This window comes from Myotis nattereri, assembly GCF_964212035.1.
Source record: "Myotis nattereri genome assembly, chromosome: 19".
Lineage (NCBI taxonomy): Eukaryota > Metazoa > Chordata > Mammalia > Chiroptera > Vespertilionidae > Myotis > Myotis nattereri.
In genome coordinates, this window is record NC_138095.1 from 17,770,427 (window position 1) to 17,914,605 (window position 144,179).

At 47.0% G+C, this 144,179-nt stretch overlaps 1 protein-coding gene across 1 annotated transcript; it reads left to right on the forward strand.

Moving 5' to 3' along the window:
• Nucleotides 1-52,101: 52,101 nt before the first annotated feature.
• On the forward strand, nucleotides 52,102-109,549 carry BARX2 (BARX homeobox 2). Its single transcript, XM_081114042.1, has 4 exons — nucleotides 52,102-52,667; nucleotides 94,363-94,663; nucleotides 99,950-100,034; nucleotides 108,692-109,549. Exons 1-4 carry the CDS (start codon nucleotides 52,481-52,483, stop codon nucleotides 108,959-108,961), a joined length of 843 nt encoding a protein of 280 aa, XP_080970168.1. The 5' UTR covers nucleotides 52,102-52,480; the 3' UTR covers nucleotides 108,962-109,549.
• The last annotated feature ends 34,630 nt before the right edge of the window (nucleotides 109,550-144,179 follow it).

Below are 144,179 nucleotides of genomic sequence, written 5' to 3' on the forward strand. Positions count from 1 at the left end.
TGGAAGTTGTTTTGTGTTTAGCTTTTAAGTGGGAATGACCCCTGGGAATACTGGGGGTGAGGGGGCCATAATCTATCAGAAAAACAATAAAACTACTCTATCAAAATATGATTTCCCTGTTCCCCACTCAATTTTTTCTCTTATGTAAAACAAACAGCTGAAAACAAACCGTATTACTACTCCTCAGAGTGATATAAAAGGCCAGTCTTAAGCAGAGCTGATAACAGACACAAACTTACTAGTTCAGTTCTTTCCTGAGTCATGACCTAATTTACAAAGAATTTCTCTTTAGTTCTTGAAGGATTTTAACCAAAAAGCAACAGTAAACATCTTACTCATGGTAACAGACTACTTCGTTAAAGAGGACTTGCCCTGGCCAGTGTGGCTCAGTAGGCTAGAGCATCATCGGGTACACCAAGAGGTGGTGGGTTCTATTCCTGGTCAGGAAATGTGCCCAGGTTGCAGGTTTGATCCCTGGTCGGGATGTATGTGGTAGGCAACCAACTGATGTTTCTCACATTATTGTTTTTTTCTCTCTCTCTCCCTTCCTCTCTCTAAAAAAAAAATCAATAAAATTTTTTTAAAAAGCACCTAATTTGATAGAAAGTTGTAATTTAGGTAACTCAGAGTTTTTCATGCTCTATGGAGGGAGCGCCTTTCAAAAGTCAACCTTAGGCTTTATCCACAAGATTAAGGCACTACTGAGAGAAACTGAGGAGCAGAGAGATTCAAATTCTGAGTAAAATTCTACCTGTCCTTGATCTTTATTATCTATTTTTTAATAAATTATGTTGAAGGCCAGGTCACACACAACTGGACAAAAATGTTATTTAAGAATAATGTTATCTGGCCCAGCCAGCATGGGTCAGTGGTTGAGTGTCAATCTATGAACAGGGAGGTCACGGTTCTATTCCCGGTCAGGGCACATGCCCAGGTTGCAGGCTCGATCCCCAATGTGGGGCCTGCAGGAGGTAGCTGATCTATGATTCTCTCTCATCATTGATGTTTCTATCTCTCTCTACCTCTCCCTTCCTCTCTGAAATCAATAAAAAAAATATTTTTTAAAAAAAATAATGATGTTAATTAAAAAAAAAAAATGATGTTATCTGTACATTGCAGGAGAAAGCCCAACCAAACATAAAATCCCCTCTCCACTCTCTTTCCTCTCCTTCTCTGCTGGAGCGGGGAAGACTGGGGCTGCTTGCCTTTGCATCCCACCACTGCCTCCAGGAACTGAACCCAGTGCAGTTGGCTTTTCCCACACCCCCAGGAAGACAGCATCAGAAACAAATACACGTTCAGGTGCTGTGACTCAAGCTAAGGTCTGGTATTAGCCAAACCATTGGCATTTCTCATACCCAGTCCTTTCTCAGTTTTTTTGATGGGCAAGTAAGTCTCCATAAGAGAGCGATTTTTCCATCCCAACTAGCACTATTTCCATGCTAGGTCTCATATCCTGCCCCTCGCCAAATCCTCTGGTGCAGTTTTCTGGGAGAGACAAAACCTCCTCGACATCACCTTGATTCTATAATGGTGTCCTTGTAAGAGGGAAACAAAGTCAACCATCACACTTTCCCTAAGCAGATCAGAAAATTAGGCCCTTTTCTTCACCAAGGGAGAAAAGTATCTTTTTTAAAAAATATCCTCATCCAAGGATATTTTTTCATTGATTTCTAGAGATGGGGGAGGGGGATAGAGAGAGAGAAACATTGATGTGAGAGAGACACATCAATTGGTTGCCTCCCACACATGCCCCTATCGAGGCTGGAGAACCTTCCACCGAAGTACATGCCCTTCACCAAGAATCGAACCCAGGACCCTTCAGTTCTCTGGCCGACACTCTAACCACTGAGCAAACCGGCCACCAGGAGCAAAGTGATCTTAAAGGAGATGGTTAACTCTCAAGGTCTCATCTATATACTACCATGTCGGAAGCTGGGCAAAGGAAAGTGAACTGGGAGCCCCCTCATCTCTCAATGCTTAGAGTTTAAGATAGATCAAATCAACAAAGGCTAACCTATGGGTTCACACAGACATCAAACAGCTGTGCAAACACTGGACAGATGCATAAATTAAATACAAAAGTCAATAAAGTATTTACATTAAGCAAAAGTCATGCAGCTGCTGTTATTATTCTCCGCGAAGGCTCGGGAGGGCGGGCGGCTCTTGAGGCTGCACAGATTGCATGTTTCTGTTGGGGACGGTGTCAGCAGGAAGCAGTGGAAAGGACACACACGGCTAGAGAAACAAAGACGAGCTGTTACGTAAACTGGTGTCTGCTGGCACGCAACCTCTAAGCTGGGTCTTCAGGCTGAGGCGGCTCTGTTTCCCAGAAATTACTTTTACTTCCCAGACTATGCTTTTAGGAATCTGTGTCAGGAACTAATTTTTATTTTATTTTTTAAATATTTTTAATAGATTTTTAGAGGGAGGAAGGGAGAGGGAGAGAGAGAAACATGGATGTGAGAGCGAAACATTGATTGGCCGCCTCCTGCGCGCCCCCTACTGGGAATTGAGACAGCAACCCAGGCATGTGCCCTGACCACAATTCAAACCAGCAACCTTTTGGTGCACAGGACAATCAATGCCCAACCTGCTGTGCCGCACCGGCCAGGGCAGTAACTAATTTTAAAAGGTCAGAGGCCACCCCAGTGGCCAGCAACAGCAGGAACCCAATGAGGTGACCTGAGAGATGCAACAAGGACTGTCCTACCTGAGAGAGTCCCTTGCCATCCTACACGTGTCCAGGGTGAGATGACAGTCGCTAAATGCAATCGGACACTCTGCCTGGTAGCCAGGCACCGTGGAAATTTCCTGTCTTCTCTGTGGAGGAACCGGGATGCAGCACAGCTTTATTTAGCCTGGATTCCTATACTCGACACCTGCAGCATGGGAGACATGAATGATTGATGAATTCCTAAGTTGCTCATGAATCTCTCCTTACTGTAGGAGGTGGAAGGGAGTATGGCCCTTTGTGCTTATTTTAAACACAAATGTTATTTTTATCAGAGGCATTATGCAGTGTTCTATCTTTGAAAAAAAGAATAAAGATGGTTAAAACAATATGAGCTCATTGTTAAAAAAATTAGAAATGGCAGCAAACTAGAAAACTCAATCCTATAATTCAGAGATAGTCAATATTTTGATAGTCAACATATGTCATATATATATAATGTTTATCAGAAACTGGATCATATTGAAAATAATGTGTGCAATCTACTTTTTCCCTTAACATTTTTTTTCACTTTTCATGTAAATAAATATTTGCCTACATCATTTTAAATGATTATATGTCCATATCATACTTCTTATTCTTCTTTTGTGGGATATTTCTATATCTCTCACTAGTGCTGGCTGGAGGGTCATCCTTGTTGCTAAATGTGTGTCCACACCATGCACCTTTGAGAGCTGAACGTCTTTTTTCACCTCCTAGCTGATACCTAACTCCCCTGCTGAGGGCCTCAGCCCTTTGGCTTAAGGATTTTTTTTAGTTAAAGAGTGAGAACCCCAGGAGAGGTGCTCCTTAAACACTAGCCAACACATATTTCCTCTTTTTTCCCTTGGGAAGTCCTGAGGAGGATCTCAAAGACTGGGCTACCCTCCGACGTTGGCCCTGGGCCTTGGCTGCTCACACCAGCGAAGCTCCAACGTCCACACGCAGAACTGTTATTCCTATATAATAAAAGGGTAATATGCAAATCGACCGAACGGCGGAACAACTGGTCACTAGGATGTGCACTGACCACCAAGGGGCAGACCCTCAATGCAGGAGCTGCCCCCTGGTGGTCAGAACGCTCCCACAGGGGGAGCGTCGCTCAGCCAGAAGCCGGGCTCACCGCTGGAGAGCACAGCGGCGGTGGCGGGAGCCTCTCCCGCCTCTGCAGCAGCGCTAAGGGTGTCCAAGGGCTCCCGGACTGTGAAAGGGCACAGGCCGGGCTGAGGGGACCCCCCCCCCACCCCAAGTGCACGAATTTTGTGCACTGGGCCTCTAGTACTTCTTTTAATTGACTAAAATCCCGAGCAGTTGGAAAAACAGTTAATGCTAGCTGGCACTAATTACTGCCTAAATTTAGTTTCTTATAGGAAACATGTTCAGTCTTAATTCCCTCAATACCTGGTCCAGATATTCATTGGAGTCTCATGTTTTTTACATATTACTTTTGGTTTTCTGTAAATATTAATTCTTTTTACCTTACCGTCTATCTTCATTCCTGCATAGTCACTGTATTAACCTTACTGAGACTCAGTTTTTATTTTACTTCCAAGCAACATGCACCACATTCAGGTCAGGGGCAGTCTTCTTCCCACAGGGAGGGTCACAGTTCATTCCCCGTCAGGGCGTATGCACAGGTTGCAGGAGGCAGCCGATCAATGGGTCTCTCTCATGGGTGCTTCTATCTCTCACTCCCTCTCCCTTCCTCTCTGAAATCAATAAAAATATTTTTAAAAAAGAATAAATTCGTTTACAGTTGGTGTTTTGAATATGTGTTTTCATTCACATAGTAGCCAGATTGTCTTCATCCCAATAAGTGTGTCTCTGAGATGTGTTATCAAAACACACTTGTGTGTAAACGCAGAGTCTAAGGAGAGGGAAGGTTCCTGTTTCTATGCAGCCGTGTGTGCCTATGGGTGTGTGAGAGAGACAGAGAGAGAAACAGAGACAGAGGCAGAGAGACAGACAGAGTTATTTCTCATGAGACGTGGAGTCCATCCCCAGAGACTGAAGGTTGGCTCAATGTCAAGGGCTGCCAGGTATTTAAGAAGTGCTAATTGCTGTTGTTACTAAAATTCTGTTTTCAACAGAGACTCACAGAGTAACCTGGGGGAAATGACCAAATGGTTCCATTCCTCCAGTCTCCCACCTGAACACCAAGGACAATAATCTTTTCTGACTCCTTCCATTACGAAGGCATAAGAGTGGCCCGGGCAGCATGGCTCAGTGGTTGAGCATCAACCGACCTATGAACCAGGAGGTCACAGTTCGATTCCCAGTCAGGGCACATGCTCGGGTTGCAGGAGGCAGCTGATCAATGATTCTCTCTCATCATTGATGTTTTCTATCTCTCTCTCCCTCTCCCTGCCTCTCTGAAATCAATTAAAATGTATTTTTAAAAGGAATGAATTAGCTTACAGTTGGTGTTTTGAGATTCTACTACACTGCAGTGGTTCTCAACCTTCTGGCCCTTTAAATACAGTTCCTCACGTTGTGACCCAACCATAAAATTATTTTCGTTGCTACTTCATAACTGTAATGTTGCTACTGCTATGAATCGTCATGTAAATATCTGATATGCAGGATGGTCTTAGGCGACTGTGTATGGTTTAATATTTGTTCGTTTGTTTATATTTCCCCCCACGTCCCGCGTAGTTCAGGGTTCAGGATCTGGAAGAGGTCCGCACGCAAATGAAAGCGACAAGACAAGAAATAATAATTTGGAAATATTGGGGGACCAGGCGGTTAAGTCCAACTCAAGAGGAAGGACTTCCACTGGTGCTCAGGCCTCACCAACCTTTTATTGGCTTGGGGTACACCCATAGCCCTTGGGCAGGCAATTCCCAGTAACAGGCAGACTAGCCCATCAGCAAGGATTTACATAATAATAAATGGGGAAGTTGCTTCAGCTGCCATTGTCTGGACTAACAGTGGGTGCACAGCTCTGACCTTTGCCAGGGCTTCAAGGATCACCAGCCTTCCAGGTTCCTTGTCCACACCTCTCTGCTAGTGAAGACAATAGGCAGCTTCCCACAGGCGACCCCTGTGAAGGGGTCGTTCGACCACCAAAGGGGGCGCGACCCACAGGTTGAGAACCGCTGTTCTACAGGAACATCGTGACTTCATGCTCCTTTCCAATGGCTTGTATTGTCACTCAGCCATTAAGGAAGGACACCTATGCTATAGACATGTTGCTTTTCTAGCAGTGCTCTCTCAGGAAGCGTACCCAATTGCTGAGGCTTAACAAGTATAAGAAGTTCACGCAAAGAGAATGAGGAGGAGAGAAATCATAACCGCCCACTCGCACTCACACACACCTGGCATTTCAGGTTTTGAGCGGTTAATAACCAACTCCTTCCGTTGGAAGCTGTCGCGCTCACAATGCGGGTTTAATTGCTCTCACACACCCCTCCTGAGCACCCCTTCTTTCCTGAAAGGGCTGAACAAGCCCATGTTTCACCTTCGGAAGGCAAAGGGATGGCGTGGAGTTTCAAAGGAGATACAGAGGCGTTCATAAAGCGGAGCAAGGAGCAAAGGTTCTCGGTCCGGGAGGCCAGTGTGTTTAAGTCAACACTCCTGATTGTTTTCCACCGCTCTGTGTCCATTCACGTTGAGTTTGGGTTGAAGGTGTGGTTCGTCTGGATTCCCTTCCTCTGACCGAGGGATTGAGGAGTCCGAGGCACCACTGGGCGATTCACAGGAAAGAGAATGGATGGGGGAGTCTTTTACAGAGAATGGTGAGTCATGCTAAAATGAAGATAGCGTGCAGATTCAAGAGAGGCAAGGATCCTGAGTCGGCAGAGGGAGTCTGGAGAGGCCACCACGTTGAGCAAAGCAGCAGATGTGGAGGTCAGAGAGCAGAGCTGGGGGCAGAGAGACAAGAAAAGCAAGGCAGGGCGCAGAGGGGGCAAGCGCTACGGGAAGGCTGTCCTGGGCAAATACTCGGGACAAGGGCTTAGGGCCGCTGGCTCTTCTTTGCTCGCTGAGTGTGGGGACGGCCTGCTACTGAGGGCTAAAGGGGACAGTCCTGTAAGGGGAAGCCAGTGGATCCGCAGCCACTCAGGACTCTCTGATCTTGAAGAAGTTTTATCGAGGTGACAGCAAACACGGTCACTAATTATATGGAATGCTTACTCTGCTCGATGCTAACCTGTGGACATGGATTTAAAATACGGTGCTTCATACTTGCAACAACAATACTTTTTAAAATGCATTTTTATTGCTTTCAGAGAGGAAGGGAGAGGGAGAGAGAGATAGAAACATCCATGATGAGAGAGAATCATGGATCGGCTGCTTCCTGCAAGTCCCCTACTGGGGATCGAGCCCACAACCTGGCCATGTGCCCTGACCAGGAATGGAACCCTGACCTCCTGGTCCGTAGATCGACGCTCAACCCCTGAGCCACCGCGCCAGGCACAACAACAACACGGAATAGGTATAGTTACCCCTGCTTTGCACCTCAGAGAACTGAGGTAAAATCACGTGTCTAAGATCACACGGGAACTGGCAACACAATGGCTTGAGGTCCGGTCTTTGTGTCTTCAGAGCCCTCGTTCTTCTCAAACTTGAGATAATTAAATACGCACAGTCCTCCCAGATATTCTGACTCACTGGTTTTGGGGGCAGGGCCAGGGAATCCGGGTTTTAATAAACATCCCCAGTGTAGACAAAGGGATTCAGGTCCCCGTGCCAGACACTCCACAACATACCCTTTCCTTGTGCAGGGGACTTTGCTATCCAACAGCAAAGTTCAGAAACAGGCATACAGGGGACAGGGAGAAAATAAATTGGAGGGAGCAGGTAGAAGAGGTTTCGCCTGCTGGCCTGTGATAGACAGTCCTGATAGTCAACTCATTCTCCCAAAACATTGTTTCCTGCCACTTAAAAACAGCGAAAAGTATTCAATCTGGTAACTGACGATCAAGCTTACTCCTGAGTTTAGGAGTTCGGGTCTGCAAACCCCAATCCCTTGTTCCATCCCGGGATAGGGATACAGGAGTCTTCCCCTGACCATCCCTGGGACTGTATTATTTTTTATTTTTTTTAAAATCCTCAGCCAAGGATATTTTTCCATTGATTTTTAGAGAGAGTGGAAGAGAGAGGGAAAGACAGAGAGAAACATCCATGTGAGAGAAACACATCGATGGGTTGCCTCCTGCACGTGCCCTGACCAGGGACTGGGCCAAGGGAGGAGCCCGCAACTGAGGTATGTGCCCTTGACTGGAATCGAACCCGGGACCTTTTGGTCCCCATGCTGATGCTCTATCCACGGAGCCAAACCAGGAGCTAGGGCCCTGGGCCTGTATTCTACAAAGCTCTCAGGACACTGTCACTTCTCATTTGTGAGAATCCCATTTCATTGGTTCTAACCAGAATAGAAAGAGAGCAAGGACTGGACTTTCCAGCAATTCTAAGGACAGTTTTTAAACAAACGGAGTTGTTCTCCGGATTATCCACCAAACAAAGCACATTGATAAAAATCACTGCTGGGTTTCCCAACATCATTATCATGCATGAACAGGCATCTCTCCCACTTGGGTTAAACTCTTGGATTCTCAGATCAAGCTTCCTAGGAGAAATCTGTCTTGCTCACGACGCGTTTTCTAAATCTCCCAGTGACCCCCATTTTAGGGCTGATAACTTTCTTTTTATCTAGATTTTTTTTTAAAAGATCCTGGGAGACAGGTTCCAGCAAGCAAAAGGAGGCCGTAGGTAGTTCCTTTGCAATTTTCATTTCTCCGCATGCCATTTGCATAACTCATCATCTACATCAGCTGGAAAAATTCTCATGAATTTGTTTATTTCTTCTCGCAGGTTCCTAAGTCTTCTCTCCTCTGTCTCGGCGGCCCTTCTACTCCCCTGCGTCTGCAAGCGCCTTTGTGGCCTCCACTGCAGGCCTCCAGCCAAGGCCAAAACGGATTCTTTTCATCTATTCAAGTGTGATCTGGGCCAGACAAGCCTGCTCCCCAGGCAAGAGGCATAGAAAAGTATTCTGTATTCAGCTTTCAGCTCCGCAGACTCTATGGGGAGGGCCCAGCCCAAGCTTGGCAAGGCCGACGCGGTGACCAGGGCCATTTGGCAGACGCAGGAATGCTGTCTGTTTGGCCCCTTCCCTTCACCTGGACAGAGCACCGAGCAGAAAGCAGCAGGAATGGTGAGTGTGTCCTGTTCCAGCTGCTTCCTCTCAGTGCACGCCCAGCTTTAAAAAGCACCTTCTAGCAGTGGTTCTCAACCTTCCTAATGCTGCTACCCTTTAACACAGTTCCTCATGTTGTGGTGACCCCCAACCATAAAATTATTTTCGTTGCTACTTCATAACTGTAATTTTGCTACTGTTATGAATCGTAATTTGAATATCTGATATGCAGGATGTATTTTCATTCTTACAAATTGAACATAATTAAAGCATAGTGATTAATCACAAAAACAATATGTAATTATATATGTGTTTTCCAGTGGTCTTAGGTGACCCCTGTGAAAGGGTCGTTCGACCCCCAAAGGGGTCGCAACCCACAGGTTGAGAACCGCTATTCTAAGAGATCAACCAAAGGACTTGAATGCATGCATATAAGTATAAGCAATGGGCACAGACAGTAGGGGGGTGAGGGCATGTGCTGGGTGGGTGGGAGCGGCCGGGGAGAGGTCAAGGCAGGAAAAAGGAGACCCATGTAATACTTTAAACAATCAAGAATTTAAATTTAAAAAAATAATAAATAAATAAAAAGCACCTCCTTTTCCCTCTCAACACAGCAGGGGCGTGTTTGCTTGTTTGTTTGTGTGAGATGCCACATAAATTTCAAGAGCAGTACAGCGGATATATATAGACTTGCTTAATATCATAATCAGCTGATATGTTGGCATATAAGTATCAAACAGAGCACCTATTTGTCTTTAATACGTAGAGGATGCAAGGCTTGAGGTATATTAACAGGAGAAGGGAACTGGGTGAAAATGGAGATTGAGCTACTTAAAAATACCTTTGCTTTGAGTCAATTGCCTAAAAATATACGTCCTGGTCGGGTAGCTCAGTTGGTTAGAGCGTAGTCCCAATACGCCAAGATTGTGGGTTCAATCTCCGGTCAGGGCACATACAAGAAGCAACCAATGAATGCATAAATAAGTGGAACAACAAATCTCTCTCTCTCTGTCTCTCTCTCTCTCTGTCTCTCTCTCTCTCTCTCTCTCTCTTTCTCCTCCCCGCCCCCCACTCCTGCCAGCCAGTGAACTGACTCCCCCTCTTGCCCAGCCCTGCCCTTTCCAATCTAGTCATCACTCAAGCCCTAGTAATGCTATGCTTCAACTCCCATTTAAGCCAGCTCGTTGTCTCTAAACTCTGTTGGCCACAACCCTGAAGGTGGGGTGGCGTGAAGGATGTTTCTTATAGTGATCATGCCATTTGTATGAGTCCTTCACACCGAAATGGAACTGTTGTTTCGGGGAATATTTTGGCTTTTTTGGTGAGGTCCTATAAGCCTATAAAACATTCCTTATTATTTTCCTGTGTTTTCAGAAGTAAGTTCAGGTACATTGTTGACACACGGAGTTGTAGCACCTCAGTATTTATACTTTCTTTACCCTCCCAATACCGCCTTTTGGTGTACCAGAAAAACATGGGACTGAACGAATCAAGAAACCTGAGATTTCATCCACAACAGCACCCTGGGTGAGTTTTCTTCTTTGTAAAAATGAAGATGATCCCACTCAGATTCCGTTCTATGACTAGTTTCCCACATGCTCTCCTATAGCTCTTGTTTACTATTGGCAGTGTCACTATTGGGGGTTGGGTTAGGGATACCAGTCACCCCAACCCTAGGGCTCTTGATAATAGAATAAAAACCATAGCGTGGCCTGGTCGGTGTGGCTCAGAAGTTGAGCATTGACCTATGGACCACGAGGTCACGGTTCGATTCCCGGTCAGAGCACATGCCTGGGTTGCGAGCTCGATCCCCAGTGTGGGGCGTGCGGGAGGCAGCTTATGAATGATTCTCTCTCATCATTGATGTCTTTCTCTCTCTCTCCCTCTCTGAAATCAATAAAAATGTATTTTTTAAAAAACACACCAAAGGGTGGTCTCAATGAGAGTCAAAGCTCTCTGGTAACAGCCACATGAAGAATGTATCTAATTCTTATTTAGACCAGGGTTGGTTCCTGACTGACTCAGAACCCTAGTCTAACCCATTTCCTTACTAAATTAGTTAATCTCTTCCCACAGATAATTTCCAAATCTCTATTAAGCAGTCTTTCCTCTTGGAATACCGCTTCAACGTTCAGGAAGCTTGACATTCTTGCTAACAATATGCAGTTGTAATATAGAGATACAGGTCTCTTTTCCCTCATCATAACAATTCAGAGCTTCCCTCTTGGCCATTTGGTATCTTCTTCAGGAAGAAAGCAAAGGCTGTGTGTCCACATTGCCCAAATCTCCGTCAGGAGTGAAAAGTTCAATCACTCCCATGCAGTGCCTAAGAGCCTGAAACTCGCCTTCAGGGGACCGATTGAAATGTTTCCTTTTCGTTCCAGTGTTTGTGCAGGTAGATTGAGCTGGAGTCGTTCGTTGTAGAATTGATCAACCAAGCAGCCCTCCTGTCATTGTGTGAAGAGAGATCAAAGAACAGTCTGAAATCTGCGTGTCTTTGCAAGGTTTGGGAGGAGATACTAAATGTTCAATCTACCTACCTTGCAGCATCTACCTGATTTAGGACACAATAGCCCCAGATTAACTAGGAGCAAGTGTCTCATCTGGAGAGAGGTAGGATGAGTCATTGAAAACAAAATAACACTTATTTGTAGCAAATCCAACTGCTGTTGAACAAATTAAGAGGTTTTATTTTATTTTTTTCCTCTTACATTGCAAAGCACCAAGAGAAAGATAGTCCAGGGTGGGTATAGTAGCTCCATGATGTCATCAGAGACTCAGACTCCTGTTGCCTTTCCATGCAGCCATCCTTAGAGTGTGCTTTCTCCATCTTCATGACACCAAAATGGTACCTATTCCACCCTCCCTCCCCCCACCCCCACCCCAGGCATCATGACCCCATTCTAGGCAGGAAAAAGAAGAATGGATAGCGGACAATGGTGTCAACTGAGTTATTTCTCTTTTAAAAACATTACAGAAAGCCTGACTCAGTAACTTTGGCTTTCATTTTAATGGCAATGACTGTCATAAAATTCCAACTGCCATGCATATTGGGAAATGGAGTTTGATAGCTTGGTCCATGCCATCCCATATAATGTCAAAGCTCTGATTATAAGAAAGAAGTAGTTCAATTTGGGTTAAACAACTAGTAATTTTTGTTACAATGTGGAGGGTTTTGTGTGTGTGTGTGTGTGTGAGAGAGAGAGAGAGAGAGAGAGAGAGAGAGAGAGAGAGAGAATGGAAATAGCATTTTGGTGGGTGGATCATGGGAAAGAGATAGAAAGAGATCATTTTCTGCTAGGAGTCCTGGTTGTTCAGGGAATGAGCAGGTGTGTCTGTTGAAAGATCGCAGCTGACAGCACCTGCTGGGAACTGGCTGAGGCTCCACACAGGGTTCCACAGAAGCCCCTGGGAACTGCCTCCTACCTTTCAACTCCACAGACAATGAGTCAGTAGAGGTCTGCATAACTAGTGAGGGAGGAATTTTGTAAGACTGCCTGCACGCATACCTTGCAGAAGCAAGGCTTGTTGTATATTTCTTCTATTAGCGAAGTGGCTCTATAACCCTGAAGAAGACTGACTTAGGGTGGTAGATAAGACCACCTGGCAATATTTGATTTCCCCCCAGATGCTGGGAGAGCGTAAGTCAAATGAAGGCTGTGGTCTGAAACTAGTGACCTCCAGGAAGGACGAGGCTGGCCAAGCATCGTTACTCATTTCATCTGCCGGATCTCTCTTTTTGGAAACAACGTAGAACCTAGTAGAGAGTTAAACTGAATATAAACAAGTCCCCTAAATTATATATATATATTCAAAATGAGAAGAACACATGTAAGCTAGAATAATTAGAAGGGCTTCGTGGAGAAACTAGCTCTTTTTTAAAAAATATATTGTTATTGATTTCAGAGAGGAAGTGAGAGGGGGAGAGAGAGAGACATCAATGATGAGAAAGAATCATTGATTGGCTGCCTCCTGCATGCCCCCTGCTGGGGATCGAGCCCACAACCTAGGCATGTGCCCTTGACTGGAATCAAACCCAGAACCCTTCAGTCCGCAGGCCGATGCTCTAGCCATTGAGCCAAACCAGCTATGGCAGAACTAGCTCGTAAATTGAACCTCACAAAATTGGGAGGATTTTTTTTTTTTTTAATCCTCACCTAAGGATATTTTTTCCATTGATTTTTAGAGAGAGTGGAAGGGAGGTGGGGAGAAAAAGAAAGAAACATTGATGTGATAGAGACGGATTGATTGGTTGCCTCCCACACACACCCGGTAGGGGCTGGGGATCAAACCTGCAAACTAGGTACATGCCCTTGACCTGGAATTGAACCTGTGACCCCTTGGTAAGAGGGGACAGCACTCTAACCACTTAGCAACACTGGCCAGGGCACAAAATCGGAAGACTTTTGGTACTTATAGTCAAGAATAGGGAGAGCACCCTGTTGAAGTGCAGTGAAAACTCTGACACAAGGAAGGAAGCAGTTCGGGGTGAAGTTCTCCTCCAGCGGGCTCTGGAACCCTCGGAAAGGAATAAGGAAACTAGGGGAGGACGGGAGAATGGAGAGGAAAATCCCTGGGGGAGGGGATCCGGAAGGCCATAACTCACCCACCTTGTCCCTATCTTTCTTTTGTTAATACTTCCAAGTAGTTGTCCAATCAGACAGAAACTTAAGAAAATCAATTCAAATAAAATTGTGATGAATAATATCGAGCATGTAAATGCATTGCTGGTGGGAGTGTAAATGGGTACAACATTTGCAAAGCCATCTGGCAGTACTGACTGAAGTGAGGTTTACATGTGTGCTGTGAGGCATCAATTCCACATATGTAAAGTGATATGTATATAAAATGACGCCTGCCGGCCGGCATGGCCCAGTAATTGAGTGTCATCGACCTGTGAACCAAGAGGTCACGGTTCGATTCCCAGTCAGGGCACATGCCTGGGTTGTAGGCTTGATCCCCAGTGGGGGGCATGTAGGAGGCAGCTGATCAATGATTCTCATCATCGATGTTTCTATCTCTCTCTTTCTCTTCCTTCCTCTCTGAAATCAATAAAATCAAAAATTTTTTAAATGACTCTAGTACCCATAACTAGGGGAGTGGATAAGTAAAATGTGAAAAATGCACACTATGGAATAAAATGCTACAGTTTGAAAAACTGAACTAGATATACGTTTAGTGACATGATGAATATTAAAAACACAGTTTGTATTTTAAAAGTAAGCAAGAGAATGAGATGGAAGCACAATGCCATTTATAAGAATTAAAAGCACATACTAGTACACGCACATAAAGAAAACACATACACACAGACCATTATGTCATTTAGAGCTTGGAGATACATGGGAAGAGATCAATCCATCAATCAAGGGAGGAGCTTTCAGATACTAATGATAAAAGCGTGTGCCATGGACTCGCCTCTCTGTGCCTACGGTTTTGCTCCCACCTCTCCTCCCCACAAAATAAACCTTTAGACCTCCCAATATTTTTAAATGTATGAGTCGCACATGAACATATATTTCTCCCATGTCTGAAATTGCAATAAGAAGAAGAATCTCAGTGGGTCGTGAGGAAATTTAAGGAGATCCATGAGATGCCCAAACGGAGCCACACTCAGAGAGTAGGCGTGAATTGGGCTCGCTAACTGCCCAGGGACTCACAATGACCTTGATACCAATCTCACAGCGCCGGTGTTCAATTCCTGCCTCAGCGAAATAGTAAATCATTGCATCAGGAACTTTCAGCGTCAAACAAATCGTCAAAACCACGACCAGTATGTGAAGTCCTCAAATGCAAGGATATCCAGTCCTGTTGCCTGTTGACTTCAACCCCACAGAGAGCATAACGTAGCTATTGATTTAGGCTTACGGAGACTCATCAACACCAATATTCTCCCCTGTGGTCAGTTGTAGCTCAATTCAGTGCTCCTTTCTGATCATTACTCACTGGAGAAGGCAGTCCTGCCGGTTCAGGGATTACCAGGTGGCATGAGCAGGGCGGTGATGGCTAACGTAGCCAACTGACACTGCGGGACGGAGGAGACTGGCCAAAGTATAATGACCTCACCTGGCGTTGGATCAGATGATGGGGATTTTGCTGGCCTTTGGTCAAAGGTCTGGAACTGTGCACTCAGGTCTTTTGGGAACAATGTCACGCCACAGTATAATCTGAAAAAGTAATTGGGAGCATACCATTGAGGGCAATGCAGGTATTGTTTGTAGCCAAGTCTACAAAGATTAGAGGTTTGAGAAGCACTGCCGCGTTCTATTACAAATACATAAGCGATTCTGAACATAGTCCAAGGCCTCTTAAAATTAAAGTGAAATGTGACCCAAAATTCTTTCCTGTATAACCACTATCCAGCCCTGGCTCAGTGTGGCTTAGTTGATTGAGTATTGTCCTATGCACCAAAGGGTCACAGGTTCGATTCCTAGGAGAGGCACAAGCCTGGATCATGGGGTAGGTAACCCAGTAGGGGGGGTGCAGGAGGCAGCTGATTGATGTTTCTCTCTCACATTGATATTTCTCCCTTTCTCTCCCTCTCCCTTCCTCTCTAATATCAATAAAACATTTTTTTTAAAAAAACGACTGTCCATGCAAGAGGCAAGTACTTTATTTTTCCACCCAATGAAGGAATTTTTAGATATCCTATCTATCCTGCTACAGTACATTATTCATAAAGTCTGTGAATCCTCTACTCCTTAGCCTCAAAAAAGTGGGACATCTTAAATGACTTGATAACCTAAAAGAATTCTCACCTATCTCCTGTAGATGGAGTCAAGCTAAGGTCCAAGACTCCATCAGAGGGTCCCTCAAGCTCTCTTCCGGACTGGAGTTAAAGGATTCTTTAGTATATGAATGGGAAACCAATTTAGAACTTGAAGGGATCTTAGAGGTCTCCCAGTCCAATTTCTTCCCTTTATCTTTGTAGAAATTATGTCTCAGAGAGGATAACTTGCCCCGTGTTGAGCAGCCAGCTCATTTCTACTCAATACTCATTTATCAAATACCTACTACATTTCAGGTATCATATTAAACAGTAGTACTACAGATAATAAAGCATGGCCTGTTAGTTCAGCATGCCTGCTAGAGCCAGATTCTCTGGATCCCATTTAGGCTTCACTACTTACTAGCTGTGTGACCTGTGTGCGTCCATTCATTTTCCATCCAATAAGATGATAAAAGACTATATATAACCCACGGGATCATTGTAAGACTTAAAAGCAGCAATATACTGCCCAGCAGGCATGGCTCAGTGGTTGAATGTCAACCTATGAACCAGGAGGTCACGGTTTGATTCCTGGTCAGGGCACATGCCTGAATTGCGGGCTTGATCCCCAGTGTGGGGCATGCAGGAGGCAACCGATCAATGATTCTCTCTCATCATTGATGTTTCTCTCCCTCTTCCTTCCTCGCTGGAATTCATAAAAATATTTTTTTTAAAAAAAAATAAGCAATATTCTTAAAGCACATAGAACAGAACCGTGCCCGGCTCATAGTAAGAGCTCTGTTAAGTGTTTGTGCATGAAAATACAAGGTTTCTGCTCTCTGGGAGCTCTCTGTCCTTCGTTTAGACAGCCAGCCCAGCACATGGGGGACATGCAACACTAGCCTGTCTAATTAGTGTTATGCATCATTTTCTTTTGTCTAGCTCGCCAGTGAGTCATCCCACCTCATACCTAATACAGTGCCTGGCATGCGATAGGCTCCGTATTTGCTGAAAGGGCGAATAACTGAACCACAAAACTCAAGAGTCAAGGAACAGGCAACCTGATAAGCAAATATTTGCACGGGACCTTAAAGAATGAAAAGAAGAGCAGCATTTCCTCAGATAGAGAAGGGATGAGGGACGTGAGGCAGCGTAAGCAGCCAGAGCAGAGGCACGGGAGTGTGAGGGTGGCTGGTTTTCTTCCACTGTGTGCGCAGCCTACTCTTCTCGTCTCCTTCATTTGTGGGGTTGGGGACTTAGACCACAGGGTGCCATGGACTCTGCAGCTCCCAGCTCCTGCTGTATTGTGCAGCCCCGTTCTGGTGAAACCAGGTATGATGAAGATGCTCAATAAGCCACCAGTCATGCTTTCCTTTAGCACATGTGCATTCAGACGGAATTGGCTGATTTCAGAAAGCCAGCAGGGGTTAAAACACTAAAAGTATATTTACTTAGCCCACTTCTTCTTTGTGATTACATTTTATTGTTGTCTATTATCTTTTCCTCTTGTTGGATTCTCTTCCATGAGGGACTGAAACCGTCTTATAGTTACATGCAACTAAACTACATCTAATTGGATTATTTTCTTTGAAATTCTTTGACATTGTTAACCATCTGGTGGTTCTTATGGCAGAGATGTCTGGCTGTCCCCCAGTATCCATCCTCCCTTCTTCTATAGCAAGAGCATACGACGCAATTTTTACCTGGGCACATGGACATTGAGGATAATGACCGCATTTCGCAGCCTCTCTTGTGTCTATGGTGGCCAAATGACTAAGTAGACATGATATGTTTGGCTTCCCAAAAAATACATTTTAAAAGAGTGACAGCCCTGACTAGTGTTGGTTCAGTGGTTAGAGTACCAGCCAACTCACCAAAGGGTCGCTGGTTCGATTCCCGGTCAAGGGCACGAACCTGGGTTGCAGGTTCAATTCCTGGCCCCAAGTCAGGCACATATGGGAGGAACCAATGGGGGTCTCGCTCTCTCTCTTTCTCTCTCTCTCTCCTTTTTCCCCTCCCCCATAGACCTCCCTCCCTCATACACCTCCCTCTCTCCACTCTCTCTAAAAATCAATGGGGAAATATCCTAAAGTGAAGATTAACAAAAACATAAATAAAAGAGTGACATTTTCTTCTCCCTCCTTCATGTCCTCTCCTCTAGATGGAATGTGGGTGTGATGGCTAGAGTTAAAGCAACCATTTGACCTTCTGGGGTGACCTTGGGAATAGAAAAAAATGCTCAGGAGAACAGGTAGAAGTCTGGGTCTTTGATACTCGGTGGAGTGTCATATGGGAGTGAAATAAACGTCTGCTTGTTTAAGCTACTGTTAGTTTAAGTTGGTTGTTTATGTTTCTTGCAGCCACATCTAATCCTAACTTAAACAGCTTCCTCTTGCTAGCCACCCTGACATCTCCTTCACCCCTCCCAAGTCAGTTGTACAACTCAGAGAATAAAAAATGGCCCCCACTGGTTTGGCTCAGTGGATAGAGCATCGGCCTGCGTACTGAAGGGTCCCAGATTCAATTCTGGTCAAGGGCACATGCCCGGGTTGCAGGAGGCAGCCGATCAATGATTCTCTCTCATCATTGATGTTTCTATCTCTCCCTCTCCCTTCCTCTCTGAAATCAATAAAAATATGTTTTTCAATAGAGCTGCAACACACAAACCTATTCATGACTCACTGACGCAGTCTGAGACATCCATAGTTAAGTGGCACATATATACTTAGGACGAGGGGTGGCAAAGATGAAAGCTGGGAGAAGGGAATGGACTGGAGGGTTGGGAGGGCTGAAGGCAGGAGGAGGTGAGGTGAGGTTTCCCAGATGAGGGAAGGGTGGAGCCCATTGTCCGGAGGGCAAGGCACTGGTGTGGTGGAGAGGCAGTGCCGACAGGAACAGCCTGCTGTCTGAAATTACAGAGCGTGAGTCAGCCAGTGGCATCCTTTTAATAGGTGGTGATGGGTGGGTGCTCCCAGCCTCCTGGATGCAGGTAACCAAGGGACACACTGCAGCCAGAGCTCATCTGTACCAGCGGCAGCCTCCAGCCGACTGGCAGGCTGGAGGGCTCTGTCTGGGGAGGGAATGACCACACTGTTATTTCTTGTGCTGCATCCCCGAGCAGAGCAGTCCCAAGGCCTGTGCGTGCCTGTGAATTCCTCCGATGGAGCTGTGAGCGTGCAGTGTCTGTTCTCCAACACCCTTGCCATCAGACTCCTTCCTGCATCCTGGCCTGCAGTGCCAGCAGGTTCTACCCAGGGTCCTCCGGATGCTCTGCGGGTCGGCTTCCTAAGGGCCTTGTCGAAGAGATGCTCTCAGCAAAGTCGTGGATGTTGAGGAATCAGCAGCTTTGGACATCAGAGGCAAAGAAAGTTTCTGCATTTCCCAACGTTTCATGCGCGCCAAACATACGCCCAGCCTGGTTGGAAATATCAGCACAATGGAATCCACAAGGACCTTCAGCGAAGCCACACGGACAATTTCCCCCAAGCTGCAGGGGAAACTCGACACCCGCCCAACACCTAGGGGCCCTCCCACCAATAGAACATCTTTGCCCAGCATTACATCATCGGCAAGAGATCCCATTGGCTGAGTCTACCCTCAATCAAAAGCCCCATTTCTGGCAGAGAAAACTTTTTGCAAAAAACCTTTTTGGACATCAAACACCAAATGTAGTTGTTTTTTTCTTTTCTTTTAGTGCAATGATCAGAAGGGAGGTCCTTGAGGAGGTGGCTTCGGTCGGCTAGAGGTTGCTTTTCCCTGAGCCCCTGAGGGCCAGGCCCCACGTGGGCAGCGCCCTGCCTCGGTGGGTGGGAAGCTGCGAAGAGGTTTCATGAGGAAACTTGCAACTTAGCTCCCAGACGGGACATGCCCTCGCGCTTTTGAGCCACAGCCAAGGGATGCCATCGCGGAGGCTCCTGTGCAATCACATGAAAGCAGCGCAGGGAGCAGGGGAAAGCCTTCGAATGGGAGATTTTAGCTAAGTGCTTGCATGCCCTGCATGGGGCTTGGTAGGTGGGCCCTTGCCCTCGAGGGAAACACAAACACTCCCTCGGCTGCCTTTCGCATGAGGTACTGGCATCACAGGAGCGCCCTAAAGAAGCTGAGGCAGGAGGCCCGCGGAGCAAGCCATACACATTTACTAATGCGTAAAAAGACGGATTGGTCTTCGGCCGGGAACTAAGTGAAAGGAAGTATAACTCACTGCCTGTCCCCCCTCCCCCCACCCACATACACTCACCCCTGTTCTTTCCTTTGGCCTTATTTGGTTCCTTTTTATCTGTAACTGTCTCGGAGGTGAAAGCTACAAAGGTAGATACCTTATAGTCATTGCACTGCTTCTACCACTGCTTTATTACTCTGTATCCATCCCCATATCTCCTTCCTTCTCTCTCTCTCTCTCTTCTTCTTCCCTCCCTCCCCCCTTTTTCTCTCCTGCTCAGTCCCTCTCTTTCTTTATCTCTGTCTTCCTTTTTTAAAAATATATATTTTTATTGATTTCAGAGAGGAAGGGAGAGAGAGAGAGAGAGTTAGAAACATCAATGATAAGAGAGATCATTGATTGGCTGCCTCCTGCACGCCCCACACTGGGGATCGAGCCTGCAATGGAGGCATGTGCCCTGACAGGGAATCGAACCGTGACCTCCTGGTTCATAGATCGACATTCAACCACTGAGCCAGGCCGGCTGGGCTGTCTCTGTCTTTCTTACAATACAAATAGATCTCCTTGGTCCTCCCTTAGAGAATGCCGCTCTTTCCTCCAGATCGATTCCCACCTGACTCTGACTGTGGTCTAGTCTAGGGAGATCTGAGTTCCCATTCCTGAATTAAAACATCCTGGGGCAGGGAGGGGCGGGACCAGTTTCCCAGGAGACAGCCAGTGCCATTTGCATCTGGATGGCACCTTTCCCACAGGTCTGAGTCCAGGTAACCACAGTGCACTTGCCAATGGGCCCTTAATCCAGGCGATGGTTTCCCAACATGCAGTGTCTAAAGCAGTGGTTCTCAACTTTGGCTGCACATTAGAGTCACCTGGGAATCTTCTTAAAATCCTGATTTCTGGGCCTCATCCTCCGGAAATTCTGTTTCTTTGTTACTAATGTTGTGGCCTCACCCCATAACCAAGAAACAGAATTTCCGGAGGATGAGGACCAGAAATCAGGATTTTAAAAAGATTCCCAGGTGACTCTAATGTGCAGCCAAGGTTGAGAACCACTGGTCTAAAGGGAAAGGGAGAAGGAGGCCATCCCTCGTCCCCCAGGAAGTGGGAGCTGGATTACATCGCTGCGGGGACATTTAGGGTAAAGTGTGGATTTTCATGCGCTGGAATCTTCCTGTCTTCACAGTTTGGGTTTCAGAGGAGTGAAGATAATAATAGAAGGATGCAAGTTTCCCCGTGATGGGGAAGAATCGCGCTTGGGAGGTGGGTAAAAAATGGAAGGGATCACAGGGACAGATCGCGTAGGTGGCTGCCGTCAGCACAGGAATTCCAGGGCACCAAGAAGCAGTGGGCGTAGGGTGAGGTCAGCCCCAAACACCGAGGGAGGGGCTGCTCGGTCTCTGGTCACGCCTTGTTCTTTTACACGAAACAATGGGAGAGGCAGCCAGACTTTGGTGAGAATGAACCGTCACCTGGCCTTACCCCTGGGCTCACCTTGGACCAGGCTCTACCTCTAACTCCCTTCCCAGCTCCTGACACTCCTGCTCCCACAGGCTCCTGCCGGCTGTCTTCCTATCCTGCTGTGACCCTCCGATTGCATGCTCTGCTGTCTTCCTCCAGGACTGATCTCGGCTTGCCTCTCTTAGTCCAGCCACTGGCCCTTTAAATGCGGCCGACTCAGCAGGCCCAGACTGGCACAGAGAAGGCAGTGGCAGACAATAGTGTTTATTCTAGGCAATTGTCCCAGCCCGGTTACTCCCTGCTTGCTCCCCACCTGCTGCTGCTGCTGTCTTTCCCAGCATCTGAATTCCTCCTCCCCCGGGCCCTGGCTCAGGCTCCCTCTCCCAGCCCACCCAGGGCTACCCAGGCCCCTCGGCTCGGGGAAGGGACTGCAAACATCAGGCCAGAGGTGGCTCTCTGCTTCCACTCTGACTGTACCAGGTACCAGCAGCCCTGGGTCAGGCAGGGCAGGCTCCCGGCACCGCCCCAGCGCTAACCTGGCCAGCCAGGTCCTCAGAGGGGACAAAGGGCCAGGCTTCAAAGCAGCTTGGGCCACACACCGACTGCACTTCTACTCACTGCCTGGAGGGAAGGGTGTGGGAGAGGGTGCCTCCGCCCAGCTCAGGTCCTCGCCATCCTCCCGTCCTGCCTGCCCCCTCATGCAGTGTCCTGCCTAGAAAAGCACCTGCCAGGGTGGTCCCAGCACCAGCTCGGGAGCCTCAATGCGGTTTGCTCACCGAGCATCAGCTGTGGCCTCCCTCTGCCTCCCTTGGGCTTCCCAGGGAACCAGGCCTCTGAGCCCCACCCTCAGGGCCCTGGGCTCCCCTCCCTTCTTCCTCTGCCCCGCCACCCTTCTCCTCCTGCACCGAGATCCCCTGCTTTCCCAGAGATGATTTTTTAAAAATCCTCACCCCAGGATATTTTTTCCATTGCTCTTTTTAGAGAGAGTGAAGGGGAGGAAGGAGTGGGAGAGAGAGAGAGAGACATTGATGTGAGAGACGCATCAACTGGTTGCCTCCCACATGCATCCCGACGGGGCCGGGATTGAACCTGCAACCGAGTTACATGCCCTTGACCAAGAATCAAACCCATGACCCTTCAGTCCTTGAGCCGGCACTCTAACCACTGAGCCAAACCAGCCATGGCCAGGGATGGTTCTTTTGAATCACATGGATCTGGAGATAACGGAAGAGGAAGGGCAGAGAATGGCTGGGGGGGGGGGGGGGGTGGCGTATAAAGAAGCAGGGGCCACAGTGGTGGCAGTGACAGACACGAATGTCAGGGCCATTGAGACTCCAAGACCGAGGACACTTTGGGAGGTGGGTGGGGAGCGGGTCTCACTTCTGGTTTTTCTGGAAGTTTCTCTATGTGTCTGGTTATTTCCATCCCACCCACCGCAACATGCTAGCGTCAGTCCTCTCAGGTGGTGGTGATGGGGAAGGGAAGGTAGGAGCGGACTTCAGACATTCTTCCTACGTTTTATGACGCTTGTATCTGTTTTCTAAGCTCCCTGAGGGTGGAGAGCATGCCTTGCAGACTTAGGAGGTGGGGCAGCGCCGTGACATCAGACCACGACGCGTCTGCGTGACTGCAAGCAAGTCTCTGGAGCTCCGTGAGCCTCAGTTTCCCCATCTGTCAGGTAGAAACAGTAGCTCTGTTTTCCAGGGTTCTGAGGACTACGTTCAAGACACATCAGAGCCCTGGCACATTGTAGCTATTTCAGAATGGAACTCTATATAGTCTGGCTTCAGTTTCCTCCATGGTCAAATGGGAATAATAGAATACCCATCGTATTGAGTTGTCTTAAAATCAGCCACGTGGCCCTAAACTGGTTTGGCTCAGTGGATAGAGCGTCGGCCTGCGGACTGAAGGGTCCCAGGTTTGATTCTGGTCAAGGGCATGTACCTTGGTTGCGGGTACAGCCAAGTAGGGAGTGTGCAGGAGGCAGCTGATGGATGTTTCTCTCTCATCGATGTTTCTAACTCTCTATCCCTCTCCCTTCCTCTCTGTAAAAAAGTCAATAAAATGTATTTTTTAAAAAAATTAGCCACGTGAATAGTTGTAAAGTTTTCAGACAGGGACCCAGCACCCAGTGAGCTCTGTCCAACAGCTGTCAAATACAGTTAATCTTCCTGTCCCTTTTCACCATACCCAGGCGCTGCCTCGCCCAGAGGTGCTTTCGTAATGATTGCTGACATCGGTCTCAGGCACACACAAGGGTCGGGAAAGAGGGAAGGCAGACACACGCACAGGTGGCTGTGGACTGAGGGGGCCGCATGCTTCTGGTTCTTCTTCTCTGTGTTTATCCTCCTTTTACCGATGCGTCAGTCTGGACCACCTCTGGCAGGGTTCCCCTCCATTCCCTCTGCTCAAAGCTTTCCTGAAGGTCACCAGGGCAGAGAACCCCGGGTGCCTAGCAACGCACAAAACTGGGAAGACAAAATGCACAAAACCTTCCCGCCCCCGATATATAGTTATCACTGGTCATGCGGGTTAGGCCCCTGACCTTTCGTATCACTGGTCATGCGGTTGGGCCTCTCCCCTGACTTGTCCTTCCCTGGCACGTTGCTAGTCATGAGGGTTAGACCCCCGTCGAGGGGAACGAACAAAAGGGCTGAAGAACAGCCCCAAAACGTGAAGCCCCCAGGACAAGAGGTTCTTACCCACATCATATACATCTATCTACTTGTAGGTTCCGCTGTCTTTCCGTTCCAAGCCCAGTAAAGCAGCAAAGCCAGACAAGCAATGCCATGACTCACCTAAGGACCAGATGCATTGACTAATGAATGACCCCCGGCCCTGGCACCGACCAATCAGGAGAGACCTGGGCCCTAAAAGGACACAGGAAAGCTGTTGCATATTCTACTGGGATCCTCCCCTGAGACTTCCTGACAAATACCTTCAAGATGGAAGACCCGGAGCTCTCCCTCCCAGGAGCATGGGTACGGCGTCCCCTCCCCTTCGTCTCCCCCTCTTCACCACCCTCCACCACCACCTCCTCCACCCCTTACCTTTACCCTCCTCTCTCCTGAGCCCCAGGGGCCCTTCTTGTGCCTCTGGAACTTGTTTCCTGAGCCCAGTCCTTCTCCAGCTCACCTCTCCCACCTCTGTGGCTTTCTAAATAAACGTTCTGTTATAGTTTGAGTCTTGGCTCTGAATCTGGCTCTGAAGCCAGAACTCAAGTGCCGAGGTCGCTGAACCCAGGCCCGGTCTCGCTCCACAGGCCTAACACCTGGTGCTGTTTTCGTTTTGCCACCAAGCGAAGGAATAGCAGCGGATCCCAGAACTCCCTGCGTTTACTGCTAACGCGCATTGAGCAGACCCCACAGCTCCGCCCGCACCTTTCTTTTCTCTCTCCCGGGGCCCAGCCTCCATCTGAATCTCCTTTTGTGACCTCTCATTGAAAGACCCAGCCCTAGCCGGTTTGGCTCAGTGGGTAGGGCGTTGGCCTGCAGACTCAAGGGTCCCAAGTTTGATCCTGGTCAAGGGCACATTCCCAGGTTGTGGCCTTGGTCCCCAGTGGGGGACGTGCAGGAGGCAGCCAATCAATGATTCCCTCTCATCATTGATGTTTCTGTCTCTCTCTCTCTTCCTCTCCCTTCCTCTCTGAAGTCAATGAAAATATATTAAAAATTAAGAAAATAGGCCCAGAGGTTCCACTGAATACAGTGTCTGATCCTAATTTATTAAATTTTCATGAGGAATTTAAATGCATATTCTGGGGCATAAAAGAAACAATTCCCCCAGCAACCAAGTGAGAACAGCCCAGTTAGTCACTCTATTGGCTTCCTTCCCTATTCAGCCAGGGCCCTACCATTTGCATAACATTTACTGTGTATTTACTAGGTATCAGCTACTCCCTAGGCCAGTGGTTCTCAACCTCCTGGCCCTTTAAATACAGTTCCTCATGTTGTGACCCAACCATCAAATTATTTTCGTTGCTACTTCATCACTGTCATGTTGCTACTGTTATGCATCGTCATGTAAATATCTGATATGCAGGATGGTCTTAGGCGACCCCTGTGAAAGGGTCGTTCGACCGCCAAAGGGGTCGCGACCCACAGGTTGAGAACCGCTGCCCTAGGCCCTTCTATGCTGCCTCGTTCCCACGTGGTCTGCAAATCAGTGCTATGGAGTCGCTGGTGCGATGCCCATTCACAGGGGAAGACATGGAAGGCTAGAGAAGTTAACTCCTCCCAGGCCTAACCTGTCAGTGACAGTCCATAGGCCCTGAACCTGCCTCCCAAGGTCAAGTTCACTCTACCATATTCACAGGCACCAGCAAGTTCCCATAAAAGTTAGACTTGACTGTTCTCTGGGCCTTCGCAAACCTGCTCTCCAAAATACAGAGGAGTCTTTGCCGACGTTTTTGGTGGGCAAAGAAAATGCGTGCATAACTTTCTCCCGAACAAAGGGTCTTTGGCTCTACTGTGCTTTTCACATCGGAAAGCGTCCTTCCTGCCACAGGCCCTCAGCACAGCCAGCCCCTGCCTCCTCTCAGCTCCGCAGCCTGTCACTGATTCTAAGAGTTTTAACAAAAGAACTGGAACAGGAAGGGTTTTTAAACAGGCTGTCCCTTTCTTTAAATAATTAAAGAAGATGTTATCGAGGAGATCAGGTTTTTATGAGCTCTTCTCAAGTTCTCTGTCATTCGCTTTCATCCAAGGCAGGATTGAAGGTTGGGGTGGATGGTGGACACAGCAACGTGCCCTAATTTTGGACGGAGTGTTGGGGAGCACATTGGAGAATCCGGCCATTCACCCCCCGCCTTGATTCCTTGCCAGCAGAATAGAGGGTGGGTTTGAATGGCGGGTTACGGTTCTTTGGAAACAAATTTAGAGAAAATGAATGAACCGAGGGATGAATGAAATAATTGTTGGACCCTGACAATAGCGGGTGTATCGTGGGCAGCGAGGCTTTGAGAAGACTAGCTCCACGCCTTGGACAGAGCAAAGCAGCCAGATCCATGGAAAACAAGCGTCAGGGAAACAATTTCTAAATCGGGGACTTGGGAACCCAACTCCCATTCAAACGTGTCTTCGAAATCTCGGCCTCGGCAGGCAGCACATACCCTGCATTTCACTCTCTCGGTGCACGGAGCAGGCCGGGGTCCACCCCCCTCACCCCCCCCCCCCCACACACACACACAGCGGGGTGTCTGGCAGAGGCCTGCAGGACAATACGGAGGAAATTGGTTTTCCAGGAAGCAATTTCTCTATCAGCAGAGTGGTTCTGCATTTGCATAGAGGAGAGGTTAGGCTGACAGTTGGAAGGGTTCCATCTGCCACTTGGGAGTCCTCAGTTGGAAAGCCCCAGTGTGCAAAGGACACGAGGAAATGCTGTTTTTAGTGTGGGAAGGAGTGTTGATCCAGGGGTTAGGGGCCTTCAGCCTGAAGGAACTGCAAGTGGACTTGCCCTGAGCCCTTGACCTGATTCTCCACCTTCCTTTTCTCTTACTAAATACAAAATGAGGTCAAACAGTCCATGGAGCAGGGGTTAGGGGCAAAGGAAGATTTCATAATGAATATGTATAATGCCCCGCTCATTGCAGGGCTGATGTAGATGCCTGTGAAATGCCTGTCAGTGTGACTTGTTTCCTTGATTTATACTAGAATTTAGAAGGCCAGAGGGGTTATTAGCTTATACCTTGTCATTTTAATGGCCTGTTTCTGGGAGGAAAAAAAAACATAAAAAGAAAGAAAAGGAAAACATCATCCAGGCCTGCCAGCGTGGCTCAGGGGTTGAGCGTCGACCTATGAACCAGGAGGTCAGGGTTTGATTCCTGGTCAGGGCACAGGCCCAGGTTGTGGGCTCAATCCCCAGTGTGGGGCGTGCAGGAGGCAGCCGATCCATGATTCTCTCTCATCACTGATGTTTCTATCTCTCTTTCCCTCTCCCTTCCTCTCTGAAAGCAACTTAAAATATGTATGTAAAGAAAACATCATCTACTTTCCCCAGAATGATGCTCTCCGGAAGGAAAACTACCTTTAAGTCTCCAGATGCCCTATAGCCTGGCTGCCCGGGTCTGCACGAGTTCAAGCCCCCGACCTTTATCTGGCTGCTAGTGTTAGCTCTCCGGTGGTTAGGGCCCAGCCGCACCCGCTCTGGACGGTGCAGGCCCCGCGGGGTTAGGCTGGTCCACTGGAGGAGCATCAGGCGAGAACAATGGCCCTGCTTGTCGGGTGCCACCCACACCCTGTTGACTCGACCTTCAGAGCTGAGAAAACAGAAAATATTTCTGCCTACGACCTCCAGCGAGTCAGTCGGCCCCGCCGGGCGTCAGTGGCCTCCACCGTAAAACGAGGGAGACTGGGCTGGGTGGTCTGTCAGAACCACAGCCATGGATCCCCTTTTCGGGGGCAGCCCCAGCTCCCACCATCTGCCCGCTGCCCCTGGAAGTGCGCTTGGGTTTGTCAGGCTAAGCGTCCTAGTTTTGGGTTCTGAAGATGTGGTTCCTGTGTTTACAAGATCACTTCGGCACTGACATTCTAAGCCTCCGGGATTCTAAGTAGGTAATAGCCTTAAGTGGCTGTTCTCATGACGAGTGCTATGAGCTTGGGCGAGTCGGTTTAACCTCTCCAGGATTCAGGTCCTTCTCAGTAAAATTAGGAATAATAACATCTTGCTTCAAAGCCGGAAGCTGGATTAGAGAGAGAGCCTTCTTGCTAAAGATTTATGATTCAATGACTTGGGGCCCATCCGCTGAAGCGAAGGCGGGGCTGGACCCCTGGAGGTTTAAAAGAGTTCTACAGACTGTCCATCCCCTCCTTCTCAAACCCCCCCCCCCCCGCCCCCCGCCCAATGGCTGAACAGAGGCATCAATGATGCCCCTGAGGACAATGTCCCTTTGCAGCTGGAACGGGACCAGGCACACCGGCCCAGCTGCTGACCGTGGGGAAGGCATTCCTGTGGTGAGATGTCAGTGGCCTCAGAGGCGAAGCTTCCTGTGCAGTCCTTCTTGGGATGGAGGAAAGCCTCTTAGGAATTCACTCTAAGTCCTAGGAATGTCCAAGTATTACCTCTCCTTCCCTCCAGTATTTCCGTTATCAAAGAAAATGAGACAGGGGGGTGGGGGCGGGAGGGGGCTCAGATCCGGGGATTCAGGGACTCTACACCTGGATCCAGTAACAACCTGTGTGATGCTGGGCAAGTCACATAATCCCTGATGCTGGGTCCAGGTTCCTCCTATGGAAAGGAGAATGTTTGATTACGTGGGCTCCAAGAAGCAGTAGTTCTCAACCTTCCTAATGCCGCGACCCTTTAATACAGTTCCTCATGTTGTGGTGACCCCCACCAAAAAATTATTTTCGTTGCTACTTCATAACTGTAATTTTGCCACCATTATGAATCGTCATGTAAATATCTGATATGCAGGATGTATTTTCATTGTTCGCGACCCACAGGTTGAGAACCGCTGCAGAGGGTTGTAGGGAGTGGCTATAGGGTCAAGCCTCAGACTGACCTGTGGCAGAGCCACGTACAAGTCCAGAGCCCTCCTAGCACAATTAAGCTTGACCTTATGGTCCCCCCTTGTTCCTAGGTAGCTAATGGGCTGTGGGAGGTGCAGCAAGTGCTGCCAAAACGAGGCTTGAGTAATTAAATAGATTTGAAACCCGAAAGAACATTGTAAACATGTTGACCACTCCCCTCGTTTTGCTTTGTGTGATCTGACTATAAAATAAAGCTCATAGGGTGGGGAGAATTAAATGAATTTACTCATTTGCATGCTATGTGTGTTAGCCTTCCTCTCTAGCTTTCTCTGATTTTGTCAAACTTGAACCCAAATTATTCTGCACTCTTTCTCTAGAGCAGTGGTTCTCAACCTTCTGGCCCTTTAAATACAGTTCCTCATGTTGTGACCCAACCATAAAATTATTTTCGTTGCTACTTCATAACTGTAATGTTGCTACTGTTATGAATCATCATGTAAATATCTGATATGCAGGATGGTCTTAGGCGACCCCTGTGAAAGGGTCGTTCGACCCCCCAAAGGGGTCTCGACCCACAGGTTGAGAACCGCTGCTCTAGAGGGTGCACAAATCTTCCTAAATGCCCTAATGGCTCCCTGTTGCCCTGAGGGCACAGTCCAAACTCCCTCACACAGTTCACCTGAGCCTGGGAGGTCTGGCCCGTCTCCTCCTGCAATTGCATTGGAATGAGGCAGGGAGAGCGGACATTCCAGGCTGGGAACGCTTGGTGAGAAAGTAGAAATGAGGCAGGTGGGTTGCAGAGGCCGGCAGAGAGGTGGCTCTGAGCAGGTCTTGGTCTGCAGCCGGCCTGCAGAAGTTCAGACGGTCAGCAAAGGTTCGCTGCCACCCACTATCGGAGGGCAGAGAGAGGAGACACTTTATTCAGGTAAACAGTTTGCAAAATGAGGGAACAGTCTCTAGACTAAAAGTGCGTTCTGTGGAGACAAAGTGCTAAATAGGATAAGGGTGTCAAGGTCTGGATAGTTCTTACTAAATTATATTCTTTTGATGTTGATGTTAATCCTCTCTTGGGGGTATTTTTCCCATTGATTTTTAGAGAGAGTGGGAGGGAGGGAGGGAGGGAGGAGGAGGGGGAGAGAGAGAGAGAGAGAGAGAGAGAGAGAGAGAGAGAGAGAGAGACACTGATGTGTGAGAGAGACATCAATTGGTTGCCTCCTGACTGGGGCAACCCAGGTACATGCCCTTGACTGGGAATCGAACCTGTGACTCTTTGGTGCAAGAGCCAACATTGTAACCATTAAGAAATACCTGCTAGGGCCTAAATGCTATTCTCCTTAAAACGTAGCACAGTATTTTGTAGACACAGCTGTAAGCAGGATGAGCTTGACAGGGACCCAACCGATAAGTGGTTTTTCCATTTGGCAACATGTAATTAACCAAGCATTGTATATAAGCAATGGCTAAGCCTCCCTTTAGGGAGACAGAGCTTTGGATGTGAATCCCCTGTCTTCCTTACTTTGCCAGTAAATAAATACCTAATGAGAACCACGGCTCGCTCATTCCTGAATAGAACGCCTCAAGCAGCAACCTCTTGAGCTGGGTAACAAAAGGGGAGGCCTGCTTTTACAGAGGAAGTTCCCACTCCAGTCCCTGATTGGCCCATTTCTATGCAAATGAGGAATGCAAATTTGCACAGCCTGATGGGTCCAGATAGCACTCTCCTGACTGGCCAGAATCACACATCCTGATGGTCCTTTGTGGAGCTGCTCTCATTGGTCAGCAAAAATGCAAATGAAAATATATCTGTACACTTCCAATTGGATGGGGTGGGGTTAAGCCCATTGGTTGAAAGACGGTTCCAGGAAGTCCTTTATAAGGGGCGGCTGTGATAGCAGGCACACAGCGCAGGAGGCTGGCAGTCCAGCCTGTGGCTTCCCCCTGAAATGCTGAGTGTGTGAGAGGTTCCCATCAGCAGTGACTGGCCGGCTCTGATTATGAACGTGAGCCCAGTTAACCACAAGGATTCATTCTTGGCAGGTATATTACGTCTCGGCGTCCACATTACTATAGTCCTGCTGCTTATCAGCTATCTGTCCATGGGCTAGTTACTCAACTTCTCTCCATCTTGGTTTTTCCCATTTGTCAAATTTCAAAAGAATGCTCCTACTTCATGAGGTCATAGGAGGATTGCATGAGTAATCTATAATAATAAAAGCGTAATAGGCTAATTAGACCAGATTTCCTTCCGGACAACCTTCTGGACGAAGCCGGGGCTGCAAGGGAAGCCTGGGGCCCGGGTGCCAGAGGGAAGCCGGATGCCAGCAGCCAGGGGGAAGGTTGGCCTACTCTTGCACGAATTTTGCGCATTGGGCCTCTAGTTAATATATAAAGTGCTTAGAACAGTTCTGTGCAGGTAGCAAGAACTCAAGAAATATTCTTATTTGGGGTAAGAGTCAAGGTGCGTGATGTGGGTTTTGTAGACTCTCAGAGGCAGCTGGAGGAGTTAGACTGGGCTGGGTAAGGATGAGGCAGGATAGAGTTCAGGTTGAAGAACCGGACCTGGGCAGCCCAGCCAGGAAATTGCTGCCGGGCTTAGGGCAGCGGGGGTGGCAGAGAAAGAAAAGGCACAGCTGACTTCTCACCGCTGAATGCCAGGTCAGATACACAGGTAAAATAAATTGCTTTGGAAATGTTCCCTGGCAGCATTCTTTAGAATTCTAGGTCTAGAAGGCACTCCGCGAGTAGTAGCTGTTCATCTAAATTTGAGACATGCCATCTACACCAGGGGAAGCTATGCAGCCGTAAAAAACGAAGGCGCGCTTACTCTTTGAGACAGCATGGAGGGACTTGGAGTGAAGTAAGCCAGTCAGAGAAAGACAAGCATCACAGGATCTCACTCATATGTGGAATCTAATGAACAAAACAAACTGATGAACAAAAAGGATCCAGAGACATAGAAGCATGGAACAGACTGATGTATCTCAGAGGGAAGGCGGGGGGGGGGGGTGGGGGGTGGGGGAGGTGGGAAGAGATGAACCAAAGAACTTGTATGCATATATGCATAATCCAGTGGTTCTCAACCTTCCTAATGCTGAGACCCTTTAATACAGTTCCTCATGCTGTGGTGACCCCCAATTTCATTGTTACAAATTGAACATAATGAAAGTGTAGTGATTAATCACAAACACAATATGTAATTATATATGTGTTTTCCGATGGTCTTAGGCGACCCCTGTGAAAGGGTCGTTCGACCCCCGAAGGGGTCGCGACCCACAGGTTGAGAACCGCTGGCATAATCCATGGACACAGACCATAGGGTGGTGAAGGCCTGGGGTGGGGAGTGGGGAGGGCTGGAAGGGGACAATGGGGGGTAGGGGGGAAGGAGACATCTGTAATACTTTCAACAATAAAGATTAAAAAATAAATATATTTGAGAAATGCCACTTATCTCCCAGTATGGAGAGTCACAGTGTCCTTTAGGCGAAAGCAAGTCTAGAAACCCTGCAGTAAACAAGCATGGAAATTTGTGATGAATCCAGTCTTTCCGAAATAGTTTGATCACAGGACATGCCCGCCTCTCGTCCCCCAGCAATAACATAAGGTCTTGAAGAAGAGCTAGTGTTCAGTAGGACCCCCTGGGGGACCCACGGCCCTGAGCTGGATAAACAGCGCTGGAGAGAGGAGAACACACACATTCTCGGCAGCTCAATGTTACTATTTTCCTTTCCTCTGTTCTCCCTCGGGCTCCAGCGGTGAGGAGCCCTGGAGGACAGTTTAAAATTAAATGCAGATTTCCCTTTCCTTGCCTGGTGTGAACATTGTTGCCTCTCTCACCCTCCCTCCTACCCACTTCTTCCTCCAATAGCTTGTCTGCCCCCAAGAAAGCCATCTGGATATTAATATTGCAATATTGACTGTTTCAAGGGACGCCTTTTGGCATCCATTCTAGTTTGCAGTGTTTTACTCGCGTCTCCCTGTGTTAGAAAAGTATCCGACTTCTCTAAGCGGTTTCTTTGGGGTGGTATCATTATTACAATTTCGCCTTTTCTCCGGAATTAAGGCTATCCCCCCATCCCCACCCCCGCCCCCTCAAGGACTTCATGGCATTTCCGCAAAGTTTATTATTCTCTTGTGCTCGAGGTATGTGGCATCCTGTTTGCACTGCAAACAGTAGAATAAGGATCACTCAGGGCCTCCGGGTCACTTCTGCTGGAGGAATCCCAGCTGTTGTGGGTCAGCATCTGGCCCCTGGCGGGCGACACGCTGGGCCTGGAAAGGGAGATCAGACCAGGGGAGGGAAGGCTGCCCTTCAGGATCATGTCTGAGTCCTGAACATGAGAGGAAGAACAACGCAGACAGGGCCCGGGGCAATGAGGTTGTGTTGACCGTGGAGTTTCATGACCTTAGAAAGGACAGCAGGCCCCACTTCTAAACCTGAAGCTGAGCTATGCATGCTAGTGACTGTCATTATGAGAAGTCATCTGGACCGATCGCATATCCCATGCAGAAGCCCATAGATAACCTGCCAGGAGGCAGATGCACCCGGTAACACTACAGGCTGGAGAAAGGATGCATCAGGGAGTGCAATGGGGAGGAGAGGAGTGGGAGTGGGAGATACAGCGAGAAGGGAAGGTGCCAGGGACTAGCTCAATAAATGATAGAGCGATTGAGTGATAATTGTATTTATTCACTCTTAGGCTACCTACCATGGGCCAGGGCCTGCTATACTGCAAGAAATAAGATGAATACGAAATGGACCTTGTCTAGTGAGAGACAGAAATGTGAACAAATATCAATTACAAAACAATGTAGTGTAGAACCTACGGCTTAACGGCTTGCTCTGCCTCTGCATGTGCACTGTGTGGCTTTGAATCCCAGTTCTACCACTTCCTGAGGAAGCTTGGTCACGTTAACGAACCTCGTTCTGCCTCAGTTCCTTCATCTGTTAAATGGGGATACTAGGATTTTTCTTCCTCCTAGCATGGGGGTGAAGATGGAATGAGTTGTTATACATAATGTACGTAGACCTCTGCCTGGCCCACAGAAAGTGCTATATGCCTGTTGGAAACTATTATTATTATTATTATTATTATTATTATTATCACAGATTAGGTCCCGTGTGCTATATGGTCACAGAGGGAAGAGCAGGTGACTCTCTGGGGAGGTCTGCGGGGGGGTGGGGGGGATATGGAGGAGGTAACATTTGAATGGAGCCCTGATCTAGTTGTTTGCTGGGCAGACATAGGGCAGGGGTAGGTGCCTGAGAGGAGAATCCACACAGAGACAATATCACACGCATGGATGAGGGCCCCTGGGAGAGAATGGGGTGACTGGGAAATGACCAGGGGGCTGATCACTCATGGGACCTTCGAGCACTTCCTTATTTTTTCTTTCAAAGATGCAATCAAGGGGAAATGACCGAGGTGCATGGAGAGAATATATTCGGACTGTGTGTTGTTCTGAGGTTGCCCTGCAGCCTGCGTGCGTGTGGAAGTGGCCTCCGAAAGCTGAAGAAAGCTGTTTCCACGTGTACAGGGGCACCCAGAAACCTGCGTGCACGCACATGCCGATTCCATGCGCCGAGACAATTGTCCTTTGTGGCTGGTTTGGAAATCATCCTGCTCCTGATCTTGCAAAATTCACGCTTGTCCTGATGGTAGTGATCATGGACTTTTCGACCACAGGGATGACATCATCCGACAACCTTGTTTTCTAGCCAATGAGCCTGAGGCCCAGAGAGCGGCTTGCTTAGCATTACTACATCGCCCAGTTCATCAGCAGGAGAGCCAGGGCATTGTTATAGGCTGAGCGTGTATCCCCAAAATGCATATGTGGAAATCCTAACCCTCAGTACCTCAAATGCAACTTTTTTAAAAAAATATTTTATTGATTTTTTTTTTTACAGAGAGGAAGGGAGAGGGAGAGAGAGTTAGAAACATCAATGAGAGAGGAGCATCAATCAGCTGCCTCCTGCACGCCCCCCCACGGGGGATGTGCCGGCAACCAAGGTACATGCCCTTGGCCGGAATCAAACCTGGGACCCTTCAGTCTGCAGGCTGACACTCTATCCACTGAGCCAAACCAGTTAGGGCTCAAATGCAACTTTTTAAAAAGATTTTTAAATCCCAGTTTTAAATCCCAAAATTGATTTGGGGAGAGAGAGAGGAAGGGAGAAGGAGAGAGAGAGAGAGAAACATCAATGTAAGAGCAAAACAATTGGCTGCCTTCTGCACGCCCCCTACTGGGGATCGAGCCTGAAACCCCAGGCATGTATGTGCCCGAGCAGGAATGGAACTGACAACCTTTCGCTGCAAGGGACAACAAACACCCAACCAACTGAGCCACACCGGCCAGGGTGGAGACAGGGTCTTTCAAGAGGCAATGAAGTTAAAATGAAGTCATTAGAATGAACCCTGGTTCAATCTGACTGCTGTCTTTATAAGAAGAGGAGATTGGACACGGATCCCTATGGATGGGAAGCCACGTGAAACAAGGGAGCAGGCGGTCATCTCTAAGCCACGCACAGAGGTCCCAGAAGAAATCAACCTTCTGATACCTTGATCTTGTACTTCTCGCCTCCAGAATTGTGAGAAAACGAATGTTTGTTGTTGAAGTCATCGGTCTGTGGTAGGTTGCTATGGTGGTCCTAGCAAACTACCTCAAGTGCCGTCGCCCCAAGACCCAGGCCCGGGCACTTGCCTCTGCAGGTTAGTAGGATGAGGCTGTGATGCCAGGCGGAGTTCTCTGTGAGTCCTCACTGCTGAGGGGAGGAGGCTGGGCCTGTGCTTGGCGCAGGGCAAGGCCTCCAGCATGGTGGCACATACCCAGCTCTGGACGATTCTCACGATGACTAGTATCCCAGGCCCCGCCCACACAATTCACAACTTCACCCAGTGAATCCATTTCTATCCACAAGACTCAGAAGAAGTTTCACCAAAGTCAACTCAATGAAAAGTCCATACCAAGCGTCTTTTGTAATTGATGATGATGATTTTATGTGTGTATCGTGACTATCAATAAATCTCACTTTTATTTGCGTGTCTTGACTGAAATCTAATTGTAGGCAAAGACCATGATAACATACTCATTTTTATATTCTTTGCTCTTTTTTTAAAAAAAATATAGTTTTATTGATTTCAGAGAGGAAGAGAAAGGGAGAGGGGAATAGAAACATCAATGATGAGAGAGAATCATTCATTGGCCGCCTCCCGCACACCCCCTACTGGGGATTGATCCCACAACCCAAACATGTGCCCTCCTGGTTCATAGGTCGACAGCCACACCGGCAGGGCTATATTCTTTGCTCTTGATTTTTTTTAAAAAAAGCCTCATTAGATAATGACAAGAAAACTTATCAGCAATAATCCAAACACATGGTGCCTCTGTTCCGGAATCAGAACAGTCATTAATAGTCAACTCCCCATTGACACACTGCCATCTGGTGGAAAGGGGCCTGTGGAGCCTCTCTCACAGGCTGATGCTGCCTGCGTCTGGACATATGTCTGTTCCCCTTTCCTGCTGCTTTCCCTGACAGCTGTCCAAATCCAGGGGCGACAGCCACTCAGGTCCAAGGCTTTGCTAAATGTTGCAGGGGGTCAAAGCTGTCTTTGATGTTCCTCCTGCTCTGCCTTTGAATGCTGCTAGCATTCTGGTGTTTCCTCTGAATGAAATCTTGAATCCCATTCACCAAATGAGCATCTCTCTCCCTCCCCCCAATTCTTTTTATTTGTGTAGAACGCACAGTTTAGAAACTGCTTCTGAAACTACTCTCTCAATTGGTTCCCAAACAACTTTCTGGAATATTTGCCTCATTCAGCAAACATGTATTGGCTATTGGCTGTGAACATACTAGGCTGTGAACTAGGGATACAAAGATGGGCTCAGAAGGCCCCAGTGCCCCGAGTGCACAGTATTTCTAGGGACTTTCAAAGTTCAAAAATAGAAGAAGTAAAACCAATGAATCAGCAAAGTAGTCATTAGCAAAAGCTTGGTGCACACGCCAAGAAAGACAGTTTGCAAACCAGGGCCCTCAACCCGAAACGTGGAGTGAGGCCCTGGGGTATATTGTTATAAAGTAGCTTATATAGCAGTGATGGCGAACCTATGACACGCCTGTCAGAGGTGACACATGAACTCATTTTTTTGGTTGATTTTTCTTTGTTCAATGGCATTTAAATATATAAAATAAATATCAAAAATATAAATTTTTGTTTTACTATGGTTGCAAGTATCAAAAAATTTCTATATGTGACACGGCACCAGAGTTAAGTTAGGGTTTTTCAAAATGCTGACACGCCGAACTCAAAAGGTTCGCCATCACTGTTATATAGTGAGAAAGCAGTGACTGCGTATTCCTAAAGCAGTGATTGGTTACAAGATTATAATTTTCTCAAATGATAGGGAATTGGCCAGTGTTTACCTCATGTCAACCTTGGGAAACAGTTTAACTTTTGCGTATGATTTTCAGAGGCATAAGCAAGAAATGACCCAGGTTAAGTTAGCGTTGCAAAATGAGCTAACTCAAGCTTCCTTGTATGACTAAACTGGCGGTGTCTGCTCAGGGCATTTTCAAGGCTGGCCTCTGTTTATTTATTTTAACCAGACTCACCAAAATGCTTTCATTTCTCTTAAAATCAGAAGGAAAAAAAGAACTTGTAGGTGGAGGAACATGTTTTGCTCTGTAATAGTGATATACTCATCTTTAAGCCAATGCAAGTTTTTAATACAATTTTCATATTTTTAAAATATAATTTGTAGTATTTTTTTTTTAATAGAGAAAGAAGTCCACCAAGGCCAATCTGCCTAGGAACCACAACAATAAAAATGCAACCCCGGGAAAGGTAGGAATAAAATGAAACAGTCACTTATGCCAACAGAAGTAACGTGAATTAGGGGATTTTCATTAGGTCTGAATGGGATCGAAGCCTGTTTGGCTGAACATAACAGGAAGACCAAGAAGTAAGTTGTGTGTGGGCTTAGGAGACCCCTGGGACAGAGCCACGGCCACGGCCATTGCTGGGGTCACGTGTGCTGAGAGCATCTATTGAACTGGGTCAACACTCTAGGGTTAGGATGCAGGGGAGAGTAAGGAGTTTCCAGGGAGAGAAATCATCTAAGAAAAAAGAAAACAGCCAGCACCGGTTTGGCTCAGTGGATAGAGCGTCGGCCTGAGGACTGAGGGGTCCCAGGTTCGATTCCGGTCAAGGGCATGTACCTTGGTTGCTGGCACATCCCCAGTAGGGGGCGTGCAGGAGGCAGCTGATCGATGTTTCTCTCTCACCGATGTTTCTAACTCTCTATCCCTGCCCCTTCCTCTCTGTAAAAAAATCAATAAAATATATATATAAAAAGAAAAAAGAAAACAGCCGCAATGTGCTGGACCCCAAAGAAAGTCCCGCTCACCCTCCTGATGGGATGCCGGGCACATGGGTTTACCACCCGCCCAGTTCTAGGAAGAGCACTAAAGGGACCAGTTCATTTGAGAGCACCTGTGAGACCCTGTTAGCCTCTCAGAGGCACTATAGGTAGGGGGACCTCGCAGGGCAGGCCTAGCATCTTGATGGGCATAAAGGGATATCTCACTGTGGCTTTCATTTCCATTTCCCTGCTAATGAATGATGTCGAACATCTCTCCATGTGCTTACTTGCCATTTGTGTGTCTTCCTTGGAGAACTTTCCAGTTAGATCCTTCACTTATGCTTTTTAAGTTTTTATTTCAGCTTTACTAGAGGTATAGCTGACATATAAAATTATAATATATTTCAAGTGTAAACTTTTTTTGTTAATCCTCACCCCGGGATATTTTTCCCATTGATTTTTAGAGAGACTAGAAGAGAGGGAGAAAGGGGAAAGGAGAGAGAGGGGAGGAGAGAGAGGTAGAGAGAGAGAGAAAAAAAAACATTGATGTGAGGGAGACACACCAATTGGTTGCCTCCTGCTGGGCGCCCACCCTGACTGAGGCCAGGGATGGAACCTGCAACCCATGTACATGCCCTTGAATGGGAATCAAACCCATGATCCTTTGGTGTGTGGACTGATGCTCCAACCACTGAGCACACTGGCCAGGGCTAAAGTGTAGATTTTTAATATGATTTGATATACATATACATTGTGAAAGGATTCTCCCCGTCTAGTTTATTAACACATCTATCAACTCCCATATATGTATATGCTGAGAACATTTAATTTCTATTCTCTTAGAAAATTTACATATATGTACATATATACACATTTATTTTAATATATCTTTAAATATGTTTTTATTGATCCTAAAGAGAGAGGAAGGGAGAGGGATAGAAAGATAGAAACATCAAATGATGAGAGAGAATTATTGGGCAAAGTGGATGCTCAATAAATATTTGTGGTATAATTTACCTCTATATTCAATTTGTATATATTTCTCTCCGCCACAGAATTGCAATGGATAGCCACAATTAAAGCAATACAATGCAAGGCTTAGAGGAAAACAGTGCCATTCAGAAACAAGGTATGAAATGCCCAGAACTGTAACAATATCCTACCCCCACACTCCGTTACCTGATTGGCGAAACAGCCATTAGGAATGCAGTACCGCTCTCTGCCAGCTTCTGAATCGTTGTCCGTAGTTTTGTGGTAGTTTGAGCAGGTCACATGAATTGGCGTTTTGTTTTGAAGGTTTTGTTGAGGGGGAGGGGTGGCTGTAGTCATATGCCCGCTTGTTTTTCATACCTGGCAAGACTGACTGCTCTGGTTGATCCACTGAAGAGAGAGAGAGAGAGAGAGAGAGAGAGAGAGAGAGAGAGAGAGAGAGAGAGAGAGAGAGAGAACGCCGACCTAGGCGTGTATGGGACAATAGCACAGTCGCTAGCAGTTTTGAATTTGCAGTTTACAGTGTCAGGGCTTTCTCTCCTGGTAGGAAAACATGAGTTCTTCCTGTTTCTCTTTTTTACGTTTATTCTGTTATTAACATTTCACCTCTGAAGTTTTCCTTTTTGAGTCAGACCCTCCACTCTCTTTTCTCAGACCTTCAGCTTTAACCTAAGTCAAAGAAGACCAGATGCCACCTCTAAATTCACACTACCATAAGTGCACCCAACCCACACAAGCGGGGTACATTAAGATAGGGTCCAAAACAGACAAACATATATAATTACCTGTAAATGTATGCACAGGCTGCTGAACAGATGAGATATCTAGCACCATACACTAATTAGATCCCTGAGATGAACTTGGGAAAGTAGGCCTTGTACTTGTGGCTGAGATCCCCATCCTTAGGTCGGATTAAAGCTGCATCCTCTTCAGCTGTGGTCCTGGGGACTGAGGGGGGCACAGCTCTGGATCTTGTCATTGGTGTAGACCAGTGGTTCTCAACCTTCTGGCCCTTTAAATACAGTTCCTCATGTTGTGACCCAACCATAAAATTATTTTCATTGCTACTGCATAACTGTCATGTTGCTACTGTGATGAATTGTAATGTAAACATCTGATATGCAGGATGGTCTTAGGCGACCCCTGTGAAAGGGCGTTTGACAGCCAAAGGGGTCGCGACCCACAGGTTGAGAACCTCTGGTGTAGACTTTCTACTTGTATTATATGCTGCTTTCTGATCCTCCCTTGTTAAATGTCCTTATTCCAGTGATTTTCAACCTTTTTCATCTCAAGACACATATTGACTAACTAGAGGCCCCAATGCATGAAAATTTGTGCAGGAGTAGGCCTTCTTCCCCCCCCCCCCCCCCCCCCCGCTGCCAGCACCAGCTTCCCTCTGGCATCCGCCTGCAGGCACCCGGGACCCTGGCCAGCTTCCCTCGGGCCCCGGCTTTGTCAGAAAGGACGTCTGGAATGACATCCGGAAGACGTCCAGTCTAATTAGCATATTACCCTTTTATTATTATAGATTACTAAAATTCTGTAGCACCCTCAAAAACACATTATATTTTTTGCCAATCTGACAAAAAATAGGTATAATTTTATTTGTCCACACCAGACGGTTATTATTGTGTTGGCTGTTGTCATTTCTTTATTTGACAATCGAAGGGGAAAGAGGTCAGGCTATTGCATGTTTTAAAAATATTTGCGGCACACCGGTGGAAAAATCACTGCCTACTCAACAGAAGTAGAATCAAGTTGTGTGTTATTTTAGATGGAGAACTTAAATCCGTGACAGTGAGGATATTAGGGCTAAACCTAGAGTTTAAGGCAGTGATGGCGAACCTTTTGAGCTCGGCATGTCAGCATTTTGAAAAACCTTAACTCTGGTGCCATGTCACATATAGAAGTTTTTTGATACTTAACTCTGGTGCCATGTCACATATAGAAGTTTTTTGATAATTGCAACCATAGTAAAACAAAGACTTACATTTTTGATATTTATTTTATATATTTAAATGCCATTTATCAAAGAAAATCAACCAAAAAAATGAGTTTGCATGTCACCTCTGACATGCGTGTCATAGGTTCGCCATCACTGGTTTAAGGCCAGCAAAGAGCCTTCCTTGTGAAATCTAAACAGTGTCCCTTGATCTGCTGCACGAGTTTAGGAAAGAATAGCAACTAGTGACCCCTCTGACACAGAACTGAGGTTAAGGGACCCCCCCCCCCAGAGGAGAACTTGTTTGCCGCTGGTAGGATGACTGAAATGTCTGTGTCGAAGGCCCATCCAATGAGGACTCCTGAAGACCACAGAGCTTGCCAATGCCAAGAGAATGTTCTGAGACCAGCGGCCAGTCATGAGCACGGTTGGACTCAGCGCCTCCCTAGAGCCCGTTTTCAATTTTGCAATGATTTTTCTGCCAATAGAGGGAGACACGATTCCACAGCACAGACGCCGAGCTGCCTTTCCATCCGGTAGAGGGCAGCAACGGGACACTTTCAACTCAGACCTCGCTGCGCCCTTAAAACCCGCTCCTGATTCCAGACTTGGTCAACCGCCAGCCACCCCGGCTTGGCCCTGGAGTCCCGTCAGATGCCTGGGCGGCATGGCTAGACGGTGAAAACCGTGTGAGGACGCAGCTAAACCCCGCTGACAGTCCACATTCTACGTAGTCACCAACCCATACTCTTTGATCATGCAATTTGTTAGCTCCTAACAGGTGAGTGGGAATGTCTATATTTAGAGGGTTACTAGTAACCAAAGTTGCAGAACTCGGTTTCTAGCAGAGGTCTGGCTTTGATATATCCCGACTGCAATATATTCCCCTATCGGCTTTCTTCATATTCAGTTTATTCCATTTTCATCCAGTGCTTAACACCTTTTAAATGGGGAAGATAAGTGGAAAGTAGACATTTGTAAAGCTGGAATCCTATAATCCATATATGTGATTAGTGGGGAAATATTGCCCAGTAGAAGGTTTGATGAACCTGGACTCAAAAAACTTGTGTTTGAGACTAGTCTGCAACTTCAGCTCTGTGTGGGCGTCCTCAGTTTCTTCATGTGCAAAACAGAAATGCTAAGACGCCTCCTTTTTCTTTTCTTTTTTTAATTTTTATTAAGGTATTACAAATGTGTCCTTATGCCCCTATTGTCCCCTCATCCCCCCAGTCCTGCCCTCACCCTCACCCCCTGTTGTCTGCGTCCACCGTCCACCGCTTATGCTGATATGCATGCTTACGTCCTTTTGTTGATCTCTCTCCCTTACCCCCACCCTCTCCGCTTACGTCCTTTTGTTGATCTCTCTCCCTTACCCCCACCCTCTCCTACCTCCTTTTTCATTCACAGGGCTGTGTGAAGCTCAGATGACGTAAGGTATTTGGAAATGTTCTGCAAAGTGTTCTGAAGTGTTATGCAAATGTAAGGTATTAGTGAGGTACCCTTTATATTTTTGAATGTAAAACAATATCTTGGGGGAATATGTGAATGTTAAGTGTAAAACAATTCCAACAATACTCAAAGCTACAGAAAGGAAAGTAAGTCCTTCAAAAGCCTGCCGTCAAGAAATGATGACGGTTAACATTTGAACATGATTTTGGGTCTCTCTGCATGCACTTATATACATAGGTATATAAACAAGGTTTCAACATTTGGATTCTATTATACATTCGATTATTTTAATTTGCTTCCCCCTCAACATTTCCATAATAATAGCGAACTTTTATTCATTTCTCACAACGTGTGTCGGCCATCGCCTAAATCACTTATGTGAATTCTCATTTAATCTCACAACTACGCCGTGAGCATGAGTACTTATTGTAAAGATAAGTGAACTGAGGTTCCGAGAGGTGAAGGAACAGATTTTGCAGTTTCCTGCCATTTTAAGGAATCTTACAAGTAACACGTTTGCTCCTGCTTACAGCGTTTCCCCACTTTTGTTATCTTGTTAGCACCCTGTCTGTTAAAAAGTAGTCCAATCAAGAGGGCCGGTTGTTTAAAAATGTCAGTACTCACCCCTAAAGGACTCCGGGGGAGGACCCCTAGGAGCCGGGAGTTGTTCAGCAGGCTCTCCTAGGAGATTGCCATGTGCACGATCATGTTTGAGAGCCACAGCCTTGGTGTAAATTCCTTGGTTGGGATTGCTGGCTGGCTTTTGAATTTGAGACACAATGCTAAACTGCCCTCCAGAAAAGTCATACCAGTTTACATTACCACAGAGGGTGGGTGACTAATTTAGGCTTTTTTTGTTTGGGTCTTTGTATTCCACAACATTACCTTGTAAATTCCTCCTTGGTTTGTCATCAGGAGAGTAACCTGCTTGTAGGCTGTTTAGCATTCGTGTGTGTGTGTGTGTGTGTGTGTGTGTGTGTGTGTATTCTGAAGGGTGAGTTTGAGGTTGTGCACTTTTCTTTAAGCTTGATCATCATGTTGAGGTTCCCAGGAACCTATCTGCGGATTCTGCTCACTGACAGCCTCTCTTTTTCTCTCTTCTCTCCCACACCTTCCCTCCTGACTGGCTTCCTTTCTGTTCTGCAGGCCATTGGCTTCAGGGCTGTAAGGAATCAAGGCATAAACTTTGCATAGTTAGTCCTTACAGATGGAAAGAAGTTCTAGTTCTTTCCACAAGAAGTCAACTACCATCTACCTTCCACCCCTACCCCCACCCCCACCCCCCACTATTTGATGTCCCTAGTTTATCCTATTCTTCGTCTAGAGTCCTGCTTAATCTCCAAAAGTCTTGATCCTCCCAACTTCCCATCTCAACACCAAAATTATCAAAATGAAACTCCCCTTCACTACATAAACATCATTCCTTTGCTGGACCTGTTTGAACTATGAGCTATAATTTCTAGTTTTTCATCAAGTCAGATTCCCCTTATACTGAAGTTGTAGGTACATTTCTTTTCTTTCTCAAAAATTATCTTTCTCCTATCTAGAAAACTGGATTTCTTTTCATTTCTTCATCCTTGAGGTAAAGAGCTACTTTCCCTCCTAGAGGAGGCAGAAAGACTTTTTAAAACTAATTAATTAGCAATTAACTCAACAATTAAGTTAGACATTTAACAAGTGATAACAGACTTCAATCTAAGAGACTGTGTACTCTGGAATATTCAGTGGGAGGGTGAGTCATCTCGGACTTAATATCAAGTTTACATTATTCAGTTATGACAGTAATTATTTTTAATTGTCTATGACTTAAAAACATACTTCAAATCAATGCACAGAAAACAAAGCCACAAAAATTAGACTGACAGGTTATCTGTGCTTAATGTGACCCCCAAATGAATATAACAATGTTTTCTTCCTCCAGTGAATGTCTTCAAGTGAGAGCTGCATTTTAATACAGATTTCATCATGGTTTCGAACACTGCAGATCAGAAGGTTTTCAGCCCATGAGTGAGAATGTTAATGCCAAAGGAAAATGAGGTAACATGAGCAGAATGTTGGGCTGGGATCCTGAAACTCCCCTCCCCTCCACTGAGCATATGTTTCTCTGTGGGGCTGTCTCTATGTAATCCATAAAGATAATGATTTGAAATCCCACGTACCCATAGATGACATCATATAAGAGATGAAAGGACTGTATTATTTTGATTTCGTAGAGAAGCAATTTTGTGCAACAGAGGTTCAGATGAAAAGCTGTGTTCACCAATATTTGGTCATTCAAATGATGTGTTAGATTTCCTTCAAGTAAAGACACATGGGCATAGAAGCGCCAATAAATTAGAGGGGGATACGCATTATTGTGTGATTGGTAGTGCTGCTGCTTTTATTTTTCAACACTTAGTGAGCCCTGTTCTAGCTTAATTCTGGCATAGCCCCAACCTTGAGAACCCAGAATCCAATTGAACACAGCAGTGTCTTCGAGACTGGCTATGGTGAGGTCATCTTCATATCCATGACATTTTGTCCTGGAGATCTGTCAGTACACCTTCCAAACATGAACTGATAAAAATCACAACCTCCTCCAGGAACTATGGACTGTGTTCTGGTGTCAGAGGAGGAACCCCAAACCTTTTGAGCTACACCCACTTCTCACTACGCTGAGAAAACAGCCCATTGTTCTGCCTATACCAATGACTAATTTGACTAATTTCCCACCCTGCCTTGGCCAGGATCTTGATTGAACTGATTGAAACGGCCAGATGTTTTGGTAGCGTCTGTAGACATAATCTAAGAGACTCACTTAATTGACTTAAGCACACGTATCAGAATGTGGACTGGCTATAGAATGGCGGGGTCTCTGTTCTGTGATGGCTTCCAATCCCGATGAGAAGGGCAGGCTGCTCCTGTCATTGAAATGCATAGAGATTGGCACCATCTCATTCATTTGCTTTGGTAATTTGCGGCCTATTTAGATCTGAGCATCCCTGTAACGTGTGAAAGTCAGCAGGGAGAACTCCCGCTTTGAAGACCTATAAACACTGCCGCTGAGGCGTCTGCTCAAAGTGACATGAAGTATTTCTGGGCATAAAAAAAAACCCACCCAAATGTACAACTCTAAGCAAACTTTTATTCCACTTAGATGACCTAGCAAATGATAACATTTGCATTTTCTTAATGTTTGAGCATTTTTATACGCGAATGTTTAACACCAGGATTTTCCATATTATTTTTTCAATTCTCCCACTTTGCTCTGAGAATATTGGCGAGGTGATAACCTCTATGGGTGATTTTCAAAAGTCATTATAAATAGCTCACGGAAATCAACGTTGCCTTTTTTAAAAGCCTATCGTCACAAGAAACACTTCAAATTGTGGTTTTATGTCATAGAAAAAGCGTCTACATGTCATCCCACGCATGAAAGCCTGCTAACCTAGGCTGAGAATTCAGGCTAGGCAATTCACTTGGCTCTATTTCCTCTTTCCTCCCTCGAAGACTAAGGATTTCTCCTGAATTAGTTTAGTAAAGAAAATTTTCAGATCTCTCCCCCCCCCCCCCCGCTTTTTTCCTATTTGTATTTCCTTCCCCTCTCTTCATTCCTAATACAAAACAAGCGTACAGACCATGGACCCAGCCACGAGTGAACACACACACTCTCTCTCCACTTTGACCTAAGTAGGTGCTTAGCACCTGTGTCCAGGAGTTTGTACAAACTTCCTCTTAACAACCTGATGAGCCGACACTATAACCTTCTCTGATTGGCACACTGCACCCATAGTTCTGGGTAAAATGTTGTTCTGAGTTAATTAGCAGAATAACAATCACGCCAGCGGATTTCTGTAACCCTGAAAGCTGTGAGTGTGTTTTCCTTTCTGTGTTCAGAAGGCAGACTGGCTCCGCAGGTCCTGCTCCGTCTTGGCTGAAGCAGGGCCCGTCTGGTCCTTGGTATCTGGAGAGGGGAATGGCAGACCCACCAACCACTTGTTCTCTTTGAAATCCTACCTCCTGTGTGTTGCTGACGGGCCCTGTGTTAGGCAAAACTACAGGAAATTCACAGAAAACCTGGCTGAGGCCTGCTTGAGGCCAAGGAGAGAATAAAAAATACTTTATGAAATAATTTGGCTGAGACGTCACCCGTGGGTGCAAGATCATGGCATTTCTTTTGCAGACAATAAAAAAACGTGACAGCTATACATGAGCCAGTCTCCTAAAAAGTGCTGGCTGGAATGATTGGCACCTGCAGGTGTGCGGAGTCTGTGGTCCTGTGTGCCAGGTGTTCAGTAGCACTTAGGGACCCTTGGTGGCCAGGGCCGTTTCCTTTAGTTAATGATAGTCCCCACTCCCCATGCCTGCTCCTCGCACTCTTTATTTCTTGGTTGATCCTGGGTGTTAAGCATCGAGCAAAACCTAATCCCAAACACGTCTGAAACAGCAGAGGCACTGATGCCTTTTCAAATGCAGTTTTATTTTGTGATTTAAAAAAAAAATAGCAAATTGCTTTTTAAATTGAACTCGAAGTAAAGGTGGTGGGAGACTGGCAAATGATGGGTGAGTGCCGTGCACACGGACTTCCAGGGATCCTCCAAGAAACCTCTGAGCTGGCCATCATCACCCATGTGTTATGGTTGAAAACCGGAGGTCAGGGAAATGGCTAAGTGGGAACGGAACCAGATTTGTCTAACTTAAAAGTTCTTTCACTCACCCATTGCGTGTTGGAGTGCTTTTCTCTCTTGTTGCAGCTTTCTTATTAGTAAAGGGATATCATGTGGGGGGGGGGGTAGGGGGGTAGTCAAAACCAATGTTACTCCAAACTTCCGTATCTATTTTCACCGCAATAGAAGAGATTGAATTTTATTTTCCTGGCTCTATCTTTGGGGCTATTGGCAGAAATAGGGCTGTTTGGTGTTAGAACAGCACAATTTGAAAGGGGAAATCGTGAGCAAAACAAACAATTTTATTTTTTTAAATATATTTTATTGATTTTTTACAGAGAGGAAGGGAGAGAGATAGTTAGAAACATGGATGAGAGAGAAACATCGGTCAGCTGCCTCCTGCACATCTCCTACTGGGGATATGCCCGCAACCCAGGTACATGCCCTTGACCGGAATCGAACCTGGGACCTTTCAGTCCGCAGGCCGAAGCTCTATCCACTGAGCCAAACCGGTTTCGGCACAAAACAAACAATTTTAATCTGTATGCCAAGCTTTAAAAATGTTTTAAATATTTAAACGATTTGCTGTGATTTTACTCTTCCTGTAAACGTTTGACCCTCTGTATATATAGCCACGGTCTCCCCCCCCCCCACCCAGTTTAACCTTCTCCTCCAGAAAGATGGGTGAAGAATAGAAGGACTTCCCCAGTCTTTTCTAAGCCACTGATCAAATGGACTGCATTAGTGCCCTCTCCTGAAAGGATGCTTTGCGATGTATGAGAGCAGTTTTTGTAAATGAACATCACCCTTAAAAACCGAGCTGGGCTCCTCGTCCACCTCCTTTAGCTTCTTGTGCTGCAAGGCTGCAGCGCCGGGCTCCGCAGACGGCAGCTTTGGCATGGCCCTGGGGCCCGGGGGAATATTAACTTACAAGGCTTCCCCTATGTTGCTTTTCCATGTCTGAAACTATTTCAAAACTTAGCGACTGAAATACAAGTGATTAAGGACACTTGACTAGAATGTAAGAAGTGCTTTTGTTCCTCCCTCCCCACCCCCGCTCTGGAGAGAAGGTGGTGGTTGGGAATGAATGAGTGTATTTTTCAGACATGTCCCGGCTGCTTCGGAAGATCTACATGGACGAGGACGCCGGAGATTCTAGAAGGGCGGTCAAAGTAAAAATCAGGCAAGTTCTCCTAGGGGTAGATCCTCGTTGCCATTTCAATGCCACTCTGAGACTGTTTGTTTTATTAAGTGTCATGCTCTAGTTGAGTGGTGAGACTGGGTGTGTGCTGAAATGGGAAACGAGGATTCTTTGGTTTCTAGTCCCCGGAGCCTCCTAGCTTTGCAAAGGTGTTCTTTTTTTTTTTTTAATATATTTTATTCATTTTTTACAGAGAGGAAGAGAGAGGGATAGAGAGCTAGAAACATCGATCAGCTGTCTCCTGCACACTCCCCACCAGGGATGTGCTCGCAACCAAGGTAAATGCCCTTGACTGGAATCAAACCTGGGACCCTTGAGTCCGCAGGCCAACGCTGTATCCACTGAGCCAAACCGGTCAGGGCTGCAAAGGTGTTTTTGCTCCCTTCTTTCTGGCTCGGCCTTCCGGGGAAGCAGGTGCCAGATTGGGGAGGGGGGTGGGGGGGGCCTCACCTCCTGAAACCTCCTGGAGGGTGTGAATTTCCATTCCCCTCTGTGCCTGCCTAAGCAGCTGGGTGCAAATGGGCCCTTCCTTCTCTGTGGGTCCCCTCCCCAGACACAGGGACAGACACTGCCAGGGTATGGTCACAGGAGGCTGGGAAGTGCCTGCGGGTCTCCAGCAGCTGGAAAGGTTTGGGTCTCTTTGGCAGATGTTTGCTGTTCCAGCCACTTCATTAATGTTGGAAACTAAACTCCTGACTCTTCCTGACCAAAGCCCCAGGTCAGTGATTGACAGCTGGGGTGTGTTCCCCCGCCCCCCACACACATACACAATCTGAAAGCAGGAGAGAGGAAGTGAAAAGAGAGAGGTGAGGGCAAAATGGGGACTTGTAGCAGCTATTACTAAACAACCAAAATATCAAGGAAGGAGAGAGACTCATTGGAGGAGAAAGAAATTCAGTTCAACTAGTTAAGATTTGAAGTCCCATCTTGTGCTTGGGTCTGTATAATTATATAATTATCCCACCTTTCACGCATTCATCAATTCAGGACACCTAGTGCCAGACACATGCTAGTATTGATGATATCAGATGAATAACAACAGAGATTGGCCCACCAGGAGTTCCTTGTCTAGTGGGTGACGTGAACATGCAAAAGACAGTCAAGGGACCACTAAGACAGGGGCAGGAATCACAGCGTTGGGGAGTGGAGAAGCGAGCGGACGATTCACAGAGCGGGTGACATTTGAGATGGGTCTTGAACGAGTTTTGGGGGGCGAGGAGGAGGGAGGGCCTGGGGTGCGGAGGGCATTTCCACAAAGGGGACTGCTCGCATAAAGGAACGGAATATGTAGGAAAGGCCAACCTTGAGAAGTAGGTGTTATGATCACCACTTACAAATGAAAAAAAAAAAATAGGGTTTTTTTCAGCTTCGATGATACAGGATGGAGCGCTAGAGGCTCCAGACTCCAAGATCTGGAATCTCTCTCCCCACTACAACCTGGGGAGGTCCTCAGACCCCCTCTGAGCTAGTTCGTCTCCGTAGCAGAAAACAGAAAAGATGGAAAACAAAAGGATTTGTTGAATCGAAATGTCTGACTTCTTTAGCGACTTGGAACACGGCAGATTTCAAATCAAAGGACCAGTCTGCAGGAAAGTATGGGCGCAGTTTGTGCCTGGAGTGGAGTAGGAGCGGGGAGGAGGGAGACGGCCGGGGCCAGGCGGCTGGAGCCTCCGCGCGCGCTGCCCTCTCTGTGCGCTGCCCGCAGCTGTCAGCGCGCCCCGGCGCAGGGGCACGGGAGCCCGCGCAGCTCCGGATCCCGGTCTAAAGAGAGGGAAGGAGGAGATCAAGAGGAGAAAGATCGAGAAAAGGAAGAGAAGGAAAGAAAGGAAAAAGAGAAACGGGGATGTAAGATGGAGAGAAGGGAAACAAGGGCAGAAGAGAGAAGAGACAGGGGAAGTTGGATAGAGAAGAACGAAAGTGGCGCAAACAGTGGGAGGATGGGAGGGAACATTGCAAAGGAGGGAGCGGTGAAAGGAATGGGAAGAGACCTAGAGGCTAACGTAGTCAGGAGGATGAGAAAAGAGTTAAGGAAAAGGGGGCATGAAAGGATGGAGGGCCCCGGAGATTCATTTGGAGCGCGCGCGTTCCGTGAGCGCACGGCAGGGCCTGGGAAAAGAGTCGGAGCGGGCAACGCTCAGTGCCTCGACCGGGTCGCAAGGTGAAACGGAGAGTCAGTCGCCCAGGCGCTGGCCCGCAAGCGCCCGATCGGCCCCGCAGTCCGCGCTGGCCGTGGGGTCGCCCCCGGCACGCGGCGCTCAATTTCTGCCAAACACCCATTTCTCGGCGGCTGCCGACATCCCCGCATTTTCCACGGGTTAACTATAACTCCCCACCCAATTCTTTCCTCGGCCGGAACGCCGCGCCCCTGGGACCCCTCTGGTCCCTGCTCCTCCTGCTTCCAGGAGAACCCCTCGGTCTCAGCGCCAGACGGCGATGCTGGGCTGGTCCAGGTGCGGCCCTCCGCCCCGCGCGGGATAGCGGATCCGCCGCGGGAGCTGCCGCCAGAGCCGGGGCGCGCACGGGCCAGAGAGCGGTGACCTTCCGCGGGACGCGCGCCACCATCCGGACACCTGGAGCCGCCTCTGCCCGGATTGGATTAGGAGAGTAAAGGAAAAACGATTGTAAATAAAGAGGAGGGGGCGGAGGGGCACACAAGCACCCCGGGAAGGAAGTTTCTTAAAGGTGCCGTGTCTGGCGCTCGGCCCTGATTGGGGTTATTACTACCTATTTTCTCCAAGTGTTCAGTGCTTAGTTCCTCCTGTGTCCCTCTGAATCGAACCGCCTGCTCTCGCGGTGGGGTCGCCCAGCTTCTGCGGCGACTCGCTCCCGGGCAAGCAGCTCCTCGGGAAACCTCGCCACGACTCGGGCCCCTTCCAGGTTTCGAGTGAGGAAACGTCACCAGCTCCCAAACTCGGTCTCGGAGAAAGCGATCCGCATCTTTAATTCTCGATTTCCTCTCAGCCCCGCGCAGATCAATTTGGAGACACACCGTGGGAACGCGGCGCCCCGGGGCGGTTTCCGCGCACGGCCCGCGCGGTGGCAGGACTCGGGCAGTGGGAGCCTCCCTGGAGCGAAGGCTGGGCGGCGGGGGTTGGGTGGGGGGGTCTCCTCGCCCAACGATCACAACTGAAAACAAAAGTTCCTCCAGACGCGGTTGGGAACGCACTAGGACGGTAGGCGCCGAGGAGGAAGGCCAGCCGCTTAATGAGCGTGTGTCTCTGCGGCTCCTGGAACCCCGCGGCGTGGCGAGGGAAGGGGGACAAAAGTTGCTTTGCCGGGAGTGTCCCTGGTCCGAGATGCCGCGAACACGCTGCCTGCGAAGGGCACGCCGGCGCTGGCGACCTAAAAAGTTTATACATAATTTACAAATAAAAAGGAATGCACACTTCTGTTGGTTACTTTTTTATTTCTACAGTTTATTACTGGGATAGCGGACAGGGCAAGGGTCATCCATGGTATGGGATCTCCATGGGGCAGTCAAGTTTGCAATCGGCGCAAACATCCGATGCTCGGCTCGCACGGGCAGCGAGCGCAGGGGACGGGAGGGGCGGCCGCAGTCCTCGGGACCGGGCCGGCGGGGGTCCTAGCCCGGAGGGAGAAGGGCACATTGGTTTCTGGGGTCGCCGAGGACTCGGCTTCTTCCTAGTAAGGGACCTATACCCGCCCGTCCCTGGTTTGAAGGCGGGGGGAGCGGGGCCAGGTGGGTAGTGAGATGCGCGCGAAGGAGACGCGCTGGGACGCTCTGGGGGCAGCGGCCCGCGTAGGCCAGGCCGGCGGGCGGGGCAGTGCGCGCTCCCCGCACCGCGCGCACCCTCGAGCGCGCACGCTACATACACACCTGGAGGTTGTTCCAGCCGAGGGGCGGGGAGGACAGGCAAAGCGAGTGTCTTAAAATAGAGAGTCAGGCAGAAGAGCGAGAGACGCGCGCAGGCGGGAGGAGGCGAGGAGGGCGACGGGCACGCGGCGCGCAGGCTCCCGCCGAGTTGGCACAGGCGGGCTCCCGGCCGCCGACGCCCCTCGGCGTGAGTCCGCACCCGGCCCTGCAGGAAGCGCGCGCTGATTGACAGTGGCGGCGTCCCCAAAAAGGCGCGGCGAAGATGCTGATCTGCGGGTGGGTCTAGACGCGCGGCCGGCGCGCCCGGTGCCCGCTCCCCTCCGCGCCCCGCCAGGCAGGGCTCCGCCGCCTCCCGGCTGCCGAGGCGCCGGGCACAGACCCCCGCCGGTGCGCCAGCCCCGCGGCCCCGGCTCACCATGCACTGCCACGCGGAGCTGCGGCTCACCTCGCCCGGCCAACTCAAAGCAGCCAGGCGGCGCTACAAGACTTTCATGATCGACGAGATCCTCTCCAAAGAGACCTGCGACTACTTTGAGAAACTTTCCCTCTATTCCGTGTGCCCCTCGCTGGTCGTGCGACCCAAGCCCCTGCATTCCTGTACCGGTAAGGCGCCCCGCTGGGGGTTGGGGGGGGGGAGGGGGCGCTAACTCTCTCGCTGGTGTCGGGCGCTTTAGCTCTTCTGTCCTCCCATCCGAGGGCGAGAGGACTAGAATTCTCAGTGGCGGGCAGATTGCTAAGGCGGCTGCACTTTTCGGTCTGGGAGAAGGCGATCCCTGGGAAGGGCTGGTCAAGGTGTGGGACACTAGGCTGGAACAAAAGGGAAAAGGCGACGCGCCCCAGGAGCGGGTCGCCGGAGCCAGAGGGCGCTTCCTGCTTCCCAGCGCTGCCTGGGTTTTCGGTCAGAAAGTTCAAACTCTTGACCTGGTTCAGCGCCTAAAACATTGTTTCAGGAAGTGGTGTTGCTTCTCGCCTTGAGTTAACTCCAATCGTCTGTCTTCACTGGGAATTTTTCAAGGAAAGCGGTATGCGAAGGCTCTCGACAAAATCCCATATTCACTGAACTTGACTGGAAAGGATCTCCCTTTGGGGGAAATCGCTCCGGATTATATCGCACTGTGTTGTAAGCGGAATTAGTTTTCTGTGCCTGCTAAACGAAATGAAACTCAACTAAACAACCAAAAAACAACTGTGATAACAATAAAAACATTCCTCACATCTGGGTTTCGTTCTCTGCAAGAACTAAGACCAATAGTGACGATCAAGAGCACTTCATAAATATGCTGAAAAAAGCGTAGCTTTATGTAGAAAATAAATCCAAAGGTATTTATTTAAAAAAAAACACTTTGAGTACATGAAGAGAATTGAGACTATCTAAACGTAGGGATAGCAAAAACAAAAACACAAAACAAAAGGCTGAAGCAATTTTTATTAAAAAAGTTATTGACGGTGCTTTCAACTCAAGGTGTCCACGTGGCATTTCCAATCCAAAAGACCCTTTGAGGTTATGTTTGTTGCATGGATGGCATGACGTAAATTAATTTAGTCATATTTACATTGAACAAGGAAACTGAAGAGCTAGCAGTGGCTTTCAAAAACGTTTTTGGAATGGCCAGGCCAAGACCTGGGCAGTGATTGAAATCCTTTACTTTCTGTTGGTTCCATTGGAAGTCCCTGTAGGATAGTCGGTGAATATGTGTGTAAATACATACCATAAAGCTCTCTTACAACCGAATTGTGCCTACATGTATTTGGTTATAACATGAGTATTATGCTCAATTACACCTTTGTAAAATAAATTTTATCCGTCAGGGGGAATTAGGCCTAAGAGCCCATACCAAAACTTGTAATACTGAATTTTAAAAATCCAGAAATAGCCAAGACAAGAAACAAATAGGACATTTTAGAAACAAGGTAGATATCCTTGATGTTGATATTTTTACAGTTGTGTGCCTGCTGCGTAAAAACCCTGGGTGAATAATTTTCATAGATGTTGGATAGGGGAGGTAGGCTGCATCTTGTGTTAAGCATAAATTTAATCATTTGCTACAATAACTCAGATCCTTTTCATCACAAATTAAACAGAGAAGATCTGTTTTAATCACAAATCTCAATGCGCCTTGCTAAGGTTACTTACCTGGAGGTTCCCAGGACAAAACAGAACAACTTCTAAACACTCAGGTCAAGCATAGAGCCTGCAGGTTTGTTTGTTTGTTTGTTTGTTTGTTTTTTAGTAACTTTGCAGCATGCATTGATTTGAAGGCAGCCTTTTCTGACTTTTATCAGTTTGGGAACTGGATCATAGAAGAAAACAAGGAATAAAGAGCCTCTGAAATCAGTGGTCCAGTTATCCGTCAAGGCTAAGTGCCGTGTTTTACGGGACCTTGTGTGGGAAATTAATCAGAGGAAAATAAAATGACTCATCTGAGGCTGTGAGTTAAAAGAGAACTGTGCGCGTATATCATGAACTAAAAGCGTTGCTCAGTTTTGTGCTTCTGGTGTTCATTGATGGTTCGTGAGAGAGGGTCGTGGCTGGTTTTCTTGCCCTCTCATCCCAGGGCTTGCTTTCTATGCATTGTTCTTTTGAAAATGTGTTGTGAGTTTGCTCTCGTTGAGATTTAAGATACAGAAACTGGGATTTGCCAGTGGAATTAAACCCATAAAAACTGGCTACAATAGTCCATACTTTCAGACCCAAAGCATTCAGTGGGTTTACGGTTACAGTTAAAGCCTTACATGTATTAGATCATGGGAATCCCATTAGTGACTTCGCAAAGGTTTTGCAAATACCCTACTTTCAAAGCATTTTGTTGCTTTTAACGGTTATGTTCAGGATCAAAAATCTTAGCTTGGATGAACTTAATCTTTTTTTTTTATTAATTAAAAAACAACAGCAGTCAGTTCTTGGCACCCGCCACCCGTAATGAAACTGTAGTTTTTTTCTGTATCAAGATAACTAGCACTTTTGGTGGAACCAATGCATTAAAAAGTTCAAATCAAGTGAAAGGCACACATTGGAATTAAAGTTACTGAACTTTCTCATCCTTTGGTCTGCTGTTTTAAGATTTAAATAAACAACAGAAGTGAACTTTGTCAGGTCAGACAATGAAAACCAAGATACAAAAAGTCACCACCCTGCATAACCAGTATATAAAATTGGGGTGGAAAGAAAGCGATCGCATCGAAAAGGCCTCTTCATAGTTAAGCAGTCCATGTTCTTTAGATTAATAATTCAAATATCAATTCATGATACTGAATCTCCTCAGGCAGAAGATCTGGAGTTCCGGTAAACTGGGAAATGGAAACATTTTACGTAATCACCTGACAAAGATTTATTATCAGGCACGCTAACCTTAATGGAATACTCACCTTCAAAAAATTACTCTCTATTTTCACAGGCCCATTTCTTATTACAAATGGTGCGATTTTAGTCTTAGAAAGCTGTTTCTAAATCACAGGGGATCTCCTAAGTCACATTATAATCACTGAGAAGGAACCTTGTGTGGGAAATTAAGCCAAATGAAAGGAACGTTTATCATTACATTTAAAATAAGATTTAAAAAGCGAAGCGCAAAGAAAGCCTCCATATGAAAACAGGTGTGTTCTGCAGACCCTTGTTGAGCTGTGCAATACGCTCAGAATTAATTTGGTATATAACATGTTGGTTTACTTTTCAGTTTGATCACAGTGATCCTCACTCAGAATGGAAACATATTGCCATTTGGGAATCAATAACGATCACACATCAACATTAGAGAATAGACAGTGACTAAAGGCCAAGCATGAGGTGCCCTTTAGGGTGTCGTAAACTCTGTTGAAGTCTGCAGTGTGTTGTCGATTTCTCTGGTTGGGATTTATGCTTCTTGGTGGAAGAGTCACTTGCAGAAACCTGGCCTCCAGGACAGAATAGACTGCAGGGCTGAGGGGGATGGGGTACCCGCACAGTAGCTTTGGGGGATCCCTCTTTCAGTTTGATCTTTAGACACAGGCAGAGTTTCTAAACTTGAGGGGTGTTTGGAAACAAATGAATAACTCGCTTCACAAAAACAAGGATGTCACAGTTTACTCTCAGAATTTTCATAGGAGGATACTGAGAAACCAACTGACTGTGCTTATAATTTGTGCTAATTACTTATAATTATTTATAGTATAACCTAGATTTACCGCAGACTTGCACATACATATTTGTGGGGAGGTGAATGTAGACATTTGGATATTTTACAACCCATGACCAGTACGTGACTTTTAATTATTCCACTGAAACCGTAGTCCAGCCCTGGCCGCGTGGCTCAGTTGTTTGGAGCATCTTCCTGTAAACCAAAGGTTTCGGGTTTGACTCCTGGTCAGGGCACATACCTGGGTTTTCGGTTCGATCCCTGGTTGGGATGCCTATGAGAGGTGGCTTATTGATGTTTCTTTCTCCCCCCTTCTCTTTCTCCCCCCCCCTCTCCTTTCCTCTCTCTAAAATCAGTGAATACATTCTTGGGTGAGGATAAAAAAAATTTAAACCATAGTCTAATTCCTTCCCCCTTCTCTGGCAGAATGATCCTGTTGAATCTGTCCGTGATTGGCCAGTCTTATTGCATAGCTGACTGGAGGTATAGAGGTGGAAGGGATCATAGACCAGTGTCCCCTAGGACAGTGGTCGGCAAACTCATTAGTCAACAGAGCCAAATATCAACAGCACAATGATTGAAATTTCTTTGGAGAGCCAAATTTTTTAAACTTAAACTATATAGGTAGGTACATTATTATTAACTTAATTAGGATACTCCTGAGGCTTAGGAAGAGCCACACTCAAGGGGCCAAAGAGCCGCATGTGGCTTGAGAGCCGCAGTTTGCCCAACCACTGCCCTAGAAGAAGACACTTTTTTGCAAAGTGCTAGGGTCACATCAGCGTGGGTGTCGTTTCCATCCGTGCTACCCACGCTGTCCTTCTCGTTAGGGTACCCAGGAGTAGAAAGACCTTTCCCACGTGGTCACACACTCAGGGTAAACTCCTGCAGTCACACCCAAGGCACAGACAACCAGCCAATTAAAAGGGGCATTTGGGGAAGGGTGTTTATCTGAGGAGGTGGCATTGAGAACATTTTATCCTTTGGTGGGTCCAAGAGAAACAAGTTCTTTGGGGTGGTGTCCTTGGGTTCATTTTTCTTTTCTTTTTTTAATCACAAAGATTGGGTGTCATCGCAGTGAAAAATGAAAGGAGGTGCGGACGGGTATCATGACTTCGTAGGGAGGTCGGGAGCCAGCTACTGCTTTCTGGAGTTGGCTCCTGTGGCTCCCCAAACTCAGCTCTGGCTTTCAGTCAGAAACCAGACCCCGTAGGATCTTGGGAGCTGGGAGCTGGGCACTGGAATGTTAATGGAGAAATGCAAACTGGGGTTTGGGAAAATGATCATTACGAACAAGCATTTGCATTTCTGCCAGGGGCAAATAGGCTTTTATTAGCAATTACTCATAACCACGTCTCCTGTTCCCATTGTAAGGGCACATAAATCAAGGGGCTCATAGGGCCAGGACTCACCAGGGTCAGAGACTATATTTGGGCTGAGCTCTTTTGAGATCCTCAGCTGTTGTTTTATTATCCCTTAAATGTTATAACTCCTTTGTTGAATAGGGATGCTGAGGGGTTCTTTCAGGAGTCAGTTTTAACTAGTGACTGCTGCATGAGCCGTTTCTTATCTGGTTGTGTTTTTCTAATGAGAAAATGATTAGAAGTTTCGTTCACAGGTTACCATACCTCTCCAAACACCTGTCATCTTCAGTTTCATGGAATGCAATAATTTAACTCAACCAATATTTATGCTTGCTCGGTGATGGCACTGTTATGAGTCACTAATGTCAAGTTTCTTCTAAATCTTGACAAATAGTTGGGATATTTGAAAAATGCCTCTAGACTACTTGTAGAACCACTGCCAAGCCCTTTGTGGTCCTTCTCTCAAGTATGTGATGGGCAGTTTGGAATTGGGATGGGGAGCATTGTGACACTTCAGTGCTTTTGCTTACCATATGGAATTTCCTCTTTGAACTCCACCTAAAGGGCGTTATCACCAGCAAAACTGTCATGTTAACCTCGTTAACGACAACTCAAATGAACTCCAGTGAAACCGTACCCATGGTAACTCTACGAAATCAGTTCCCTACAGAGATGCTCGTTTGTGTGTTTTTCGGTTGTACGTCTGGATGGAAAACAATTTGTGACACAAGCGTGGACAGCAGTGATAAAGTTGCCAGTTTTAACATACCTCGGGAATCTAAAGGCAAAGATCGTTAGGATTAATATATCCCAGGAATCTGTATGAAAAGCAGTTGAGGATGGTACAGAGAGATGAAGGGAGAGAGAGAGAGAGAGAGAGAGAGAGAGAGAGAGAGAGAGAGAGAGAAGAGGAGAGGAGAGAAAGAGAAAGGAAAAAGAAAAAGGGGTTTCTTTTGAAACTTGAAGCTACTTGACTTAGCCTTGTGTGTGCCACAGTGCCCTTCAGTGGCTGTAGGGACAAAACAAAGGTGGCTTCAGAAATCCTTCTGTCAGCGTAGGGCCTGTAAGTGTGATTCCACTTAGACACATGCCGGAGCCCCTCAGGGGAGGAGACCCAGAGCCTGGGGGCTGCCCGGCATGTGCGTTCAGTGTGGAGGCCTGAGCAAGTGCTAACCCAGGAGCAGTTTTAGGTGTCACTGGCACTTTTGTTTTGAGGTCAAGGAGGAACAGGAGCAGAGATGAAAGCCAGGCAGGTCGCCTGGATCTGAGGCTCCCTCATGTGCACAAAGCCTGTGAAGTTCTGTGGGTGTTGTGAGCCCGACCCCCACGCTTGCCACTGGTCCTGGCTGAGGGAAGTGAATTCGGGTCCTGTCGCTGAGTCCGTTGCCGAACTCTTAACTGGAATCTGGTGGAAAGGGCTGCCAGGATCTGGATGCGATGCATAGATCGAAGCTTCAGCGTTCTCTTTTGGGGAGTCCTGGGTCCATGCAGCATGAGGAGGAGCGGGAGTTTTCCGTGTGGGGGACGGACCCCATGCTCACAGCTGGCTGAGCTTCTTTGAAGCCAGAACATCCGCAGAACTGTCATGAGCCACTCCATTCAAGTGGTACACTCGGGCTCAGTATGACAAGGAGGAAGGGAAGAGAAGGATTGAGACTATGTGGGTGAAGACATTTTACATGTGACAGGCCCCTCTCTCCCCCCTGTCTCCGTTTTGGCTGCTCCAGATGTTGGAATGGTTCTCTCTCCCCCCGCTTCCCCGCCCTCCCCCCCCTCCCCCCCGCTACATGGGGGACAGGATAGAATAGGCAGTAGAATGTATTAATCACGGGGTTCAGATCAGGGCCTTGTACAAAGTTGGTGGTCTTAGCCGATGAAATACTCTGGTGTCTTTTCTGTTTCTTGTTTTCATTTTAACAAAAAAAACACCTTTGCAAACCCTTGGGATTTCATTGATTTTTATTGCAGCTTAATAACAGTTAGGAAAAGAAATGCCTCGTTAAAACGAATGCTCTAAATAAAAACACAGTTTTCCATTACGGAGTCTAATTACTCATCATTGCCAGGGCATTTTTATATGGCAGTTTAACTTCTGGAAGGTGGAAACTTGGCACGCATTGAAGGAACAGAGCAGTGCACCTAGATAGATATCAGAAGATGGGCTAATTATATTTGGGCTGGGGTTGACTCTTACCCAGGATCGCTCTGAGAAGGCCTCTTTCTTCAGTCGCTACGGGAAGTCTCTGCTTTTGCTAGTGCCCGTTGAAAAGGAATCCGAAGGGAGAGAATTCTGAGCATTAGATCACGTACAAGTGCATCTGGAAAGGGACCCTGCCAGTTACCCATTGGCGCTGATGTCAGGACTACCTGATAGGCCTGGAGGACAGCTATCCATGCTTTCTGACTCCATGGCAGGGTTTGTGAGGATGAATGGACACAGCCTTTCTCCCAGGAAAGGTCAGGCTGCCCCTGAACAGGAGCCAAGCTGGGAAGCTCTCTCCACCAAATGAAGGATGTCAAGAGCGCCAGCAGGGAGGCTGACGAGGGTCCTTTTTATTGCGTCTCTCACTCACCAACACGTCCTCTGGAGCGTGTCCCTCTGGATCTTGGCGACAGATAGGTAATTCCACAGTGAGCACTGAATGGGACCGGCTGCCCCCTGGGGGATGTCAGTGTGCTTCTGGCCATTATTACAAAACACCCGTGTCTGTGATAAGTGACAGGATAATTGTCCTTCGGCTTTTCTTATCCAAGGATAACGTATGATGTGTGGGGAAAGGGACTGGCCCTGGGCCTGGTGGAATCCCATGAAGTCACGGCTGAGTTTCTATCTTAGGAAACCTGACAGGTCCCTAACCCCGATTTACCTGCCAGCCTCCACAGCCCTTTGCCCTCTGCCCAGAGTTCCTGCCACACTTTAACGTAACCGACTCGGGCTCACGGTCATTCACAGAGGAGGCCACAGCCATGTGTGGATTGAAGGAAGTGTAACTTCCATGTTGAGTTTAAGCAAGATCTAGGGGAACTGACTCCCCATTTTCCTGATGGTAACTTACAAATAACCAGGTACTGATATCATGTCTTTGAATCATGGGAAATAGTCTGGACAAGGAGAGTTGCTGAGGTGGCTCCTCTGAGTCCTTCGGCACTTATTCCAAAGGGAGCTACACATCTGGGAGAAAGGCTTTCTATCCTGAACCTTATCCATATTCAGAACAATAGTAGAAATAGTGATGGTGTTTTTTAGTGTCTCACATGTCCTAGGCACTGGACTCGGTCTTCATGATCAGCTTCATATCATCCCTAAGAGATGGATATTATTATCTCCGCCGTACGGATGGGGAAGCTAAGACCCGAAGCAGCATTCTCCAAGTCACAGAATAGGCAAATATCTCTTACAAGCAATAAGATAAAAGGCAAGTACAAAAATTGGCAGTTCATAGAAATGAAGAGCTAGACGGCCAGTAAGCATGAGAGGAAGTTTGCCTCACTGGTAGTCAGCCACACACCAGTAGTCAGCCACACACCAGTGAACAGGAGAAGCCATTTCATACCCATTGGGTAGGCGAAAATGAAAGAATCTCACAATATTAGTTCGTGACAAGGATGTGGAGCAGCAGACATTCTCATACTCTGATGGTGGGGGTAGGATTTGGTACAATTCCTTTGGAGAGGTTTGTGGCAACACCCAGTAACGCTGCAGATACACACACATCCTGTAGCTCCCACTTCCACTTCGGTGTGGATGTCCTGAGAAATCACTGTACGTGTGCAAAAGGACACGTGTATCAGAACACTCATTTCTGCGTTGCTTGTGATACGAAAAATCTAAAACAATCACTGCTTTTTAGAAGGAAAAAAGAGAAATCATATGTGCTATCTTTTTTTTTTAATATATATATTTTTTGTTGATTTCAGAGAGGAATGGAGAGGGAGAGCGAGAAACATCAATGATGAGAGAGAATCATTGATCGGCTGCCTCCTGCACGCCCTCCACTGGAGATCTGCAACCCTGGCATGTGCCCTTGACTGGAATCGAACCCGGGACCCTTCGATCTGCAGGCCAACGCTCCATCCACTGAGCCAAACCAGCTAGGGCTGTGCTGTCTTTTTATGCAGTGATGAAAATGAATGAATCAGATCCACTTGTGTGTATATGGATAGATTTTAGAAACTCAATGCTGAGGATGAAAAACAAAGTGTAGATTGACACTTACGGTCAGACACCATTTATATAAAGCTGGAAAACATGCAAAATATCTATATATTGTTTAGGGAGGCAAGGGGATGGGATCGGAGAAGGCTCCTCACAGCTTTTTATTTGCCTGTGTAATTACGGTAGTTAGCAAGGAAAAGGCCTCATGTAAACATGGCCAAGCATTGAGTTTTGGCAAAGCTTGGTCATGGGTACACAGATGTTCTACATTATGCTTTGTGCTTTTCTGTATGTGTGAAATTCTCTATAATATAAACATTGAAAAACGATAGTACGGGAGACCCCCGTACGCATGAAACCCTTGATCTTGTGGGGCTTTTGACGGCTTTCTTAATAGCTTTTCTATTCTGAAACAGAAGCTTTTCAGTCTCACAGAGGGGAAATAAGAACACTTTAGAGGTAGACACGCGTACCGCTCACACTCACACAGCCACTGTGACTTCTGAAATTGGTGTTCGGATCTTCCTTACCGCCTCTGGCTGGGTGGGGACATTATTTATCACCAAGGTAACTGCTGTTCACCCAGTAATGCTTTGGCATCTGAGTGAGTGGTTCCTGAACTGGGCACCAGGGCCAGAGGAATTGCTGGGAAGTGTGTGTGTGTGTGTTCCCAAATATACATCGATAATCATGCAAGCAAGAGTGATTAGGTTTCTCTTTCCCCCACTTCTCAATGATGTTGAAAACCACACTAACTCGCCTTTGATGGCATCTGCTGGTATGACGTGCCATCCTTGGCTTTGAGAATGGCCCATTGCTGTTGACAATTTAACTTGAAATAACAAAACAAACCATGGAAGGACAGCTGTGAATGCCAAGGATCTAAAAATGTTAATGTAGCTGCTTAGCTGGGAAGAATGATGTCGATATGGGCTGATACGCTGGTGGTGTTCTCTTTATATTTTGTAACTACGATTGGATTTTAGGCTTTGTTTGATGTGTGGTCCCAGGGGTTGTTAGGGAGGGATGGGAACCGTCACCATGGTGATCACACAGAGAGCTGTCTGTTCGGGATAATCAATGGTCATCCTGTGGTTTGGAGAGGATAACCTAGACCACGTGACAGTGACAGTGGGGGTGGCAGATGCTCGGTGCAGCCGACTCATTTTTCTCTTCTCTACAAAATACATACGGCCGATTTAGAAATATTTCTTTAAGATGTTTTCGACACAAATGTGGCCCTTTAGGAGCTCTTCCTTCCTGTGCCCGTTCAGAGGGGGAAAAAAAACTCCTTCGTGTGTAGATGAAACAGTTTGTACTGTCGAGAGTTGGCCAAAGGGTTTCCCCTTCTCAGACCAGCCCTCTGGGCCTAAACACACACATGGGCAGAGAAGAAAACACTAAATCAAAGCACCCCAGGGCCCTCATCAGACCTTTTATAGCCAGAGTGGCTGTGCTGTGGCGCTTGGCAGCGCACCCGGGCAGCAGGAATGAGTGACCACATCCAGGGGATGGTGGCCAACTAGGACATGACGGAAGGGATGGTGGATCTGTCGGACCTGTGACCAGCGAACAGACATTCCTGGGGGCAGGAGCCAGTCCTCTGAGCACGACACACACGGTGGCTGGGCTCACGCCAAGGGACTGAACCTTGGCTGTGTCATCAGTCTCCCGAACCCCTCCAGTGAGGCCGTATTCCTCATAAAGCGAGGAAGCAAGCTGGGCTTTGGGCGGGGAATGGAGGAAATCTCATCAAGAAAGATGGTTCACGCCCGGCTGGTGTGGCTCAGTGATTGAGTATTGACTTATGAACCAAGAGGTCACAGTTTGATTCCTGGTCAAGGGCAGATGCCCGAGTTGCAGGCTCAATTTCCAGTAGGGGTTGTGCAGGAGGCAGCCAATCAATGGTTCTCTCATTGATGTTTCTGTCTCTCCCTCTCCCTCTCCCTTCTTTCTGAAATCAGTAAAAATATATTTAAAAACTAAAATTAAAAATAAACTTCAGTACTACCTAGAATCTATATGAAAGTGTGTAAACGAACTCAGGTCTGTCCCTTTCCACAGAACTCACTACTGGATAGAAAGCCAGGTCCATAGGAATTTATTTTGAACCTATGAACTCCTTTGTTCATATTTATAATCATTTAATGTGTGCCAGTGAGTCTCTTGTCTCTCATCTCCCTTGATGATTTGGGTTTCTGAGAGATTCCAGAAGAATTCTAAGAAGCACGCAGACTTCACAGGAAGTGAGGTCATGGGGCAGGGCGGGGGGGGGGGGGCAATGGACTTGATACCGTCCGACTGTGCGACACTGAACTCATCGCATGGGCTCTGAGCTGTGGTTCTAGGGCCATCAAAGGTGGAATTCCCATCAGGTATTCATTGGTTGCTGTGAACCAGAGAGAAAATGTTTAACAATGAAATGCCAGACCAATGCTTTGAAGAATTACGACTTGGGACTATTTTTTATGAAGTATTTGTTGGGGGGAATAAAAGCCTCACCAAGTGGTTTGGCATCACTTAAACCAGGGTGGGGAAACATCCAGCCCGCGGGCTGTCTAAGGCCCAAGAAATCATTAGGTCTGGCCCTGCCCAGGCATTAGGGGTGAGTTAATTCAATGTTTGACCAAATACAGCAGGCTGGTCTTCAGGTGGATATTTGTATGGACCTTGAATGACGTTATAAATATCCAGATAGCCCTTGGCAGAAAAAGGTTCCCCACCCCTGACTTAAAAGAATGCAAGATGGGTTTTTCACATTATGTCTAGTTGGGCTGCTTCTGAGAGTCTCTATTTTTAAAAAGCTTTCTCTATGATTATCCTAAAAAGTCACGTTGGGGAACTACTGTAGTGTAGATAACAGCTTGCAGATGAGGCTGATGCAGTTTACACCCCATGACTCAAACATGTGAGGCCCTTCAGGGGAGCAATCCTAGTGTATGGCTTTCCCGTCCGATGGTCTTCGGTTTGCTTGCATTTGACTGTCTGTGTGACCTTAGGCGAGTCATTTCATCTCCCTGACACTCAATTTCCTCATCTATAAAAGGGAGATATTAATAACTACCTGGCAGGGTTAGTCATGTAGGCTAAGCGAGATAATGTATGTAAAGCTTTCAACCTAGTCCCTAGCACGTACGTGCTGGGTAATTGATAGTTTCTATTACAAATAATTATCTTAAAATGATAACCCCATCTTGATTGACTGAAGCACAGCCCTTCAGGGAAAGATCACTATAATGGTGAAGTAAACCCAAGAAAAATGAAATATCCTGGAAAACAAAACGAAACACAACACAACCACCCCACTTCAGTCTGGAGCATTCTTGTCGGCTGTGTCATTGCCCTCGCGGCCTTTGGAGGCCTCTTGCAACCTGGGTGGTCTGTGAGCTGTTCAAGTTCATGGATAGATAGGTTTCATCCCCCCCCCCCTTTCTGTTTTAGAATGGGGATTCAGAATTTTGTAAATTTGGAAATGAGTGGCGTAAACAGGTCAACCCTACGGCATCAGAAAACGTGCTTTGCCACTTCCTTTTTTACAAGACTTGCTTACGGTTAATTACCCTGAAGCTATGTCTCCTCATGCTGCTGTGCATCCCAAGGACTTTGGGTTTTTTTTTTTAGGAAAGTGGCAGAGTTTCTCCACACGTTTAATTTCTTCTTTGAAGCGTGGAGTTTAAGGAGGGTCTTTTCTTTTAGAGGAGAATACGGTGTGGGAAAAGGTAGCAGTTTGGGGGCTACCCGTTGTTCTAGTATATCGTTGGGTCTGTGGTTCCGAGGGAATTGCTGATGAAGTCCCTCTATCAGCGCCTTTGAGTTGCTGTGGGGGCTGGCTGAGGGTTGCACTCTGAGTGGTTTGGCAGGCCGTTCTCTGGACAGGGCTGCAGGGACCAGGGCCCTACATGGATTTGTTTTCCTGGAATTGTGTTTCTCAGCTAGTCACTGGTGCCTAGGAAGTCAAGTATCTGCTGATGTAATACTCTACTTGGTGAATCTGCTCCATGGTGTGAGACACCTTCTCTTGACGAGGCGTTCTCCCTCTTCATGGTGGGAAGGAAGCCCCAGTGAAGAGGGTGCTACCTCCGCCCACCATTTAGAGTGAAGATTCCCATGAGCCGTCTCTAGTGACCCCATCCAGGTGCAGTGGTGGGTGGGGGCCAGGTGGGAGCAGGTGGGATGGGGCATGTGGCCCTGTTGATTTGTGTAGGGAGCCTGACTTGGTCCCCAAGTTTCTCAGACCATTGTTCCAATAGGACTCTGAGGGAGATAGGGATCTTTGGCAGCGTGGGGAGAATATTGTTAAAGGTATGAATTCAGAGAAGCAAAGTGCACGTGTCTGTGCTCCAGTAGGAGGGGAGTGGGCAGGAGTGGGCGGTGTGGGTGGCGGGAGGTGAGAGGGAATGTTGGCAAGAAGAGTCCGGGTAAGGAAGCCAGTTCTGCTGACGCCTGGATCTTCAGATGCCTGCTCAGCACTTGCCCCCAGGAGGAAGATACCTTTTCAAATGAGAATGGAATATTTCACTTTGGAACTTGTCCTAGGAGTACGTGCTTATTATCAGAGGCGTTCCTTGGTGACTTCTGATTGGGCAATGGCCCGCCCAGCCACACATGTAGCCAAATTATCATATATATTAACGATGCAGTAAAGAATTTCGTCATCCTGGGTCACAAAGGATCATTATTATTGTATCAGAACACAGTCATGGTATTCATGCGGTGCCTTGCTAGCAGTCGCGTGTACTTGGTGTCCGGAGGCCATGTGGGAGCCGAGGTCTGTGTGTACATCTTTTTATTTTATTATTTATTTTTATTTTTATTTTTATTTTTATTATTATTAGTTAAGGTATTACAAATGTGTCCTCATACCCCCCATTAACTCCCAACCCCCCCCCCCCCCACACACACACACTCATGCTCCCATCCCCCTGTTGTCCATGTCCATTGGTTTGGCTTATATACATGTATACAAGTCCTTCGGTTGATCTCTTCCCCTCTGAGTGTACATCTTGTCAGAAAACCCCTCTGTCGCCTGGCCAGTGTGGCTCAGTGGTTGAGCGTCGATCTATGAACCAGGAGATCACAGTTTGATTCCTGGTCGGGGCACATGCCCAGATTGTGGGCTCAATCCCCAGTGGGGGCATGCAAGAGGCAGCTGATCGATGGTTCTCTCTCACCATTGATGTTTCTATCTCTCTCTCCCTCTCCCTTCTTCTCTAAAATCAATAAAAATATATTTTATTTTATTTATTTATTTTAAATATATTTCATTTATTTTTTTACAGAGAGGAAGGGAGAGGGATAGAGAGCCAGAAACATCGATGAGAGAGAAACATCCATCAGCTGCCTCCTGCACACCCCCTCCTGGGGAATGTGCCCATAACCAAGGTACATGCCCCTGACCGGAATCAAACCCGGGACCCTTCAGTCTGCAGGCCGACGCTTTATCCACTGAGCCAAACCAGTTAGGGCTAAAAATATATTTTAAAAAAAGAAAACCACTCTGCTTAGGACACCCCCCCCCCCCCCCGACTGTGAGGTCCCAGTGCTATTGGCAGAACAGACCTACCTCCCAGTGTGTTGGGGAGGAGTATTAATCCAATGCTTTGAAAATGTTCAAAGTGACCGACTGAGGGAAGCTGGTCGTCTCAGGGGACCAACACGTCACTGTGATTTTCTAGATGGCTTGACCGGAGGCCAGATCTGGCCTCCCGCCTCTTTCTCTGCTGCCACGAGCTCAGAACGGTCTGTACATTTGTCAATGGTTGAAAAGAGATCCAAAGAAGAAGAATATTTTGTGGCAATGAACGCTATATGAAATCCAAACAGTGTCCCTGAGCATTTATCGGAGCACAGCCACACCCATCTATTTGTGGTGGCTTTTGGGCTACGTCCGCAGAGGTGAGTGGTTCCAACAGAGACAGCATGGCCCACAAGCCTGAAATACTTCCCGCCTGGCCATGTGCGGGGAAAGTGTGCCGCCCGCTGAACTGGACTGTTGGGAGCAGGGTTCTGAGGCAGTGAAACAAGATTGTTACTGATCCATGGCAGATGATGTCATTCCAGGCCCGCAAAATACCTCCTTTGATTCTTCACAGACCAAGGCCCTGTGATGTGTGAAAGGCCCAGGGGTGGGAGTTTAGTGGGGAATTTTGCAAGGACTCTCTTAAATTGAGATCAGGCTCTGAGCGCTGAGGATACATTTCCAAACCTTTCCAGAGACAACACAGGATTTCTCTTGCACTGAGAGAGGGGTCAGAATATTTACAGTAACATGTTTGGGATTCAACTGAATTTGGGGGATTTTTTAAAATGTATTTTATTTATTTATTTATTTATTTATTGTTGCTGTTCCAACCCTCACTGGTTTTCCCAGAGAACTTTAGGATGACAACTTAGAGGATCTCAGGAGTATCGATATTACTAACATTTTCCAGTTTGAGGTTTGGGTGACATTTTATAATGCTTCTTATTTCCCTTTGATGTGTTGCCCATCCCTTGAAACAATAGTAGTCATAATAATGCAAGTTGTACAATTAATTCCATTTGCACAGCCCCACCTGGAGGGGTTTGCACAGCTGGTAAAGCACTGAATTGCGGGGATACCTCTGCTGTGGAAATGCATGTCTATCTGCATCTGTTGGAATTTTCAACTCATTCAAGATCAGGGCTGCCAGCCCGTTCAAGAAGGATGAAGCCTGATTCTGTAGATGCCTCAGTCACACTCTTGTTTTCACTGAGGCACTTGGGTTAGGGGAGACTTCAGTCTCCGCCATAGGCTTGGAGCTAATGAAACCCACTGGGAAGTGGGGGATGTGAAATTAACCGGATTCAGCTGTAACTTCCTGTCCACTGTTGGGTTTATCCAGACAGGAGGCTGGGAATCCTTACCACCAAAAGGGAGTTGGAGAGGAGTGTGTATGTGTGGAAGGCAGATTGACTTCAGAGGAAGAAATCATTGGTGTTCTAGGTAAAATTCTACTTCCTAGAGATGTGTGGTACATGCTACAATGATTTTTTTTTTAATCGTCACCCAAGGATGTTTTCCCATTGATTTTTAGAAAGAGTGGAAGAGAGAGGGAAAGACAGAAATATCAATGTGAGAGAAACACATAGATTGGTTGCCTCCTGCATGAGCCCTTGGCCCAGGGAAGAACCTGCAACTAACGTACATGCCCTTGACCAGAATCAAACCCGGGACCCGTTGGTCCACAGGCCAATGCTCTATCCACTGAGCCAAACTGGCAAGGGCTACAATGATTTTCTTCAAATCAGAGATGAACTTACAAAATGATAAACAAAACACATGTAATAGCAAATACTTATACTGAACTCTGCACCAGGAACTTTTCTGAATACCTTACATGAATTAACTTATTTAATAATAATCATGTGATACTATTATTTGTGGAGAGTGGTTACAGTGTTTGGACAGGTTCAAGCATCGGACTAATGAGAGGGCACAGTCCTCTCATGGCCACGTGCAAGTCCCAGCTTAGAGGGCAAAGCCCTCCCAGCACAATTATAAAGGGTATAATTGTAAGCTTGAACCTATGGTCCAAATCTGTGGCCCCATGTGGCTAAGTGATATGGGCTGCAGGAGGTGCAGCAAGTAAACAAAGCTTGATCAGGTGCATGTAATTGAGTAGATTCGAAACCCACAAGAAGGTTGTAACCACGCCCTTACTTTGCCTGGTGGAATCTGGCTATAAAATAAAGAGATGGCTTACAGGCCGTGGCGCTGTCCCTAGCTCTCCATCAGAGAGGGCAGCGTCCCACCCAGACCCAGCTTTCTTCTCTTGTCTGTTTTTTCTCAATCCTTCACCACCCCCTCTCAGGCTCACCAAACCTGGCTGAGCTGGCTTGGCACATATGGCACCCAACGTGGGGCTGAGTATGCCATGGCTGTGCCGGCTCACCACAGTTAATCTTCTCATTTAGTCGAAGAGGAAAGAGAAAGAAGTAGAGAGAGCCCTCTTCTTGGGTGGAATAGTACGGAAGCAGAGAGGAGAAGTAAAAGAACATTCTAGGTTGTCTAGAGATTAACTACATTAAGGGGTTATAACCTCTGATTTCTACCGTGCTAATTAAAAAGAAAAAAAACCCTACTCCAAAAATATGGGTGGAGGAGCAGAGGAGAAATCCAAACCTCACTCCATAAAGGAGAAACGCAGTTGCCTAATTTGGAGTTTAGACTTCTGAATAGTATCTTCTTTTTAAAAGTGTGGTGATGGGTCCAGATTAGACCTTCAGCAATGTTTTTTAAAATTTCGGATTTTTTAAAAATTAAGACTCATTAGATTGTCCTTAGTTCTTTATTTCCAGGCTATCAAACTACCCCTAGACTGAGTAGGACATTTTTTTCACAAGGAGCAGTAAGTTCTTACATAGCTAGAAGCCTCTGGAATGTATTAGCGTCCAGATTTGCAAAGCAAGTGAGTGATGGCCATGGTTCAGTATTTTACCCATTATGTTTCACTGACTTAGGTACTGTTCCAGAAAGGGTCTGACTTAAATAAATTTTATCTCCTTATTGATACTGAAACGCAAAATGTTGAATGGATAAAAATATTTATAAGATCTAAAGAGGATATAAACAACAATAATACAATGAACAGAGAACATTTCTTCTGAGGTTGCCGTGTTCCTCGTGCCATGCGCCTCCCCTTCCGACAGTGCCCAGTTCTGTGTTCAGATCCTGCTCTTCGCTGTAGTTTTTCCATGTTTGTGTCCCTACCTCACATATTGTGCAGCATGGCTGAGTTTTGAACCTGATATAAAGGTTAGCACACTGCTGTACTTTTTTGTGACTTGTTTTTTTCACGTAGCATTACCTTTCCAAGAACCACCAGTGTTATGTGTAGCTGCAGTTCACTTACTCTCATTGCTGCATAATATCCAAGTGTATAAACAACCAGAATCTATTTACCCATTTCATTGATGGGCTTTCTGGTTGTTTCCAGGTCTTGCTATAGATATTGCTGCTTTGACCATTCTTAACAAATGCCTGGGCAGGACTCATTTAATTAATTTTTCTATGAAAAGGACAGTCTTATGGTTTAATGAAAATGATATGCACACCTTGCATAGATAAATGCTGTTCTTATTTTGGAACACATACTGCATATTAAATGGGCTTATTTTTTTTACTTGCTTTATTGGTGAATTTCTCCCGAGAAGTGACAATAATTTGTATATTTTCTTTTCTAAATGAATCAAGGCATGTAGTGTAAAAATTATGAGAAAATAAGCCTGCCCAGTTTTACATTAAAGGTTTTGTAAATATGTAATAAAATAAACAAATTAGAAAAATACTTAATTTCATTAGAATGTGAAGTACTTTCTTCTCTACATTAAACATGAAATAAACTTTTGTCATCCAGAGCAACAAAACAAAAAAATATTCCATTGAAAGGGAAGATGGTCTTTGCCCCACTCTTGTTCATTTGCAGACTAGAGAAGACATTTTTATTTTTAACATTTTTCAACTTAAAAAAGACAGGCCTTAAAAACCTTTTGAAATAATTTATAGAGTTTTGCAAAGACTCAGAGCTTTAGAGTAGCAAACAGTCTGTAGTCTATTTGCTTTTCTGACTGGGAAGGAAAAAAAAAAAAAGCTCAGAGCAAGTAAATTACTTAACCAAGATCACAGAGGAATGCCAGGCCTAAAAATACCTCTTCTTTAAAATAGCTACATGAATCTATAGTTTCTCTTCTAAATTAGAAGCCACAGCTTCTTCTCATTATATATATGCATCGTGTAAACGGAATCTTTCGCGCATCTGAAACTCAGTGTCGGTAAAACAATAGAACGAGGTTTGATTTTTGAAAATTGCTCTTCTCCACCCTGTGGGTTGTGTTGACCCTGGAGAGGTTGTATTTAGTTCCCACAGCCTGGTTGCTGGCGTTGACAATATTGCCATTGTCTGACACCTGGGCTGCCACCGGCTCTGTTGGGAGACACGCACTGAGCTCAGAGGACCCTGCTGGAGTGTCAATAGAGCTAGCACAGGCGTCTCCTCCCCAGACTGTCCCCACCCCGCCTGTCCCCACCCCGCCTGCCCGGGGCTTCCCCTCCAAGGAAGCAGCAGCTTTGCAGCAGAGAATTTAATGAGGTCATTGGGATTAGCCTGGATTCGTGGGTAGGGGGCTCGTGCATTTAGGGTTGGGTGTGAGGCCTTTAATGTTCTTGGAATCTCGCTGGTCCCCCGGCACACCCCTGCCGTGCCCCGTCCAGCCCTCTCCCTCTGCCCCATCCTGAAATAGCCCTGGTTCACACGGAAGAAATTTACTTCCCTAATCCCCACGAGCTGGCCAGCTCTGCATTTGCCACGGGGTGGGTTTTGACTTTCTTTCCCTGAAGGAGAATCTCTAAAAGCTTAAAATCCACTTTTAAAAACCTAGTAGGAAAGCAACCAGACCTGAGTCTCAAGGCGTAGATCGAGCCTCCAGCGCTGCCACTTGCTGGGTGACTGTGGGCTGGTTGCTGCGCTTCTCTGGTCCTCTCCTTTTCATATACCTATTTCAGAGAGGAAGGGAGAGGGAGACACAGATAGAAACATCAATGATGGGATAGAATCATTGATCGGCTGCCTCCTGCACGCCCCACACTGGGGATTGAGCCTCAACCCGGGCATGTGCCCTGACCGGAAATTGAACACTGACCTCCTGGTTCGTAGGTCGATGCTCAACCACTGAGCCACCCTCTCCTTTTCCATGTGAAATAGGTATGGTAACACCGATGCTCCTGGGTCTGCTGTAGAGATCGAATGAGCTAACGCTCCTGAATCTCACATGGACAACAGGTTTCACCTGTGAAATAAATTGAAGAACAAATAAATACTGGTGCATCCTCCATGTTTCCTTATGTTTCGACATCAGAAAGCCAGGGGACACATTTGCAAGAAGCCAGAGCGATAAGGGATGCTAGATTTAGAGCATGTTGCACACCAGCTGCCCCCTTCCCCTGTGCTCCGGCCCCACCAGGCTTAGTCAAGAGGGGACACTGAAACTTCTTGTTTGACCATCTCTCTCCCCTGTGGGGCTCTGAGCTTCCATCAGGCAAGGATTCTGCCTGATTCTTCTTTAGGCCTCTAGCATCTAGCATATTTTGGCATATTTTTGGCCTATGGTAGCTGCTAACAACAGTATTGTTTTCAAACTTACCCAAGTGTTGAGAACTGACTCTGCCCAGTGTTTCTTTAGTGCTTGGCTTACTGTAGTCGATTTTCCTCTTGCTCAACCCTTCCCCACTCTCTCCACACAGTTGACTTTTTCGTCTCTAGGGACCACCCTACACCTGCGGTGCTCAGATGTTGCTGCTCCTCTCCCCCTCTTGCCCCCCCCCCCCTTTTTTCTTTTGGTCTAAGAATTTATAATATGGGGCTCGTTACACTTTCTTAATGGACTTTATTATCTGCTTCCGTGTTATAATCTTTACATTTAAGGCCTTACTTATCTATAGTAAACTGTCTGCTGTGTGTGTGTGTCTCTTTTAATTCCCTAAGTGGATATTGACTGTACTGCCCCAAGCAGCATAATGGTTCAAGTTCATCTACAAGACTCAAGTGTAGTCTATTTGGGTGGCGGGTAGGAGTTAAATGGCAGCTGTTAAACAGTGCATAGCAACTCCTCACAACGGCTTAAACATGAAATAGGATTTGGAGTAACAGAATATGCTGGAATTTGATGAGGACACTGAGTGCTACAGGACATGGGATTTGAACTTGCAGTTGTAGACAATGACTACACCTCCTACGACCAGAGCCCTTGACCTTTAGCCCCACGATGCCCAGAAGAAAGGCTGGTGGAATTACCAGCAAGGCCCCAGTGCAGCTCGCACACCCTCCCTGTCGCACAACATTCGCCCCTTTCTTCCTTAACCTTCCATGTAATAGAGACATAGAGCCCCCTTCATGAACCATGAAGTTGATGATCAGAATAACTGCAAGACCTTCAAAAACTTTCAGGGATGAAAAGTGCTAAGAAACCAAAAGAAGTAAGTCGCCTAACACATAACTGGCATTAAACATCTTTTCATGAAAGGATCTGACCTAAGCTAGTGGATATTGAGAAATGCCCTAAAAAGGTGTATAGCATCATTTAAGAGTGGTGCCCCTTTGAAAATAAAATTATTAATGAGCACACTAGCCTCTTTTTGTGCATAAGAAGTTGAATAGATCGCTGTGATTTCTTAGATTTCATACAAAATCAGATTCCAAACAATTTATCAAATACAATGTCTACATTAAAACCTTAGTGATTAAATGCAACCCTTAAATGATGGAGTGATCCACACTAAATTTTCTGATGAAAGCACAGAAAAGCTAACAGCCCTTACTGTTTCAATTAGAATTGCTTCAATGAGAGTTCATTCATAAAAATTTTATTGGGTATGTACTCCCCCAAGGTGTTGTGCTAAGACTGGAAATATGGTGGTGACCAAGCTGCCAAGTTCTGCCCTCAGAGTTGTGGGAGATGCAGATGAGTAAATATGAAGTCACCAGTACAGAATCATGACAAATTCTGTGATGGGGGAAGGTGGGTGTGCTGAGGGACACCTGGCCCTGACTGGGACTTGGGGTTGCATGTAGGGAAGGCATCCTCTAACCTGAGAGAACAGGATGAACAGGCAGGCTGAGCGGAATGTTCTAGCAGAGGCAGAAGGTTGCTAAAATGAGTTCCTTTCCCTGAATGCTATAATGAACATAATGGAACATTGGTTTTTGTGTGGGTTTTTGTTTTTGATGGTTGAAGGACTCATGGCCTTCAGGTAATTGTTTTTTATCACCAGTCTTTATATAGCTTTGTAGGTGTAGTTGTGTGAAATTAGTAGAAGTTGTGTTTCAAAAGTAAACCTGCATCACTCAACCTAATACTTGTGTGGTAGAGAGGCAATGCAAAAACCATTCAGGTGAATTGTGTGTTTTTGAGTCATGACTTACTGTCACTTCATAAATCTATTCTGTGTTCTCCCCCCTTTCATCATTGTTGCTTTGGAGGTTCAGGATATTATCTATGTCTCTTGGTGAAAGTAGGGTTTTATGTTTTACCAGGAATAGAGGCTCATTTGATATATGGAGTTTACTTCTCATTTTATAATGGGCCCCTAGCGTGACATGAGTAAGTTGTTTCATTTTTCTGGATTCTTTTTTTTTTTTTTTTGAATAGAGATATGCTCATTGGTGAAGTATATGGAGGTTCTTAAATATCAAGTGGGAAACAGGAAAGTATGAATATGATTATGTATGTACAAATATTTGCCTGTTCTAAGCAGATGCTCAGTAAGTGTTTGCTGAAATAAATTTGAGAGCATTAACCATTTACAGTAAAGTGGTAGAATCCTAGTTGCAACAGGTGAATTTAAAAAAAATACGTCATTGCTGTTCCCATTGGAATTTCAGAGCTTCGTGTATGACTATTTTTGATTCTGGTTCACTCATCATTGGTTGGCTAAGTTCATCAGCATCTGCATGGGAGGTCAGGAAGTATGTTGGTTCACTTTGCACAGAACACACTGCAGCCCCATTGGCAAAAGCTGAGCTTGATTCCAGTTCTAATACGTGGCTTAAGAAACCTCCAGAGAGCCAAGGGCCATGATAGGTTTTGTGAGAGAAGGTGCCTATGTAGCTAGGATTGTTCTTGTTCTTAAAAGCTGGGGATTCCTGTGTTTTGTTCCTTCATAACACAGTGGCTCAGAGAAAGTCAGACTGGAATACTTTACCTCCCTGACCTCCCATTTTGGGATTTCAGTTCCACTCTAAGGATATTTTCAAAAAAAGAAAAAAACATAATCCGCTGTTCTAATAGCTATTCCAGGAACATCATGATGCTCCACAGGTCAGATCAGCTCATGTCCACCTGTAGGGTAGCCATGGGTATTGCACTTGTGGCATCCAGGGTCTCAGCTGGGTAGGCTCTCCTGGAGTCTAAGTGTGGTTAGCTTATTATTCGGGTGACTGTTCTCCTGGGAAGACTGTCAGGTTGACCACGAGGGGCAAAGGACAAGTGGTTCTTAGAGCCAAGAGAACAAGTTCAACTGCAAGCCAGCTGTTGACTCTCTCACACCTTGAGAGCTGGTTTTTTATTAGAATCATAGATTGGAAGAGCATCTTCGTTTGGCAGAAGAGAAATAGATGTTTGTCAGCTTAGAAAACATTCATTGAGCGCTCACTCTTTGCCATGTTGAGGGAGCAGCTACAAAGATGAATTATCAAAGGGCTTACTGAGTAGTAAGAGGATACAAACCTAAGTCCATTTACATACTCCAAGGAGAGCTCTGTGGAAGGTAGGCATGTCTTACAGTGAACACACAAGACAGGATTTAGCCCAGTCTGTGTAGGAGGAAGCAGGGAAAGGTTGGAGAAGATTTTCTGTTGAGAAAAGCTGAGCTGAACCTTAAAGTATGAATAAGAATTAGCCTTGGGAATGGGACTCATGGAGGTGAGGCTGGGGGCAGGTGAGGAAAAGGGGGAAATATGACCAAAGATAAAGTGGCTCGAAACAGCATGGTATGTGCCTGGGAACTCTGGGCAGGTCCATGTTATTAGAAAGTGAAGCATAAAGAGAAAGTGTTGAGAGTGAGGTTGGAAAGAGAGGGGCCCATGCTGTGGAGATTTTATTTTGTAAACTCTGGAGAATCACCGCATGCCTTTAAACACGGGAATAACACTTGGATTTGGGTTGGGGGAGAATCATTTTGAAAGATGACTTTGACCAGGACAAGGCTGAAGGCAGGAGAACCAATAGGAGGCTCTTATCGTCATCCAGACAAAAGCTGATGAACAAGGGTAGTGGTGAGAGGATGGCACTTTAGGGAATCCCAGCATTTAATGGGCAGGAGAAAATTAGGGCCCTAAGCAAAGACCCAGTCAGAGAGAGAAAAGAATAATCAGGAAAGAATGTCAAGAAGAGAATTTCAAAAGGAATAAGAGATCAGTAGGGCTGTGTGTAACTGAGGGGTGCAGTTGACTGAAGACTGACAAGTGTTCAGAGTGTGTTCTGGGGGCCAGCAGCTCCAGCAGCATCGGGGAATTGGTAAGGAAAGAAACTCATGCCCCACCTGAGAGAGATGGCCGGGGTGTGGAAATGCTTGTTGATGACCAGGACATACTTGCATTGGGGTGGTTGGGACAGAATCCGTCTTGCAGCCAATTTGGGAGGAAATGAGAAAGTGGAGATAATATAGTCTAGGCCAGTGGTCGGCAAACTGCGGCTCGGCAAACCACGGCTCACGAGCCACATGTGGCTTTTTGGCCCCTTGAGTGTGGCTCTTCCACAAAATACCGACTTCTGTGCATGGGCCACGACGTTTCAATCGCACTGTATGTGCGCGCCTGCACGTGGTATTTTGTGGAAGAGCCACGCTCAAGGGGCCAAAGAGCTGCATGTGGCTCACGAGCCACGGTTTGCCGACCACAGGTCTAGGCAGAAACTTGGCTAAGATAGTAATGAGATAAATTGTTAGAGACGGATACAAGTCTTTGAGCTTTCAGAGACTTCAGCACCTGCGTTTTGGCTTAAAGGAAAGTAGAAAGATTGAGGTTTATGACCGGGAAGGTGGATAAAGAAAAAAGGAAGATGTTGAAGACATCAGCAGCCTTTTATAGAGGTGTATGAGCAAATGTGAGTTCTTGTCGTGTGGGGTGAAGTGAAATCATCGCTGCCCTGGCATCGTGAGGCAGGGCTTGTAGCCTGGCTCTGTTTTTCAAGGTTTCTTTGAGAGGCATCGCTGTGTATTCATAATAACGTTCAGATTTTTGCAGCGTTTTAAGGCACAGACCTGGTTTGAATTCTCAGTCCCTCGCCAGTAAGTGTGTAAATTTGGACAAATTACTAGTATTTAGGTACTCTGAGCATTTGTTACTTGTTTCCTAATCTTCAGAAATGGCATAATAATACCCACTACACAGGACTGTAAATGAGAGAGTGTGTCTATGTAAACGACTGCATGGCTCCACTTATACGTGTTTTTGTTTTCAATAAATACCTGTACTCTTTTCAATCTGAGTTTGGGAGTCTGCAGGTGCAGAGGGCGGACAGTATGCGTTGATCTATGCCATTTAAAAAGAAAAAAAATGTTGTTATTGATTTCAGAGAGGAAGGGAGAGGGAGAGAGATAGAAACATCAGTGATGAGTATCATCAATTGGCTGCCTCTTGCATGCCCCACACTGGGAATCGAGCCTGCAACCTGGGCATGTGCCCCAACTGGGAATAGAACTGTGACCTCCTGATTCAACCACTGAGCCACCACGGCAGGCCCTGCTATAGTTTTGCTGTGGAATTGTGGGTGCCTGGATGTGAAAGCAGTCGATTGGCCCCCACTCTCTTTCTTGCTGAGATAGTTCTTGATGGCTTCTGCTGCCCCTGGATTTCGGATGAAATGGTAACTTGTACTTTGCCGAAGGCACAGAAAGGGCAGTAGAGGAAGGACAGCGCCAGAGCAGAGGTGAGGATGCTGAACCAGGAACCCACGCTAAGCAATGACTTGACCCAAACTTCTATGCGAGATAATCTACTACCCATTTCACCTTGAAATTCCCAAAAGGAGAACCGTTGAGACCCAGAGCTTCACAGGCTGCCGTTTTTGTTATGGTTTTGACTGCTATTGCCACATCCTTAAGTAAACCCCAGTCCGACTGGAGAGGGCACGTGGGTGGCTGGAGGAGGAGGTGGTGAACAATGCCCCATTCACAGGTGACAAGGGCAGGCCTGTCTCGTGTGCCCATCAAAACGGTGCTGGGGATAGATGTCACTTTTCTATCTCGCTTCGGGTGATTAGAACCAATTAAGAGGGTGACACACAGCATAGATGGGGAAAGAAAACCCAGGGCGGCCACGTCTTCCCCCTCGTCCCAAGAGAGAAAGCGAGGGTTTGCCACCTGCTTCCCAAGTTCACGTAGAAACTGCTGGATAAAAGCTCGTTTGTCAGTTGACCTTCTTTCTGGACTCTCCTCCCACCTTGGTTCATAAAACAACAGTGATACCCGCTCTGCCTTGTCTCGAGGGGCCCGGTGGGAGATGCTTTTCTCTTTGCAGAGCCTCGGTCCCGGGACAACACAAAGCCTGTCCATTTGGTGTGAGCCGTGAAAGGAGGGTTCCAACAGGTGCCATTGCGAGCGTGCCGCGGAGGAGCCGTGCCGAGGGCAGCAGGCTCGTTTTGATCTGGGCTCAGATGGGAGGCTTTCGCGGAATACCCTCTCGGGCTGGGCACGGGGGGCGCTTTGATCTTTCCTTTGCCTAAAAGGCAGAACACTCTTCTCTGTTTCCTCCAAGGACAAAAATAAACAGAGAAGCCGAGTTTGAGAACAGCTGCGTAAACAATGCAATTGGGAAGTACGCAAAAAAAAAAAAAAAAGAGAGAGAGAGAGAGAGAGAGAGGGTTATATATACATTCCTTCACATACCCTCCTGATCCGCGTTGTGCATCCACATTGCGACCCTCGCTTGATCTGGGAGAGATTTCCATCGATGGGGTGAAACACAGACCCTTCATGCCGAGGGGTTTAAGGCCTCCGATCATTGGGGCAGGAGCGTTTCTTTCCCCTGGACGAGGAGCAGTTCTGAGACGCTCCAGCTATAGTGGAGTAAGAGCCCCCTTCATGGTCCAAGAGCAGGCCCCTCACACTCCCGAGGGAGCACAACTGGAGGTGCTGGGTTCGCACTTAGGCGATAGAATCTGTCAGCCTGAAACCAAACTCATCTTTTTTGTGCCCCTCTCTCTGCAGGAGGACTTTCTTTTCACACCTGTGCTGTATGTAATGAGATCGCCGTTTGCCTGCTCACAGGCATGCAGCTGTACGTCCCCCACCTCCGATCAGTCTCCATAAATTGTGTAGTTTCTCTTTTTCGTCTGTCTCTTCAGTGACACCCTTGGTTCAGGCCGTTGTTACCAGGACTAATGTAACAGTTTCCTACGTGGTCAGATAGCTACATTTAAAGCAGATCAATAAAAACTGTTTGGGTAATACATATGATAGGACGGAAAGCTCAGACATACCCTTTAGGCTCTTGGGAGAACGTAGAAGAAACAGTGACTTTCAAAAGACTGTAAAGGTTTAAAGTATAGAAAACTCCTTTTCACATCTCAGGCTGCTCCCTCATGATCTCCCATGGCTTCTCCTCCCTAACCTGACTTACATGTTTTTGTCTTCATACCTCTGTCATGAGGTTCCTTCTGCCTAGCATGCTTGCATTTCTTTCTTCTGCCTCAAAATCGTCTGTTATTCAGGGTGCATCTCATTGCCGTCTCCTTCCCTCCATACCCCAGGTAGAAGTTTCCATCTCTCTACTGAATTTTTAGAGCCCTTATATTCGTTATTCCACATTTCATTGAATGCCTGGGTCTATTGGGACCTGTGTATATTACTTATCTGTCTCTTTACTAGATTATGAATTTGGGACAAACGTGTGTTGTTGTTTTTTTAATTTGTTACAAAGGCCAGCAGAGTGCCTCACATATGCTAACTCCTAAATGAATACTTTAAAAAAGAAATGGATGCTATAAAAACCATGATAATCACACATTCATCTAATATCCCTGGTGCCCATTATTTTTTTCCAGCTTTACTGAGGTAGCGTTGACAAATAAAACTCTAAGATACTTAAAATGGACAATGTGATGATCTCATATGTGTATACATTGTGAAAGGCTTTTCCCCATCGAGTTAATGAACACATCCATCACCTCACGTATTTACCTTTTTGTGTGTGTTTGAGAACATTTCAGTGCTAGCCTCTGACCGAATTTCAGTTACACAGTACAGTGCTACTAATGTCACCATGTTTTCCATGAGCTCATCTTACAGCTGAAAGTTACTAACCTTTGAACAACCCCTCCCTGTTCCCCCAACTCCCAGCCCTGGCAGCCATTTTCCTTCTCTCTGTTTCTGAGTTCTACTTTTTTTTTTTTTTTTCATTCTAGATTCCACATATAAATGATACCATGCAGTATTTGTCTTTCTCTGTTTTTGTACCCATTATTTTAAATAATCATTTAAGGAGCTCTTCATTAATAAAAAAAAATCACAAAACATTCATTTAATTCTCACAGTAATCCTATGGCATAATTATTACTTTTGTCCTCAATTCACAGTTTAGAAAACTAGAGTTCAGAGAGATTAAACATTCCTCCAGGACTACTCAATGTGTTAATGGCAGAGTCTGAACTGAAATTCAGGTCTGACTCCAAAACTCACATTTCTATTCCTGGTTGTATTGTCCCTCAGGTGTCCTACCTGGGGATCCAGGTGAGTAAGGCCTAATCCCTGCTTCCCCGGAGCTTTTGGGCTAGTGGGGGGGGGGGGGCTGCTGGGGAAGCAACAGTTGCCCTGCAGGGAGGTGTCACTCTGGGGACATAGGAGAGGGGACACAGGAAGGAACCATGCCTGTGAGGGGACTGTGAAGAGAGTGGACACACGGCTTTCTCTGGGCTGGGTTCGCCAGCTTTCATGGAGATTGCTCCTTCTTAAGGTCTTAGTTCAGGTGAGCCTGCATTTCATGGTCAACAAATGCATTTACCCTAAGTGTTTGGACGTTTATGGCTTCTGAGGTAATAGGTAGCCTGTAAAATGCATAAAATAGATGATGATGATGATGAGGAGGAGGAGGAGGAGGAGGAGGAGGAGGATGAAAGAGAGAGGTGACTGACTTTATGAGTCAAAGTTTAATTGATAAATTAGGCACAGTAAGAAATCAACACAACAATAAAATGGGACAATTATAACAATACACTGTTGACCCTCGCACAACACGGGTTCGAACTGGGTGGGTCCACTTATAAACAGATTTTTTTCAAAAAATATACAGTTGTCCCTCCTCATGTCCCCGGATTTCACATCTACGGATTCTACCAACCATGGACCTAAACAGTATTTTTGGTCCACGGTGGGGCGTCCAAGGATGCAGAGGGCTGACTGTGCACATTGCACTACACCATTTTATATAATGGACTCCAGCATCATTGGATTTTGGTAGCTACCAGGGTCCTGGGACCAATTCCCCATGGGTACCAAGGGATGACTGAGTTTAGGGAGAGTCAAAAGTTACATGTGGATTTTCGACTGTGTGGGGTTGGTTCATTTATACCTTTATTTAACACCATAATTTTCATTTACTTTATTTTTATTTAATATTAAATCTTTTATTCTTTAATTTAAAAAATTGATGATTCCCCCCTCTCTGCCCCATGATAAACATTATGAGCAAGAGTGACTTCGGTACTTGCTAATTTTCTCAGTTCACTCCTGGTGATAGGCCCCCTTGCTAGCTCTTAATCGATGGTTAATGGTTTTAAACAACAACAATGACAAGTTTTAAGTGTGCTAGCATTGCCTAACCAGGCTGACTCGGATGCTGTCTGTGACTTCAGTGTGTGGGCTGGCCATTTGTTCTCCTCACAGCCCTCTTCCCCTTTTAGGCAACAAAGCACCGAGAGAAGCCTTTCACCTTATTTGTTTATTTATTTATTTGTAGCAAACCCTGCAGGAAGTCCTGGGAAAGGCTCTCTCAGAACTATTCCCGGCAGCCAGCTTGGCTTCCTCCAGCTGTCCAGCAATTTCGGATAACAATATCGGTGGCTCTTCTGAGCCCATTGAATATAATTTCTGCAGTCTTCCTTTCCTCAGGAAGGATCAGATGCTTGCAATCCATTTCCCAGATCACAGAGCACTGGGTGCAGAATGGTTTAGCTCCTATGAAAGCTACACCTTTCAGAGTCGTAAGGATGAACACATCCTTTGTTGCACTCGACATGCTTAGACAAGGCATGTATCAAGGCTGGTTTCATAAACTCTTCCCTTACCCCAACTATCCTTTGGACCCCTCCTCCTGAAAAAAAGATGCCAACATGCCATTTTAGTCCTGTCTGAAACCATGGGTGACCCTAGATGTTTTTGAAGTGAATGGGTGGTTTAAGTCCCACTAACTTCCTTAAATCTTCCCATGATACTATTTCTCGAGACGACTTATTACGGGGTCTGACATTACCTGGGCTTTCAGCTCTCATCTTGGGCTTCTCAGAGTCCATGCCCAGAAAGACCCATCCAGTTTCAGACATGTGGGCTTTTGTAGAACCTCCAGCCCCCCCCCCCCTTTTTTTTTAATCTTTGTCTTGTATACGTAGGGTTGGTTGCATTAGATGAACTGGCTGTTCTCCATGTAGGCACTCGAAATGAAGGCCTTCACCTGGAGAGTATTATGCTAAGCGAAATAAGCCAGTCAGAGAAAGAGAAGTATCACACGATCTCACTCATATGTGGAATCTAATGAACAAAATAAACTGATGAACAAAAATAGACCCCGAGACATAGAAGCATAAACAGACTGTTGAACCTCAGAGGGAAGGCAGGGGAAGGTGGGCGGAAAGAGATCAACCAATGAACTTGTATGCATATGGGCATAACCCCGTGGACAGAGACAATGGAGTGGTGAGGGCCTGGTTAGGGGCAGGGGATGGGAGCAGGCTGGAAGAGGTTAATGGGGGAAGGGGGGTAACAAGGGACCTATGTAATACTTTCAACAATAAAGATTTTTTAAAAAATGAAGGCCTTCCATTTGGTCTGCAGGTGAGTTCAGGGCCAGGGGTTGGTATGGACGATGAGGCCAAATGTGCTTTTAAAATCTTAACACTGTGGTTCTGTGGGTTCTGCTACTTCATCTCTGTGTTTGAGGATCATGCCGGTGGTGTCTGCACCCTGGTTTGTTTACCCAGCCTTCACAGATGGGTGCCACTCAGTGGGTGTTGTGGAGAGAGCAGGGTGTGGTTAGGGGTGGAGGTGGGAATGTCGGTTAAGAAAGACGAGCAGATGTTAGTGTGTGAAGTCGGAGGAATGGTGCTGGGGATGGAGAAGTTTGGTGGGCAGTCTCCTACAGAAACTTTTTCAGAAAGCATCCAGGGGAAAATGAGTTGGCTGTATTTCTGATTGCTAATCTTGGTCTATAATGCCCAAAGAATTTTGACACTAAGAATTGTATAGATCCTTGGTAGTTCAGAACTCTCCCGCCTTCTGCCAATCCTTTACTGAGTTGATGGGGTCATAATGTGGACACAGCCAGATTAGAGAGGGACACTGTGATGCCCTGACTCATTCTCAGCTCCGTTCCCCAGGACGGGGAAGGTGTTGCTCCAGGGACGACCTCATCCTGTCCTCTCACACATATGGTGAGAAGAAAGGCAGGATCTGGCCTGAAAGGACCTCAGGGGACAGCGGAATGGAGAGCCCGTGGGGTTGGACCACGAGAAGAGAGTCCTGGCCAGATTGGAGGAGGCCGTGCCCACAGGGCAAAGGGCCTGTGTAAGCTCTTCTGTTTTGGAACCTAAACGTTCCTCTTGTCAAAAATCTTCTTTCCCTGCACTGGATGTGAAGAGCAGAGATGAATATACATTGCAGCTGTTGGAGGGATGCGGGCCTATGGCAGAATCACATTGAGCCTCTGCTGGTAGTTACACTTGGGGTGGGAATTGGGTTCTGTAATGTTGCCGGAAGAAGGGAGATGCTTGGGAAGGACTGTGCTGGTCCAGAGGTCCCCTGTCAGATAACAGCACCTACATTTCTATAGCCCTTTCAGTTTATGATAGTACATATGAAGTGAGTCATGTCGATTCGTACACTGACATTTTCATAATTTTCCATTTTCTAATTAAAATTCAAAACCTTGTTCTGATACCCACCTCATTCAATAGGCAACAGATCTTAAAATCTAAAAATATGGGCTTATTTCAAAAAACATGTGCTTTGAAGTAGGTTAGGTCACATTCTACACTGCAATTTGTTGACCTTATTTTTTTTCCTGATGATAGAATGACAATTTTTGAGCCTATAACTCTGAGCTCAGAATTTCCTGAGAAGGAGGATTTGTTTTTGCAATTACTGTACTTTCCTACAGCACTTGCTAACTTGCTACCAGCTGGGAAATAAATTTGACTCATTAAGGGCAACCCAAAGCAATACATACTGGTATATATCCCTGGGAATAATGGATAAAAATGCCTCTCTACTTTTCACATGGTCAATGAGGAAATAGCTCATGGAAAATGAGCGACACCTGGGCACCTGGCTACCAAAGTCAGTTTTGGCCCATGTGTGTGGCTTGGCTCAGTTCTTTGGTCTTGGTAAGAGAGTCATTATTTCTGGGTTAGATGGGTTTCTGAATGTCGTATGTTGTTTCAACCCAAGCCGTTCCCCAGGAAACACAACTGTTCGTTCTCTTGTCTTGCCTGGACTGGAGCTGTAAGGCCATCATTCTTCCAGGAAGGGCAGAGCCTCTCCAAAAGGTCCCCACTTCATCTTTCAGAAATCTGTGCCCTTCGTTGGTTTTTCTCTATGTGGGAATATGCGTACATTTTTTTGTGTTTATATTTCTATAGATTGACATTTTCTACAGGGAAACACCGTGCTTCCTATGGGGAAAAATGGATGTGATTAATGAAGCAACATATGTCCTTTACTTGCCTTTTTCTTTTGGGAATTGGGTGCTGTGTCATGAATATTATGGGGACCTTGAGATCAGTATTCACTCTTCTTATGCAACATGAGCCAATACCAGTGCATAACTCACCCGCACACCCTGGAAGAAGCAGGAGGTTCTAAGGAGGTATGAAGGCACCTCAAGTCTGGGAACACTGGGATGTGGGGAAAGAAAGTCCCTGGCAATTTTGCTTTAACATTTTGAAAGGCAGGGTGATCTGATTAAAAGAGCATGGCTATGACTCAGATTTTCTTGTTCAGATCCTAGATACATGCCCTAGTCATCGGATCTTTTCGTGAGGAGCAAAAGAGGTGTGTGTGTGTGTGTGTGTGTGTGCAAAATCTAGCCCATGGTTGTGCTTAAAAGTTTCCTTCCTTCGTCCCCTCCATCTGTCCAATGCCTTGAGATCATGGGTGGAATTTAAGAGACATGAGATGGATTGAGTGGCTTGTTGAGCAACTCTTCCTTTGGGGAGATTGCCACTTCCTAAGGCCCTTACTACAAGGCGAGGTGTTGTGTGGTGGTTGTTGTTTTAGCTGCATAATCTTTGAGGACAAACTTTTATCAGAAAATAGGGGGAGACCAGGCAGAGGAGATTTAACCATAGAAACCACATGACTGCAAGATACTGCGACATGCTGACGAAAATGCCTGTACTATGCCGGTCACCCCAGCGAAGGGAAAGGTTTGATCGTTGACTGTATTTTGGGGGCCGGGCCAGACACTGGTTTGTTTGATGGTGCTCCTGCTTGATGGCTTGCCTTCCTGTTCCAGCAGAGAACCCTCCCCACTCAGTGGAACCAGCTTCAGCATCAGAAGTGCTGTGGGTCGTCCTCAGTAAAGCCTTCTTCATTTTCTCTGCTCCTGTGATTTTTGCTTTGCTTAAAAATGTATTTGTCTACGTGTAGTACTTGGCAAATTTGTATACTTCTACCTGTTCCTTTCTATTCTTTATTTGTTTCTGATTGGAATCTCGGCTAATTTCATCCTTCCAATCTCAGTTTATTTTTACTTTTTAAAATCTCACTTTAAGTGACTCTCTCTCAGGGGGCTCTTGACCACCTACACTTGGTTAAATCCTTTTTCTTAACTGTCTGCCATCCTGGCCAGAGCATCAGCCTGGCAAGGACCTGACCTGTTTTATCCCCGGTTCTTGGCAAACAATCTACACTAGATATTCCATAATTTGTTCAATTGAATTGAATTTTTATTCTCTTTTATCCCATTTTGTTTCTAATTCTTTGCAATGAAAGGCAAGCCATGAGAGTGTATTTAAGCCGGATTAGAACGTGTAGGGAGAAGGAAATTAAATTGGATTTAGAAAATTACATGTTGGCATCAGTGTTCTGAGTTTGGGAAATGATTCCCCATTGGGTGTTCAAGGGCTTGCCTGTGCACCCACAGGGCTACTAGCAGGAGGCAATAAATCTCCTGTGGTTTTTCCTCTGGAAACTTTGCCCAGTGCCCTGACCCTATGCACATTTTCCCAGCCTGCCCGTGGAGAGTCCTATACCAGGAAGGCAGGTCTGAAAATGCCAGAGAAGGGGGAGTTTCCAAAGTTATGTCAAAGATTTGCCAGCGAGTGACCGTGTTGAACGTTTACCATTCTTGACATTCTTTTGGGCCATTTTCACTGCTCCTGTGCCCTTTGGCTTTTGCTACAAGGCCTGCCTTGTTGATAAGTTCTGTTTCCTTTGCCAGCCCCGTTGGTGAAGATATACCCTAAGGCCCAGTCCTTCACCCTCCGTTGTTCTTAAGTCTTTCTTTGGAGATGAATTATACTATGACCCCTTCATCTCTGGTTCTGTGAAATCTACATCCCCATCTCAGAGCCCTTCTGTTGGGGCACCAGTTTGTGACTCTCTCTGCCTGGGAGGTGTCATTCCTGGGATGTCTGATTGTCATTTCAAACTAAATATGTCTCCAGAAGCCTTATCTTTTCTCCCAAAACATTCTCCGAGGTGCTCTGATTCCAGCAGTTCCCACTAGAATCTGTGAATCTTCCTACGCCTTCTATACGCCTGCCCTCCTCGCCTGCCCCAACCTAATGGTCTTCCAGAGGTTGGTTCTTCCTTGTGGTGCCTCTGAAATCCATTCCTTTCTTTCCCCTTAGGACCCAGCTCCTCCTCTTTTCACCACTGTACTCTCTAGAGCAGCGGCCAAGAGAATGTTTAAAACATGCAATACCTGACTGTTTTGTCAGGGGCACTGACCTCTTTTCCCTTAGCTTGTCAAATAAAACAATAACAGCCAACATACTTTTCCGGTGTGAATGAATCAAAAGTATACTTACGTTTGGTCAGATCAGCAATACAGAATTTTAGTAATTAGTTGGTGTGCCCTGAGATGAAAAAGGTTGGAAATCGCTGCTCTAGAGCACAGCTACTCTGGAATCCTAGGCTTTGTATGTCACTCAGCTTTGGCCACAGGCTTCTGTGTTTTTTTTATGTTTACCTTTTTTTTTTTCCATGTCTCATTTCCCCAATTTGATAATTAGCTCCTTGTGGACAGAGATGAAGGACTGTTTCTCTTCCTGTCTCTAGCACTTAGCACAGAGCTCAGGAGCTACCTGGTCGGGAGCGTTCGCTGCTGATGGTGACTTAAGAACAACAGAGGATGAAGGACTGGGCTTAGGGTATATCTTCACCAACGGGGCTGGCAAAGGAAACAGAACTTATCAACAAGACAGGCCTTGTAGCAAAAGCCAAAGGGCACAGGAGCAGTGAAAATGGCCCCAAAGAATGTCAAGAATGGTTGGGGATCGAACCCTCAACCTGGGCATGTGCCCTGACCAGGAATCGAACCGTTGCCCTCCTAGTTCATTGGTTGACTCTCAACCACGGAGCCATGCCTGCTTGGGCACTCTTTGATTTTTGTCCTGAAGAAGTTTGAAATCTAGGGAACAGTGGTAAACAAATGAACTCCTACTGCCAGATTCAAACTAAGTAAAGGTGAGTGAGGACACCGCAGAAGGCTGTGGGTGCATGAAGGTGGGAGTGATTAATTCAGGCCTGTGCTAAACAGCAGCTGCCCTGGCTGCTTTTCATCAGTGAGTGATTACGAGGAATCTGAGAGCAGGTGTGGGTGTGTGAAGACAGCAGGATGGGCAGGAGGAGGAAGACAATGCCACTTCCAGTGTGCTCTTGGCTGGGGGAGCTGTGGAGTGGGGATGGCTGGCGGGTGGATGATGACCACATCGGGGTGGTATGGCACTTCTGGCAGACGGGAGGGTCCCCAGACCTATCTGCCAGGCTGGCTTGCTTGGTTTCACTCAGCTCCCCGAGTAGCCTGGTGCTTTTGTGGGCGGTGGCAGTTTTGATGACATCGTGGGTTGAACGTGAGAAGACGGAGCTTGTCCCTTTGCAAAGACTCTGAAAAGATCCCGTGATGTTGCAGTGGTCCTCCCAGGGTTGCTCTGATGTCCTCTTCTTATTTTGCAAACTCGTTCCACTTTCCCAGGTCCCCCCAGTGTTACCTCCCCGCTGCATCTCTTTATCTTCCAACCTCGGTGAACGCTTCTTAAGACTTTTATTTAACTAGATGCTCATTCCAGAGTGTACATTATGGCAGTCTCATGGACTTTGGAATAACTTTATTCCATATGTTTCTAAGTCATTTATACTTAATTCATCAAATGCCCTCCCTCCCCCTTTGATGAGGTAGTTAATGGCTAAGGCATTTTTGTAAGCCTTTGAGTTGGCCTCTTAAAGCATTTTCCTCTTTTCTTGAGTCATACTAAGCCATAACCTGTAAAGACGGCTTCTATTTCATTAACTCTTGCTGGGCTAGAGACTGAAGTGAATGGCAGAGTTCATAGCCCACTCAGAGCCTCTTTATAGTTCCTTTCCTCTTCTGTCCCTTCTTTCCACGCTTACAGATTACCCACGCAGACCAACAATGACTGGTTGCCTCTGTGTCCGGTTGCCACTTACCCACAGCCCGGCCTTTCTCTAGTCTACTTTCAGCATAAGGCAGGGCAAATGAATGTTAACCCCCCGCCCCCCCGCTCCCCACTCCCCATATCTGTTTTCCTTGTAATTTAAAAAACTTGACTTGGGCCCATCTTGTGTCCCACCAACTTCATCCTTTTTTGCCGATGCCTAACCTGGGGAAGGGCTCTGCTTCAGGACTCGTAGGCTGCTCTGTGAATTTTTGAGACCGGGCTGCAAAACCAGAGCAGTTCTTACTGGAACCCTGATAGTTCTAGGGCAGTGGTTCTTAACCTTCTGGCCCTTTAAATACAGTTCCTCATGTTGTGACCCAACCATAAAATTATTTTCGTTGCTACTTCATAACTGTCATGTTGCTACTGTTATGAATCGTCATGTAAATATCTGATATGCAGGATGGTCTTAGGCGACCCCTGTGAAAGGGTCGTTCGATCGCCAAAGGGGTCACGACCCACAGTTGAGAACCGCTGTTTTAGGGGGACCTCTGGCCAGGTTGGCCCTCCTGTTGATTCCCCTTGGCTCTCCTGTCACTGTCAGTCTCAGGACATCGCTGTAGGGGCATTTGAAGTCCTCTCTTTGGCAAAGAAAAGCTGGCAGATTCTGGTGTTTCTGGGCCTTGCTTGGCACACGAATGCGCAGCAGGTAAGAAGATACGCATGCATAGTTCAGAGGTAGGTCTTCTTTCTGTTTTTAAATATATATATTTTTTATTGATTTCAGAGAGGAAGAGATAGAGAGAAACATCAATGATGAGAGAGACTCAGTGATCAGCTGCCTCCTGCCCACCTCCTACTGGGGATGGAGTCCACAATCCAGGCACGTGCCCCGACCGGGAATCTAACCGTGACCTCCTGATTCATAGGTCAATGCGCAACCACTGAGCCACACCGGCCGGTGGTGAGCCTGCTTTCTTGATAAGACAGTTGATCCACTTTCATTTGACACACGCACAGAGTGCCAGGCAACAAAAGCGAGAGGAGGAAAGGAAAGGGAACGAAGAGCAATTACATGCCCAACGGGCACTTGATGTACGTTGACGCATTTAATCCTCACAATTACCTGCAATTATTAGCCCTGCTTTTAGAAGAAGGAATTGAAACTAAGAACGTTTTAGAACCCTGCTTACGGTCATCCCACAAGTCCCTGGGAGAGGCCCTATTCTTTCCATGACTCAAAATTCCCAGCCAGTTTGCAGGGGTGGGAGCCCCTGGGAATACTGGGGTGCGATGGTTCTATGACTTTTCCCAGGAAGCAGCCAGAGCTACCCAGTTGTTCCTCCGAGTCCCCCTTCAGGTCGGCTGACTCGGTCCACACCCGTGTCTTTGTGCACTTGTGTGTCCGCCTGAGGCTGTCTGCGGACATATGCATCATGCGTTCCTGCCCCATAAATCAGACAGGCAGGCGGCTCGGAGAGGCTTCTGCCCTCGGACCTGTGGCCCTCCCTGTGCCAAGCGGACATGTGGGTGTGGAGAGCCCACTGGGGACTGGTATGGTGGAGGGATGGAGGAGAAGTGCAGGCGGGATGTATAGGAGCAACAGCAACTCGGGATTCTCTCCAACGTTGAGGTGCAGCTGTGGCAGGAGTAGATGGGGCCCCTGCAGTGAGGCGCTTAGTGAGGGAGACGTGCCTGCGCATGGCCTGAGCGAGTTCCCATCCATGAGCTCACCGCTTCAGAATCGGTGCAATGGAAAACGCACCGTTTAGCCTACCCGAGGCCCTACGTGTGTCCCGCCTGGGGCTCGAACCGTCAACCTTTCAGTGCATGGGGTGACCCCCAACCAACCGAGCCGCACACCAGCTAGGGCCCCAACTCCATTTCTTTGTGAGCTGAACTGTATCTTAACATTTTAAGTCACTGGACTAGTCATCATATGGTTTGGGGATTATTGGCTCTGCATTAAAAAAACAAAACAACAAAGTGATATTTATATTTTACAAAATAAACACCTTGTAATGATGGGTGTCAATAGATCAGCATACATACTACTATATTCGGAACAGACCTATGTTTGTACGTACCTAGGAACAATGACGAAGTCTGTCTCTATGATTCAGGGTTGAATGCTGTGAGGGGAGACTTCTTTATATGTTTCTGAGTTGTTTTAAGTTCCTGGGCATCAGCCTACCACTAATGTATTCCAGTTTTTCTGATCCAAAACAAACTCTCAAAGAGGCCAAACATTTGGCAGGGAACTGTTTCTAGGTACAGGATACACACGGTTATGCGAGAGCCATCCTACAGCAAAACACTGGTGAGGGGCGTTGGTGGGAGAAAAAAAAAACCCAAAACGATTAGGGAATGCATTCATTGCGGTCACGTTTGCACGCCTTTTGTCAGCCCGAAAGATGTTTGCTTAAACAGTGTCTTCGGTTTAGCACAGTCATTACTCCCTCTCAGGGGCCGATCCTGTGCTTGAATTTCACAAGCGTATGCGCAGGGTCCAAGGGCGGCAGGCAGCTGTCTCCAGCCAACATAGTCACATAGTGCGAATTCTGGGGAAAGGGGAAAGACAAACTTCGTACATAGTGTTACACATGACCTGCCCCCCCAGAAACCAAAGGACCCCCGCATGCATGCGCTCATGGATACATTTTCTCCTATTTTTAAAACCTGAGTTTGATGTGTAGCCAACATATCAATACGTGGCTGGACTATCTCACAGCGCTTTTGTGCGAATAGCAAATGGGGGTGTGCACGTGCTTTGTGGAATTAAAGCTCCGGGCCAGTGCTGTTTGGTTGGAAATCAGGCCGTGTATGAAAACGGGAAAAGACAGCGAGCAGCTGGCTAGAGTCTATTTCGTCTCACTTTTCTGCGCCCCGTTGGTTTGCCTGTAGGGAGACGCAGTGCGTGGCAGACACACATGCCCACCCTGACTCCTGTTCCAGCCTTGTTGGTTCCTCTGAACCTGGAGACGGGCCCCACACACCCCGCACACACACAGCGCCTCGCCGCAGTTAGACTTATGGACAGCGGTGAGCGGTGGTCCTCCTGACACCCCCACGTGGCCTTGGGTGTGTGGCCCCCCGGCATCAGAAGGTGCTCTAGCTAGCTGGTGGGAGACAGTGTGGCTTTGTCACAATTTGCATCAGATCGTTGGGTCAGGAGTCCTGAAACTATAGACTTCGGTGAAGGCTGTTGCCTTAAATCACTGTCATTCATCAGAAGTTTTTGGTTTTTTTCTTCTTCTTTTAAAATGAAGGTTTTCATTAAGTTTAAGCATAAGCTTTATGGCCCAAGCTATCTATAATAATGAAAGCATAATATGCTAATTAGACCGGACAGCCGAACGACCTTCTGGACATCATTCCGGACGTCCTTCCCGATGAAGCTGTGGTGGCGAGGGCCAAGGTAGAGGTGGTTAGGGGCGATCAGGCAGGCAGGCAGAGTGGTTAGGGGCGATCAGGCAGTCAGGCAAGCGGTTAGGAGCCAGCGGTCCCGGATTGCGAGAGGGTGCAGGCTGAGCAGGCTCCCTGCCCCTCCCCTCCGTGCACAATGTCCTCATTTTCTGCTACAAAATATTCCCAGGTGCTTTTTTCTTTCTGAAAAAGATCGACTACCCAAAACCTCAGCGTTCGTGTTGGCGGGAGAATGACTGGGAGTCACGGCCCTTGGGGCTTTATTATTTAGCGACGCTGTGGTTTGACTACAAGGAGAGTCAAAGAACAGGAGAAGTCGTCTGTTCTGATAACGATGGCCGGGTCCAGACAGAAGCCTAGGGGTGAATAAGAAGGGAAACGCCAGCCCGGAGGAGAGAGAGGACACGAGTAGCACCTGGTGCTTCGTGATGTTCGTGGGTTTGAGCCCAGAACCAGCGTTGAGTGCTGTGGGCTTGGGTGCTTGCCTTGCCCTCCTGCAAGCCGTCAGGGCCGGACTGAGTCCCAGGGGGCAGCCCCTGAGTCTTCAAGACGGGCTTGGATGACAGACACTTTCGTGGCATCAGAGTGTTAGCATTCGAAGGACTCTGGAAGGATCTACTTTTACTCACCATCTGAAGGACAAAGCTGAGGCCTGGAGAAATAAAATGATTTACATTTAAAAGATGTAAAACTCGATACGATTGAATCATGCAGAGGAAGAGCATTGTTACTTGAACTTTAATGACATAACCTATGCCCTGACCGGTTTGGCTCAGTGGGTAGAGCGTCGGCCTGCGGCCTGAAGGGTCCCAGGTTCGATTCCGGTCAAGGGCCTGTACCTTGGTTGCGGGCACATTCCCAATAGAGGGTGTGCTGGAGGCAGCTGATCGATGTTTCTAACTCTCTGTCCCTCTCCCTTCCTCTCTGTAAAAAATCAATAAGATATATTTTTAAAAGATAATAATAAAATAAAGACATAACCTATTTTGGGGCAGAAAAGTGCTCTGGCCTTGACATTCCTAAAGCGGAGTGTCGCATAACTAGAGTGTCTGCCACCACACCACCCGCCTCCTGCGTGCCCGGGTCAACCTCAGCGCTCCCCTCAGCCAGCTCTGACCCAGCCTCAGAACCCTCCCTAACACAGTGCTGGAGGCAGCTGGTCATAAGGTGCCTGCGTTTTCGTGTGAATTAAAATCGCGTTGCCGCACCCCCCTTCTAAACGAGGTCCATCCATGCGACTCAAGATGCGGCGATAACCGCACTGGACTTCAAAACCAGAAGAACTTGGTTTGACCCCTGAATCGGAGGTTCCGAGCGCTGTGATCTGAGGCAAGTCGCTCAGCCTTTAGGGGACCGTTTCCTTGTCTCTGAAATGAGGCAGTTGAATGAAATAACCGCGAAGCATCCTTCCGGGTCTGAAAAATGTTAGGATTCCGGGTATACAGGCTCCTCAGGAAGCATTCAGAGTTACGACCCTGGACTTCTATAAAAACCACAGGGGGGCTCGAGGAAGTTTGTCTGTTACAGATCTAGGTGGGCTTTCTCAAGTATGGGGTTCTAGCATTTTCTGACTACTTTTTCACCTGCCCAGTCCTACTGACCCATGTCTCTGAAACCGTAAGTTAGGGGTTCAAAAGAGGGGGTGGGTGGGGGAGAGTCACTTCAAACCCAACGTGCTTCTGGCTGTGGGGGACTCGAATGTTCTCCCTCCCAGGCTGAGCACATCTGCGCGCATCCTGCCCACCCGGCCATTACAGGTCCTGAGTTGCTTCTTCTCCTCCCTCCTTCCCATCTGGAGCCCCGCCAGGCAGGGTCTCAGCAAGTGGTCCTCCAGGGGCCCTGGTCTCCTTCTGCCCCGGCTCCCTGGGTGACCTGCCTCCCTGCTTGTCTTCCAGGCCCCGCTTCCCTCCGGGCATATCCTCTCCTCTCCGTGATCACCCGACAGCCCACAGTCATCTCTCACCTGGTCCCCGCCACCCCGGGAATCGCCCCGACGCTGTCCCGCCACCCCGCTGCCGAGGCTGCCCCTGCCGAGGCCCCGGGCGGCGAGGCGCTAGGTAGCAGCGAGTCCGAGACGGAGCAGCTCACCCCGCGGCAGAAGAAACCCCGCCGGAGTCGCACCATCTTCACGGAGCTGCAGCTCATGGGCCTGGAGAAGAAATTCCAGAAGCAGAAGTACTTGTCCACCCCGGACAGGTGAGCACCCGGGGAGGGGCTGCCCGCAGCTCAGGGCCTTGAGAAGGGAGACTCCTTTTGCTCTTGCCATGGGACACCCGGGCACAAGGACCGTGACATGCAGGACACGGTGGCAGGGCCTGGTCCTTGGCCCACATCTTCTCAGCCTTGGTTGGACAGCAGCCAACCCATGTGAACGTAGCACAGTTGGTCCCCACAGGAACCGGCCTGGTGCCAAAGTTGTACTCCTCACTGTCTCTCCATATTTTAACTTAACTACTCCAATGTAAGCAGCGAGGGGAAGTTTAGTGGACGGTTGCCCAGACTCTCAGCTGGGGAGCAGGCGTAGCTTCTAAAGTCACTCACACCCAGGACCAGATGCAGTGGGACTAGATGGGGAGTTGGGACCCATGCTCTCAGCCTTCTCATAGTCCAGCTCCCACCTGGGCCGCCCGCTGCCTGGCTCCTGATGGCAGACTGGATTGATCGGGTTGAGGAGCTGTCAGATGTCCTGGTGTGTTGGATGGGTATGAAGTCAGAGGCACTAGGCTGAGACCAAAAAGGACCTGGATCAGATCCCTTTCTTTACACTGGAGATCCAGATGAGGGGGCTGGGACTCCTGCTTTACTCAGAGGCTTTCGCCTCAGCCCCTTGCTTTAACGTAGCATCTGAACCGCAAAATACCCAAGAGTGTGTGTCTTATCTTGTTCCTCAGACTCACTCTGGAGATGGCTGAGCTTACTTTTATTGGGAGTGTTTTCCAGGAGAAAAGGAAGGAAACGCCAAGGCGTCTCTCAAGCTCTGTAGGAGCTGTTGGATAAACATTTAAATGCAAATCTCTGACTAAAAGAGAATTTGTCGACTGAGTCAATTAGGTGAGCAGCCATTAGCTGTTTGCTGAGGGTCCTCTGTGCTGGGCACTGGGGAAGGGATTATGGGTCCAGGAAGTAGTAGACAAGAGTCCTGCTCTGGAGGAGATCTGGAGAGGAAGTGACTGCCACACTACAACCCAGTGAGCTGGACGCTGGCGCCAGGATGTGTGTGACCAAGGGCAGTAGAGGCACCGCGATGTCGCTGAGTGTGTCAGAGGGGTTAGGGAAGGCTTCTCAGAGGAGGCAACGTTGAAGAAGAGCTTTCACTGCAGGAGGGAGAGAAGCATGCTCGCTGGGCACGTTGAGGGAGCTGCACGTGGTCAGGACATCTCCAGCTTAAGGGGTGAATGGGGGTGTGGTGGGGGATGAGGCTGCAGAAGTGAGAAGAACCTCGTATGCCTAGCCAAAGGACGTGCACTTCACTGTTTAGGCCATCCATCCGCAGCCATTAAGAGCTGCAAGTGACTTGGCCAGATTTGCATTTCCAAATCCTCACATTGGTGTCACCCTACATCAGTGATGGCGCACCTTTTGAGCTCGGCGTGTCAGCATTTTGAAAAACCCTAACTTAACTCTGGTGCCGTGTCACATATAGAAATTTTTTGATATTTGCAACCATAGTAAAACAAAGACATATTTTTGATATTTATTTTATATATTTAAATGCCATTTAACAAAGAAAAATCAACCAAAAAATGAGTTTGCGTGTCACCTCTGACACGTGTGTCATAGGTTCGCCATCATTGTCCTACATGATTGATTAAAGAGGGAAGACCTGGGGCAGGAATACCAGGGGGTCTGGACAGTCACTGAAGACCTGAGTGAAGGTGGTCACGGTGGGAACAGAGAGGAGAGGAGCGGTTGGAGAACAATGTTGAAGGTGGAAGGGACAGAATAGACCTTGCCATGAGGAAGAGAAACAAGGTTGAGAATTCTGGGGTTCCCCACCAGGGAAACAGAGGCACCACGACCTGAAGTTGGAAGGCTGAGGACAGAGTGGGTTTTGCAGAGAAAAAGTGCTTTCTGGGACATGAGAATGGGGTGCCTTTGGGTGGACAGTGGAGACGGGTCTGTGTATTGGGGATCAATAGATGGGATCTCTAGGTACCAAAGGGCCATGTTCATGCCCCGCATGTAAGGAAGAGCCTCACATACCTGAGCCAGCCAGGTGGAGTGGGCACCATTTTTCATGAACTGCGGGGTGGTGTATTGAAAGGCCTTCAACGTGCACGGGTAACATGGTAGGCTTACCTTCTAGAATTCAGAGAATTTTGAAACAGAACTGTTAGTTCCCAGTCAACCTCCTGGGGCTTCCTGCTACCTGCCCAGGCGCCTCTCAGGTGACCGCCGCAGGACTGATGAACTTGCCTGGGGAGGAGGACACCACTTGGCTGGCATCGAAGCTGCCGCCTTAACCTGCCCTCTCAGCCGTTCCTCACCTCTGTACGTGACCAGGGCCATGAGCGCTGCCTCCTCCCACAGCTCTCTCCCTCATCCTCATTGTTTGTTTCTCCGGTTTCCTAGGTGACCCCATTTAAGCGACTATGCAGGGAAGTGAGAATTTGTAACGGTGGCAGGTAATGAGAGAAAGCTGATGACAGTGAAGTGTTTCTCTAGCCAGAGTGAGCCAAGGGTGCATTTTTCCCAAGTGAGCTAACACGTGTGCGAGCGCGGTGGCGGGGCTGTGAACTGAATCTTCCACTGACGAATGCACCTGGTGGCCTCCGGTGAACCGGCTCAGGGGGCGCAGTGGGAGCCCGGGGGGACCCGTCTCCAGGGAGGCCAGAGGTCCTGGGGCTGCCCCCTGCGTTCTTACTGAGATGCTGCTTGGGAAGGAGTGCCTCCTTCGTGGAGAGAGCTGAGTGCCGTTGGCGCTGGGAGGTGATGAGCTTCAGTCTGTAAATGGCTTTTAATAAGACTGTCAGCTTCCAGCAGCCCTTTTACCGGGACGACCAGATATATGTGAAGGCAGATTTAGGACCGGGTCTGAAGTCCTTTGAGGAAAGACTGCTTTTATTGTTGGAGATTTACTTATTTTATTTTCCTTATTTTTTGTTTGTTAATTCTCACCTGAGGATATCTTTCCCAGTGATTTTCAGAGAGGATTAAGGGAGGGAGAGAAGGAGGGAGGAAGGGAGGCCTGGCAGGGAGGGAGAGAGAGAAAGAGAGAGAGATCAATGTGAGAGAGACACATCCCTGACCAAGGCCAGGGATCAAGCCTGCAACCTAGGTACATGCCCTCTGGTGCACAGGCCGATGCTCTAACCACTGAACTCACCTGCCAGGCTATTATTGGAGATTTAAATTGTGTACTCTAGTCAAAGCAGGGGGCTGGGCAGCCTCACCTGGGCATGCCAAGAGTTGGCACCTGGAACCTTCCTTGCCTGCACCTACTGCTCTTCCTGAGGGTGAGATTTTGCTCGTTACCCCTCAGGTAGAGAAAGGTGCAGCTGAGAACTAACACGTGAGACTCCCCCTGGCTCAGGCTGTGGCTGTGTGAGATCATAGATCTTAGCTCCACAAATCACACTCCTCAGAAACCCAGTCTTCCAAAGCGGTGATCTCTGCTTACGCTGTCTCAAGGGTGCTCGGCCTCAGGTGCTGTCTTAGAGGCCCACACTGGCTCACCGACCCAGCCTGGAACCACAGGGCAGCGAATGTAGGCTCCCAAGGTGGTTCTTCCCACTGTTGCCCAGGTAGGCCTGGGGTTCTCAGCAACACAGGTCCACAGTTGCAGGCTTGAGGACTGAGCAGTGCAGCCTCATTCATATGCTCCCCTCCGCTGTCTGCTCCTCCTGGTGGTGGAGCGTCCCTGCACTTCCCTCACCGAAGCTGAGCAAGAGCTTCCCTTTGGCCCTGGCCGGTTTGGCTCAGTGGTTGGAGCATTGGCCTGCAGACTGAAGGGTCTCAGGTTCCATTCCGGTCAAGGGCACGTGCCTTGGTTGCAGGCTCGATCCCTGGTCCCAGGTCAGGGCGTGTGCAGGAGGCAACCAATCGGTGTGTCTCTCACATTGATGTTTCTCTGTCTGTCTCCCCCACTCCCTTCCACTCTCTAAAATTCAATGGGGAGTGAGGGGGGATATCCTCCCATGAGGATTAACAAAACAAAACAAAACAGAACTTCTCGTAGGTCTAACTTGCATGGAAAAATGGTGGTGGAGGTGAGCCCCAATACAGGAGGAGGCGTACAAGTCAGATGGAAATAAATTGGAATCCTGGATCCACCTCTTACTGTAGGATCATCTACCAGCAGTCAGCAAATTTTTTCTTTACAGGCCAGGGAGTACATATTTTAGGCTTTATGGGCCTGTGGTCTCTTTCACAATTACTCAACTCAGAGGTTGTAGCATGAAAGCAGCCACAGACAATATATGAACGAATGAGCATGTCTGTGTTCCAGTAAAACTTTATTCACAAAAACAGGCAGCTGTCAGGGTTTGGCCATGGTTTCAAAGAGGTTCTGAGCCTCAGATCTCTGTCTGTAAAATGGGAATAATTATACCTATTTCACAGTGTGGTGAAAGGAATAAGTGAGATAGCATATGTCAGGGGCTTAGCACATAGCCTGGGCACTGTGGTACCCAGGCAACGGTTGCTGTGTTGCTGGAAATGGCTCCAACTGCACATTTTCCAGGAATGGTTTTGACATTCAAGACTTTTCAGAAGGCTATGGAGAAATGCAGAACCATGGTTAGCAGTAGAATGGGAAGCAGGAGGGGCTGCAGATTTAATGTGTGTTTTTTTGGGGGGGGATCTGGCATTATGACAATTTAGGGAAGCTACAATGAGCCTATCAGAAAGTGTGCTGGAGCCACAGTTCTGGATTTAGAACGTGATAGGCACTTTTGTGGTTACGAAAGAAGCAGAAGACATACTCCGCTCTTGCAGTTGAATTAGGGAGGCAGCAATAACTGATGTGAAGCAATAAGAGACCAACTGAGAACCTGGAGCCACCTGGGTGGTGGCTGACCCAGGGGAGGGTGTAGGGGAGACATCCCGCATGAGCTGGGGGTATCCAGGAGGCTCACCTGCAGGAGGGGGGGTGGGGGGGACTTGAGCTGGATCTGGAATGATGAGTGGGATTCCAATTAGGAAAATACGACTTTGCCTTTGGATTCTGGGTCAGAATCTTCATTTTGTATAGAGTCAGAGTAAAGACTGTCAGGCTTTGCAGGAAAAGGACTTTGCCATGAAGACTCAGAAATTCTTTTCAGATCCCATGTAGATAGTCCTTGGGCACGGACATCCGTCTCTAGCTTCCCAGAGTTTCAAACGTCGGATTTTTGGAAGGAAAGCAAAGCTCTTTGAGGAAGAATTGGTTTAAGGGGGAAGGTCTGAATTTCGACAGCAGTACCTGGAACCAGTTACCAGGACCCCATCTCTACTGCCCTTTCTCTCCTTCCTCATCTTTCTTTTGTGCCTTTTGCCTTCTAGGTTGGACTTGGCCCAGTCTCTGGGACTCACTCAACTGCAGGTGAAGACCTGGTATCAGAATCGCAGGATGAAATGGAAGAAAATGGTAAGAAAGAAGAGAGTGAGTCCAACCACGAGCCCATCATGGCAGAACGAATCCTTCCCGCAGGGCTGGGAAGAAGGCAGGAAGGACCATGTGGTTTGGGCTCATGGGATTGGAAGGCCTTTTATGGTGCCGGCTGGGAGGCAGGCTGTGTGAGCAGAAGGGTAAGCCATTCCTCCTGACCTGGATTTCCTGATCAGAAGGATATTCTTTTCTAGTTTCCTTAGAAATAACAGAAAGTGAAAGCCCACAAGCTTCTCAGTTGCTAGATTTAACCCCACCTGCTAGCCTTTTCAAAGAACTTCCTTCCGCCTCCCACCAGCAGCCAAGAATAGACGTCAGGACTCTTTGTTTATAATGACATTTAGGGCACATCTGTTCTCATAGCTGTGTGTGCTCTAATGCAGTGATTCTCAAACTTCAGTGGGCACCAGAGTGACCTGGGTAGCAGGTGACAATGCAGAGCCCAGGCCCCTCCCAGGACTCTGATTCCCTGTCACAGGACGGGGTGGGAATGTGTGCTAACAAGCACTCAGGTTCCTCTGATGCAGGGGGTAGAATGACTGCCATTCCCTAATACTGATCTAGTGCCTGGCTAATGAGTCCGTCCATCTTTGTTTTTTATTTATTTTTTAGAATATATTTGTATTGATTTCAGAGAAGGGGGAGAGAAATAGAAACATCAATGATGAGAGAGGATTATGGATCAGCTGCCTCTTGCATGCCCCACACTGGGGATCAAGCCCACAACCCGGGCATGTGCCCTGACTGGGAATCGAACTGTGACCTCCTGGTTCATGGGCCACCGCTCAACCCCTGAGTCACGCTGACCAGGCCCATCTTTGTGTTTTAAAAGAACTTATTAGAGTAGATATCACTAAAAGAAAGAATAAACATCTGCATTTGAGGAACTCAATTTTCAGAGTAGTTTACCCCTCTTCTTTTTAGAGGCATGTTAAATCAAAGCTTTTCAAAGTAGTTGAGTGTTTCATTTCCAGTTTCGTAAACCACAAGGGACAAGGTCAGAGCCCAGAAGAAAGGGGCAGGGCCGGATGAGGGTGGGAAGAAGCTCCACTCTAGTCTTCAGAGACCAGGTACGGCAGGGCCTCTGACCTGGCCCTTTCTCTTCGCATGTGGACCAGGTCTGCCGGGATGATGTTCTAACCTCCTAACCCCGTGGTCGGCAAACTGCGGCTCGAGAGCCACATGCGGCTCTTTGGCCCTTTGAGTGTGGCTCTTCCTAAGCCTTAGGAGTACCCTAATTAAGTTAATAACAACGTACCTACCTATATAGTTTAAGTTTAAAAAATTTGGCTCTCAAAAGAAACTTCATTCGTTGTCCTGTTGATATTTGGCTCTGTTGACTAATGAGTTTGCCGACCACTGTCCTAACCCATCTGGTCACCAGCCATAGTTCCTGGTTGTCTTAAGGATGGGAATATGAAGTCTTTCACCTTTACCAAATAAGTAAGGATTTCCCACCCATCCCTCAACCTAGTTTTCAGTCGATATTTTTCAATAGGTGATAGATATTCAGATTTTCTCAATTTCGTATTTTTTTTGTCGAATATTACTTTTTCCTAAAAGTGTAGCTCTTGCCATGCCTGCTAACAATGAGAAAAATAAATAAATAAACTACAAATGAATATTCATGGAAAAAATAGGAAACGGCCAACAAGGTAGCATTTATTATATATCCTGAAAGGAACTCCTGGGCGAAGTTCATCATTTCCTCTGGGGGGTCCTGACCCTGCAAGGGATGGAAGGATTTTCGGCTGGCGGTGGCTTGGCTCACGAAGTGCTCTCTCAGAGTGAGGTGGCGATGCCAGGTGCATGTACAAACATAGATCGCATGATTCAATACCCATGCAGTTAGCGTCTCATGTGAACCATGCCGTGTCCTAGGCACTGGAGGAAGTACTGAAATAAAATATAACCCTTCGTGGAATTTATGATCTCGTTGGAGAATCAAGGTCCAGGAAGCAGTTGGGGATGACATTTTCATGAAGTCCTGGTTGTTTATTTAAAGGTGTGATACCCCATAAGAGTTCAGAAGAGAGGTGTTGGGGATAGCCGCAGGGAGACGTTGAAATTGAAGGATGAATGGGATTCAGTTGAATAGGTAGTTACTCTAAAATTTCTAGAATGCTAAGGCACCCCTGAGACGGATGGCGGGAACCTTTGGGGGATTATCTCTGGGCGAATCAGATTTGGGAGTCAGAAACTCTGTTCCCAGGCGTGCCCCTCCCTGGCAGATTTTGGGCAAGTCCCTTCGCTGCTTTCTGTGCAAGTTCCACCGCCCACCTCCTTCCCCGTCAATCACCGGCATGGAAATCAATGTCCCCGGAGTGGCAGAGGCATTGTTTAAATTGGTTATCAGCAATCTTTCATGAGTCAGATGATTAGGGAACCGACAGCCTGCCATCTCTGCCAGCACCGCCCAGTGCCCGTGGGACCACGCGTGTGCCCTGGCCTCTGACGTCACTTGTTTTTCACCAGCTGGTTCCTGATGGTTATCAGCGCCGTCTAGAACAAGATGGAAGGCACTTAGAGGACTTAACCTCAGAGAGCCTTCCACGGGCCAGCCATATTCAGGTCCCTTGAGGAAACACGTGCCGAGTTTTCAGTTAACTTCAGCAGCCATTCACTGAGCACAGGCAACAGAGGTGCCAAGATAAGACATGCACCCAACCCACTAAGAAATAAAATCAGAGCCCTGGCCGGTTTGGCGCAGTGGCTAGAGCATCAACCTGCGGACTGAAGGGTCCCAGGTTCAATTCCGGTCAAGGGCATGTACCTAGGTTGCAGGCTCAAATTGTGCTCTGGGAGGGGACCCCTAGATACAACCTCCCTCTCCCTGTCCCTGGTTGGGGTGCATGCGGGAGGCAACCAATTGATGTGTCTCTCTTACATTGATGTTTCTCTCTCTGTCTCTCCCCCTGCCTTCCACTCTCTAAAAAAAATCAATGGAAAAATATCCTCAGATGAGAATTAACAAAAATTTTTTTTAAATAAAATTAGAAAAGGTATTCAGTCGAGTCGGGGACACAGACCTGTAAGCTAGTAATTATACACAATGATCAGGGCAACAGCAGAAGGAATTACAGGATTCAGAGGTGTATAGGGAAGGGGGGGCATGGAAGAGGCGCCATCTAAGTTGGTGCTAGTGGATGGATAAAAAGGTGCCAAGTGAAGGTGGGAAGGGTGTCACAGGCAGAAGAAAGGGACAGGAGTATTGGGGGCACTCGAAGGACTTCGGAACGGCTGGGGCTGAAGCATGAGAGCGATTGTTCAGTCGCGGGTCTGAACTCTGACTCCCCCAGAACAGTGAGGCATTGTTGGGCTCCTGATTGCTTCATGCATTTTCCTGGTGAAATGCTTTCAAGGCTATCTCTTCAGGTACTGGGAAGGAAAGAAAAAGCTAATTGGGTAATAAAGATGTCTCAAGGCTAGTAACCTAATTGGAACTGGAAAAAGATTAGCACTTGATTCTCAGAGTTATTCGCACGGCTGCCAAGGGCAGTGCTGCCAAAACCAAGATTGCATCTCTGACGAGTTTTTACCGGTCAGCATTGGTAACCTGTAGCGGGTTGGGTAAACGCAATCTTGCACCCGAGATGGGACACTCTATTCCATCTCTGTCTGGCTTTCGTTCCAGTAGGACTCACAGGGTTTTGCAACAGGCGCAAGAGCGTCATCATCAGGGGTCTTTTTTGGCTCTGAAATATGATGCAAGCAGAAGTGTGCTCCGGGAGGGGGCCCGTGGATACAGCCTTCCTCTCCCAATCACAGAGGTGGGTGGGTTGCATCCTCATTGTTTACAGTGTAAGTCTGCAGATAATCAACAATCCCGTGAAACTGCTACCCGTGGCCATCTGTGTCTTAACCTCTGTGTACCTGTTTCCTCATCAGTAAAAGCCTAATATGTTCCTTAAAAGGTGAGCTAATCCTGGTAAAACTTAGAATAGTGCCTGCCGCATAGAGCATGACCAAGAAGTATTAACTGCTACTCTTCTTCTCATTATTATTATTTTTATTTTATTATTTTTCAAATCCTTATTGTTGAAAGTATTACATGTCCCCCTTTTTCCCCATTGACCTCTTCTAGCCTGCCCCCGCCCCCCACCCCCACCCCAAGCCTTCACCACCTTTATCAGTGTCCATGCGTTATGCATATATGCATACAAGTTCTTTGGTTGACATTATTATTATTATTTTAAATATCTTTTTATTGATGTCAGAGGTGAAGGGAGAGGGAGATAGAAACATCAATGATGAGAATCATTGATCGGCTGCCTCCTGCAAGGCCCTCACTGGGGTTCAAGCCCACAAGGCGGGCATGTGCCCTGACCAGGAATTAAGCCTCCTGGTTCATAGGTTGACACTCAACCACTGAGCCACACTGGCTAGGCTATTATTATTTTTTAAAAATTATTTACCTGTCCATGCAATTCACATCTCCAGAGAATCCAGACTTTGGGCGGCCAGAAGAGATAAGCCAGCTTCTGGGGGCTCTGGTTAAGCACAGCCCCGGGGGTTTGTGGTTTCTCCTTCCCCACACGCCAACCAGCTGCACCCTGCCAGCTCCTTAGCGTCAGGGCTCGTGATGTCGTGGAAAATCCCCCCTCCAAAAGGAGAAAGCCCGCTGAGCCGTGTCCTGGGAAGAGACTCCTGCTAGAGAATCCCAACTTGCTTCCCAGCTCTGTGGACACAGCCGTCAGTTACGTGGCTCTCCCTTGCCCATAGAGCTGCAGGCAAAAGGAGCACAGAGCTCTCCTGGTAATGAGCCTGTGGCCTGGGCTCTGCTGGGAGGTTGGCTAACTGCAGATAAATATTGGAAAGTCAGAAATCAGAGCGGCACATTTTCCGTATCCCTCGCACATTGAGCACAGTGACATCCTGGGAAGGGTGTTCCATTCAAATGGTCAAGGGTTTTGTGTTCAAATCTTGGCCCTGCCCTCAGCTTGCTCTCTGATGCTGATGAACCACCCCTGCCTGCTCAGCTCAGGTTCCTGTCTAAATAATGGGGGAGGTAGTCCCGTGGTCGGCAAACTGCGGCTCGCGAGCCACATGCGGCTCTTTGGCCCCTTGAGTGTGGCTCTTCCTAAGCCTTAGGAGTACCCTAATTAAGTTAATAACAATGTACCTACCTACATAGTTTAAGTTTAAAAAATTTGGCTCTCAAAAGAAATTTCAATCATTGTACTGTTGATATTTGGCTCTGTTGACTAATGAGTTTGCCGACCACTACGCTAGTCCAACTGCCTGCCCCCCACCTAAGCACCTTGGACAGGAAGCGAGGCCTTGTCCTGACGTCCTTAGCAATAGGACATTTGATCTCATGTTAGAGCCTAGGGCAGTGATGGCGAACCTTTTGAGCTCGGCGTGTCAGCATTTTGAAAAACCCTAACTTAACTCTGGTGCTGTGTCACATATAGAAATTTTTTTTATCTTTGCAACCATAGTAAAACAAAGACTTATATTTTTGATATTTATTTTGTATATTTAAATGCCACTTAAAGAAAAACCAACCAAAAAAATGAGTTCGTGTGTCACCTCTGACACGCGTGCCATAGAGGGATCTGTCACTGGGCATGACTACCAGAAGGAGATGGTGTTAGTTGTTTTTCCCAGCGACATGGGACCTTGTGTGCAATGGGTTGTCTGCCCACTCAGGGCCAAGGAGACTAAATGAGGCTCCAGGAATAATTGGGCAGTAGGAGTCCCGGGGGAAGGGCCACGGGGTGCAAGAGAAGGCGCAGCTCCTGGTGTGGGGCGGTGGTGAGATAATGGCGTGTCAGGTGTGCTGGGAGGCAGGGCCAGAGGTCGAGTATGGAAAGCAGCCAAGAGTGTAGGTATCTCCTAATTATTGCTGGCACTGAGTGTTTTATTCCACTTAGAAAATGGTGTGATTGTTTTGGGGTGTGTGTGTGTGTGTGTGTGTGTGTGTGTGTGTGTGTACGAAAACAGCCAGGTGGGTCAATCCAAGCGGCGTGGGTGGTGCTCTCTAATTGCTGGGCTGGACTTTCTTTTGCCAATGAGGTGGCTTTCTTAGACTTGCCCTTTTATAACAGGATTGCTACATGGGGCACCTTCGTTCTGTGTAACCTCTTTCATACCGAGTGGAGCTGCTTGCAACATGTAAATTCCATCTTGGCACATGCGGGCGCTTTCAACAGGCTGCGCTGAAATCAACATCAGATACTGACACTGACGTGAAAAAACAACACCAGGGGTGTCTTCTCCCCAAAAGTGGATTCTGTCGACATCGACGCCGTGTTAGAGGCGCCCTTCAAGTCTGTGTGTTTCGGCGGAAAGCACCGTGGCTGGGCGGATTCCCAGCTAAAAGGTGGTGTTTGTTGAGGACGTATGGTTTTCCTCATACCGCACACAGAAATGAACTCAAGATGACTCATAGACCTAAATGTGTCGGCTAAAACAATAAATCTCTTAGAAGAAAGTATGAGTAAATATTCATGACCTTGGGTTAGGCAAAACCTTCCTAGATATAACACCCAAAGCACAAATAACAAAAGAAAAAAGCAATTGGCCATCAGCAAAATTAAAATGTTTTGTGCTGTGAAGGACATCAAGGAAGGGAAAAGACAACCTGCAGATATTTACAAATCTTGTACCTGGTAAGAGGCTTGTATCCAGAATACATAAAGAACTCTTACGACTCAGTAATAAAAATTTAAAAACGGGCAAAGGATTTGAATAGACATCTCTCCAAAGAAGATAGACAATTGGCCCATGAAAAGATGCTCATCATCATTTGTCATCAAGGAAATGCAAATCAAAACAGAACGATAACCGCTTCACACCCACCGGATGGTTTTAATAGGAAAAAAAACCACCATAATAACAAGTGCTGGTGAGGACGTAGAGAAATAGAATCCTCATATGCTGCTGACTGGACTGTCACATGGTGCGGCTGCTTTGGAAAATAGCGTGGAAGTTCCTCAAAATGTTAAACATGGAGTCACCGTGTGAGCCAGCAATTTCACTTCTGAGTATAGACCCAAAAGATGTGAAAGCAGGGACTTGAACAGATATGTGCACATCCATGTTCATAGAGGCATTATTCACAATAGCCAGAAGGTGGAAACAACTCAAGTGTCGGTTAACTGATGAATGGGTAAACAGAATGTGGTATATCCATACAATGGGTATCATTTGGCCAGTAAAAGGAATGAAATACTGGTATGTGCTATAACATGGATGAACCTTGAAAACATTATGCTAAGAGAAAGAAGCCAGTCACAAAGGATGACATATTATATGATGCCATTCATATGAAATGTCCAGAATAGGCACATTTGTAGAGGCAAAAAACAGATTAGTGGTTACCTAGGGTTGGGGGGCAGAAGTTGGGGAGAAATGGAGAGTGGCTGCTCATGAGCATGGGGTTTCTTTTGGGGGTAATGACATGTTCTAAAATTGGATTCTGGTGATAGTTGCACATTTTTTGACTATACTAAAAATCACTAAATTGTACTCCAGAAATGGATGGTATGTGAATTATATCTCAATAAAGCCGTTCTTTAAAAGAGGGACTATTGTTTATCAAGTTACTACATTCATTCTTTTAAAAAAAAAACTCTTTATTAAGGTATTACATATGTGTCCTTATCCCCCCATTAACCCTCCATCCCCCCTCCCCCCCACATTCGTTCTTATAATTCAGCACCTGGGAGTACTCTCTGCTGTTTCAGGAAGTCAACAAATACTTAGTGACTGCATGGAGAGTTAGGCGGACGTTAGATGCTTGGGGTGCGAAAAGCAAGGAATTGATGCAGGATTTACCTTCAAAGAGCTTTTGTCCAAATGGGGAAGAGAAGAGTAAGCTAGGTGTGTAAGTAACAAAAATATACCCCACTCCTGATTATCTGTGCTAGCCCTTCTCACTAGCTGCCCAGGAAATCAGCAACTACTAGCATATATATACAAATATATATATTATTGATTTCAGAGAGGAAGGGAGAGGGAGAGAGAGCGATAGAAACATCAATGATGAGAGAGAATCGGCCCCCTATTGAGGATCGAGCCCAAAACCCAGGCAGGTGCCCTGACTGGGAACTGCCGGTGACCTCTTTGCTCATGGACCGATGCTCAACCACTGAGTCACACCAGGCCAGGCATGGATAGTTTTGCAGGTCAGTTTTTGTCTTTGATGACTTTCTCGGGCTAAATTATTAGAAATGGAATTTTCGTGTCAGAGTGTGCACATTGTAAAACTTGTGATTGATTTGAACTCTCAGACTGCCCTTTGGAAAGGTTGTACCAACCTATGTTGACCCTGGAGTGTGAGTGAGTATTTTCCTGCTTGCTACAAATAGTGTCTTTTTTTGTTTCACTTGTCAACTTCATTGCTACCCCATTAACATCTTAATCTTCATTTCTTTCCTCATTATTGAAGTTGGATTTTTTTATATGTCTGTGATCCTTTTATTTAATGCCAAAAAGTATGTGATACTGACTAAAAGCGCGTCGAGCATGTAAAGGATGAAGGTGTCTTTGTAGCCTGGAGGTGACAGGTTGAAGATAACTTCTCGCCAAACTCTGTCACTGCTGGGAGGGAACGACATAGATGCTTTTGAGTGTCAAGTGGAGGGAAGGCGTTCTTTCTTGCATCTAATGCCCACTTGTCTCCCTTCCAGGTCCTTAAAGGTGGCCAGGAAGCGCCCACCAAGCCCAAAGGCCGCCCCAAGAAGAACTCCATCCCCACCTCCGAAGAGATCGAAGCTGAAGAGAAGATGAACAGCCAGGCGCAGCGCCAGGAGTGCCCCACACCCTCGCAGGGACGGGAGGAGCCCAGTGACACCCAGGAACCTCAAGCCTGCCCTGTGCCCTTGGAGGTGGCTGAGCCACCAGGCCAGCCACAGGAGTTGCCAGTAGCCTCTTCGGAACCCCCGCCACCGTCAAGCTAAAATCAAACTCTTTGAGGGGCAGGGGACACTGGGAAGAAGGGGAAGAGAGAAGGCAGGAGAATAGGAGAGCAAAACTCCCCAAAGCCTGGTAAAGGGAGAAAGCCATCTACCTCCCTCCCTTTCTCCCTCCCTCCCTCCCACAGGTCTCCTTGGCATTTGGCATTTTCATCACAAGCATTTGAGAAGACTCACATGCCTTAGGCCTCTCTCTCTTCCTGAAAGGATGCTTTAGCCACAGGATGCCCTGCATAAAGGGAGACAGTGCCTTGGAATTGCCTGCCCCTGCTGAAGGCTGTGGCGCTGGGTGAGCACCCCACCTGGCACGGTCCCAGGGTGCGACTCAGCTCTCTCCTTGCCGGGCCTCTGGGCATCCAGTCAGCAAAGCAGAAAGATACAGCGGGCTGGGGCAGCTCGCTCAGGTCCCTTGCTGACTCAGCACTTATTTCTGTAGTTTTTAAAAGAGAATTTCAGGTTTTTTGGTTGTTGTGGAGGGGGGGGGGGCGTGGTTGAGGAGGGCGGGCTGGAAAGAGTCGGGGGAAGGGAGTTCTGCGTTATTCCCACTGTTTCTGAATAAAGTTTGTTTGTTTGAAGACACGTGTGCCTTGGAACCCCTGATGAGAGTGTCAGGTGCCTTGAGAACCGAGCAGCCTGGTTTTTTCTCGCTCCGTTAAGTTGCCATCCCTGGAAGCTGCAATGCGGACCTGTTGAGATAACTTTTATTTTTTAATGAAAAATAAATCTTTCAAAAGGGCCGGGTGCATTGGTTTCTTTGGCGGAGGGCGTGTGACTCTTCTTGACTATCTCATGGGAAGAGAGACCCAGAGGCAGAGCCCTGCTCCCTGGGCTGTGGTTTCTCAGCTAGAAAAGACCAGGCCAGGCCCATGGTGTCTCGGGCAGAGGGCAAAAGGCAGACCCACCAGTGCCCTTGGGTGAGGACGGGGCAGGTGGTGGGGGCTCCACTCACCCCCCTGCCACCGCCTTCTGCCAGCACAACTCCATTCTGAACAACTCCAGGCACTGAACATTCTGGGCTTCTACCTTCAAAACTGGTCCTACTTTTTCCGAAGAGATCATCAACGTATTTGCTTCAAAACTCAAGCTGTTGTAAGAAAAAGTCTTGCTGCCCTCCTGCCCCCTCTGCCCTGTGCCCGCCGTCCCCTCCAGGTAATCATGTCGATTGGTTTCTTGATTATCCTTCTGTACTCGGTGTACACTTGGGTGACGGGTTCTGCAACTTCTAACAGAAGAAGATTGGAGAAGGACTTGGCCAGATGGGCTCTGTGATTTCAAGTTTGAAATGATGTCCCTCTTTTCGGAAGCCCCGGAAAGAGGCGGGCTGCAGACATCCTAGAGAGAAGGCGGACTCCCGGCTGCCTGCCCTGCAGACTGGCCCAGAGGCTGGTCCCACAGGGGTTCACGGTCATCCTCCCCGGGTTCACTTGTGATGTCCTCCAGGGCAGAGCGCCTGTCATGTGCACTGTCCATGACTACTTACACGGTCGCTGCCCAGACGGGCTCAGGAAATAGCAACTGACTTGAACAACGGCTCCACTAGGAAGCAGGACCTGCTTCTAGTTCTGCAAAGCGAACCGTGGACGTGAGACAGGAATGATCGGCCGCCCGCTTCCCCCTGTCAGCGTGGACAGTGAGAACGTGACTGCTGTGTGACCTGGCGGAGGCCCTGCCTGCATTGCTTTCGCCATTGAGATCAACAAAGAGAAAGCAGTTTTTATCCTTGACTCTTGTGAATAGACAAAGGAGGGAAGAAGGCTTTGGCCTTGAGAACAGGTCTGTGCAGGCCACACCCAGCGTCTGTGCACGGGCTCTTGTGTGGTGTGTGCAGAAGCTTCTTTGCCTCCAGCCCACCCCACGTACAGGTTTATGACCTGCCTACCGGGTGGTGTCAGAATGGGCCAAAGAGGTTACAGCGGCCCAAGTCAGCACGTGGATCTGTGCCGACGGAGTCTCGCTCTTTGTTATGTCCTCTTCACCCCTCCTCCCGCCCCCAAGGGCCTTTCATGTGGATTCCGTTTTCCTACGATGGTGTTGGGTCTCTGGTCCTGGACTCTTCTGTTTTCCTTGTCTGAGGTGCTGGGCAGTGACCGTCCTTGCACCCATACATCTGCCCACACAGGGTCCCTGAGCCTGGGTCCCGCCACTGTTTCTGACTTCCAGCCCTGAGTCCTATCCTGTCACCTTGGTATTGTCTCCTGTCCCTAAGGGTTGAAAGGATTTCAGGGGAGGGGTCAAGACCTCAGATTACCTTTCTTTCTGTTTGGAAGTCCTGAGCCCAAGGGCAAGTGCACGTTACCAGCCTCAGGCCTGCCTCCTGCCTCAGCTCTGTAGAGCTGTGCTCTGTGACCCAGGGTGGGCCAGGCCCGGCCTTCCGAATGCCAGTGGGCACTGATTCGGTGCCAAGCCCTGTCCCCTCCTCTTGCCCTTTTGCACCCAGCACCCGCTGCACAGTATTCTATGCGTGTAGGTAGATAGGTTGTTCTGTGCAGAGTCTGAGCAGGACCATCCAATGACCCCTGTGCCCAGAAGTTCCCTCCTCACTTTCTCAGCTTCTTTCTGGGGTTTCCCAGTCACTTCAGAGGCAAGAGAGAGGGCGGAGCCAAATCTCTGTCGTCTGCAGACACCGTCTCGTCACCCATGGGCAGCAGTGCTGGGCCCGTTTCCCCAGGGGCCAGAGGGCAAGGGTGATGGAAGTCCATACGTGAAGGCCCCCATGGCCACGGGTCAGTTTGCCCCATTTTCCTAATTCCTTGTGGGAAAGGTACTGAAGAAGATGCCCTTGGATTCCCCCTCGAGGGGACCACAGGCCGTGTTGCGGCAGTCAGCTTGGGAGGAAGACAACGCCTATGGAGACATTTGTCTAAAACAAAGTAAAAGCCTGTCCGGGCCAAAGTCGTGTTTGGTAGCTGTGCCTTGGTGAGGTCGTTTGGCCTGGTTCATGAGGCGATGTCAGCAGGTGGCTGAGGGAGGTGTGTCCATCCTAGAGAATGGCTGAAGGGCAAAGGTGAAGGTCATAGCTGGAGTGAAATCTAAAACCTTGGGTTGGGCCGTAGCCAGAAGCATCCTTTCCTGTGGCGAGCCGGCACGGCCATGGCATACTCAGTCCCAGGTGCCTTATGTGCCACGCCAGCTCAGCCAGGTTCAGTGACCCTGAGAGGGGGTAGTGAAGGGTTAAGAAAAGACAGACAAGAGAATGAAAGCTGGGTCTCGGTGGGACGCTGTCCTCTCTGATGGAGAGCTAGCAACAGCGCCACGGACTACAAGCCGTGTCTTTATTTTATAGCAGATTCCACAAGGCAAAGTAAGGGCGTTGTCAAAATGTTTACAACACTCTCGTGGGTTTCGATCCTACTCAACTACATGCACCTGAACGCTATCAAGCCCACATCACTCAGGCACGTGGGACCACAGGTTTGGCCCATAGGTTCAAGCTTACAACTACAGCTGTTGGCTATAATAGTGCTGGGAGGGCTCTGACCTCCAAGCTGGGACTTGCACGTGGCAATGAGAGGACTGTGCCCTCTCATTAGTCCGAGGCTTGAACCTGTCCAAACACTTTCCACCTACAGAGAGGAGACTGGGAGAGACCTCAAACCACCGGGGCCAGAAGCTTCTGCCCTTAGAACACAGCCATAAGCGCTGCCAGCCACAGTTCAAGTCCACAGGTACTTACTTCCTCAACGCCTGTCCTGTGAGGAGCGCCGTGCTAGTGCTAATGGGGGGACGGGGGTGCAGCAATGTGTCGCCTTCTCCTCCTTCTCCTCCTTCTCCCTCTCCTCCTCCTCCTCCTCCTCCTAAGAATATTTTTCCCATTGAATTTTAGAGAGAGTGGAAGGAAGGGAGAGAAAAAGAGAGGAAGACATCGATGTGAGAGAGACACATTGATTGGTTGCCTTCTGCATGTACCCTGACCCAGGCCCAGGGATCGAGCCTGCAACCGAGGTACATGCCCTTGACCAGAATCGAATCCGAGACCCTTCAGTCCTCGGGCTGACGCTCTAATCACTGAGCCAAAACAGCCAGGGTGAGCTTGAATCTTCCTAGAGAACCTTCCACTTTAGTGAGTTTGGGGCGGGGGCAGGGGTTCAGCTAGGTTTTTGCGGAATTTCCACCTGCCCTCACCTGTGAGATGGCCTCTCTCCGGGCAGGGAAGGGCATTCGTGGGATGGACAACCCTCAGCATGTCCCCCCAGCTAAGGCCGCTAGGAGAGGGTTAATGTCTTAGGCCCCTGTGCACCTGGAAGGGTGATTAACACTGGAACAACAATCCACCTGAATATGCCTCTAATCCCAGGTTGTCACCCAAATCCTGGGTGGAGGTGGCTGGGGAGGGAGAGATCTGGTAATGCCATTGGTAATCTGGGTGTGGATCCTGAGGGGAGGTGTGGGCACCAGCCTGGTTTTGCTTCTTTGCGTTCTGTGCTTGCCTCCCAGCGGGCAGTGGCAGCCAAGACCTTCCCTGCCTCTTCTCCCACCGCCTGCCCTTTCAGACCCACCCTCTGGCTGCCCTGGGGTCGGCCTCTGGCAAACCCAGGTCAGCAGCGGCCAGGAGGGGCCGGGGCTGTGGTAAATCACTGTGACAGGCGCCTTTCATACCTGACCTCTCGTTCCCAAACCTCTTCCCTTCTGTTTATTTTTGTTGCAGATTTATTAGACACACGGTTAAGTGCCCATTTAGCTCTGCAAACTGTCAGCTCGCCCGCTCTATGAATAAGGCCATTCACTGACAAAAGCCCTTAAACATTTTTGAAAGAGAAGGTGGGGAGGGAGGGGGAGAGGAGAGGAGGAGGAAATAGCGCCCCAGGTCAACGAGGAGGCCAAGATCAACCGAAACCCAAGCGCAGGCCTCTCCTGTAGGCCAAGAATGTAACAAGGGCCCTCAGAGCCGCCTGGGATCACCCTGCTCGGCAAGATGTGTGTCATCTCTCCGCAGGCCGCGGGGGTCTAGAGTTCACTCCTTTGTCTCGGAGCCTGGGAGCTCACCGCTGGGCAGGCCGAGCGGCCGTGCACCTGCTCGGGGTGGTTGCCAAGAACCTGGAGGCATGTCAGGCTGAGTCCTTACCCCTTGGGAGCCCTCCTCCTGCTCCCCTCCTTCAGGTGCCATTTCTTCCCAAGCACCTGGCTCCTTCAACACACACGGCTCTGCGGAAAGTTGCAAGGCGCTGGTACACTGTCTTTGTATGCCAGCCCATATTAGGGACCATTTGTATCATCGCTTCTAACCATCTCAGCAGCCCTCTGAAGTAGGCACTGTGATCACCTCCACTCAGAGATGGGGAAGCTGGGACCACGTGGTAGGACAACTCACAGTTGCCTAACGCAGCTGGGCGGATGCACTTCCCATCATCCCTGGACTGGGCCTGTGCCTGCTTGTGAGAGGGCTGAGTTGACCAAGCCTGATCTCGGGGCAGAGCCCTGAGGTAGACAGGCCATGTGTCCCTCAGCTTCCCCTGCACGTGCTCTTGCCCCTGCCCCCCCAGTGTTGTCACTGGGGTATCTCTCACAATGTGGGGTGCAGACAACATAGCTCAGTATCCCCCCAAGCGTGAGTGATCAAGCCCTCTATCTATCTACCGGGACCAGCAACAGTGCAGGTCCCGTCCAGGTCTTATTGTGTGCAATCTCGGGTGTGTGAGTGTGTGTAGTGTCATCCTTTTTTGCAGTGACCTTGGGAAGGGGTGCAAGCATCTGGAGGAGACTCAGAGAGAGGGGTCACAGTAACACAGTAACAGAGCCGTGTCCTCACTGTGGCGTGGCAAGCAGTGCCAGGGGACATTGGATTCTACCCCAGAGTGGGAGGGACACAGAGAAAAGCTGGTAGAGCCCAGGTAGACGTTCCCTGGAAAGCCGAGCCCTCTGCTCCAGCCCTGGGTGCAGATGCTGCTCTTTCTCGGCAGTTCTTGGGATGACCTCTGAGGTCGGAGCCCTGCCCCTCTGAGGCCCTGGAGCTGGTCTTCTTCTACCTCCTCCTCCTCTTCTTGGTTCCTCTTTCAGCCATTTATTTCTCTTTATTTGAAGTTTGTGTTCAATGCAAATACAGGCCATAATATGAGAAAGTCACTCTGAATCAAAGCATAGTGACACAATGCAACGTACAATTAAAACAGATGTTCAGCATGCAGACACGAAGCACGAGGAGTGTTCATTCACATATAAAAAGCTGGAGGTGTGTTGGAGCTGGGTGTTTGGTATTGCTTTCTAAGGATGGCAAATATTTACCTTTGTTATCAAGGCTACTGTGCTTACTTGGACCCTGGAACACCAGTATGGTCACGGCAATCAAAGAATTCAGTGAGCCCGGCTGGCATAGCTCAGTGATTGAGTGTTGGTCTATGAACCAGGAGGTCACTGTTCGATTCCCGGTCAGGGCACATGCTCGAGTTACAGGCTCTGTCCCCAGTGGGACATTCGTGTGTGCAGGAGGCACCCGATCAATGATTCTCTCTCATCATTGATATTCCTATCTCTCTCTCCCTCTCCCTTCCTCTCTGAAGTCAATAGATATATATATATATATATATTTTAAAAAGAATAATTATTGCAATGGGTTGAACTACATCAAATATTCTTAAATCCATGTGTCCAGAGTTTTAAAAATAAAACTAATTCATCACCTTCAGAGAGATGCTAGGAAACCAAGGGAAATAAAGCACTTTAAATAAAGGGAAAACAAGCACGTACTCTCTATGAACTGTGTCTCTGGGTGACTGAGCAATTAGAGAAGGTAGTATGTGAATAAGGAATGATTGATTTAGAATGTCACCAGTCATGACCTTATTGAATTAATGAATTTGGGCAAAGGTTGCAGAAAGAGACACAACCAAGCATTACATATGTCTGTATAAAAGTGCACCCCACTACCTGTGAAGGAGTCTTGCAAAAGAAAAGAAAATCAAACTTAACCCTGATCAAGCTTCCACCTCAGAATGTCAACTTACAGGAAGTGAAGGGACAGCGAACAGGTTCAATAATGCTCTTGTGACACCCTCAACAACATCCAAACAATATTCCCAATAGCACTCCATATGAGCTTTCTTACCCTGACCCCCAAGTCACCCCAAGTGTCCTACCTCAGTCCCACTGTGACTCTTGTCACCATCCAAAGCTTCTCTACCTTGAAAATGACTAATTCATGCATTTACGCTCTGCTCTCTGATCACAGCTTTCAATTCTTCCCATTGTTAATTCAACTATTTCCCTACCACCCTTCCCAGATGCCCTCAGAACCTCCATCCCATAGGTTTATATTTCTTATCACAAAGTATTAGCTTTCTTCTCCTTTCTTCTTTCCACTCCTTCACCTTAGATTTCATGCTCCATTAACAATCTGAACTTCCTTCCTATTTATCTCTTTGTCATGCTGTCTAGCAAACTCCCCAACCCCGTGTGAATTGAACGGTCTACTACTTCATGCCTGACGTTGCCGCTGGAGGAAATCCCATGGGAGGTGAGAGAGGAACCACTATTGATTTATTTGGACCCATCTTAGTGGTTCCCTCATCACTTTCTGGAAACCATTCTTCCTTGTTCTAGACACATTATATTCCATCTGCAGTGATTATTTTAAACCTCATTCACCTCACTCCCAGCAGATGCTTTTGCCCCCCAACTTCCATTAAAAAAGGAAGTCATTAGATGGGACTCCGTCAACTCCCTGTGACCAAACCTATAGACATACACGTCTGTTCCCAGCTGCTCTTTTACCCCTTCTGTTGCTGAGGAGGTGTCGTCACCCCTACACAAAACTACCTCCTTCACCTGCGTTTGGGATGCCCCACTGCCAACTTTTGGAGGCTCAACCATAGAGAGTATATCTTCTCATTCCCTCCTCTTCAACCTCTGCATCTATCGCATAGGTATTATTTTAAATAGCTTTATTGAGGTACAATTGACACACAGTAACTTTACATATTTAAAGCATATAATCTGCCAAGTTTTGACATATGTATATACATGCAAAAGCATTATAATAGTCAAGATAGTAAACATATCACTCAACCCAAAAGGTTTCTTCACGCCCCTTCTAATCCTTTCCTCCAGCCTTTCCCTGCCCATGTTCCCCAGGCAACCACTGATCCGCCTTCTGTCACCATAGATTAGTTTGTATTTTCTAAAGATTTATATAGATGGTATCACATGGGGTGTACTCTGCTTTTGTCTGCCTTCTTCCACACAGCATAATTATTTTGAGATTCATTCATGTTGTGCATGCATAATTATTATTATTATTATTATTATTTTTTTTTTTGCTGAGCAGTATTCCAATGTGTGTAAAACTCAATGTTTATTTAACCATTCACTGAGTGATGGACATTTCGGTTGTTTTTAGTTGAGGCTATCTATATAGCCTAAGCAACCATTTGACTGTTCAACCGTTCGATCGTTCGACCATTCGACCATTTGACCGGTAGCTATGATGCACACTGGCCACCAGGGGACAGACTCTCAACACATAGGCATGGAAACATGGAATAGACTGATGAATCTCAGAGGGAAGGGAGAGGGGGGAGGATGGGAAGAAATTAACCAAAGATCTTCAGCCTGTGGGGATTGGGCCAAAACCGGCAGTCCAATATCCCCCAAGGGGTCCTGGATTGCGAGAGGGCACAGGCCAGGCCAAGGGATCCCACCAGTGCATGAATTCATGCACCAGGCCTCTAGTTACAAATGGAGCAGATAAGAAAGCAATGGGCAAGTCTTTGTGGGGGAGCCTACTTTCTTTTCTCATGGGGAAATCCTTAGGAAAGGATGGATCATAGGGTAGGTAGGTTTAATTTAAAAAAAAACCCCAAAAACTGCCAAACTGTTTTCTAAAGTGGTTGTACCATTTTACATCCCCACCGGCAGTGTGAGAGCAATCCAGTTGCTCCATATTCTCAACAACACTCAGGGTGGTCGCTTCTTCTACTACTAGGGCCATACTAGGCATCCTAATAGCTGTATCAGGGTTTCTCACTGTGGTTTTAGTATGCATTTCCCTTGGTCATGTGAAAACGTGGTCATTTACACTCAACCATTAGGAGCACAAGAAAATACTGCGAAGGGGGAAGTTCATAGTAGGAAAGTATTATACTATATATTTATAAAACTTTATATTTTTATATATACATAATATATGTTATATATTATAAAGCACAGTTACTTTTTCTTTGTTATTCAACACACATTTATTCAGTTTTCAGTTGTATCAGGCACTGGTACTTAACATGAATAAGATATAAGTCTTTTACAAGGAGTTCTTAGTCTAGGTCAGTGGTTGGCAAACTGCGGCTCGCGAGCCACATGCGGCTCTTTGGCCCCTTGAGTGTGGCTCTTCCACAAAATACCACATGCGAGCGCACATGTACAGTGCGATTGAAACTTTGTGGTCCATGCGCAGAAGTCGGTATTTTGTGGAAGAGCCACACTCAAGGGGCCAAAGAGCCGCATGTGGCTCGCGAGCCGCAGTTTGCCAACCACTGGTCTAGGACCTAGACTCTAGGTAGAAGGATATAAGCATGTAAAACTGTTAGAAATCCCTATAAAGTACAATAGGGCACAAAGGAAAAAGTGATTATTTCCAACCAGGGAATCAGGAGGCTGAGCACAGAGAAGTTTCTTAGAAAGGGTTTCATAGAAAGATAATGGTTGAGCTGAGTCATTTATCTTATCTAATTTTGACAACATCCTTGGAAGGCAGATAATGATGGAGTGAGGGAGGAACAGAAAAGGGCCTTCAGAATAAGAAAAATCTGAGCAAAGTTGTGGCAGTTAGGAAGCAAGCTTTTGCAATGGCCAGCACACCATGAGATAAATGACCCATAGAGTAGTGGGGCTTCTGGTCAGAAAGGTAGGTGCTGGCCCGACCAGTGTAGCTCAGTGGTTGAGCATCAACCCAGGAACCAGGAGCTCATAGTTTGATTCCTGGTCCAGGCACATGCCTGGGTTGTGGGCTCATTCCCCAGTAGGGGGCATGCAGGAGGCAGCTGGTCAATGATTCTCTCTCATCATTGGTGTCTCTCTCTCTCTTCCTCTCCCTTCTTCTCTCGGAAATAAATAAAAACATATTTCTTTAAAAAAGAAAGGTAGGTGGTGGCTAAAGGGTGATGGATTTGAACCTTATACCAACAATAGAACCTCTGAGGGAGAATGGACTAGAAAGGAGAATTACTGAAATCCTATAGGCAACAATCATTGTCTTCGGGTGAACAAATAACGCCCCACTTAATTATGTATTATTTCAAATGGATATAGATGCTATCGGGATTAATAAAATAGAACTTAATATAAAAGATGCCCTGATTAGTATGTAGCTTTTGGTTATTTTTAGCTGATCATACAGTCCAATTTTCATGATGTGGGAAGCATTGAAATTTTTTTAACCAAAAGATTGGGAAGAGCTCCTGGAAGCAGGGAAAATCCCTGAAGGTGTTTGAGAAAAGCAATGGATTCGAGGGGCAGACAGAGAAGGGAGCTGTTGAAGGTGGAGACACCAGTGAGGAGGCTGCTCAAGTAGCTCCGGGATGAGGCAATGAGGACCTGCACGGAGATGAACAGCAGTGGCTGGAGGTCAGCACCCTAGTTGGTGGTCAGCTACTCCCTGATCTTCGTTCATGACTATCCTTTACGGACCCACCCAAACCCCCATGTCTGTGCTGCGTTACATACCCCTGAGGCAGAGCCCTGGCAACAAGGTTTTGGATGAATGTATTTAGCTAATGGTGATCTTCCATCACAGCCCTTCTGGCTTCAAAAGATCCTCCTGAGCATAGAGATCTAGTTCTCTGGGTCAAATGATAGTCCTGAATGAACGATAGTAGAAAAATGAGCTGAAGAACAACCTAGCAATAACCCTGAGAGATCAGATTTAAAGAAGCAGCAATCCTTTAATCCCAGGTGATATCGCTTCTGCTGCAAACCCTGGAGTCCACCTCAATCAGCCACCTGACCCCCGGGGGAGGCAGGGAACATTAGCTGTTCCCAAAGTGAGCACGATGGCCTGGCTATTGGGGGTCAGGTAGGGCTGGACACGGTAATTTTAGCCACAGCCTACCTCTCCCTCTTCTGGGAGCAATTGGTGTGATCAAGACGCAGAGAATCCTAATCCTATCTTGGCACAGAGGCAGCCTGACATTTGCCAAGAATTTCTACCCAGAAATTCTGCTTTATAAATAGAGGAATTAGGCCTGATCGGTGTGGCTCAGTGGTTGAGCGTCAACCTATGAACCAGGAAGTCATGGTTCGATTCCCAGTCAGGGCACATGCCCTGGTTGCGGGCTTGATCCCCAGTGGTGGGGTGTGCAGGAGGCAGCTGATCAATGATTCTCTCTCATCATTGATGTTTCTATCTCTCCCTCTCCCTTCCTCTCTGAAATTAATAAAAATAAATAAATAAACAAACAAATAAGATGGTGGCAAGGTCACTGAGGCATATTGCATGGTGACAGAGCAACGGAATTTCCAGGAGAGGGGGGTGGGGACATGCCTGGCACCAGGTCTAGCCTTCCTGTCTCGGGCAGGACTGGATTGTGGGCTGATTCGACTGCTTTCTACATCACCTGCACTTCCATGTTAGTGGAAGAAAGCAGTATATGGATACAAAATCTAAACTGAGGCTTTCACTGATCCCTGAAGCTCAGAGATCTTTGGGCAATTGAAGTCATGCGTCTGGGTGTATTAACTCATAAGCGTGCCCGATGAGTAACAGGGGTTACAAATGGATATTTAAACCAATTACGATATTGGGCAGTGGACATTAATTATTTGTGGTCCTCCTCCAACTTTCAACTCCTCTTCATGTTTTGGCACCCTACCATATTATAAACCCTTTCTTCCCAAGGAAGAAGCCAGAACACTCACACTGCAGACCGCTCCCAGCTGTGGGGCGGTCATATGATCTAGGTTCTAGCGATCAGCCACATCAGCAGTAAGAAATAAAGGGCGAGAGCCACATATGAGGGACCAATCTTCAATCAGGTACGGTAGCAGAAGTCTTCAGATCTTTGGGAGTAGCAATGGTGATGTTTCTGGCTGTAACCTGTTATGAGACCAAGAGGTTGTGCATTTTTTTCTGGCTGCTTACCTTCAAGGCCTGGCTCTCTTGGCCTCCAGAAGATTTGATATGTTATCTACCATTATTAAACCCACCCCCACCCTTTTTTTTTTTTAGCTTAAAGTGCCAGCATAGCGTTTGCTTTTTGCATCTAAGGACCCTGATAGATGCACAGATTGGTACTTAAGATGGTTAACAGCAATAGACCCTCAAGGAAATGGTGACAGGGTGGTGGGTTAGCTGAAGAGGCAATGATTATTTTGTTAGGTATTAAAGGATGGGATTCCTGGTGTCCTATGAGAGAGAGTGAAGAAACAATTTCTTAAATTCTTACCTGACCTCCCTACTCAAAACTCTGGCGGCCTCCAAGATGGAGGGCTTGAGGAATGCAAATACTGTGGGTGGGTCCTATTGTTCGCAAACACAAGCACTGCCTGATACAACAAGAAATCTTCTGGTGTGCATTTTAAACAGGCCCCTCAGTGGAACTAGAGTTTTATGCCTTCCACAGTGAGGGGGGAGGGAGAGAGGGAGAGAGGGAGAGAGGGAGAGAGGGAGAGAAGGAGAGAGAGAGAGAGAGAGAGAGAGAGAGAGAGAGAGAGAGAGAGAGAAACTTTCAGAAAAACAAATACACAGTAGGGATTTCAGAGTATATTTAGAATTCAATAGACACCTAAATTTTCTAGCCGTCTCTATAAATTGGGCTTCTAGAGAACAGACATTTACCGAGGCTCTCCATGATCAGACATCACTAAAGAGAGAGATACTGGATATAATCATTCTTACTCAGATATGTGTGCCTTGCAAACATTTTCTCCTGGGCTGTGGCTTGCTTATTCATTCTCTAGAAGGTATCTTTTGTTGAGGTCAATTTTTTTAGTTTTTGAAGTCTAAGTTTTCAAATACTTCTTGTTTGGTTATTGCTTTCTGAATCTTGCTAAAGAGATCTTTACCCATCTTTCGGTTACAAAGATATCCTCTTATGTTTTCTTCTATCAACTTTACAGTTTTAGCTTAGATGTTTAGGTCTATGATCCACTCTGAATTGACCATTGTGCGTGATATGCGGGTAGGAGTGCATTCTTTTGCATATAGACACACACTTGTTCCTGCGTTGTTTGTTGAAAAGACTTTCTTTTCTCATTGGGTTGGTTTAGCATCTCTTGAAAATCAAGTTACCATATAAATGTGGGTCTATATCAGGGCTCTCTATATCAGCAGTCAACAACCTTTTGGATCTCAGGGACCACCATGGGCTGCGGACCACCATTTGGCAACCACTGCTCTATATTGTTTTATTTATCTATTTGTTTATCCTAATACCAGTAGCACAGCCTTGATTCTTATAATAATTTATAATAAATTGGAAAGTCAGATAGCTTCTTTAGACTTTGCTCCTCTTTTCAAAATTTGATTTAAAAAATTGACATATAGTAAAAGTGACTTTTTATATTGCATAGTTCTATTCATTTTTTTAAAATCCTCACCTGAGGATATGTTTATTGATTTTTAGAGCGTGAAAGGGAGAGAGAAACAGAGAGAGGAACATCGATGTGAGAAAGAAACATAGATTGGTTGCCCCTTGCGCACACCCTGCAACCAAGGCATGTGCCCTGACCAGGAATCAAACCCGAAACCAACCTTCTGGTGTACAGGACGATGCTCCAACCAACTGAGCCACACGGGCCAGGGTTAGTTCTATTCATTTTAACACATATGTAAATATACGTAATCATCACCACACTCAGAATATGAATAGTTTGACCTTTTCTCCACTCCTAATCCCTGGCAACCACTAATCCGTTCTTTGTTATTACAGCTTTAATTTTTAGAAAATGTCATATAAATGGAATCATAGAGTATGTAAACTTTTGAGACTGGCTTTTTTTTTTTTTTACTCTGTAAAACGCCTTTGATATTTAACCAGGTTGTTGCACGTATCAATGTCATTCCTTTCGTTTGTTGGCTAATGTTTCATCTTATGAGTGTATTGCAGTTTGTTTATTCATTCACTCGTTGAAGAACATTTGGATCACTTCCATTTTCCTGGCAATTATAAATAGAGCTGCAACCCACATTCATGTACAGGTTTTAGTATAACCACGTTTCCATTTTTCTAGGGTCGTTCTTTAGTATGATTGTTTTGGATGTTCTAGGCCTACTGCATTATCATATTAATTTTAGAAACAGCTTGTCAGTTCATATAAAAGCCTCGCCTAGATTTTGATTAAGTTTGCATTGAATCTCAGATGGAAAAACCTGCTTCAGGAAGGCAGCCTTCGCATAATCACCCTAGTGTTAGGCAGGATGACTCCTAGCCTGAGCCTGTTAGCTACATACCGTCTGTGTCCCATTGTTTCTGAGTTGCCTAGCAACAATTTGCCTGTCAGAGTATGTTCCACTCTTTCTCAACTACCTGTAAATCGCTTACACTTTAGTATGCAAGAGTTTAGTTTCCTCCACTAATTACTTAATTTCATTTTAGGGAACGGAAGGCTTTGTTTTCCGTTAAAGAAATTTCATGTTGGAAGAAAATATAAATAGGCACCATTTAGTGAGCACCAGCCATGTGTCAGATATTTTGTTTACATTATTATACATTATTGTATCCTAGCATTCCCATTTTATGGATGGAGAAAGTAGGGCTCAGTTAAATTAAATAACTTGGTAAGATCACAGCATATTGGACCCAGTCAAGATTTCAACTCAGGTATGGCTAGGTTAAAACACCATGGTCCTTCCACTATACTGCACTTTCTCTGTCCCTTTCCCTCACAAAGGTGAACCCAATTTGGGTGCAAAATGATTCTGGATTTAGGAAACGTTCTGAAGAATACTTGGCTCTGGTCAAGATGGGACATAGGTATATGAGGTACTAGATTTCCCCTAAAAACACATCAAAATTACAATTGGCCCAGTCATGTGGCTCAGTGATTGAGCATCAACCCAGAAACCAAGGGGTCACGGTTAGATTCCTGATCAGGGCATATGCCCAAGTTGCGGGCTCAATCCCCAGTAGGGAGTGTGCAGGAGGCAGCCAATCAATGATGTTTCTCTCTCATCGATGTTTCTATTTCTCTATCCCTCTCCCTTCCTCTCTCTCTAAAAATCAATAAAATATATTTTTAGAAATTACAACTAAACTACAGGACAACCAACATTGAGAACCACCTGAAATCTAGCTGAGTGGAAGTCCTACAACTAAGGATATAAAGAAGAAACCACATTGAGACTGGTAAGAGGGGCAGAAATGCAGAACAGACTGGTCCCACATCCATGTGTGGCAGATAAAAATTGGAAGGGGTATCTCAACTATGGACCCAGGAGTCCTAGCCCAACACTAGGCCCCCCAGCCCAGAGTTCCAGTACCAAGAAGAGAAGTCCCCATAACTTCTGGCTCTAAAAACCAGCAGGGATTGAGTAAGAGAGAGGGCTGCTGGAGTCCCAGGTGTTCCTCTTGAGGGTCCAGCACATGGACTTACTCGGACTTACTACCTCTGAGCTCCAGCCCTGGGAAAGCAGCTCAGAAGGCACCAAGGACATACGAGAAGGAAGTGAATTGTCTAATGTCAAAGAGAGAACTGGAGGGGCAGTTTTGTCCCAGACAGAAGGGCTGGCAGAAGCCATTGTTCCTTTTCTGAGCCCAACCCCCCACAGAGCAGGCAGGCAGGTGCCATATCTGAGTCCCCATCAACCTGGCTATCACTGTTCGCCCCACCCTGGTGATTCCCTGAGACCATGCCCCACCCAACTTGCAGGTTCACCCAAGCTGTCTCCCGTGGCTTTTCCCTACAAGCTGCCTGTCTTGGTTCATGCTTCGGAATTTCTTAAAATCCCTCAAACAAGCAGAACCTGGCCTTGGTGTGCACCTTTCCTCTTGCTAAGTAGCCCCATGCCTGATATTACCATGCCCAGGACTAATGGCAGCTGGCCTTGATTTGTAGCTTGGCCTCTCCTGGGCATCTTCAAGCCATCTACAGATTGCTCTGTAGCTCATGCCACCTGGCCCAGGGCAGAACACAGGTGGCAGCAGACCTTAGCCTGCACCTCCTAGGGGTCTCAGCATACATAGTGGACAGCCTCAGACCTCATTGAAGCACCACCCAACCATCTCCACAAGTGACACACTCAAGGGGCAAATTCAGTGGGCACCAGAGCCCAACTAAGGTAAGTCTTGCTTCATGGAGTGGGCCCCTGAACAGTTGATCCTCCATGGTGGTTGCAGCCAGTTCTTGCAGCCGATTGGTCTGAGGTTAAATCCCTCCCACTGATGTGCCATCAGTAATCAAGACTCAACTACAACAGGAGGGTGTACACAGCCCATGGGGGAGGGGAGCTCACCTGGAGTGCCCAGCTCAGGTGAATAGGGAGGCTGTGCCACTGGACCCTACACGACACCTGCTACATAAGGCCACTCTACCAAGCCCAGGAGACCCAGCAGCTCTATCTAATACATAGAGACAAACACCAGGAAGCTGCCAAAATGAGTGGACAAAGAAATATGTCCCAAATGAAAGACCAGAACAAAACTACAGAAAAAAACTAAGCAAAATGGAGACAAGAAATCTACTAGATGCAGAGTTCAAAACACTGGTTATAAGGATGCTCAAGGAACTTAGGGGAAGACTGGATGAGCTTAGGACTTCAACAAAGAGATAGGAAACAAAAACAGAACTAGAAAACATTTTTAAAAACCTATCAGAAACGAAGACTACGTGAACTGAAATGAAGAATACACTGCAGGAAATCAACAATAGAGTAGATGAAGCAGAGGAACAAATCAGGGATTTGGAAGATAATGAAGCAGAAAACACACAATCAGAACAACAAAAAGAAAACGAGAATCCAAAAAATGAGAATAGTATAAGGAGCCTCTGGGACAACTTCAAGCATAGCAACATTCACATCATAGGGGTGCCTGAAGGAGAAGAGAGTGAGCAAGGAGTTGAAAACCTATGTAAAAAAAAACCCAATAATAATAATGAAAGAAAACTTCCCTAGCCTGGAGAAGGACTAAACATATTACTGAGTACCTAACTCAGTACCTGGCACTTTGATTTGAAAGACACAATGAATAATGATTTGGCTTTACAGGCCTATTCCCGAGGCTGCAAAGGGAGAAGGGTTATATAGACTCTTTTAGGATCATAGATTACACTACTAAGCCTGAATTTTTTCAATGGATTCCCTTGCTTTAGACTTCTGAGTAAACAGATCTAAATTCAAATTCCTGGTTCTTCCACTTACTGAGTGAACAGGTTACTTAAGCTCTTTAAATCTCTTAGGGTTGCTAAAAGGATTAAATGAGAGAATGCATTTAAAGAGCTTGAACAATGTCAGGTATAGAGTAAGTGCTCACTAAAAGAGAAGCTATTATTACTGAGATGATTTCATAGTTCTTTTTATGCCCAAACGCAGATTAAGTCCCCTTTGCCCTCCCCTATGTATTTTTCACCCTTATCATGCACTCACTTTGAATAAATCTGCTTAGTAAATAAACTTATTATTTTGAGATAGTTATATGGAGTTGTAAGAAATAATAGAAATAAATCCTGTGTGTCCTTTACTCAATTTCCTGGATGGTCACATTTTACTAAATCATGGTATCAGCACCTGAAACTAATATAAAATAATATTAAATGTCAACTGTAAATGAAAAATAAAATTTTTAAAAATCATTTCATAATATTATATATGTTAATATGAATTTAGGAGAAATCCAAGAAATGATTCATATTCAATATGTGTTTTTATCATCAAAAATCAAATTTAATTTCTGTATATGGATCCATCTACTTTTGTTGGAAATATTTTGTCTACTACTCAATAAAGTAGACTCTTTTTAAAAAATACTTTTAAATTCAGACTTAATCCTGGGCTGGTCAGTACAGTATTCTTTCATTATACCAGTTACCACTAATTGAAGAAGTACCATTGGTAAGTATAATTATATTACTACATTTAATCCCCATGACAACTTCCTTATGTAGCTATTATAAATCCCATTTTACAGACAAAGACATGTAGTTTAGAGACAGGTATGTAAACTTTCCTAAGACTACTCAATGAATATATGCCAGGATTTGAACCCACTGGGCCAGCAGGTTTCAAAGTATAAGCTCTAAAATGCTCCTCTGTGCAGCCCCTTCTGCTCTAGCTGCCTCCTGACAGTGAGAACTCAGAGGTGACGGAGAACATAGCCGTGTGTCCTATTGCCTTTCATAGGGCTGGTTGTTTTGTACCCTAATCTGAATGTCACCATGTCAGAAGTCCTTGACGGTGCCTACTAGGAAAGGGGAACATTATGTCCCAGAGCAGTGAAGAGCTCCATTCAGTTACTGCTAAAGCACTTCAGAAAGACAGAGCCTGCTATGTTTGAGGGACTTCAGGCCACGGGTGTTCTTTCCTTCTGAGCATTGCAAGGGAGCAGCATAAGACCCGCAAATGGACTTGACCTCTCCACTGGGCATCTGGAACTAAAGTGATCGATCCCAGAGTATTATGTGGACCAGACAGCTTGGTGCAGTAGAAAGAGCATAGGATTTTCATTGGACGTTGGTTTGGACGTGTCCTTGACCCAGCATTTTTGTCCTTTCACTGGTCTATGAAATGCCCCGGGAAGAGAGGCGTTACAGGCATGCCAGCCCGAGAGATTGTCCAATAAAGACACAATCAGCGCGGGCATGGGGATCATCAGGAGGGCTTCCTTGAAGAGGCGAGTTCTAGAAAAGATTTTGAAAGTGCCAGACCACTCTTGCCCTGGAAAACACACACATGCCGGCGTTACCCCAGAGGCCACCAGCGAGTCCTCATCCATCCGGCACCCCGGTGGGGCTCGGCCTCGTTGGCTCCCACTGCAGGCCTTTGGGGAGAGGTTGACATTAACTAACAAAGAGATTCTTTGAGAGCCCAGAAAGAAAAGCACCAGCCGGACTCTCCATCTGCTGCCGGCCGGTTGTGTAAGAGCCGGAGGAGGAAGAGGAGTGGCAGGGGCAGGGTGGCTCACAGTGGCCGCAGTCAGTCCCTGGCGATGGATGAGCCAATTGTGCTGACAGGCTGGGCCTCTCCCACAGGTTTTCCCTGGGCTCAGACAAAAGAGGGATAGAGAGCAGGAAAAGGGTGGAGGCCTCAAATAAAAATTAATTAACACTATCTATTTTTCTTTCTTTTTCTAAAGGTAATCTCTTAATCCTAAGAACTGGGATTCGTGTGTGCCCTTTGGTCTATAACCAAAAACGGAAGAGTCAGAAGCCATCATCGTGTTCAAGGTCTCACCTATTAGATTTCTTTCTCTCAATGGCCCTTTGTGTGGGGATCTCCTATGAAGTGAAACAGGCCTTCTAGGCTCTGACTTGGATGAGGCAAACGTGGCCAAGGTTAGCCATCACCAGGGAAGCTCTGATGCGGAGAGATTGGAAACTGCAAGGAAATTGGCATGCCAGGACTTGGGTTACCAAGGGAAAGGGGACACTGTAATCATTTCTCAACTGCTGTTGAAGTCACTCTTTATCTCAGTGATAGATTTTCTCTGTATCCCATTATGCCCACCTTCCCTCTGTCTCCATCCAGCCACTATTTTGAGGACCAAGAAATGACAGGCCTTGAAATTAGAAGGTTCTTTTTGAGGACTTTTAGTCTAGACTCCTACACAGGGGAGGCATGAAAGCCATTGCTACCCTGGGCTCTACCATCTGGAAGTGGGGAAAAAGAAGGAAGAAAAGGGATGATGGGAAAGGACATATGAAGAGTAGTTGGGAACTGGGAAGTTACTCTCATTATGAAATGGCACCACCATCCACTCAGGTGCTCAAGACAGACACTTGTGAGAACATCTCTAATTCCTTTCCCTCATCCCCTCTATGTCCACAGCCAGTGATCCAGGGCCCAGGGGTCCTTAAACTTTTTAAACAGGGGCCAGTTCACTGTCCCTCAGACCATTGGAGGGCCGGACTATAGTTAAAAAAACACACTATGAACAAATTCCTCTGCACACTGCACATAACTTATTTTGAAGTAAAAAAATAAAACGGGAACAAATACAATATTTGTATTTTCATGTGGCCCGCGGGCCGTAGTTTGAGGACCCTTGATCCAGGCCATTACAATCTCTTGCCTAGGTTATCGTAACGTTCTTAATTGATCTGCTATGATACGTTGCTGTTCTTCAAGCTAATTTACAAATCACAATCAGAATTTTCTTTTTACTACACAACTTAATCATGTTTCCCCCTTGCTTCAATAGCTCCCCGTTGCCTTTAGAATAATTTCCAAATTCCCTCGCACAGTATTCAAAGCCTTCCATGACCACTGAGCTGCTGCCTCTATCCTGAGCTAGTGTGATATGTTCTAATTTGCCTCCTGAACTTTGTACATTCTTCCTGGATCATCCTTTTCCCCTGTCTGACTAACTCATATCTGCCCTTCAATTGTCAGGCTGGTTGCCCCCTCTTCTGGGCAGCTTTCCCTGACCTCTCCTATACTGGACTAGGCACCTCTTCAGGGGGCTCCCATGACCTGTGTACATGCTCCTGCAATGGCTACTACTCCCATTGCCCACTACCAGTCTGTTTTCTAGATTAGTTCTGAAGTGGTTTGTGGAAGTTGAGTGGGAAGGCCTTCTTGATGTTCTAATTTGCATGAATCCAACTATGTGATCAGATTAAAAAGAGAGAGAGAGAAAGAATGAGGAAGGGAGAGAGTGAGAGATTATTATCTCAATGGTACAAGCAATGCTGAGTGATGTCCTACTCAGCATCCATCGGCCCACATATGTCCCCACATAGTATCTAAGTGAGATGAATGTGAACCTCTGAGTAAATATTTTTATGTTATTTCACAAGGCCACTAATCATTATCTGCAAGCATCATCTAGTGCAGTGATGGCGAACCTTTTGAGCTCGGCCTGTCAGCATTTTGAAAAACCCTAACTTAACTCTGGTGCCGTGTCACATATAGAAATTTTTTGATCTTTGCAACCATAGTAAAACAAAGATTTATATTTTTGATGTTTATTTTATATATTTAAATGCCATTTAACGAAGACAAATCAACCAAAAAAAATGAGTTCGCGTGTCACCTCTGACACGCGTGTCATAGGTTCGCCATCACTGATCTAGTGAGTAAGCAGCAATATGATCCAACATAGTGGAAGAGACACTGCTGATTTTCAAGACACTGGATTTCATTCCCTAATACGGTGTATCGCTAAGGAATTTTCAAGGGTAAAATCGATGCTTATATTTCGTTTTTGCCTTTTTACATGGTTTTAGAATGATCATCTTGGTAAAACACTCTACCAGCCAAGCTTGCCCTCTTTCCCCCGGCAACTGCATCCTCACGTGGCTATCCAGGAGCTGCCATGCTCTCACCTGACCCAAGGTAGGCCAACCAGTCCCTTCTCCAAGATTATTACATTTGAAATCCAGGTAATTGAGGCCATGTCTCCTCTTGTAGGTAAAGCTGTTAGATGCAAAACTAAAGGGATGTATTTTTCAGCACATGGCAAAAGCTTGTTCGCTGAAAGGAATAGGCAAGATAGAGAGAGAAGTGAACTTCGATGGCAAAGATGGATTTAGCCGGTGTGGGCTCCTTGTCACTGGAGGGCTGGGTGGAGGTGGTCAGGGGAGAAGATACTAACTGGGTGTCTGCTTGCTTGGTGCTGATCTTAGGCATGTGAGGAAGGATGGCTACCCTAGATTAAGCCCGAGTCTGTGTGACTAAAGGAGTGTGAGGATACGGGGGAGACAAGTAAATATGAAGAAGGAGAATGGCCTCTTAAGGACGAATGGTGAGTGAGGATGGGAGAGCACTGAGCTCGTTGGCACAGGAGATGAAGTAGAGCGAATAACATTTAAATATTTAGCCTAAGAACTAACCTGGGATGGACAGTTAGAAAATGGAGGAAATTAGGCCTCAGAGAAATTAATGACCTCAAAGTTATGCAGCTTCTAAAGCAGCAGAGCCCCAGTTTGAACTGCAATTTGTGTGACTCTAAGGTCCATACTTATCAAATATCTGGTCTAATCCCACCGTATTACAGAGGAGGACAATGAGGCTTTGAGAGGTGAAGTGACCTGCCTGGGGACATCAAGATATCCCAGTAAAACCAATCCTAGAACCACCAAAACCCAAATACTCTTTCCAGGCAATTCATTGCTTTCCATCATAATCAGAGAGGAAGGGGGCAGTTACTGAAGCCTTACAATTGCTCTGAAAGAGCCTCCTCCCTCATCTGTGCCCCATCATCTCCTTGGTAAATACGAAGGATATTGACAAAGTGTCACTGGAGTGTGAGACACTTGGAAAATACAAATCCTCCTATTAGGAGAGTCCGAGCAATTATTTACTTGTCAACGTAGAAGGGCAGGGCAGGATTAATTAGAGCTAAAAGGATCAGGGTAAAAATACAGGTGTAATTATTATTATAATGGCGATAATCTGCAGATTCTATGTAGATATTACTCCACCCTCAAGTGGCTAACCTGCTAGAGCAGGGAATAAGCCAGTGGTGAAGGTGGGGATGGAAAGGAGAGAGGTAACCGGCATAGTGAGGGACCAAAGACAGAAAACCAAATGGGAAAAAGAAAACAGGCTGATTTGCTAGTGATGAAAGGGTGAAGATAGTCTGACAGGCAAGACATTTGATAGTAAGTCATAAGTATTTGTACCAGGGAAGATCTTTCAATGGAGCCCACATTGCCACTTCTCTTATTAGAAACTAAAGACAAGAATGTTAAGCAGACTGCCGAAGATTACATAGCTTGTCAGTGGCAGGACTTGGACTAGAATTTGGGTCTTTTTGCACTTAAGTTCTGTGCTAGTCTAATAAAAGCCCATAGAGAATGCCCCAGATTGGAGAAGAAAAGACATTGAGATATAGGTCAAAGGGGCTAGTTCACTAGGATCAAATGCCCATCTTTGTTTTCCATTCACACCCTCCCCCCAAAGCAGTTCAAAAAAAATATCTGGGCTTGCTCTGAATCAAACTGGCTTATGAGAGTGGTAGAGAAATTATTGGCTCATGAAAAGGTCATGTGGAGCTTTTTGATTTTTCCAGAAGTTAGAAGCCATATGACTGGAGAAAAAAAGTAAAAGATATCATGAACACACGCCTTCTAGTAACTGTGCACATAGTATATGCTAATTTCACACCATTTTGCATCTAAATCTCACAATATAAAGGAATAATAATTGTTATCCCTATTTTACATATTTTGGAAAACCAAGGCTTACATGACTAACTAGATAAGTGGCAAAGCAAGCTGTGAACTCAGATTCATCTGTCTTCATATCGTATGGTTAGAATGTCTGGCCCTAGGCAAAAAGAAAAGAAAAAAGAAAAAGCAGACAGAACTCATTCATCTTTCCCACAAGGCATTTTTTTACAATTATAATAACCGGAATTTTCAAAATTATTCAGCCTTAATCCTGCTCCACTAACATAGAAATTTGCTATTTTTCTCTATTCTTTGTAAACTTTGTGCATATGGACACATAAGCTCCCAGACTGGCTTCTCTGCTGATATCTGGTCTGTGCACGGCTGTCATTGGCGATAGGCACCTCTCCCTCAAATGCAATTCAATCTGGCCGTTCCCACCCTGGCCCAGCATCCTGCCTTTATTGAAACTCCCTCAGTTGGACTGCAGGACAGGCCTCCCAAATCTTATGGCATGCTTTCTTCCTCCATACTCTCTAACTCATTCCTCACTGGCACCCTCTCATGTTCTTAAACACACATGATCCAGTCTTGGCAAGTGCTATTCTCTCTGCCCTAAACATTGTTCTCCACTCTTAAATCAAGCATCATCAGGTCTCTCCTCTGCATATCCTTAGGATTACATGTATCTCTCTTCTCGGCAGCACTTCCCACGGAAGTGACGTTCCTGGAGTTGTTGGGTTATATGATGAATACCCGTCTCCCCTGCTATGTGGCAAGTGTGGTCTCTCTCATTGTATCACCACTTTGTCTTTGATTCCTACTATGTAACTTGGCATTTGTACCAGATAAGAGGTACCACCCAGACCCCCTTCAAGGAAGAACTTGCTGCCCATCTGGGGAGCAGAACCAGCCGTCACCTTCCAGCTGTCAACAACTGGAATCTGCCTCAGTGGCACAGAGGGGCACCTCTGAAAATCATCCCCTTCTTGAGGCAGCCCACATGGGCTGACTGAGTAAAGCGGGCATCGTTGGTTGAATGATGGCTCCCAAAATATATGTTCATGTCCTAACCCCCAGGACCCGTGACTGTGACCTTATTTGGCAAAGAGGTCTTTGCAGGTGTAATTAAGTTAAGGATTTAGAGAGGAGATCGTTTTTGGATTTAGAATGGGGCCTAAGTCCAGTGACAGGTGTCCTTGTGAGGAAAAGGCAGAGAGGCAGATTGGAGACTCATACACACAGAGGGGAAGGCCATGTGGAGACAGAAGCAGAGTGGAGTGATGCCACCACAAGTCACAAAAGGCCTGGAGCCACCAGCAACTGAAAGGCAAGGAAGAATCCTCCCCCCAAGAGCCTTCAGAGGGAGCACAGCCTGCTAACACCTTGATGTTGGACGTCTGGTCCCCAGGACTGTAATCAATCATGGCACAGAGGCAGAAGGCCAGCATTTGGACCACTGTGTCATGACCCTGATGAGCTGTCCCTGCTCCAGAGTTCACTGCTGGGTCCTGAGGGTCTGAGGCCTGAATCATGTTCAACTTTTTCATCTCCCCAGTCTTGCTTTCTTCCTTCCTCTTTTAATAAATGTTGAACTCTAATCACTGTCTCCCACTCCAAACTCTGTCCTCACTGACGGCTTCCAGAGATCCCAGCATGACACGCTATAATAAGGTATTTGTTAAATAAACAAAATTAACAGATAGGGAGTTCCTGGAAGGTAAAAACTATGCATTATTCCATGTTTACAACCTTAAAGCTTAGCACGGCGTCTCAGACATAATATATGTGCAACAAAAATTTGTCAAAGGAAAGAAAGAGTGCATGAACATATAAGTCGATTGAGTAGAAACCACAGATTTTTTTTTTTCTCATAAAACTTTTTATTGGGACAACATATATATCTGTATAAAGCATACAGCCCTTTAAAAAATTTTTAAATTAAATCTTTATTGTTCAGATTATTACATTTGTTCCTCTTTTTTCCCCCCATAACTCCCTTCCTCCCAGTTCCTGCCCCACACTCCGCCCTCACTCCCCACCCACTGTCCTCATCCATAGGTGCACGATTTTTGTCCAGTCTCTTCCCGCATCTCCCACACCCCTTACCCCCCAAGAATAGTCAGTCCATTCCCTTTCTATGTCCCTGATTCTATTATGATCACCAGATTATTTATTCACTTGATTCTTAGATTCACTTGTTGATAGATGCATGTTTGTTGTTCATAATTTGTATCTTTACCTTTTTCCTCTTCTTTCTCTTCTTAAAGGATACCTTTTAGCATTTCATATAATACTGGTTTGGTGGTGATGAACTCCTTTAGCTTTTCCTTATCTGTGAAGCTCTTTATCTGACCTTCAGTTCTGAATGATAGCTTTGCTGGATAAAGTAATCTTGGTTGTAGGTTCTTGGTATTCATCACTTTGAATATTTCTTGCCATTCCCTTCTGGCCTGCAAAGAGAAACCACAGATTGAAATGAATTTTGTAAAACACTTTCGCATAATTCTTGTGAGCCTACTCTTGGGAAGGAAGGAAGGGAGGAAAGAAGGAAGTGAGAGAGGAAGGGAGGAAAAGGGGAGAGGTTGATTGATTGTTGCTTGCTGTGTCGTGAACTCAGCTAGGCATTGTCATCAGGCCTCTGTGAGGGTGGGCGTGGAGAGGACACAACCTCCACCAGGACAGCTTTTCCCCTTGAGGGCAACATTTTTGTTCTCGCAGAACTCAGACTCTCCCTAGAAACATGCAGAAATCATTTCGCGACCCTGCCCCCGGCCATTCTGACATCAATCCTAATGGATGAACATTTTTCGTGTAAAGAGGAAAAATAAAACAGAAGGGACAAGTTCAAACAAGGCAGTGGAATGTGTGTAAAGGAGAAAGAATTGCCTCTATTTTCAACAGTTGAAAAGTCTCCCGAAGGAGACAGGGTTTCAGAACCGCTTTCCATCACAGAACATTTCCGGGGAACAGGGTGTAGAGTCATCCTCTGGCGGCGCCTTCTTTTTAAAAAAATAAAAATAAAAATATGTTTTTATTGATTTCAGAGAGGAAGGGAGAGAGAGCAATAGAAACATCAATGATGAAAGAGAATTATTGATCGGCTGCCTCCTGCATGCCCCTACTGGGGATTGAGCCCACAACCCAGGCATGTGCCCTTGACCGAAATCAAACCCAGAACCCTTCAGTCTGCAGGCTGGTGCTCTATCCACTGAGCCAAACCAGCTAGGGCTGCAATGCCTTCTTTTACAGGTGAAAACACTGAAGCTCAGAGCGAGCAAACAATTGGCACAAAATCTCCTTACTAAGTTGTGGAGAGCGGCTACAGTGTTTGGGCAGGTTCAAGCCTCGGACTAATGAGAGGGCACGGTCCTCTCATAGCAAAGCCACGAGCAAGTCCCAGCTTGGAAGGCAAAGCCCTCCCAGCACAGTTATAGCCAAAGGCTACAGTTGTAAGCTTGACCTGATGGTCCGAACCTGTGGTCCCAGTTGGCTCAGTGGTGTGGGCTGTGGGAGGTGCAACAAGTGCTGCTAAAACAAAGCTTGATAGAGTTCAGGTGCATGTAATTGAGTAGATGCGAAACCCATGAGAACATTGTAAACATCTTGACCACGCCCTTACTTTGCCTCGTGGAATCTGGCTATAAAATAAAGACGCGGCTTGCAGGCTGTGGTGCTGTCTCTCCATCCGTGGGCAGCCCCAGCTCTACCCTCTTGTCTGTCTTCTTTAATCCTTCACCGCCCCATCAGGTTCACCCCTGGCCATGCTGAGCACGGCACACTAAGTTAGTGGCCAAGACGAGGCCAGAACCTTCAAATTCTTTTCAATAAATTTTTGATTGGGTGGCAGAGAGAAAGGAATGAAAGGGGGGGGGGGAGGAAATGGAGAGAGGGGCTGCTGGCAAAATGAATGGGGTTTTAGCACATATAGGGGGGAATATAATCTGGCTCTGGCTTGGTGCTTTGGATTATACCAATTTTTCCCTACAACAACTGCGGGACAAAAATCTAGCTTTGTTTTATCCTCTAGAATGGTCAACTCACACACTGGGCAAATTTCCCTAATAAATGGTAGACCTAGGGAGGATTCAAACTCTGGTCTGACTCCAAAAGTCATACTGGTCCAGGAGAGCAGGTTACAAGAGAGATTCAAGTGGAAAAGTCAGTTGAAACCACACTCCTCTCCTCCTTCTACCTTCTCTTCCCCTCCCCACGCTCGTTCCAGATGCCTCTTATAAGCTTTGAGTCTCATAATCTCAGGGCTCCTCTCCTGCAGTACAAATCTCACAGCACAAACAGGTAAACACCTGGCCCTCAATGGCGTTGCCTGGAGGGAAGACGAGCCTGGGGAACAGGTGTTACTGAGATGCTCGGTGGGAAAATAAGAGGCTCTGATCCAGGGACCTTGTGCTGGATAGACAAACATAAACACATAAAAATTTAACAAAAGTCATCTGCTCTAGATCTCTACTGTCTGTTTTCCTAGAGTTGTCTGCACCAATAATAATGGCACTATTAGTGAAACTAGCCACAGTTATTGAGTGCATCCTCTATTTTAGGCCCGGGACTGAAGGATGGGCGCCTTCACACAGGCACAGGTGATGCTGCATTCAGTCAGCTTCTTTCCCAGAGAGCGAGCCAGTGATGGGTATGTTGAACAGAGCACAGGTGAGCTGGCTCCTCACTTGTAGGCAGTGATGCAAAGTCACAGATGGAGGAAGTCTACAGAAACAGGAGCTTTCTCTGCGGGACACGATTCCCTGTTAGCCGAGCTGGTAACCTTTCCCATTTCTCACCATGGGATTCTCCTGGAACGAGGCTAATTACTGTGTCAGCCCTCCATTCGCCAAAAGTATGAAGATGCTAAGCCTGCCAGACGGTCTCCCGTGGCTTCCCCTGCTGCTCCAGCCAGTGACAGCTTAATGTCCCATTAGCGAGGGCCATACACTGAGCTGGACTCCCAGTGCTGGGCCACGGCGGTGGGGGGGACCTCAGAGTGGCCTTGAGGTGGGTGGGTGGGGTGTGACGGAAAGAGAGGAGACTGAATGGGACCCCCTACCCTCATTCGCTATTTCTCCCCTCCCCCTCCCCCTCCTCCTAATAACATGGATTAAATGCCTCCCTGACTGCACTCAGTGAGCACGCACTGAGCATGGGCCCTATGCTAGGCAGTCACTGCTCCCGGCACAGATGGCACCCCTGTGCTCACGCCACGCCTCCCTCTGGAATGCCTTCTCCCTTCTCCACAGCATCCCAGTTGCGCTAGTTCATAGGTTGACCTACGAAGTTACACTGACATAGTTTGAAGCCGTTCTAAGTAAGAACCTTCACAATATGAGTAACCTGAATGTGGAACTGGCTGCCTTGTAAGGGAATGAGTTCCCTGACACCACAGGTGCTCAAGCAGAGGTTGGGCAGTGGGTGATAGGGGATGACATAAAGGACATTTGAAAGAGGGCCTGATAAAGTCTCAAAAACCTTCCGACTAAAATTCTCTGACTCCATTCAGGTTGAACCATGTGCAATTGCCACTCTTCCTCTCTCTGGCCACTCATGCCTCTTTAACATGAGAGCACTCCAGTCAATTCTCGGTCATCTGCACCGAAGGAGGAGCCATAATAATACAAAACATCCACATGAATAGCACATTGTCAAACCAATTGGATTTGATCACAGAGTATGTTTGGTTTGGGGCCATCTCATGAGCATTTGAAGGCCTTTCTTACCTCATTGGCTCCCATGCTGTGTATTAATGTTGCAAGGGAAAGCCTACCCATTAATAGCAAGACCTGCCCACATTCCTGGCAACTACCCCATCTGGCTCAGTGGCTGAGAGGGCTCTGCGCTGGGCTGAATTCTGAGCTAAGGGGAGTGTCACTTTTTCGGGGAGATCCATGCCAAGGGACCACTGGGAAGGTCGAGGTGGGCTGTGTTGGAGACAACCCCAGAAGTATGTATTGCCTGATTGAATCTGTGGGGTTCTTCAAACCCTTGATAGGGGGTAGATGCAGTTTGAAATCCTTCTCAGAGCGTGGTCCTAGACTTGGGTCAGCTCCATTCATGAAAAGCAAATACTCCTTCTGCACACGCTTCCAGTGCAAAGGTCCACTCAATGAATGGGAGGAACGGCAAATAGAAAAGCAAGGAGCACACGTGTGTGCACACACAGCTTTGGGTCACTGTTGACTTTTGAAACTGAAATGAACTTGATCCGTAAAACTAACAGAAACTCAGACTAAAAAAAACACACACACAGCATATCCACATTAAAAAAACAGGTTTTCAATGGAAAGAACACATTTCCTTCATCCTTGTCCAGCATTGCTGCTATCTTTGGCATTGCGTAGGGAGTCTAAGTGATGTAATGCTTAAGAGAGTTGGCTCTGGAATTGAACTTCCTGAGTTCCAATCCTGGCTCTGTCACTTACTGGCTGTGTGACTTATGGCAAGTTACTCTACCTCTCTGAGCCTCGGTTTGCACATCTATAAAAAAAAGATGCGGCCGAAACCGGTTTGGCTCAGTGGATGGAGCGTCGGCCTGCGGACTGAAAGGTCCCAGGTTCGATTCCGGTCAAGGGCATGTACCTGGGTTGCGGGCACATCCCCAGTAGGAGGTGTGCAGGAGGCAGCTGATCGATGTTTCTCTCTGATCGATGTTTCTAACTCTCTATCTCTCTCCCTTCCTCTCTGTCAAAAATCAATAAAATATATTTTAAAAAAAAAAGATGCGGATGATAATAATAGTATCTACCTCGTGAAGTATTGTGAAACTTAAATGTCAAGTACTTAACATGATGGCAATCATATGGTAAATACTCAATAATTTCTAACTAAATGAAATACTCAATTTCTTATTATTATGTAATATTATAACAGTTCATCTTCTCACAAGGGGAAATCAAATCCTAGGTACTCTGGAGGGATAGGTGGGGTAGTGAAGGTGGGTGGATTTTTTTCTGATAGTTTCAATGACAAAATGTGGAGTCGAGGTATTTTATCAGAGCTGTAGTTGCCAACACTTGCTGCTCACTGGAATCTGCTGGGGAGCTTTTTCGACAAAGACTGGCTGTACCCAGGCCAAGTCCATAGTAATACTTGGGAGGGAAGCCCAGCCGCCATAGTTACAAAAGATCCCCAGGTGATTCTAGTGTGTGGGGAGGGCTGTGGTCTGCTGGGCTGGATTCTTGCTACTGGAAGTGTGGTTCAGAGTCGGCAGCACCGACACCACCCGGGAGGGTTAGCGATGCAGAAGTGGGAGGTGGGAGGGTCAGCTCCCACCTCGTCCAAGACCTACTGAATCAGAAGCCATGTTTCAACAAGATCGCCTGGCGGCTCCCATGCCCACTGACAGTTGAGGAACACTGGAGTAGAAGACAGCCAAGTTTCACTTCTTGCTCTGCAGTAGGTGTCCCATAAACACCAAATGAAATAATGGCCCAGTTCTCTGAAGTCCCAGAGACGTTCTACCCACAAAGGCTTTTGGAACCTGGACCAGGAGGGATGCCATCAGAGCCAAAACCTGCTCCTCCCCCTAGGCATGGAAACCTTGACACAAGCACACCTGTGCTCGCAGGCCAAGGGTAATTAATTAGCGGGGTGCCCCTGGCACTGAGGCTGCTGGTGCCAAGGGCAAGGGATGATGGGAAGTGACATAGATTGATAGAGACAGAGAGTAAAAGAGATAAGATAACTTTGTTTTCCTGAGGTCTCTGTGAACTCTGGTTTTGACAGTTTGTGCTGTGGATGGCTCGTGTGAGTCAGTCGCACTGAGCGCTGGCAGCCTCAATGAGGTGTGCTCCCATCCCACAGGGATCCTGAGCTCCTGCGTACTGTTCCTATTTTCCCTCCTGTCTCTTTCTTCGCCATTTAGAGCACAGCTTTGCACTCCTACCAATCCCAATTCCTCCTGTCCCCCTAGTTCACCTCCCAAATCCACCTTCTCTCTCTCTCTCTCTCTCTCTCTCTCTCTCTCTCTCTCTCTCTCTTTTTAAATATATTTTTATTGCTTTCAGAAGGAAGTGAGAGGGAGAGAGAGAAACATCAATGATAAGAGAGAATCATTGACTAGCTGCCTCCTGCACGCCCCCTACTGGGGACTGAGTCCACAACCCGGGCATGTGCCCTTGGCCGGAATACAACCCGAAACCCTTCAGTCCATAGGCCGACACTCTATCCACTGAGCCAAACCAGCTGGGGGTCCACCTCCTCTTAACCTGAGTTTCCTAAGCACCTCCTTTACGGGCTGGTGAGTGAGGCCCTGTTCTGTGTGGCGAGAGATATCAAGAACCCAGGGATGGCCACCATACAAAAAAGCATCAAATATTCAAAACTAAGTATCAACATATCCTAGTCACTATGCAAATGGGAATTCACCAGACCTGGAGATGAGCACAATAAACAAAAGATTAGCAGGCTTCCAGAACTTGGCAACCCGGCTGAAAAAGCCCACTGGGAACTAAACCAGGCTCCTTGGGCAGGGATAGAGCACTCCACTTAAAAAAAAAATTGAACCAAAGGACTTGTATGCATGCATATAAGCATAACCAATGGACACAAGACACTGGGGTGTAGGGGAGGCTGGGAGAAGGTCAAGGGGGGCGGGGGAGGAGATATATGTAATAGTCTTCGTAATACTTTAAGCAATAAAACAAAATTTTAAAAAAATGGTGAAATATACACAACACAAAATTTGCCATTTTAACCATACAGTTTTGTGGCATTAAACACATTCGCACTGTGTGCCACCAACACCACCATCCATCTCCAGAAAGTTTTCATTTTCCCAAATTGAAACTCTGTCTCCATTGAACAGTAGCTCCCCTCCCCATTCCTGGAACCTCTAGTCTATTTTCTGTCTCTGTGAATTTGTGTAGTCTAGGGACCTCATAAGTGGAATCATATAAAATTTGTCCTTTTGTGATTGGCTTATTTCACTTCATGTCTTCAAGGTTCATCCACATTATAGTTTGTCGGAATTTCTTTCTGATTCTACCCAGCATCATGCCACTCTGAGAGACAGTGAACAATCCTTTATCTAGACCAGGTCCTGCTGTGTTGTGGGGAGAGGACATAGGGAGGCATACAACTAGTCTCAGCTTCATCGACAAAGGCAATCCGCACGAGAAATGGTTCCTGGAGGAGGGGTGAGAGCCTCCATCTATGAATGTAATTGGAAAAGATTGAGGGGTGTGGAGAGCGGCTACAGCGTTTGGGCAGATTCAAGCCTGGGACTAATGAGAGGGCACGATCCTCTCATGGCAAAGCCTTATGGTCCGAACCTGTGGTCCCACGTGTTTGAGTGATATGGGTGCGGGTGGTGCAGCAAGTAAACAAAGCTTGATCAGGTGCATGTAATTGAGTAGATTGGAAACCCACAAGAACGTTGTAAACATCTTGACCACGCCCTTACTTTACCTCGTGGAATCTGGCTATAAAATAAAGACTCGGCTTGCAGGCTATGGCGCTGTGTCTCCATCAGAGAGGGCAGCGTCTCACCTAGCGCCCAGCTTTATTCTCTTATCTGTCTTTTCTAAACCTTCACCGAAACCTACCCCGCCCCCCTCAGGTTCATCCATGGCCGTGCTGAGCGTGGCCCAGAGGGGGAAATGGGACCCAGAAGTGCGTGTGAAGCTAGTGGATGTGCATGTGGGTAATAGGAAGCCTCCTTCTACAGTTAGCTTAGCTTCTGAAATTCCATCCGCACATGGGTCAAGCATGCAGGGCTGCCTCTGGGGAGAACCATTTGTTCTAGAACACTGGTTTGCCAAATGTCATCCCTGCCCTCGGGCTATTCTCAGCCTGATGGGTGGCTGTCCTCTACGGGTTTGCATCTGGGTCTGTTGCTGACTTTGCTTGACTCAGTCCCTCCTCTCTCCCTGTCCTTGCCCCAGGCCCCTGCTCACAGGGTAATCCAAGGCAGGGCCTGGGACAGAGTTAGAGGCCCCAGTCTTCCCGGAGCTCAGGAGCTCACGTCTCAGGAAGGAGCCAAAGTGGGAAGTTTATTCCTCTTGCTCAGAGTCTCAGAATAAGATGTCAGAGCTGGAAGGAACTTCACCCGTGCCATGCCCTCATTTCACTGAGGACGCGGAGGCGCAGCAGGGTGGGGTATCTTGTCCAAAGTCACACAGACGAGAAAAGACAAGAGTCTGGGTCTCTGCTGTCTCCTCAAGCTTCGGTTTCTTCCTTTAGTTCTGATGCTTCAGCAACAATGACTTCTCCTCCCCATCCTTGCCATCCTTCAGGCCCACCCATCCACTTACTACCTCTGCCCAGGCCTCCAGGGTTGAAGATGGGAAAACCCGTTTCAGAGGCAGCCTGTGAAGCCTCACCCCCAATCATTTCCTATTTGTCCCACTCTCTCCAGGTTGCCCCTTCTCCCTTACCCTCTGGGGTCCCTCTTTTGTTAGGATTGCTTACTTTTTCAACCCAAACTGCTGCAAGGCCTTGGGCAAACCATCTGCGTAATAAAATCCCAACGAGACTAAGAAATTAATGAGCAAATTGAATGGTGCCCCATAGAACTTGAAATACCTTTTCTATGGAATACGCCCCACCCCCTCTGTACACACTGTTATTTCTAGGCCCCCTCCACGGCTCTTTTGTTTCCGAGAAATGACTGAAATGCCCTAAAAGGGACAGTTCAGGATTTGTAATTACTACTCTATTGATTCAGACAAGTTCTTACCTTAGGAATTTTGGATTGATGGGGCAAAAAAAAAAAAAAAAAAAAATTTTTTTAAAGTTCCAACACACCTCCTTTAATCTCATTAGTGCACATTCAACAGACAGGCACGGAGGCTACCCTAGGGGGTGGGGGCCTGGCCAGGCAGACACTTACATGGGGCAATTTCCTTCGCACCTGGAGATGAGAAATCACAGTGTGTCAGGCCTCGCTTTGAAAGACAGGAAGATTGGTGATAAAGTCAGACTTGCATTGGGAGAAAGGACACATTCCATTCCCTCCCGGGGAGGGAGCAGCAGCTGATGGAAACAGGGAGTGGAAGGGAGCACGAGAAAGAGAGACAGAGCAGGCATCTCAAACAGTGCACACCTCCCAGGAAAGAGAGCAGGGATTAAAGCCATCGAAACGAGTCAAGCTGCCCCTCCCCTCCGGTCCCTAAAGCCTCCATTGGCCACATGAGCTGTCCTCAGCAGAGATTACGAAGAAGCCCTCAGCCTTTGCCGGTCCTGCTAAGAATGAAACCAGTATTGCACTTGCTCCTCCTGTCCGTGTATCTCCGTGACTCTCAGCAGTAGCTCCAAGAATCTGGCCCTGGAAGCGTTAACTTCTGACTGAGAATTGGCAAATCATTATTTTGTCAAGTCATGATGCTAAACCAAACCAAGATGAAGGGAAAGACCAGCAACTGTCCTCACCATGATTTTTTAAGGCATTTTAATAGTAAATGACTGCATTAAGCTCTTTACATAGCTCTTAATTTTATCATATTGACGTGGGCCCAGGGAATAAAGACCTAAAATGCCTTTGGATAACTGAAAACTTCATTTCCTAATCCAGCCCCTCCCCCTGTCTCTGATCTGCTTCCCTCCTCTGAAATAGGCCCCTTAGTCCATCTCAACAAACCAGAGTCTCCTCACCTCTGCACCCTTTGAAATGTTCTCTCTCTGGTAACTCTTGCTCATCCTCAGCTCCTCTTCTCCAGACCCTGCCCCTCCTCTGCAGACAGAGGACCACTGTCCTCTGTACCTTTCTATATAATCACACTTGTCCCCTTACCCATGGGTCTGCTCTCCTCTGTCTCAGTTACCCGAAGTCAACGGTGCTCTGAAAATATTAAATGGAAAATTCCAGAAATAAACAATTCATAAGTTTTCCACTGCACACCATTCTGAGTAGCATGACAAACTCTTGTGCTGCCCTCTCTGTCCCACCCGGGACGTGAATCATCCCTTTGTCCAGCGTCTCGACACTTTAGGCTCTCCCCACCCCTTAGTCACTTAGCGGTGTATTTTCAGACGGTCAATAGTAACCTAAGGCTGCATCACAGTGTCTGTG

What these genes read in the sequence shown, in the direction of transcription:
- BARX2 (XM_081114042.1), top strand. Translation starts at nt 52,481, where the DNA reads ATGCACTGCCACGCGGAGCTGCGGCTCACCTCGCCCGGCCAACTCAAA. An exon ending in TACTTGTCCACCCCGGACAG is followed by an intron (nt 94,664 to 99,949) that starts GTGAGCACCCGG and finishes TTTGCCTTCTAG; the next exon opens with GTTGGACTTGGCCCAGTCTC. An exon ending in GGATGAAATGGAAGAAAATG is followed by an intron (nt 100,035 to 108,691) that starts GTAAGAAAGAAG and finishes TCTCCCTTCCAG; the next exon opens with GTCCTTAAAGGTGGCCAGGA.